The 144,179-nt window shown below is 33.8% G+C and overlaps 11 protein-coding genes and 1 long non-coding RNA gene across 16 annotated transcripts in view; 4 read left to right on the plus strand and 8 right to left on the minus strand.

The window, feature by feature from the left end:
- Window positions 1-517: 517 nt before the first annotated feature.
- Window positions 518-4,320, minus strand: LOC108982022 (zinc finger CCCH domain-containing protein 12-like). The gene is made up of 2 exons (XM_018953285.2): window positions 2,843-4,320; window positions 518-1,275 (listed from the first exon to the last, which is right to left on the minus strand). Exons 1-2 carry the CDS (start codon window positions 3,648-3,650, stop codon window positions 995-997), a joined length of 1,089 nt encoding a protein of 362 aa, XP_018808830.1. The 5' UTR covers window positions 3,651-4,320; the 3' UTR covers window positions 518-994.
- Window positions 4,321-26,296: 21,976 nt separating this feature from the next.
- LOC108982005 lies at window positions 26,297-40,009 on the minus strand. The gene is made up of 6 exons (XR_001994648.2): window positions 39,757-40,009; window positions 30,586-30,699; window positions 28,485-28,579; window positions 28,012-28,130; window positions 27,156-27,515; window positions 26,297-26,955 (listed from the first exon to the last, which is right to left on the minus strand). It is a non-coding gene; the product is annotated as an uncharacterized LOC108982005 (long non-coding RNA).
- Window positions 40,010-45,085: 5,076 nt separating this feature from the next.
- On the minus strand, window positions 45,086-47,648 carry LOC108982012 (cinnamoyl-CoA reductase-like SNL6). Its single transcript, XM_018953275.2, has 5 exons — window positions 47,414-47,648; window positions 47,149-47,303; window positions 46,625-46,816; window positions 46,086-46,429; window positions 45,086-45,455 (listed from the first exon to the last, which is right to left on the minus strand). The coding sequence occupies exons 1-5, from the start codon at window positions 47,547-47,549 to the stop codon at window positions 45,356-45,358; spliced, it is 927 nt and encodes a 308-aa protein (XP_018808820.1). The 5' UTR covers window positions 47,550-47,648; the 3' UTR covers window positions 45,086-45,355.
- A 6,164-nt stretch (window positions 47,649-53,812) lies between these two features.
- Window positions 53,813-57,772, plus strand: LOC108982016. Its single transcript, XM_018953280.2, has 4 exons — window positions 53,813-54,222; window positions 54,743-54,878; window positions 57,231-57,316; window positions 57,475-57,772. Exons 1-4 carry the CDS (start codon window positions 53,959-53,961, stop codon window positions 57,601-57,603), a joined length of 615 nt encoding a protein of 204 aa, XP_018808825.1. The 5' UTR covers window positions 53,813-53,958; the 3' UTR covers window positions 57,604-57,772.
- Window positions 57,773-60,798: 3,026 nt separating this feature from the next.
- Window positions 60,799-62,080, plus strand: LOC108982013. The gene is made up of 3 exons (XM_018953276.2): window positions 60,799-61,440; window positions 61,544-61,716; window positions 61,816-62,080. Exons 1-3 carry the CDS (start codon window positions 60,865-60,867, stop codon window positions 61,910-61,912), a joined length of 846 nt encoding a protein of 281 aa, XP_018808821.1. The 5' UTR covers window positions 60,799-60,864; the 3' UTR covers window positions 61,913-62,080.
- A 2,091-nt stretch (window positions 62,081-64,171) lies between these two features.
- On the minus strand, window positions 64,172-67,872 carry LOC108982015 (uncharacterized membrane protein At4g09580-like). The gene is made up of 4 exons (XM_018953279.2): window positions 67,412-67,872; window positions 65,698-65,968; window positions 65,443-65,613; window positions 64,172-64,677 (listed from the first exon to the last, which is right to left on the minus strand). The coding sequence occupies exons 1-4, from the start codon at window positions 67,609-67,611 to the stop codon at window positions 64,552-64,554; spliced, it is 768 nt and encodes a 255-aa protein (XP_018808824.1). The 5' UTR covers window positions 67,612-67,872; the 3' UTR covers window positions 64,172-64,551.
- A 23,979-nt stretch (window positions 67,873-91,851) lies between these two features.
- On the plus strand, window positions 91,852-94,056 carry LOC118349435. The gene has a single exon (XM_035693863.1). The coding sequence runs from the start codon at window positions 91,852-91,854 to the stop codon at window positions 94,054-94,056; it is 2,205 nt and encodes a 734-aa protein (XP_035549756.1).
- A 4,094-nt stretch (window positions 94,057-98,150) lies between these two features.
- On the plus strand, window positions 98,151-100,299 carry LOC109015498 (inositol-tetrakisphosphate 1-kinase 1-like). The gene has a single exon (XM_018997973.2). It carries the CDS (start codon window positions 98,346-98,348, stop codon window positions 99,408-99,410), a length of 1,065 nt encoding a protein of 354 aa, XP_018853518.2. The 5' UTR covers window positions 98,151-98,345; the 3' UTR covers window positions 99,411-100,299.
- A 2,800-nt stretch (window positions 100,300-103,099) lies between these two features.
- LOC108982011 (transcription factor MYB41-like) lies at window positions 103,100-104,525 on the minus strand. Its single transcript, XM_018953274.2, has 3 exons — window positions 104,257-104,525; window positions 103,364-104,128; window positions 103,100-103,156 (listed from the first exon to the last, which is right to left on the minus strand). Exons 1-3 carry the CDS (start codon window positions 104,523-104,525, stop codon window positions 103,114-103,116), a joined length of 1,077 nt encoding a protein of 358 aa, XP_018808819.2. The 3' UTR covers window positions 103,100-103,113.
- Window positions 104,526-109,830: 5,305 nt separating this feature from the next.
- On the minus strand, window positions 109,831-119,544 carry LOC109004672 (ABC transporter B family member 2-like). Its single transcript, XM_018983305.2, has 12 exons — window positions 119,025-119,544; window positions 118,739-118,793; window positions 118,380-118,555; window positions 115,960-116,160; window positions 115,587-115,846; window positions 114,754-115,294; window positions 113,537-113,904; window positions 112,775-113,190; window positions 112,110-112,351; window positions 111,779-112,026; window positions 111,042-111,454; window positions 109,831-110,712 (listed from the first exon to the last, which is right to left on the minus strand). The coding sequence occupies exons 1-12, from the start codon at window positions 119,307-119,309 to the stop codon at window positions 110,168-110,170; spliced, it is 3,750 nt and encodes a 1,249-aa protein (XP_018838850.1). The 5' UTR covers window positions 119,310-119,544; the 3' UTR covers window positions 109,831-110,167.
- Window positions 119,545-134,837: 15,293 nt separating this feature from the next.
- On the minus strand, window positions 134,838-138,221 carry LOC109022197 (54S ribosomal protein L51, mitochondrial). Of its 2 annotated transcripts, XM_035694166.1 has the most exons (5): window positions 138,123-138,187; window positions 138,053-138,073; window positions 137,359-137,442; window positions 135,485-135,591; window positions 134,838-135,393 (listed from the first exon to the last, which is right to left on the minus strand). In XM_035694166.1, the coding sequence occupies exons 3-5, from the start codon at window positions 137,436-137,438 to the stop codon at window positions 135,221-135,223; spliced, it is 360 nt and encodes a 119-aa protein (XP_035550059.1). In that variant the 5' UTR covers window positions 137,439-137,442; window positions 138,053-138,073; window positions 138,123-138,187; the 3' UTR covers window positions 134,838-135,220. The 2 variants fall into 2 exon arrangements, 1 of the variants encoding a protein (XP_035550059.1); XR_004802430.1 differs by lacking the exon at window positions 137,359-137,442 and having other exon boundaries at window positions 135,278-135,393; window positions 138,053-138,221.
- Window positions 138,222-139,902: 1,681 nt separating this feature from the next.
- The window catches only part of LOC109004093 (alpha,alpha-trehalose-phosphate synthase [UDP-forming] 5-like), a 5,540-nt gene continuing 1,263 nt past the window's right edge, over window positions 139,903-144,179 (minus strand). For all 4 annotated transcript variants that reach the window (XM_035694045.1, XM_035694044.1, XM_035694046.1 and 1 more), the window contains exons 2-4: window positions 142,360-144,179; window positions 140,939-141,212; window positions 139,903-140,606 (exon numbers count right to left, since the gene is read on the minus strand). The exon at window positions 142,360-144,179 is cut by the window's right edge. In XM_035694045.1, the coding sequence (XP_035549938.1) occupies window positions 140,283-140,606; window positions 140,939-141,212; window positions 142,360-144,179 (2,418 nt within the window). In that variant the 3' untranslated portion in view covers window positions 139,903-140,282. The remainder of the gene's footprint in view (window positions 140,607-140,938; window positions 141,213-142,359) is intronic.

A 144,179-nucleotide genomic window follows, 5' to 3' on the forward strand; every position in this document is an offset into this window, starting at 1 on the left:
TAAATAATCAGAGTATATACAATTCAGGTCAGAGTTATGCAGCTAAAAACAATCTACCACAGCAACTGCAGCTACTAAATAAGAACAAAAGTACAGTAAATTCATACAAAATGTCTGTTTAAAGGAGCATCCTTGAGCTTCTTGCAGGTAATGAGTTCGTAGGCAATTTCATTCGTTCGAATCGATCTTTCTTTTTTTCATCTGAAGTCGTAAAAGCTCGAGTTGAGCATCCATCAGACTTTCTTGAAGTATAACAGAGTCTCGTCATGATTTTCTGCCAAATGCGATATTTTCTTGTATATATTTTATTGATATGATTTTCTTCAGGTTATAAACTTTGACATGAATCAATTTAGGGAATTAATTTTCCCACACCCACATAATGCTTCTTTTATTTGCTGGAGAAAAAGAACCTTCCATGTTGAATATATATATAAATATATATATATATATATATATATATATCTCCCTCCAAAATCAATGTGGCCATGTGAGTGTGTATGAGATAGAGCCACGATAAAGACAGAAAGCCAGGGTAAGAACATTATTTGTAAATGTAACAAAGTGGTACAAAGATTGCTGTCATTTCTTTGGATGAAGAAAAGATCATCTGGTGATTAAATAAGAGAAAAGAGAGAAACTACAAAAGGTAATACAAGCTTCATATTTTCAAACCTGAAGATGTTGTGGCTAAGACTCCCAACGACAAGGCTTCTACTGAAACTTGAAGCTACGTGTTGACACCATGCCCTCACCAAGGAGATTAAAGTACCGTGTGGTGGAGACTGATTTCTTACCATCCAGTGTCCATCTTCAGCATTTGACACCATGCCTTCACTAAGGAGATTAAAGTACTCTATGATGGAGAGATTGTTCTTACTGCTGATCTTCAGCATTTGACACCATGCCCCCACTAAGGAGATTGAAGTATTCTGCGATGGAGATTGATTCCTTAATGCCCATCTTCACATTTCCTGACAGGGCTTTTCAATTTTTATTCGATGTCATCAATCCAGTCACCATATATCCTACTGATTTTATCTGGACCCTTCCATTTCTGATGAGTTCTCTGCCCCGGCCTCTGAATTGCAACACATGACCTTTGCGATGGAACTCCAATATGATAAACATCAGAATGAGGAACTGAAGGGACTGATGCTACCAGAGTTTCTGCTGGAGTTTTTGAAGGTACTCCTCCCTGCTTTGAGTCGGTAGGTGCGGATGAAGAATCTCTAGTATCTCCCTCCACAAGCCCACCTCCATATCGATGCAATTCTGTGGTGAAACAAGATTTCCAAAGTCAAAGATAGAACACATTTTTCCCTCTCCCATCATGATATACAAATGAAAAAAAGTTCCATGATTATTACATTTGTCTTTCAGTCCTATCAAGCATGACACTGAGCTGAACAGGGGAATGTAACAGATTTAGTGCAGTTTCAGTACTAATTGAGTAAGGTAGAATAGGTACGTGCACCCACTCGTAGTTGAAGAAATAATTGTCCCAGATGTTTAATTTGGGACACTACTTTTCAATGGCATTACAGTCTTAAGTCAAGTAGTTAATAAGCATCAACATGAGAGCAATTTTATTAAGTTCAAAGGCATAAGGTACAGCACTTCACTTCCCCAATATAAAGACATAAACCAAACAAACACACCTACTGATGTCTTTCATGCTTTGCAACAAAAAATACCTGCATCAGGATTACTAAAAAGAAAATATCCTTGCTAAAGAGATAAAAGGTCACCATTATAACAGCATTGGTTAGCCGAAATGAATAAAGTCCAACCAATTTTCTGAATTGATAAAAGCTTAGGCACTTAATCAAACAGGGTTTAAGCTATCTATTAAGGTGCGTGCCCCATGTCTGCCTCCCTGAATAAAGGCGAATACTTCCCCCACACTTTAAACCACAAGTTAAAGCTCCCATGAGCAGCACAGCTGCACAAGAGCTAAATGACTCGAGGTGGAAGTGAGTATCCTTCTCTCTCAAAGCTGTTGCAGATTGGTATTGCATTTGTCAATAAAACGTTTTCGGTAGTAAATCACATAATTCAGTTAAACCTTTGACAACAACAAAATAAATAGGAAAATACATTACATAAAAAAATGCCTTGACCTTTTAACTCGGGCTATTTCATCAAAGCATTTTCTCTCTCTGAAAAATTGGGGGGAAGACAAAGGGGCATACATTTCTTGAATATATTGCAGAAAACCAGAATTTTCTTTGCTGCCGAAGGATTTATAATAGATAGGGCAAAGCATCTGCACCAATATTAAAACTTGAATCGGCCAAGGAGTTCCACTAGGCATTACATGTGGTTAAACCATGTGGGATAAGGTGGGTCTGGGGATAGGCTGTTTGGATCTGTCTAGCTTTCAAATCTCCCAAAAAATTTTGAGGGAAAGAAAAAAAATGTTGAAAACAGAAGACTAGGTAGAAATGTTCTACAGTTGAAGCTTTTTCCAATCAAGAAGAAAGTCGAGTCTAAAATTATCTTTTGGGAACAGAAATATCCAAACATCCATGTGATTAAAGCAGATACCTCCTCAGACCGGAAGTTAAAAGTACGTTCTTCTTTCTTCAAGTAGATACATGTCAATTATTCAATCAAGAGGTTATGTTTAACAATCTATCAGAAGGATTACGTTCGTCTATCTTCATTCTTAAACTAAAGCATGCATTTCGAACTCCACTCTTTATATATCACTCAATAGCGAGTATAAAACTCTGATAAAAAAACTGTTACCAGCTAACAAATACAAACATATAAACAACATCGCCAACAAAATTTCCTCGCATCTTAACAAAAATGGAAAGAACAAAGCCACTCATACCTGCCGCACCATGAGCAAAATGGCATTTGCTTCCAAAAGGGCAATACCCCGTCAACTCCCACTTGTTGCAAATCCTTGTCTTCCAATTTGATGGTTTGGCATTCTGCCCACTGGCACTCCCGGCAGCAGCACCACCACCGACACCGCCCCCAGAGCTGCCACCACCCCCAGAGATGCCGCCACCACCATAGCCACCAGGCCCCAAACTTATAGCCACGCTCTCTCGATTCTTTGACTGCTCGTCGTGAAGGAACGTGCAATTCTCTCCATAGGGGCACCCCTCCTCTGTGTAGAATTTCTTGCAATGCCGCCCCTTAAACGACCTCTGCGTCTCCACCACATAATTCGAAGATCCCAACGACGGTATCTGATACTCCTCCCTCGGCTCAGATGAAACCACCGCCTTCTCCTCCTCATGAGCCGCCACGATATCCTGCCAATTCGGAGGAGGCCGCCGAAGCTCTTCAATGCTGTGGGCGAAATTACAGTTAGTTATATATGGGCACGTCCCGGCGCGGAACTTGCAACAAAGTTTGGTCTTGAAAAACATTTTCCCAATAGCTTTGGATCGATTGGAAGAAGTCACATCCTGGGAATTCCTCGATTTCTTGTTCGGGGGTTCGCTCCCGGAGCGACTCTGTGATTGCCTCTGGTCGTAATTCGAGTTCGTCGACATCGTGTCGTCGCCATTGTTGTTCCAGGCTCGGTAATCGTCCTCCGTCGCCCATATGGCATGGTCGCCGCCAGACCAGCTGTCCGGACCACTTCCGGTGATTACTTGGACCACGTTGCCGCTGGAGAAATCCATCGGCAAAAGAAGAAGGTGCAATTTTCTTTCCTCAAAACCCTAAAGTGCTGATCAGAGTAGCTGAAATTTCCAGAGATTGAGAGGAACGGACGGGAAAGTGATCGAATTTCAACGATTTGAGAAACGGGTCTTTCACCATTTTAACAAATTTAACTCTAGATTACATAGATTCTCTGGGTTGCAAGAGTTCCCAAAGGAAAAGAAGAAGAGATGACTAAACTCTTCCGAACAATAACGACAAGAGTAAGCGGATCTTAACAGATAGAAGAAAGAAACATAATTTGAGAGAGTATCCAAAATGGGAAGTGGGGTTAGATCCACGACATCGAGAAACGAAGACAAAAATCGGGGAAACCACCTACAAAATGTTGGCAAAAATGAAGAAAATCATTCTAGGAATAAATGTTTCCTTCCACTCAGCACGGATGGTGTTAGTTATAGATTCAAAAGAAAGAATAGAAATTTAGAGAGAGATTTAGGACATGGAGCGAGCAATTGAGAGATCAAAGAGAAGCCTCCCAGTCTTCCCCCACCCCACCCCACCCCACCCCACAAATAAAGGAGGAGAAAGATATTTTTTCCAAGAATTAACACATAGGTGAAGGTGGTGTTGGCGGATGCAGTGAAAAATAGAAGAGGTGGTGTACTTGAGGAAGCTGGGGAGGGGTCCATTACATTGTCATCATTTTGAGGGGCATATGTATTAGTGCAGCATTGTTGACTTCGGGATTTTTTATGACTGTCAGAAATTGCAGTCATTGGTCTGGAGCTCTGTGTCCTCAAATCTGCAAAGGGAGATGAGCTATGGAAAGTACCTAATTTTAACAATAATAATAAAAAAAAATTTACACAACTTCTCATCTTTCACATATTATATATTTTTTAATTTTTTTTATCAAATTTTTAATATATCAATAATTAATAAAAAAATAAAATTATGTTAAAAAAATAAATTCAAAAAAAAAATTAAAAAAAATATTAAAAAATATAAAAATTTAAAAAAATATGGTGTGTAGAAGTTTGAGAGGTTGTATAACATTACTCTAACAACAATATCTTGGCAAAAAATATATTTAAATGTATTGTTTCCATTTAAAATTTATCTCAATTTATTTTAATTTATTATTATAATTTTTTAAAAATTTTATATAAAATATAATAAATAATTTAATTTTTTTTAATTTTAAAATAATTTTTCTAAATTTTCACATAAAATATAATGAATAATTCAACTTTTATTCTATTATTCACAAACTATCTCAATCCATCTTAACTCATTTTTGAATCCAAATCACTCTTTAATCTCTTTAGGAGTAGTTTGGATTCAGAGATAAATTTAGATTATTTGTAAATAGTAAAATAAAAGTTGAATTATTTATTATATTTTGTGTAAAAATTTGAAAAAATTATTTTAGAATTTGAAAAAGTTGAATTGTTTATTATATTTTGTATGACAATTTAAAAAAGTTATAATGATGAGATGGAATGAGTTGAGTTGAAGTGGGTTTTGAATGATGAGATAAGTAGTAATAATCTCTTTAAAATGATGAGATAAGATAAGATAATTTTAAATAAAAGTTAAAAATAAAATAAAATATTATTTTTTAATATTATTATTATTTTAAAATTTAAAAAAAATTAAATTATTTATTATATTTTATATAAAAATTTAAAAAAATTATAATAATGAGATAAGTTAAAATGATTTATCAATCCAAACCGACCTTATTGAAAAAAGTCACTTTTAGGAACCGAATACAACTAATTAAAGTCTTCTAGATACAACTTCAACCGAATAAACAACAAACACATAGATAAATACAGATATATACTCAAAAGTAAAAAACAGTACCTTAGTACATTTGCATGCTTGTAAAATTTGTACATTTTCAACCTTTACCTCCTAGATATAGCTTCGACCGGGTACCACACAACCAGAGAGAGATCTATACTCAAAAGTAAGAAATAATACCGTCACAGCTACTTGTATTACTTGTACATGTGATCCAAATACTTCAAAAAATATAGCTTATCCTTATTAGGATCTCATGAAAGGAATGATAATAATTATTTTTGAATTAATAAAAATAATTTTTTTAAAAATAAATTTTATTGTAAGTGAATACACGTTAAAAAGAATAAAAGGTTGAAAAAATGACTGGAAAAACACAAACAATAACGAATCATTTGCGTAGCTATTGTTTATGGTACATTTAGTAACATTTAGGCGGATTAATGAATTCAAGGGTTGTGTGCAATGTTACAACCAAAATCAATATATCTAAGCAAAATCAAAACAAAAATCAACATATCTACCCAAAACCAACTGAAGTTGACAATATTTATCAAAATCTAAAAAGTCCAAGAATAAATTGCGAAGAAGAACAAGAAGGCTTCCCATAAATATTAATCTCAATAAATTAATAGTTCCATGGACTTGGGCCTAGGCCCGGGTGTTACATTCAATGTTTTTTATACCGTATCGTACCAATTGGTACGATCGGTATATGTTATACTTGCCACTGGTCTGGTACAGGTAATAATTCTGTTTTGTACCGCCCAAAATACTGGGTGTACCGACCTGTACCGGCCAGTATTTGCTTTCTCAGCCGAAACAAATATTTCACACGATACACATTCTGTAGCCTGTTTGGATGGTATTTTTGCAATTTCAATAAATATTTAGGGGTTATTTCGAAAAAATATGTTTGTTGTAACTTTTTTTTTTATATATATTATATTTGTTGTAACTCAAAATTTAAGAACTTATGTTAGTTGTAACTTTAAACTTGTATTGAGAAGTATAGAGTTTGTGGCTTATTTTGTTGTTATTTTGGGATACAGTTAATGCTTGTATATATATAATTTATCTAGGTATAAACTATTTCGAAATGGTATTGGTACAGAAATATTATAATGAAATGGTACCAGTATCAAAATATTTTGTTTTAGTGCTTTGACCGGTACAGCCTTCAGTACGATATTCCAAAACTTTGGTTACATCCCCCCACCCCTCCCTCTCCCCCCCTTAAAGAAATTTCATCCTCAAAATTTTCTGCAACCAAAACAAAATCTAAAATATTTATCCCTCACATCCATTCCATACCTATTTTAATCGTTGATCATTATGTCAAACATAATATTCAAAGATTCTAACTTTTTAAATTTTCACGCGGTGCCTTAATTACCTCCAAATCCTCTTGGCGAACACATTCACAAGCATAACATCGATCGTCATACACTCCAGGGTCTAGTTCAAGTCTAGAAATGTAAACATGAACAATGAAATTAAAAGCCTAATAATAATTCACCCCAAATTCTTATCTTAGTTTCATATAAAATATTAACTAGAACACACCAGATAATATAATAAACACATACGAAAAGTGAAACAAAATTCTCTAAATTTTGAAGTCTTTAATCTAACACTCGATTCATGAAAATATCCAACTTGGATAATAAACCGACTTATTGTCTCGCAAATCCATGCGCACGCAATTATACTCTTAAATACTCTCTTTCATTTTCAACTGCAATCAATAACCTTTATGTACACGTTTTATGTCTGATGGCCTCATACTACTACCCATGCATCCAAAGCGTACCAACTTGCATAAAACAAATATCACCATATCAATGGGGTAAAATTCGATACTAACAAGAGTAATCTAAAAGAGTCTATACATAACATTTACCATCCTTTTTCTTTGGAGTGATCCGAGAACTCATAAACCCATACAAAGTCAAGCTCTTGGGGTGGATAAAGTCGAGTCATCATAATGGAGTGGTTGGAAGCCAAAGATGAGGCCGTGAAATTTGGAATTTTCTCATATGCATCCAGTCAGTGATAGAACATTGATATAATGAATGAAATCACATTTAGGCAATAAATGTGTTCTCCGCCAACTGACTATGGAAGTAATTGATTCGTAGCTAGAATGGGAAGGTCACAATGAAGTAGTTGGGTTCAAGGTCGATCCTTCTAATAAAATTTCATTAATAAAGTTTTAACATTTTGTCCAAAACAGCCCCAAAATATTCTTGTCGGAACACTAATTGAGTTGCCAAGAAGATTTCATTAAGTTGGACCAAGAGATTTGTTGAAGATAAAGAATGAAAGGAAAACGAAGAAGGATTGGAGAGGAAAATATTATTCTCATTCCGTTTGTAAATCTGTACACATCCTCAGTACATATATCCTTCGAGCAACACCATTTCGGCCAATCAGAAAATAGAAAGAATAACCAACCTACACCTATTCTACATTATTCTAGAATAAAGGATATATGTACAAAAAGACAAAAAGAAACGATCCTAACAAACTATACTGAGCTAGAGGGATATTCCTCTGTTTTATCAGAGTGCGTGTAGAGCAGCTTCTCATTGGTGGAGGCTTGATTCCTTCTTTGTTGAGAAGATTGGTTGTTGGCCTACCAAAAATAAATAAATAATGTATATAAGCTTTTTTTTGGCCTCATGTCCAACTCTAAAAAGATTTATGGAAATGGTTATTTTCCTTCGTATCAAACACCGAAACTATTTATTTTAAAAAAATAAACGACTTAGAAACTTCTAAAAATGGGCTTAAAAAAAAAATCATGCCACACAGTACATTTTTGCAAAGAACTAATGGAAAGATATTTTTCGAGAAATGTAAGACATACTAGTGTACCGAGGTCTTTATCGTTGGAAAAATCAAAAGCGGCATCAATTGTTTTTGGTTATTAAACCTATCTTAACTCATCTTAACTTATCATTATAATTTTTTTAAATTTTAATAAAAAATATAATAAATAATTTAATTTTTTTAAATTTTAAAATAATAATAATATTAAAAAATAATATTTTATCATCTCAACTTAAGGATAGCAAAAATTAAAGCATGGGAGGTAAAGAAAGTTCAAATCCTTTCGTCAACCCTAAAAATAAACCAGCTCCAAAAGTCCGAACCCAATCCCAAAAAAATAAATAATTACACCTATAACTTTCAACCCGACAAGCTAGACTTGAATGCTCGTCACCTCATTTCTAACTTGCATTTGTTATAGCAACTAAAATCAATATCAATCATCGCTATAGTTCACTAGAATGACATCTGAAGTTTTGACTCCGATATAAACTAGTCCATCCAATCCTACTCTCGTATTAAGTTGATCACATTCTACGCCACCAAATAAAGATATCATTTCTAATAATTTGCTATATTTATATCCTTAAATATGATAATAATCATTTGTTCAAAAATCTGCATAATCTATATCCAAGTCTAAAATTAATAGTGCTTACAATCTGCAGGATTTATAACCTAAGATTCGAATCAAACGTAGGTATTAAAATCTACAAAATCAATAACCTCATGCTTAATCAAAATCACTTATCAAAGTCTATGGCTTCTATAACCTTTAATTCGATAAACCAGTCTACGGAAATCTAAATCAACAAATCTTATAAAAATTATTCTCCTAAAGTCTGCAGAATGTAAACTTAAATATCAAATGAATTATTTCTTAAAATCTACAAAATCCAAACCTTGAACCTTATCGAGTTCACTTCTTAAAGTCAATGGAATCTAAAATAATAAATCTCATAAATGTCCTTTATTAAGGTCTGCAAAATCTACAACCTCAATAGACCAACTCATTACTAAAGTCTATAAAATCTAATACCTTAACTCTCAGCAAAATCAAATGTAAAGTTTGCAAAATCCAAAACTTGATTTTCAAAATCTCATTTCATAAAGCTTGCAGAATTTGAAACCTTGACTCTCTTCAAATCATTTTTAAAGTATGCATAATCTCAAACCTGTCTCTGATACTGACTATAACGCCTCAATCCCAAATGCGTCGGAGGGCTACTTCTTGTTATTTAAAATCATATATCACCATATAGATATAAGCCCCTAATTCTCAATTACACATAGATCTCAATGTTTCAAATCAACTACTCCAATATAATTAATCTAAAAACATCACAAAGTCTTAATATAAATATGAACCTCTCACATACCACTTAATCAAAACACGAAAAATTTACCGAATAACATTCTTCAATAACCATGGCATCTTTTTGTGCTTAATTTGCTATATTTAAATAATCTCGCTTATGTTCCCTAATCTTGATTATCAATTGAAATATTCAAATCATCTGAAAAATATTGTGGAAATAAGGGATGAGTTATCAATAATTCAATAAGCAAACAACATACTAGTATGTAAACATGAGCAATTATAAAGTTTAAAATGCAGAACTAAACATTTACTTTCAGAATGCAGAATCAAAACATATTATTAAAATATGAGAGCGAAACTTTCAGAAATTTTCTTATTCAAAAGTACTTTAGCATAGCATAATTGAGACACCATCATATCAGAACAGAGACTACTACTATTATCCGTGATGGAGCCATATACCATTATTATTTCCCGTGACAGGGTCCTATATTATACCCGTGGCAGAGCCATACTACTATTATACCCATGGCATGGCCGCATATCACTATTATACCTGTAACACGACTCTATACCACTATTATACTCGTGACACAACCTTAAAACAACAAAATCATGTGCAAAATCAGAAATTCATGCCAAAAGTTTTTCAGATGCCACATTATATCAAAACAAAGTATCGAATAGATTCAGATCATTTCACATATTCAAAAATAGATTCAGGGCATCTTCACATCACATGCACAAATTTTTAGATTTCATCGTCGCTCTTTTTTGCACAATTCAGAATAGAAGGCCAAAATATTACCCATGTCTACACCAGTCATGACAAAACTACTTTCTCTTTTATACAGATTTCATGAGTAATGCAGAACATATAACTGAGGTTGTTTTCAAGTTTTCTTTTCAAAACATAACATGCATATGTTTCATAAATCAACCTCAATCCATATCTTTTAATGCAAATGCTAGCATAGGAAGCTCGCTTACCTGCACTCTTCAACTTTTCAATTTTTTCACACAATGGTTCTAAAGGAGTATCAATCAACACTTATAAAATAGTCACGTAATTTTTATAAATTTTTAATTGACCACGTATTTTGTAATTAAATCCCATGATATTAAAAATCTATATTTCTGTAATGTCTAAAATCCTCGAAACCCTAACATATCGTCACTCCCCAAAATACTTTGATTTCTCATACTTTCTCCAAATGATCCTATGATTAAACTCTAAAATATCCTCAATTTCAAAACATCTAACTTCTCTTAGTATAATCACGAGAATATGCTAGCAAATGTTGTGGTCATTTACTTTGCAAGGACATACATGTAATATCAATTCAAAGCTCACCCTAACATGCTTTACGGGGGACTTTAAGAAAATAACTTTTCATTCTATAAACAAAACTCCACCACGTAGAGCGAGGCTTTACAATGGATCTTTATCGAGAGAGCTACGTGTAGTAGCGGTCTAGGTGAATATCGACGGAAGTTGGGTTGACAGTTACGAAACTTCTAAGAGCGAGAGAGAGAAAGATAGAGGGAGAGAGTGTCTCGCGTAGGGGAGAAAGAGTCTCTCCAAGGGAGCTCACGTCGTGCTACATGGAGAAGCAACGGCACTAGTTGGGCCATTTTAAACTTAATTTAATTCTTTCTAAAACTCTAAGGATCGTGGACTACTCTAATGAGCTAGTCTTCTAAATTCTAATATTGATCTAAGAGTTAATCTATAAGGGTAAACAGGCAGGGTGTTACATGGATGGAGTTATGCACGTGTCTAAAGCAATGCTTTTGGGCTTAGTTTATGGACTTTGAATTTTGGTTCCATTTCGAAACATTTGGGCCTACACCTTGGTGGTGTATGAACTTAACAAATAGGTTTAGCCGGTTAAAGCAGTCCGAATAATCTTTTTGCCTTGCTCATGTTTTCATGGGTCGTGTATGCAATATGAGTAATTCTACATACAACCATGAAGTGCGTAAATGCTGCGTAATCGCTTTGAAAAAGAGTGTGATCCACTATTAAAAAATTAATTTTTTTCAGATAAATCTCATATTTTATTCATTTTTTTAAAGCGATTACACGGCGGTTGCATAATTCACAATCACAAATATCTTTTCTCATGCAATATATATGAGATATCCTAACTGTACGTACACCCCGATTTCATCCAGCCGCTCTTAAGCTTTCATCCCAGTACGTACTCGATAGATTTGTCTTTTGCATATATATATATATATATATATATAAATGGAGTACTAGTACTGGTGGGACATTCACTAGATAAATCATGATCGATCTTGAAGTTTTTATCGATCCAAAGCAATTATAAACATATAAATGGATACAATCAGAATATAGATGATCAATATAAGATCTTTAAAATAACATTACCCAAAATATAGCCACGAACACGCGATTAACAGGGGAGGTTTTCCAAATTAGCATTTTTGGCTCCAGGCCCCTCTCTCGCGAGCTCCCATCTCTCAAACTCTTCGTTCTCTCAAAAACTTTCTCCACAGATCCGGCTAGAGAGGGTGGGAGCTTCGGCTCCCTTCCCCCTCCTCCCTTCCTTCTCTTTTGTGTAGTGTTTTGTTTTGTGTTTTTTGTTTTTTCAAGCAAAATAAGGGAGAATCGCGGATCTGGGTCATCCCGCCGCCCACAGTCCAGCATGTACTGCACGTGCCATAGCAGCCTTGTGCACTGCTTTTCCATTTTTATGCAGTGTTTTTTGTAATTTCTTTTGTGTAATGTTATATCTAGGAAAATAAAAATCCAAAAAAAAAAAAAAAATAGTGCCCTCGGACCTTGGTCCGAATTGAGTAGTAGTCCCCCCTCCGCGTTGACGAGGTTTGGTGAACCCTATCCTGCTTAGTCAGGGTAGGGGCTCTATAACCTCTGTCGTAGACAGAGGTGGTTTTCTTCTAAGACCTAGGTCTTTAGAGATTTACCGCCTGTACTAAATTATGTCAGTCACGAAAGTGTACTGGGGAGCTACTAACGATTGTAATTGATTTATTTTCAAGTCAACTTTGTAAGTTCTCTCTTAATGAAGAGTTATAATTAAAAAAAAAAATTAGAGTAAACAGGGAGCTTGCAGAATTCAATGTGCCCCCCCAGCTTCAATATATATTTCTTAAGGGTGAAATATTTCATATAAATGCATGTAGTGCCACTCAAACGAGAGTCAGCTGAGACCATTCTTTAATTTGTTAACATCAAATTCTAAAATAGTCTAACTCGTTTCATAAATTTTTCGAGCCAATTATCAAATAAATAGATTCCACTTGGTCCATAAAATATTAACTAGATTTAACCATATTATCAAACTCAATAAAAATCCATATTCCATCATAACAAACTTTTGGGTTCGTGGCCTATTCAAAATTACACGTTAAATTTCAAATGGGCTTCCCATAAATATTAATCTCAATAAATTAATAGTTTTGTGGGTTTGGGCCTGGCCCCGGGTGTTACATCCTCCCCTTTTAAAGAAATTTCGTCCTCAAAATTTTCTGCAACTAAAACAAAGTCTAAAATACTTATCCCTCACATCTATTACATGCCTATTTTAATCATCGATCATTATGTCAAACATAATATTCCAAGATTCTAACCTTCCAATATTTTCGCCCGGTGCCTTTATTACCTCAAGATCTTCTTGGCAAACACATTCACGCGGATAGCATCGATCGTCATACACTCCAGGGTCCAGTTCAAGTCCATAAATGTAAACATCAACATTGGAATTAAAAGCCTAATAATAATTCACCCCAAATTATTAGCTTGATTTCATATAAACTATTAATTAGAATGCGCCAAATAATATAGTAATCTCATACAAAAAGAGAATAAAATTCTCCAAGTTTCAGGGTCCTTAATCTCACACTCTATTCATGAAAGTATCCAATTTGTGGGCTCTAAGAATTTATTGTTCCTCATAATCATCAAAAATTGAAAATCCATGGGCACCAGATTTAAGTTCTAAATGATCTCATGCCAGCTAATTTCGAAACCATCACGAAGTTTACTTCCGACCCATCATGCCAAGCTTCCATTACACACACTAACAAATTCACCACTACTTCCTCAATCTCATATTTACATCACCACTACGTCTGTTATCCTTTACCTCAGGTCCCAAAAATCTCTCGTTCTAATAATTCTCACAAAGTGTACTCTTGAACCATCATATTATAAAAATAAATCCAAGCTTTTGTTCCGCACTTTAATAACTTTGCCAAAATGTCTAAAACTATGAGTCTAATCTATTTTAGTACCTACCAAGATGACTCTTACCACACTTTTATAATAAACTGACTTCTTGTCTCCCAAATCCATTCTCAACCACTTATACTCTTAAATACTCTCTTTCCTTCTCAACTGCAATCAATAACCTTTAAGTACACATTTATGTCTTATGACCTCATACCACTACCCATGCATCCAAAGCGTACCAACTTGCATAAAACAAATATAACCGTATCAATGGGGTAAAATTTGATGCTAACAAGAGTAATCTAAAAGAGTCCACCCTCAACATCTTTACCATCCTTTTACTTTGGAGTGATCCGAGATCTAAGAAACCCATACACAGTCAAGCTCATGGGGTAGATAAAGTCGAGTTGTCATAATGGAGTGGTTGGAAGCCAAAGATGAGGCCGTGAAATTTGAAATTTTCTCATATGCATCCAATCGGTGTGAGAAAATTGATATAATAAATGAAATCGCATTTAGGCACTAATGGTTTGCTCTGCCGGGTGACTATGGAAGTAATTGATTCGCAGCTAGAATGGGAAGGTCACAATGAAGCAGTTGGATTCAAGGTCAGTCCTTCTATTAAAATCTCATAAATAAAGTTCTAACATCTTGACAAAAACAGCCCCAAAATATTGTTGTTGGAACACTAATTGAGTTGCCAAGAATATTTCATGAAGTTGGACAAAGAGATTGGCTGTTGGCCTAACAAAAATAAATAAATGATGTATATGTTCTTTTTTGTTTTGGTCCTCAAAGTCCAACTCTAAAAAGATTTACGAAATGATTATTTTCCTTCATATCAAACACCAAAAAGGATTTTTTTTTTTTAAAATTTAAGAAAACGACTTAGAAACTTCTAAAAAATGGGCTAAGAACAAAAATAAGTCATACCATACAATACATTTTTGTTAGAACAAAAATGCAACCAACAAGCTATACTCAAATGCCCATCACCTCATTTCTAACTTGCATTTTTTATAGCGGCAACTAATTTAACGCCCCGTACTTGGAGGTCCGGATAGTTAACTCTTGTAATCTAAAATTATCTCACATAACATATTTATATATTCCAAATTTCCCATAAAATGCAAATTCATTTATTCAACCCAAATATATATGTTCATTCACCAGGACACCAAATAATTACCTCAATGGAATAACTTAAATACAACATAATGTCTCATAAATATCCATAACTCAAAGTATCAAAATAACATAAAATCATAAACCTATTAATTAAGACTCTCCAATAAATACTTGTACCCCTTTGACACTTAGTCCTTTATGATCATTAAACCTTACTAACACTTTCTACTCTTGACTTCCAGCTGAGGCATAAAAATTATCTGAAAAAAATATTGTGAAGATAAGGGGTAAGCTATCAAAAACTTAGTAAACAGAGAACATATACTAGTATGTAAATATGAGTATTTTCAGAATTCAGAATGTAGAATCAGAAACATTTGCTTTCAGAATGCAAAATCAAAATATGTTACCAAAAATATCAGAGTGAAACTTTCAAGAAACATTCTTATTCAAAAATCATTTGACTTATCAAAATTTGAGACCTCATCTTCATCATATTTGAGCATCACATTGGAACAGATACCATGTTTAACTCTCGTGGTAGGTTTATAAACCACAATTATAACCCGTGGAATGATTGTATGCCACTATTATCACTCGTGGCTGGGCCATATACCATGTTTAACCCCCGTAGTAGGGTTATAAACCACAATTATAATCTGTGGAAAGGTTGCATGCCACTATTATCACACGTGACTAGGCCGTATGTCACTTTATCACCCGTGACTAGGCCGTATGCCACTATTATTACCCATGGTTGGGTCGTATGCCACTATTATCACCCTTGGCGGGGCCGTATCTAAACAGAACAAAAACATCATAATCAGACTTTAATTAGAATACAGCTTCAGAAAATCATACCAAGGTTTTCAAATGCCACAATATATCAAAACAGAGTACTGAACAAATTCAAATCATTTCACATCTTGGAAAAAAAATTCAGAACATTTTCATATCAGATGCAAAAATTATCAAATTTTCATATTCGCTCGTTTTTCTCAATTCAGAAAACAGAATGCACAACATTAGTTCATGTATACACCAGTCATGAAAAAAATATTATTCTCTTTCATACGCATCTCATGAGTAATGCAAAACTGCAAAACAAATAATTGAGATTATTTTCACATTTCTTTTCAAAAACATATCATGCACATTTTCATAAACCAACCTCAGTTCATTTTCTTTTATGTAAAGTCTAGCATAGAAACTCCGCTTACCTGGACTTCTTTACTTTTCTGAATTTTTTCACAATAGTGCCAAACGAATATCAATCGTCACCTATAAAATACACACGTAATTTAAATATCTAATTAAACACATAATTTGATATTCAAGCCTAAAATACTAAAAATGACCTATTTTCTAGAAAATATCTAAAAACTCGTAATCCTACAATATCATTACTTCACGAATTAATTGATATCCAATTAATTTCCCTGTCTAATTCTAAATTATTACTGTACCCTAAAGTGTAAGGCTAACCCATTTACTCAATTAAAAATAAGCACATGTAAAACTTAATCCCAACTCAACACAAGTCTATTTTAAAAATTAAGCCCCCACACGATACTATAGTAGTGTTTCGTAACAATTACTATCAAACCCAACATCCGACCAAGACCCACTTGAATGAAATAACCCAATCTATCATGACTTACAAATAAAGGGTAGGGATGTAAAAGGAAAACTTGAATATTTGGCTAGAGGCTACATGTGATCTTACAAAAGTTATAGAAAAAGAAGAAAACAAGTTTCAGAGGGCTACCGTGAGGGAGGTAACATGCGAGATACTCACCGAGAGAGATGGAGGGGTGCAACAAGGCAGTGAGTTGATGGAAGTCAACGATGGTAAGCACGATGGCTGGGCACTATGAGAGAGAGAGAGAGAGAGAGAGAGAGAGAGAGAGAGAGAGAGACTATCGAGAGTGATAGAAAGACGGAAATGAGACTGTGGGAGGATCGACATGGGCTTATCGGATCGGCAAGGGGTGACTAGAGGTGGCACGGGCTGCAATTTCTGTGGCTTTTCTTGGTGGTTCCCGCTTGAGGCTGAGCAACAAGTAGTGGTGATGTGGCTCACCATGGAAGAAAACGGGTGCCCTGTTTTTGTTGGAGAAACGTAGTCTTTTCATGGTGGTGCAACTGGGTGGTGTATTGGTCTACAGGGAGGGGTCTCATGGTGGTAGCGTGGTGGTGTAGGGCAAAGGCTTGAGGGCAATTTGAGGTGGCTTCCGTTTGGGGTTGTTGTCTTGTGATATAAAGTCTGAGTGTGGGCTAGGCAATGGACTACTACACGATGGTTTTGAGTGGAGGGAGGGCTCATGGTGTGGAGGAAAGGTGGGCCTAGAAGGTACAACTGAGTGGGCTGTCGGTTGAGTGGTTCCGTGCGTTAAGTTGGACGATGGCTTGGTAGTTGCAATCTTTGCGCAGAGCTGAGTAGCGGCTACCCTTCGGTGGTGGTGGTGCAGGGACGACGACTGGGAGCAGCTTAGCTTTGGAGTGTGGCTTGCAGCAGTAACAAGGGCTTAGGCAGTTTCTCTATGCAGTAGAGAAATACGTGTGTATATATATAGACAGATAGGTGATGGTAAAACCCTAAAGAAAAATGGGAGGAAGAAACGTGCATGGGAGACGTGCTTGGGCGTGGGACTGATCCCTGTGTTCTCACGGGCTTAGGTTTCTTGGACCCATTTCAAAATCTTTGGCCCACGTATCGGACAATGTATGAGTTAAAAAATTGGGCTGGTTAGGCCAGTCCAAAAGTCTCTTTGGTTTGTCTAAAATTTTCTGAATCAAGTATTTAATAAATATTAATGTGTCAACTCAAATTCTAAACTAACCAAATCTCATCTCGTAAATTTTTCAGGCCAATTCCAAAATAAAAAGATCCCACTTGGTCCCTTAAATAATTTTAACCTAATGATCAAGCTCAATACAAATTCATATACTGCTGAAATAAATGTTGGGCCTGTAGCCTACTCTAAAATTGCTCATTAAATCTCAAATGGGCCTTTCATATGTATTAAACCCAAAATAAAATTAAAAAAAAAAAATAGAACCTACGGTTAGCTTGAGCTTGGTACTTGGCTTGGGTGTTACAACTAAAATCATTATCAATCATCGTTATAGTCCATTAGAATCACAACTGAAGTTTTGACTTAGATATAAACTTGTCTACCCAATCCTACTCTCAAACTAAGTTGATCACATTCTACACCAGAAACTTTGTTTGTTATACCTATATCCTTTCCAATAGTTTGTTATACCTATATCCTTAGATCCAATAATACTCATTTGCCCAAAAATCTACATAGTCTATATCCAAGTCTAAAAATAATAGTGCTTACGGCCTGCAGAATTTATAACCTAAGATTCGATCAAACGTAGGTATTAAAATCTACATAATCAATAACCTCAGGCTTCAAAATCACGTATCAAAGTTTTTGGTTTCTATAACCTTTAATCCGATAAACCATAGTCTGCGAAAATCTAAATCCACAAATCTTATAAAAATCATTCTCCTAAAGTTCACTGAATGTATAACCTTAAATATCGAATGAATTATTTCTTAAAATCTACATAGTCCAAATCTCAAACCTTATCGAGATCACTTCTTAAAGTCAGTGGAATCTAAAACAATAAATCTCTTAAATGTCATTTATTAAAGTTTGCAAAATCTACAACCTCAATCGACCAACTCATATACTTAGAGGTGTAAATTTAAACCGGAAAACCGGACTAGTTGGTCCGGCTTTGAACCGATCTGGTCCGGTCCGGAATCGCTTCCTATATTATGAAAACTGGCCGGAACCGGACCGGACCGGTTGGAAAATATATATATATATAAATTAATTTTATATATTATACAAAATATTTATATATATAAGTTATATATATAATATATAATAATATATTAAATTTTTATATATAATATATAATTATATATCATATATGAAATAATTTCATATTATAATTTATAAATTATAACATAAAATGTTAATCTTAAATATGAACATTTGTAATTTGTTTGATCATATGTTATTAATATAATTATATATAAGATAATGTTATTATAATTTATAAAATAAAAGTTTAATCTTAAAAATGAAAATTTAATTGATCATATACTTTAAACATAATATATATATATATATATATTAAATTATTAATAATATTTTATCATAAGAAGTAACATTTTATTATATGTTTTTTATATTTTAAAAAAACTGAAAAACCGGACTGGACAAGAAACCGGTAAAACCGGATGTACCAGTTTAGGAGGGTAACCGGGGCGTAATCAGTTTTAAAAATGAAAAACTGGTACATACCAATTCAGTCCTAGATTTTGTCCAAAACCGGACCGGACCGGACCGGTTACACCCATACATATACTAAAGTCTATATAGTGTCATGATTGTTACTGGGCGTGGAGATGGACCCAAGCGACAAAGGTGCTGCGGCTTGGACCACGACCTTCTGTACGCAGGACTTCTAGGCAACATGTGTAGCTTGGCAGTGCATGGTGGCTGAGCAAAGGAAGGAGGTTGCAACAGTGTGGTCTACTTGGAGTCTGTTGTTTCATGCTATAGGGGGCTGAGGGAAGACTGTGAGTGCAAAGTCATTTGACATGGGTCTTCGTGGTGGGAGAAACCATTGTGTGTGAAGTGTGATCTAAGTGTATGGTTATGTATATATACAAGTTATTGGAAACCATAATGAAAGAAAAAGGGGGAAATCAACGTGCATGGAGTTATGCACGTGTCTAAGGCAGTTCTTTTGGGCTTAGCTTTTGGGTTTTGGGTCCATTTCAAAACATTTGGGCCAACATCTTGGTGGTGTATAAACTTAATAAATGGGTTTGGCCGGTTAAAGCAATCTGAATAATCTCTTTGACTTGTTCGTGTTTTCTTAAACACTAATAGGTCTCGACTCAAATTCTAAAATAGCCCAACTTGTTTCATAAATTTTTAAAGGCAATTACAAAATAAATAGATTCCACTCGGTCCATAAAATATTAATTGGATTTAACAAAATTATCAAACCCAATAAAAATCCGTATTCCATTATAACAAATCTTTGGGTCCGTGACCTATTCAAAATTACTGGTTAAATCTTAAATGGGTATCCCCTAAATATTAATTTTAATAAATTAATAGTTTCATGGGCTTGGGCCTAGGCTCGGGTGTTACACACACAAACAGAAATCTACTAAAAAATAAGAAAAAACACAAACAGAGACAAATAGCAAGATTGAGAGTTAGAGAAATAGAAGGAAATGATGGGTCTGGGAATTGTTATCAGAGACTGTGAATGGGATTTGCAACCTGTTCCGATTACTCCAAGGGAATGTGTTAACTCAGTGTTTCTAGCAGAAAGCAATACCCTTCTAAGAGCTATGGGACTTTGCCAAGACTTGGGTTTCAATCTGGTTGAATTTGAAGGTGATGCTAAGGTAGTTATTGATGCTGTTAAGTCTAATTCAGATGATAATTCATGGTTGGGGAAAGTAAAAGATGATATTTAGCCGATGATGGGAAGATACCCTTCATGGTGGCTTTCTTTTATTCACAGATCTGGCAACAAGGCTGCTCATGTGGCTACTAAATTGGCTATGAGAATAGATTTTGAGAGGGTATGGTTAAATGAGGTGCCTTCAGAGTTTTGGTCTATTGTTTTGAAAGACAAATTATGTATTGGATAATGCTTATGAAATGAAGTAATAAACAGAACCTTTGCATGATTATAGAAATGTACAACTTCAGCCAATACCACACAAAAACGCTAGCACGTACTCGCAAACAAACTCTCACGCACCCGCACCTACACACACGCCACAATACCAAGCACACACATACACACCTAGACACACGCACGTAAAACACTACACACACGAAGCACCCAAATAACTCGCACGCGCACGCATACTTGCATACACACTCACGAACAAGCGGACGTACGTACCTGCACATCCAAACAAACAATCACACACGCACATATGCATTAACATGCACGCACATCTGCATACACCCAAACACACACATGCACACCTGCACATAGGGGTGTACATAAACCAGCCAGACCAATCGTCGTCGACGGAGACCGACCGTTGGATTTAGGACCTGCCGAAATCGGTACAAAACCGATTGGCCGGCGAGAGAAAATTAGCAAAATCGACGTCGGCCGTTCGGTCTCCGATTCAGGCCCGATCTAAATCGAAGAACCGACCGACGTATTCTATATATATTTTATATATATTTCTTGAAACGGCGTCGTTTTGATCTTAACCCTTGGAAAAAAAAATAAACGAAATGATGCTGTTTGGTCATCGTTTTTTGGTAGGGTTATGAATTGTTTGAATCCCTCACCCCTTCTTCCTTCTTCGTCGTGCTCACTCTCCTCCCTCCTCACTCATCTCCCAGACTCCCTCTCCCTCTAATGACCTCAATCCTCTCCCTCTCCCTCTTAGTGCTTCGCTCTCACTCTCAGACTCTCTCCTCTCGCATCACCGACGATTCACACACCCCACAACCCTATCTCCTCTCCCAGTTGGCCAGTTCTCCCATCTCCTCTCTCCCCCGCGTCTGACGCCATGCAATGCCAGTTCCCTTCATCCCGAATCCCCACTGTGAGTTTTCTAATTTTCTTTGTATTTTATGTTTTTGCTGGGTCCAATTTTTTTATTTGTCAATTTCTCCGTTCTTATGCATTTTTTATAAGATTGACAAAATGTCAAAATGAGACTGAGGAGAATTTCTTTGCTTTGCTTTGATGAGCTTTGGAATCTTGGACATTCGAGTCTCTGTTCTTACAGTAAATGAGACTATGGCATTGGATAATGGATATTCAAGTCTCTGTTTTTGCCCTTACTTATAGTAAATGAGCACTGGGCGAGTCTCCCTTTTTGCATAAATCCCATGAAGCATTGTGTGTCATAATTTGTGTGAAATAGTTTGATAAATTATGTGTGATAAATTACATGAAGCATTGATGAAAGATGAGTAAACTAAACTTAGATTAGAGTCTTAGACTTATGATGTTTGCCATATTGCAAAGTAGTTGTTGTGTAATACTAATCACTGTAATGTATTGTCACGTGTATTATTTATGTTTTATTTTATAAATTAGATAGATTCTTCATCGACTCCGATTGATATTAATGCATCAAATCCAACCATTAACTTGGGATATGATTTGAGCGAGACTCTGTCATCAAAATCAGGTAGTGCCCCTACTAGTAGTACTTATCCATTACATAAGAAACAAAAAGAGAATGATTCATCGATTGTTTGGAACCATTTTACGAAGGTGGATGGTTGTCCTATAGATGATCCGAAAACTAAATATAATTATTGTGGCAAGACATACGCTTGCCACTCAAAGAAGAATAAAACTTTAACAATGTAAAACCATTTGCTTTCATGTCCTAAAAATCCTCATAAATGTGGGCCTTTGGATACGTACCAAAAAATATTGACAGATAAGGCAACACCTGAGGAGGGGGTTGGAGAAAGTGATTGTATATTAAGAAGTCTTGTAACCCACAAATATAGTAAAGAGGCTGTGAGATGGGCGATTGCAGAGATGGTAATTATTTATGAGTTGCCATTTAAAGTTGTTGAAGGACAGATATTTAGAAAAGTGTGTTGGTCTCTTGAACCTCTGTTTAAAGTGTCATGTCATGTCACAGTTGCAAGAGATTGCATTAAATTGTATGAATTAGAAAAAGGAAAACTTAAAAAAATGTTCAAAGATGATGACATGAGGATTTCATTGACAATTGATACGTGGACATTTGTACAGAATTTGAATTATATGTGTCTAACAACACACTTCATTGATAAAGATTGGAAATTGAAGAAAAAAATATTAACTTTTGTTTAATCCCTAATCATTGAGTGGATACTATTGGAAGATATGTTGAGTCATGCTTGCTTGATTTGGATATTAATAGAATATTTACTATGACTGTTGATAATGCAAGTTTAAATGATACTGCAATTTCATATTTCAAACAGTTTTTTGCTAAAAATTTGTTGAGAGGTAAGTATATGCACATGAGATGTTGTGCTCATATATTGAATCTTATTATGAATGAGGGTTTGAAGGAGTGCAATGACACTATCACAATTATTAGAAATGCAGTTAGATATGTGCGTTCATCCCCTGCAAGATTAGATAAGTTTAAGAGATGTGCAGAAAAGAAAAAATTGAATGTAAAAAAATGTTGTGTCTTGATGTACAGACACGATGAAACTCAATTTATATGATGTTTGAGGCGGCTGAGAAGTTTGAGAAGGCTTTTAGGTAGATGGGGGGGAGTGAAGATTATAATTACCTTTCTTACTTTGGGTCTAAGCACATGGGGCCTCGGGGAGTGGGAGACAATGTGGATTTTTATTAAGTTTTTTTAAATGTTTTATGATGCCACGAATAGATTTTTATATGTAACAGTCAATACCAGTTTTCTAGATATTTATGATCTCCAAAATGGGTTGATTATGTTGAGTGAGAGTCCTAATAGTTGCTTGAGAAGTATGGCCATAAATATGAGAACAAAATATGATAAGTATTAGGGGTCGTTAGACAGGATGAACTTGTTCATATTAATTACAGTTGTACTTGATCCACAAAACAAGTTAGAACTTCTTACTTTCCACTTGAGTAAAGTTCATGATGAATTTCGTGCTAAGGAGTTAGTGTCGACTGTGGAACAGGTATTGAGAGATTTGTATGTAGAGTATAATACGAAATTCGGTTCCACCACAAGTACCCAAGAGCATGAACCTCTTCCGACATCTAAAACTTGAATAATGGTGATGACAAGCATGAGACCAAATGGTTCTAGGAGTGGTATAAAACATCTTCCGCCATAAGATCTAATATTATCAAAATAGCAGTGGATCGATATTTATCAAATAGATGCAAGGCACTCTCCACATCGTTTGACTTGTTGATTTGGTGGAAAATTATTGAGGCTAACTATCATATTCTCGTGAGGATTGCACAAGACATATTGGCCATGCATGTTTCCATAATTGCGTCCAAGTTAGCAATTAGTACATGAGGTCGCGTGCTTGATCCTTTTTGGAGTTCATTAACTCCGATAACCGTTAAGGTACTTATTTATACTCAAAATTGGTTAAGGAATCTAGAAACAACCATTGATATTCGGGAGGCTATGGATAATGTGGAGAGTTTCATAGTAGAATCAAGTAATATTTTCTTTATTTTCATTGTAATTTAATTTTAGTATTTCTTATAATCTAAATTCACTAACATTTGATGTTTTATTCTTATTATTAATAATTATTAATATTTGTATATAGAGTTGGGCGCACATAATTAAACATGACAACTATTGAAGATCGAAGATTGAAGGCTTGAAGTAACAAATATGAAGATCACTCTCAATTTGTTGTCATTTATTTATGTTATATTTTGTAGTTGCATTTTGCTATGTGTAAGACAATTTTTTTTATTTTTTATTTGTAATATGTATTATGTAATACTAAATATCAAGTGAAGTTATTTTTTTTTAATTATGTAATAAGTAATAAGTAATATAATTAGTAAATAGTAGAAAATTATAAATGACATTACTATTAAAATGAAATCAACTCAAAAAAAGCTCAAAAAGAACTTGGATAATAAATTGAGAAAAAAAAAACCCAAAACAAATGTTGAATGGGCCCAATTGGGCAAGAACAAACCCCCAAAAAATGGCCCAAGAAAAAGCCCAAACCGATCGGTAACCAGCCGTCCCGATTCCGGCCGATTTCACCCCTCAACACCGGTCAGTTTTGGCCAATTTTCTCCTCCAAAATGAGGTGATCAGTCGGTTTCGATTTTTGCACAAAACTGAACCAAGTTAGTCGATTTTCAACCCTACCTGCACACACACATCCAGACACAAGCACACATGCACTCACGCAAACAAACACACGCAAGTACCCACAAACAAACCCTTAAGCACCCGTACCTACAACCACGTACACCCACACACCCAAACACACGCAAACCTGCACACACACCCACACACACACACACTCGGACACACCCACATCTGCAGACACACACAAGCACGACACAAAACACATGTATATACTCAAAAGCACGCACACCAGAACACACATACACACCCCCACACTCCCAAACATGTATACAAGCAAACATGCACACAAATGCAAACACACGCATACACACCTGCACACACATCTACATACACACGCATACACACTTGTGCACCTGCGCACACATGCATATACTCAAAAGCACGCACATCGACACACACATACATACCCTCAAACACTCAAAAGCGCGCATACCTACAAACACACCCTCATGGACCTGCAACTGCACACTCACCCAAACACATGCACGCACACATCTGCACACACACACACATTTGCATATAGCCACACATTCAAACAGACACATGCATGCACAAATGCATACACATATACAACCATAAACCATAACACCGAAAAAAAAAAAAAAAAAAGCACTCAAGCACACTTGCGCATGATGCATGGAACCCACAAACACATTGTCACACACTCACACCAAAAAACACACCCACACACAAAACACGCATGCACGCACACCTACAAACACATATACACCAACAAACCATAACACACGTGCACGATGCATGTACCCACCCACAACCACATCCATCCGTGCGTGCATGATAATTGCACAAACACTCACACCCACACACCCAAGCACACGCACCCCACCCACACACCCAAACACACGCATACACGCACGCACCCACAAAACCAAACACACCCACACAAATGCAAGCACCAAACACACGCACCCACCCGCTAACCCCGAAACTTTAACATTATAACAAAAATAAAAATAAAAAGTAGTCCAAATTATACCTTATTGAAGCCATTAGGATGTTGGGCACAACAGCTCCAACAATTAATAAGCATTCTATTAGTAATTGCAATATCTTTCTTATCGTACATATAATCTGAAATCAAAGGAAAAATAATTGTCTTCAAGTAGGTTCATATATTTAAAAAACAACTCTAGGGTTGGAATACAACTAATTAAAGTTTCTGCCTTTATACAGATTCGATACAATAAACACACAGAGACAAAAAAAATAGTGAGTGAGTGAGAGAGCTGTATTGAAAAGATATAAACAGTACCATTGCATGCTTATTGAACTTCTATAACTTCAACCAAAACCATGCATGCACATGCGGACTAAATAAACATGCCCAGACGCACACAACCCAACCCACACCCACACACCCAAACAACACACGCACGTACACACCCACATACCCAAACAAACATGCACACACGCACATCTGCGCTAACACGCACACACATTTGCACACACCAAAACACATGCATACACACCTACACACAAATGCACGCACGTACCCGCAAATAAACCCTCAAGCACATGCACCCGCAACCACACACACCCACACATCCAAACACAAGCACACAAACATCCATGCAACCACCAAACAAACCCACACACACGCATGCACATCTCGACACATGCATATATACAAAACAATTCTTCTACATACAGTCAGTTCACGCAAGCGATGCGGAGTCACTGAGGCCACGTCAAATAATATATATATATATATAAAAAGAAAAAAAAAGAAAGACAAAAGACCATGCCTGTGCGAAACCGAAATGAGAAAGAAAAAATCCAAACAAAAACACTGAAACAGAGCTTTGGGTCCTCTAGATATTTGTCTTCTTGCTCGTTTGGGTTTTCAGTTGCCAACTTGATTTGTATTTTCTGCTTCCATTCTTAAATCTTCCCTTGGTAACTTAGCTAATTTTGACAGATCTTGAGAAGGAGCTTTTCTCGCAAACTGAATACTCTTTTCGGAGCCAGCTACATAGACTTTCCATCTTCATCAACAGACAATATTCTAGGACATATGTCAATTGGAGGTTGCATTTGGTTCCTTGTTTTTTGGGATCTGGCTTCCAGCTGACTTGGTCCCAAGTTTTGAGTCTTCAAGTTTTTTACAGCAGGTAGAGGAGGCACCAAAATGAAAATGAAGGAAAACCCAGAAAACCAATTACCAAAAATCCATATACTCAGAAAACACAACCAAAAAAAAACAAACATTGAAATGAAGGGAAAAAAAATAGATAATCAGAATCTTATTTTTGGTAACTCAGAAATAAATCAGTGGAGAAAAAGAGACGTACTTTTTGAGCGTTGGCATAGGCTTCAGCTCTGCGTTGTTGTATTGCAAGGAACCTACGAAGCAGACGGAGGATTCTAGAAGAATCAGAGCAACCTACAGTATTTTCGGCCTCCATTGGTTCTATAGTAGAAACCTTCTTCTCGAAATCTTCCATGATCGTCTTTAGAGAGGTAAGAACTATATTGGTTCTGTATTTTCTCTTTTCATTTTGTCTTCAGACTTCTGAGAGCTAAGAACTCGAGGGCAATGAGAGAGAGAGGGAAATGGAAGGAGGGATCACTAAACGGGGCGTTTTGATTTTTTGCCACATCAGCCGGTGTTTGCACCGCGCTTACACAAAGCGACTGTCTTTAGCTTTTTTCTATACAAAAACGCACACACATCAACACGCACATACACACTCGTACACAACCAAACATGCGTACAAGCACACAAACACATGCGCGTACCTGCCAACACAACCTCTCGCACACCTAGACACACACATACATCCCAAAGCCACATAAAAATAGAGCTCTACTAAAAAATAAGAAATAATACTCATAGATTCAAATAGTAAGAGTGGGAGAGGGAGCTATACTCAAAAGCTAAAAAACAGTACATTTGCATGCTTGTAGAGCTGTGTAGGCTCAACCAATAGTTGACCCATACACAAGTGCATCCACACACCCATACACACATCATTGCACAACCGTACACACCCACACCCACACCCACAAAAGTGCATCTAATACCATGCATGCATGTGCGCACCAAATACACACACCTGTTGTACACAAGTGCATGCACCCACCCGTGGGGGCTGACACCTAAAATTAAGTATCATAACAAAAACAAAAAATCAGTCCAAATTATACCTTATTGAAGTCGTTAAAATATATCTTATTGAAGTCATTAGAATGTTGGGCATGACAGCTCAAGCAATCAATCAGCATTTCATTACTAATCGTAATATATTCCTTGTCACAAAGATAACCTGGAAAGAAAGAAAAAAAACAAAGTAATTGCCTTCCAGGTCATACATATATTAAAAAAAGCAACTCTACGGTCTGAATACTACTAATTGAAGGTTCCTCCTTTATACAGATTCGATCTAATATAAAAATAGAGACAAAAAATAAAGAGACTGAGTAGAGTGTTGTCGTGAAAAGTTAGAAACGGTATCTTTACATGGTTATAGAACTTGTACAACTTCAATCAATACCATCATGCACGCACGTGTGCACCAAATACACACACCCAATAAACAAGTGCACGAACCCACATACGCATTGGTTGACTCCTGAAATTAAACATCCTAACAAAAATAAAAAATTAATCTAGATTATACCTTATTGAAGCGATTAGAATGTTAGGCACGATAACTCAAGTAATCATTAAGCATTCCATTAACAATCGCAATATCTTCCTTGTTGCAAGGATAATCTGAAAGGAAAAGAAAAGTAATTGCCAGCCAGGTTATACATTTATTAAAAAAAGCAACTCTAGGGTCGGAATATAACTAATTGCAGTTTCCTCCTTTACAATCCAATATACACACAGAGACAAAAAAATAGGGAGAGCGAGTGAGAGAGCTGTATTGAAAAGTTAGAAACGGTACCTATCCATGCTATAGAACTTGTACAACTTCAACTAATACCATGCGCTCATGTTCGCACCAAATACACACACCCAGACACACAACCCAATCCACACCAAAACCTGCAAACCTACCCACCCACATACGCACTAACAAATGCGCGCCCGCACGCACACACAAACAGAGGAGATCTACTAAAAAAATAAGAAACAATACAAGCAGAAACAAATAGCAAGATTCAAAGTGAGAGACATTTACTCAAGAGTAAGAAACAAAACTTTTGCATGATTGTAGAAATGTACAACTTCAACCAATACCACACAGAAACGCACTCACATAGCCACAAACAAACCCTCACGCACCTGTACAAACACCCACAAAACCAAACACACATGCACACCTGCACACACGCACAATAGCACAACAAACTGCCACACACCAAAACAACACGCACATGCACACACGTGCACACTTACACACACTCACGTACACACGGGCATACAAACCCATACATCCAAACACACGAGCGCACACATCTACACACACCCAAACACATGCACATAAATGCACGCATGTACCCGCAAACAAACCCTAATGCACCCGCACACACATGTACGTAAGCACCACACACACCAAACACCCAAACAATACACACGCACTCACAAACTAGCACACACACGAACAAGCGGGCGTATGTACCCGCACACCCAAACAAACAAGCACAAACGCACGCACATATGCAGACACCCAAACACACACAAGCACACATACACACGCAAACAAACGCATGCACGTACCCATAAACAAACCCTCAAGTACCCATACCCGCAACCACACACACCCAAACACACACACATGCAAACTTGCACACACACCCACACTCGGACACACGCACATCAGCACATACACGCAAGCACATCATGAAAGACATGTATATACTCAAAAACACACACACCGACACACATACACACCCCCCACACCCAAACATGTATACATGCACACAAACGTAAATACACGCATACACGCATACACATTCACATCTGTATACACACCCAAACACACCTGCACACACATATTGACACATGCGCACATGCACGCAAATACACGCATGTACCTGCACCTGTACCCGCAACCACATACCCAAACACAAGCACGCAAGCACCAAACACACCCACATGGACAGCCAAACACATGCACATCTCGACATATGCGTATATACACAAACGCATGAACACCAGCACACACACCCCCTACACACTCAAACATGCATACAAGCACACAAACGAACGCACATACCTGCAAACACACATACATCCACGCACGCAAGCATCCCAAAGCCACAGAATAATAATGCTCTACTAAAAAACAAGAAACAATACTCATAGAGACAAATAACAAGAGTGAGAGTGAGAGCTATACTCAAAAGCTAAAAAATAATACATTTGCATGTTTGTAGAACTGTGTAGGTTCAACCAATACCACACACCCATACACAAGTGCATGCATGCACCCACACGCACATCTTCGCACACACGTTGTCGTCCAAAATTAAACATCATAACAAAAACAAAAAGTTAGTCCAGATTATACCTTATTGAAGCCATTAGAATGTTGGGCATGACAGCTCAAGCAATCAATAACCATTCCATTAATAATTGCAATATTTTCCTTGTCACAAAGATAACTTGAAAAGAAAAAAATGCCTTCCAAGTCGCACACATTAAAAAAAACAACTCTAGGGTCCAAATACAACTGGTTGAAGTTTCCTCATACAAATTCGATTCAATATACACATAGAGACAAAAAATAGAGAGTGAGTGAGAGTGTTGTAGTGAAAAGTTAGAAACTGTACCTTGGCACGATTATAGAACTTGTACAACTTTAACCTATATCATGAACGCACGTGCGCACCAAATACACACCCGTACACAAGTGCATCCACCCACCCTTTGCACGAGCTGGCTCCCTAAATTAAACATCATAACAAATAGTTAGTCCAGATTATACCTTATTGAAGTGATTAGAATGTTAGGCACGAAAACTCAAGTAATTACTAAACATTCCATTAGCAATCGCAATCCATGTCGCAGAGATAATCTAAAAGGAAAAGAAAAGTAATTGTCAGTCTGGTCGTACATATATTAAAAAAAGTAACTCTAGGGTCGGAATATAACTAATTGCAGTTTCCTCATTTACATAGATTCAATCCAATATACACAGAAACAAAAAATAAGGAGAGCAGGTGAGAGCTAATTTGAAAAGTTAGAAACGGTACCTTTGTGCGCCATATAACGTGTACAACTTCAATCAATACCATGCACACACGTGGGCACCAAATACACACACCCTGACACACAACCCAACCCACACCAAATCCTGCAGACACACCAATCCACATACACACTAACAAATGCGCGCACGCACAAATAGAGATCTACTAAAAAATAAGAAACAATACAAACAAAGACAAATAGCAAGATTCGAAGTGAGAAACATTTACTCAAAAGTAAGAAACAAAACCTTTGCACGATTGTAGAAATGTACAACTTCAACCAATACCACACAGAAACGCATGCATGTAGCCGTAAACAAACCTTCACGCTAGGCTTGTACGCTGATGGGTTCGGTGTTGGTTTCGATGCCAAACCATGACACCACCGACGTCTGCCATGAGTCTATTGAACCGACCGAAACTCTGGGTTTGGGGAGACAAAACCGATCATATTGGTCTCGATGTATATCGGTGCGGTCTTCAGTCTACCGTCAGTGTCTTTTGTGAAGGAGGAATTGAGAAAGAAGAAAGAAGCGTTGTGTCGTCGTCTGCCATGAAAGAAGAAGAAAGTTGCAGAGATGAAGAAGACGACGCGGGGAAGAAGAAGAGGGGTGAGGGGTTATTAATTCATTCTGAAACGATACTATTTGGCTAAAACTAGGGGTGTAAATTTAAACCGGAAAACCGGACCGGACCGGACCGAACCGGACCAACCGGTCCGGTTTTGAACCGGTCCGGTCCGGAACCGGTTCCTATTTTATGAAAACCGGCCGGTTCCGGTCCGGTTCCGGTTCCGTAGTTTTTGGGACCGGACCGGACCGAACCGGACCGGTTGGAAAAAATATATATAAAAATTAATTTATATATTATACAAAATATTTATATATATAATATATATAATTATATGTTAAATTTTTATATATAATATATATAATTATATATCATATATGAAAAAATTTTATATTATAATTTATAAATAATAACATAAAATGTTAATCTTAAATATGAACATTTGTAATTTATTTGATCATATGTTATTAATATAATTATATATAAGATAATCTTGTTATAATTTATAAAATAAAAGTTTAATCTTAAAGATAAAAATTTAATTGATCAAATGCTTTAAGCATAATATATATATTAAATTTTTAATAATATTTTATAATAAGAATTAACACTTTATTATATATTTTTTACATTTAAAAAAAACCGGAAAACCGGACCGGACCGGACCGGAAACCGGTAAAACCGGAGGTACCGGTTTAGGAGGGTAATCGGGGCGTAATCGGTTTTGAAAAATACAAAACCGGTATATACCGGTTCGGTCCTAGATTTTGTCCAAAACCGGACCGGACCGGACCGGTTACACCCCTAGCTAAAACGGTGCGACTCTATTATATTTTTTCTTAACTTTCAGGCCTTAAAATGACATCGTTTCACTTATTTAAGTAAAACGGCACCGTTTTATATACTTATATTCAAAAAAAATATAAACAGACCGGATCAGCGGTATCCCAGGGGTTCAAACCCCTCCGATATCGATTTTCCCTCAATTCCTCTCGCCCGCCGACAGATTCTTTGCCGGTTCCGTGCTCCGATAGTCGGTCCAATCGGTTCCCTGCCAATTCCGACAGTTCCTGTACACCCCTACCTCACGCACCCGCATAAACACCCTCAAAACCAAACACACATGCACACCTGCACACGCATGACAGCACCGCAGCCACACAACAAAACAACACACACGCACGTACACACAAGCGTACAGACCCATACACCCAAACAAACACACATGCACATAAATGCACACACGTACCTGCAAACAAGCCTTAATGCACCCTCACCCGTAGACGCGCTACAATACCAAGCACACACATACACATAAGCACCACACCCACCAAACAATATGCATGCGCGCATACTAGCACCCACACTCACAAACAAGCAAACGTACGTAATCTCACACCCAAACAAACAAGCACATACGCACATTTGAACTAACACGCATGCACATCTGCAGACACCTAAACACAAGCATGCACACCTGCACACACATCCAGACACAAGCACACATGCACAAACCCTCAAGCACCTGTACCCGCAACCACACCTACACACTCTCGGACACACACATTAGCACACACATGCAAGCACATCACGAAACACAAACACACGCACACCCAAACAAACAAGCACACACACACATCTGCACTAACACGCACGCACATCTGCAGACACCCAAACACACACATGCACACTTGCACACACATACACACGCAAACAAACGCATGCACGCACCTATAAACAAACCCTCAAGTACCCGTACTCGCAACCACACACCCACACACCCAAACACACACGCAAACCTGCACACACACCCACACTTGGACACACGCACATCAGCACATACATGCAAGCACATCATGAAAGACATGTATATACTTAAAAACACGCACACCAGCACACACATACACACCCTGAAACACCCAAACATGTATACATGCGCACAAATGCAAACACACGCATACACACCTGCACACACACATCTACATACACACCCAAACACGCGCATACACACCTCCACACACACATCGACACACATGCACACATGCACGCAAATGCATGCATGTACCCGCAAACAAACCTTCAAGCATCTACACCCACAACCACACATCCAAACATGCACGCACGCAAACCTACACACCCACACACATGCACCCAGACACGGTACACCCAAACACATGCACATCTCGACACGTGTATATACCCAAACGCATGTACATCGGCACGCACATGCACACCCCTACACACTCAAACATGCATACAAGCACACATGCACACAAACGCATGCGCGTACCTGCAAACACACATACATCCAAGCAAGCATGCGTCCCAAAGCCACAAAAAAATAGTGTTCTACTAAAAAACAAGAAACAATACTCATAGAGACAAATAGCAAGAGTAAGAGTGAGAGAGCTATACTCAAAAGTTAAAAAACAATACATTTACATGCTTGTAGAACTGTGCAGGTTCAACCATACTACACACCCCAAGTGCATGCATGCACCCACACGCACATCTTCACACAGCCACACACGCACGCACCCGCTCGCACGCGCTGACACCCAGAATTAAACATCATAACAAAAATAAAAAGTTAGTTTGCATTATACCTTATTCCATTAGAATATACCTTATTGAGTCATTAGAATATATCTTATTGAAGTGATTAAAATGTTGGTCATGATAGCTCAAGCAATCAACAATCATTTCATTACTAATCACAATATCTTCATTGTCATAAAGATAACCTGAAAAGAAAAAGAAAGTACTTATCTTCCTGGTCGTACATATATTAAAAAAAGCAACTCTAGGGTATACAGATTCGATCTAATATACACAGAGATAAAAAATAGAGTGAGTGAGTGAAAGCGTCATAATGAAAAGTTAGAAACAGTACCTTTGCATGGTTATAGAACTTGTACAGTTTTAACCAATATCATGCATGCACGTGTGCATCAAATACACACACTCGTACACAAGTGCATGCACCCACCCGAGCATGGGCTGACTCCCAAAATTAAACATCATAACAAAAATAAAAAGTTAATCCAGATTATACCTTATTGAAGCAATTAGAATGTTGGGCACCACAACTAAAGTAATCACTAAGCATTCCATTAGCAATCACAATATCTTCCTTGTTGCAGAGATAATCTGAAAAGAAAAGAAAAGTAATTTCCAACCAGTTGTACATATATTAAAAAAACCAACTCTAGGGTCAGAATATAACTAATTGCAATTTCCTCCTTTACACAGATTCAATCCAATATACACACAGAGACAAAAAAATAGGGAAAGTGAGTGAAAGAACTCTATTGAAAAGTTAGAAGCGATACATTTGCATGCTATATAACTTGTACAGCTTCAACCAATATCATGCGCACGCGTGCGCACCAAATACACACACACAAATGCATACAACCCAACCCACACCAAAACCTACAAACCCACCCACCAACATACACACTAACAAATGCACACGCACGCAAGCACACACAAACAGAGATCTACTAAAAAATAAGAAACAATACAAATAGAGACAAATAACAAGATTTAAAGTGAGAGACATTTACTCAAAAGTAAGAAACAGAACCCCTTTGCATGATTGTAGAAATGTACAACTTCAACCAATACCATACAGAAACGCACGCACGTAGCCACAAACAAACCCTCAGACACCTGCACAAACACCCACAAAACCAAACACACACGCACACCAACACACACGCACGATAGCACCGCAAATAGCCACACACCAAAACAACACGCACACGCACGCACGCACACACACCTGCACACACACGAGCGTACAGACCCACACACCCAAACAAACACGCACACATGCACACACCCAAACACACGCACATAAATGCACGCAAGTACCCGCAAACAAACCCTAATCTGCACCCGCAGACGCGCCACAATGCCAAGCGCACACACACGTATAAGCACCATACACACCAAACACCCAAACAATACGCATGCGCAAGAATATTAGCACACACTCACAAACAAGCAGACGTACATACCCACACACCCAAACAAACAAACAAGCACACACACACAGCTACACTAACACGCATGCATATCTGGAAAACACCCAAACACACGCATGCACACCTGCACACACACATCCAGACACAAGCACACATGCAAACAAATGCAAGCACATACCCGCAAACTAACCCTTAAGCACTCGTACTCGCAACCATACGCACCCACACACACAAACCAGCACACACCCATACACACACTCGGACACAAGCACAGCTGCACACACGCAAGCACATCACGAAACACAAGTATATACTCAAAAGAAGATACATTGGCACACACATGCACACAAACGCAAATACACGCATACACATCTGCACACACGCATGATAGCACTGCAAACACCCACACACCAAAACAACACACATGCGGGTGCACACCTGCACACACATTCATGAACACACACACACACGCTCTAACACGCACGCAAATCTTACACACCCAAACAAACACATGCACACCAGCACATAAATGCACGCACATAACTGCAAACAAAGGCGCAAACACCAACACCCACAACCACACACACCCGCACACCCAAACACACACACACGCAAACCTACACAAACACAAGAACCAAACACACTCGCACACATGCACGCACGCACTCGGACACATGCACATTTGCAAACAATCAAGCACATGTCAAAACACACGTATATACATAAACACACCGGCACACACATACACACCCCCCACACACCCAAACATGCATACAAGCACACATGCATACAAAATCCCTCAAGTACGTGCAAACACACCCTCACGCACATGACCCGAACACACACCTAAACACACGAACGCATAATTGCACACACACATAAACCATAACACAAAAGCACTCATGCACACACACGCATGATGCATGGTTCCTGCAAACGCACCCTCACGCACCCGCAATAAAACACACTCGCACACACATGCACGCACACACACACACCCACAAACCATAACACACAAGTGCACTGGCACAGACACGCGCACTATGAAATGTACCCACAACGGTACATTTGCATGCTTAGAGAATTTCTATAGCTTCAACCAATACCATGCACGCACGTGCACACCAAATACACACACCTAGACGCACACAACCCAACCCACACCCAAACTCGCAAACCCACCCGCCCACCCACATAGACACAAACAAATGTCTGCATGCACGCACACACAAACAGATATCTACTAAAAAATAAGAAACAATACACAGAGATAAATAGCAAGATTGAGAGTCAGAGACATGTACTCAACTCAAAAGTATAAAACAGAACCTTTCCATGATTGTATAAATGTACAATTTTAACCAATACTACACAAAAACGCACACACGTACCCACAAACAAACCCTCCTGCACCCGCACACACACCTACAATACCAAACATACACACACAAGCACACCTGCATACACGCACGAAAGCACCGTACATACACCCAAACAACACATGCGCGCATGCACACCTGCACACACACGAACACACGCAAGCCCACACATCTACACACACCCAAACACATGCACGAACACCTGAACACACACCCCATACGCCTAAACACACACATATACATACACACACGCATGCATGCGCATGATGCTTGTACCTGCCAACACACCCTCATTCACCCACACTTGCACACACACCCTATAGACAAACGCACACACAAGACACACCTACATGCACGCACGCACACTCACCCACCCATACCAGCCACATGTACACAAGCATGCAAGCATCCCACAGTCAAACACAAACAAAGTTTTATTCAAAAACAAGAAAGAATACTTATGGAGACAAATAGCGAAAATGGGAGTAATTGAAAGCTCTACTCGAAAGCAAGAAACGATACCTTTGCTTGCTTGCAAAACTATACAGCTTCAACCAATACCACCCGCATGTGCACCCACACTCACACACACGCACGAACATGCTCACCCGCAAGCACACATCCACCCACACACACACCCCACATCCCTATACACATTCAGAGTCCTACTCAAAAGGAAGAAAAAATACATCCACCTGCTTGTTGAACTTGTACATATCCAAATACTTCAAAAACTAACTTATCCTTATAGAATATGGTGGAAGAAATGATAATAATTATTCTTGAACTAATAAAATGGATTATATATACCCTTAGGGTTATAATATATATATATATATATATTTATATATATTTCTTAGTAAAAGCAGTTACTATTGAAGGGGAGAGAGAGTGCATTATACCAAGAATAAACATCAAAATAAATAGTTAGTCCAAAGTATACCTCCTTGAAGCCATTAGAATGTTGGGCACGACGACAGCTCTAGCAATTAATAAGCATTCAATTTTTTTATGATCATTTTCAGGGATCACAATATGTTCCTTATTGTAGATATTGTTTGAAATGCAAAAGAAACAATAGAGTTGTCATTTCAAAATATAAGGCAAAGTAGTACATATATTAAAAAAATAAAAAGTGTTTCTAGTGTCCAAATACAACTAATTGGAGTTTCCTCGTCGATACAACTTCAATCGAAATTTAGAGATAGAGAAAAAGCTTTGCATGCTTGTAAAACTTGTACATATCATCCAACACTTAACGATGTAGCCTACTTATCGTTTTGGGATCTCATGGAAGAAATGATTCTATTTATGTTTTTAGTTAATAAAAGTGGATTTTATATCAAGCGAATACAAAAGGGTGAAGAAACACAAAATAATATCTTTTAATCAATAAAAATGGATCTCATTGTCTAAGACATTAAACTGGGTCGTATTGTTAAGTTGCAAAATGTTTAAAACTTTCGTTCATCTTTTGGTTCTACCAAAAACTAGGATTGTGGAAGAATTTTATCGGCAAGATATATTCTACACTATTAGCATAGGCAATAAATTCTTGTATTCGGTCCCTTTTTTCCGACAAAAATGCATATACTTTGACCCTTCGTGAGATTATCAACACAAATACAGCAATGCAAAAAACAACCACTAAAGAGAACAACACAAAAATAAGCATACCAAGATTTGGTTGAAAAGCAAGAGCAAAGTAATGTCACTAACCCACTTCAATGCAATAGACAAGCACTTAATCCACAAAATAGGATGCAATAATTAATAGAGAAGCCCATGCACTTTTTTTCCAGCATCGATTGCAGGAAATGCCCCAACACTTGGAAAAATTAGTCGAGTACTTCACTGTAAAAATTCTTCTGGGGTTTGTGGAAGAATTGAAAGAATTAAAGAAAGTTAAGATTTTCCATTTTCAACTTTTTCTCGTAGATTTATTTTAGCTTCATGCATCCCACTAAATCAATAAAGATAAAACAACTGTTTAGAAAAGCATGGAAACCGTGTGTGCGTGAATTTGTTTTTGTGTAAAATGAGAAAATCCAAACAAACAAACAAAAACAGTCCGATAAAATGCCACTACATTACTGATACAATACAATCCTATTGAATTAACCAGAACATGTACAAAATTCAAGGGAAATGTGAAAATTTATAACTAAAAGAAAAACTAAAAAAAAAACATTTCCACAGAGAGGGAGGGAGGGAGATGCCCAGGGGGGAGGGGGAAGAGATAGAGAGTTACGTTTCTTGGATATTTGAAAACTTTTACGGAAAGCATTGTGATGGAAATCATTGCGATGAAATAAGAGAGATGGAGGATAAGGACGAATTATATCGACCTGTGAGCGTGTGAAGAAGCATAAGAACGATCTCTCTCTCTCTCTCTCTCTCTCTCTCTTCGCTACACTCCAGCAGCCAGAGCAAAAGTTTTTTAAGCAATCCCCTCGCACAGAAAATGAAATGAGCAAACTAGGAATTATGATTGACTAAAAAAATCAAAAGAAACTAAATTCATATGGCTCTCTCGAAATTCAATAGAAAAAAAAAATAAGAATGGATAATCCAAATTGGTTCGAAAAGAAAACCCCACTTCAGATTCTATCAGATTTCTCCTATGGAAATAAAAACCCTAATGTCATAAATCTATCTAACAGGTAAAAGAAAGCAAATCACATCATAAAAGAAAATCCGATTGCAGATTCAATCCAATGAAGCGAAAAAGGAATTTCATATAAAACCAACAGATCAAAAACTGAAGAAACAGAGATGAATTGAGAACTAAAAAAAGGATTTTGAAGTACCTCTGGCTTTTGCAGGGAACAACAACTCCGGAGGCCTCTCTTGTTGTTATTGAGAGTTATAGAAAATAACGCCTCCCAAGCTCAACAACAATGATGATAGAAACACTTGAGACAACTATTGCGCCTCTCCGTCTGGGTGAGTCATCGCTAGCTCTTCGAACCCAAATACCGCAATCTCTCTACAGGGTTTTCTCTCTCTCTACAATGTCTGGGTGATTCTGAGTTGCTCCGTTTCTTTCTCTCTACAGACAGAGTTTCGTAATTATGGAGGAACGTTGTAAAATAAACAATACAAAATGATATCCTTCTTTACGAATATTCTAGCCAATTAATATATTTCTCCAACGGGCTTCTTAGTTTCAAAATTCCGCTCAGTTAGTGCCTAAAAAAAAAGTAGTAGTTTTGAAGTGAAAATATGAAATACAACGGCTAAAATATGAAATACAACGGTTACTAATTTTATGTTATGGGAATTTCTAGCCTTTGCTTGTTAGTCATTTTTTATGTTATGAAGAATATGATTAATTTTTTTTTCAAAGAAAAAATTTGTTTGTGTGGTTGCGGGATATGCTAGCCGCTCAAACTAGTACAACTCGGTTTCTGATTTTCATTTTTTTCACACACACGTATATATAATTTTTAATAATGAATTTCGCCATGGCTGTTACCTTCAAAGCAAACACAGAGCTATACTCACAAGATATGGACCCTTATAGCTAACAAAGGTAAATTAAATTCCATTTGAATTAAGAGATGACATGAATATAAATAGTTTATGAATAATAATGAGATTTGAGAATTGAGATGGTTTTTAAAAATTTTATATTTTGAATTAGAAGTGAGATGAGATAGTTTTAAGTTATTGGAGAGGAGATAGATGTGGGTTTTACAAATGATTATATAGTATTTGTAATGATTTTATTTTATTTATAAATATATTTAAAAATAAGTAATAATAATTTTTTTAATTACATACCCGATTTTTATAATAAAATTCATAATAATATTATAAAATGATAATATTTTTATAAAATTAAATTCTATAAAAAATATCAAATAAAATATATTTTATTTTTAACATTCTTAAATAATTATGAAATATTTATAATTATTTCAAAATGTCTTGTTTCTCCCGTTGCCATTACATCTGCAAAAGCAAGAAAGTACAGTCTGCAAAAAAAGTGAAAACAATAGAAATTATTTCAAAGTTTGGATAAAAGAGTGTTTGGATTAGAGCACTCTCATTGGAATAGCTAAATTAAAGTACATTTTTTATGAATGTAAGATGAATTTAACTTTTAACTATTCCATTTATATAAATCTCTACATTGGAATAGCCATTTTTTCATTATATGACAATAAAATAATATAAGATGAATTTAATTTTGACTATTCACATCAAATCTTCAAATTGAATTATCTATTTATTCATTATATAGTAATGAGTAATTAATAATTTTAAAAATTTTTTAATTTTTTTAATTATGAATTTATTTTATTTTTTCATATTTTACTATTTATAATATTATATATTAATTTGTAATTGTATTCTAATTATATTTTTTCAATTGTCATTTAAAATGGAGAGAGAAATAATTAATATTAAAAGGAAAGAGAAAAAAATAATATAAAAAGGATTTGATGAATGAATAGTGTCTTTCAAATTTAGAAATTAGTTTGGATATTACTGTAGCTATATTCCAAATATTTGGAATATAGCTAATTCAATGTAAGTAATTTATCCACATAATAGCTAAATTCTCATTAGATTTAACTTTTAACTAATCCAATGAGAATGCTCTTAGAGAGTGTTTTACCGTATGAAATGAGTTAACTTGAAATCAAACCAGGGCTAACTGAGATTATGGGATTTTCTGAGCAAAGATAACAATTGATCTGCAAATGCAAAAGTTGACCTAAATGCAACACTTTATATGCTTTATTTTTCAATTGATTAGTGTTTTCTAATTTGTGAGTATCTCATATTTTTTTAAAAAAAGAAGACGGTATTTTAATTTTATTAATAACTTTCACTTTTAATAGAATAAAATTGTGATTACAACTAAACACCTGAGGGAATACCTCACATATTTACAAAACCCTTTTATCTCTTCCACTACGACCGATAAAAATTTTGAATTTGGTCCAACTATGTAACCTAATATGGTCTCGCTTATGCTCAGGGGGGAAGCTTTGTTCGCCTGTGATGTGGACGGCAAGAAAGGTCTTGTCATCTCTATTTGTTCTTTTGAAGTGGCAAGCCTAGTGCCTGCCACGCTGGTTTTAGCCGGCTAGTTAGTTATATCAAAAGGGACTAGCGAGAGAGTTCCCGCCAACTCCATTCGTACAATTTGGTGTGTTCAAGCGGGCTCATGGCCGCCAAACGATTATGGTTGTGCCCACGGGCAGGGGACTCTATGTCGTGCCCACATCAAAGTGCACTAATTACTTTCTTTTTTCTTTTTCTTTTTTGTTTTAGACGGTCTTGTCGTTCAGACTGCTCACACGGGTACGAGTCCGAGTACCCGGCTATACCTAGACTTGAGCATGTGATGCTGCACGGATACCCACTTGGATTAACCCAAGCCAGTATCCAGAAGAATCTAAAGTTGTGTTTGAATATTAAAATGAATTGAGTTGAGATGATAAAATATTATTAAAATATTACTTTTTAATATTATTATTATTTTAAAATTTAAAAAATTTAAATTATTTATTATATTTTGTATTGAAATTTGAAAAAATTATAATGATGAGTTGAGATGAGTTTGGCAACTAAACTCTCCCTAAGTTTTTGAAACCTAGAACCCAAGTACTCAAGTTGGATCCGGAAATCTAAATACCCGTATTGTACACGGGTTGGGCATAAGTTATTTTTCTTTAAAAAAAATGGGTGGCAGGTACAAGTTTTAAACCCAATATCCATCTCATATACCAGCACGCATCCCTAGATATGGACGAGTGGATAATTCGGTTATTAGCCTGAGTAACTGCCTCTAAAACCGGATTATCTCGATTCTAGAGTAGATCGGAAAAAAAATTAGCCAATGAACAGTACTAATTGTCATGCAAATTAATCTTCAATTCTTCATGAGTTGTAACTCCAATATTTGAGTCATCTTGATGGATTCTAATCAATTAGCATTTTTATCAAAAACTCTAGCATAAAGTGAGAGATATAAATATACAAATATATGTCTTTATCATATTTATTCATAATCATTGGAGCGAATTTTTTAAATGTTGTAACTTGTAAGATTTACTTTATATATGAATCTCTCTTCCACACAAAATTCTATAGAGAATAGAATTTTCATTAGCATACAGCCAGGTGGAAGATGAATGTTTGTGGGCGGTGGTGTTGAGCCATAATTTTTAATTGAGTAATTTTACGTATAATTGTGAAGTAGGTAAATGTTGTGTAATTATTTTGAAAAAGAGTAAGATTCATTATTAAAAAATTAATTCTTTTATGTGAATCGTATATTTTATTCACTTTTTTTAAAGTGATTATATGACAGTTGTATAATTTAAAATTGTAAATATCTTTTCTCTTTTTAATTATTAAGAAGCTTGGGGATTAAAGTTGTGGAAATAAAATAAAAATAAATAAATACTAAAATCCAATCCGAGAATCGATACCGACCGACAGTAATTGGTTTGAATCAAATTTGTTTTATTAACAAGAAAGTGTATAAGGAGGCAATTAGAGATGGCTTTTTATATTAAGCATGACTATACTAACATCGTACTCGTTGAGTCAAATAAAAGATACCTAGGTGAAAGAAGCTAAACACACCCCCTAAATCCTATTTTAAACCATAACGTCGCATTCATTTTATTTATAAGGAATTGTAAATTTTATTTGATGGTCGGATTCTAGTTACCAACGCTATGAATTTGCCCATAAAAAGCTGTAGTACTAACTAATTTGTTTAGTGATCAATTCTAAGTTTAAGCAAATGTGGGTTCAATAGACAAACTGATAGGCCAAAATATTTTCTTACCCACAAGCAATCAATTCCCAAAATAAAGAAAGATGGTGTTTCACACGGCCCACATAGACCCGTGTACTATTCATGCGAGATGGATATGTGTGAATCTCATGAAACTCTCTAATGGCTCTTTTGGATATTTAAAATATCTTAAAATTTTATAAATAGTAACGAAATAGTTTGAATTAAAATATTTTATTGAGATATGAGAAATAAGATAGAAAGTCTTGAATAAAAATATTATAAAGTTAGAAAATTTTTTAAATATAACATTTTAATATTATTTTTATTTTAAAAAACATCTCCCTCTCCCTCTCCCTCTACCGCAACCTCCGCACGCTGCTACATGGAATTTGTTTTTATTTTTTTGAAACAAAAAGTGATTTTTAATTTTTATACTTCCCCATCGTCTCCCCACTTCCCCCACCATTGTACAAGAAATCTTGAGGAAAATTCAAACTAATGAATTATGGCTGCTCTCTACATTATCCAATGAACTGCTAAAATCTTGATTTTTATCCTTTAACTTATCTTCATCTTCATGGTTATCCATCAATGGTGACGGTAGCTCAAGTCACCTCTTTGACTCTCTGGGCTTGGTGATCCCAATCGATTCAAACCAAAAATAATAGCATGGTCACAAAGCATGAGCCTTGCGCAGCTAAAAGGCCAAGCCAAAGTCCTCTGAAATCATACCCAAATCAACCACACTACAATCGGCATTCCAACAAGATAGAAGCAGCTAAGGTTGATATTGGCTCCCAGTTTAGGCCGAGTTGTTCCTCTCAGAAGGATAATAGTGGCAGGGGTGAAGGAACGGGCTTGTTTTCGATATGACAGAAAAAGGAAGAAGAGTGGGGAGAAGTGGGAGAAGAGTAAGGAGAAGTGAAAGAAGTATAAGCATGGAGAAAAAATCAACGAACCGTGACGTGGGAAAGGAACTAGGTTCAATGTGCAGTGTGGGACCGAGAATCGGAGGTCGAGTAAAGTTTTTCTTTTAAAAAAGATGTATTGTTTTGTATGTTTTGTTTAGAAATTAAGAAAAATTGTATTCAATTTTGTATTTGGAATTTGGATAATTATTAGGTAATGATTAAATAAAAATGTTGAATAATTGAAATTGAAAAGTATTTTGTGTTTGAATGATATTTAAAAATGAAATTATAGAAAATTTTGAGAATATCTCATGTTGCCAAACAAGGCTAACTCTAAAGATTTCATAAACCAAAAAACCATAAACAAAAGCAAGTGGCTTAACTTATTAAATTTATAGAATATGATTCGTTCAATTTAATTGTGTGCGCTTAGAAAGCCATGGATTTAGCACATAGAAATGGACTTTTCGAACCAATATCATAAAGGGTACCATTTATCTTGAAATTTATTATCCCTAATAGTTACAAAATTGAGATGACATTCTACGTGACTTTGTAAATGTAACTGGGGACGGACGACAAATTCAAAACGAAGAACCTAAACAACCAACAATATATTCAACCCAATTGTATGAAAATGCTCGCTTCGATTTGGTCGAGAAGAGGAATATCCAATGAAGCTTGTGCTTTGATGATCCCCATAATCTTAAGGTAGGAGTACTGCATGCATCAGTCCACCTGGGATCCACATGACTCAAAATCCACCATCAACTGGTTCAACTTCTTGTTGCTTATCCTCTGTTGGATGATCCTCATTACTTGTTCATGGCTGTTAAAAAACAACAAACCATGTTGGCATGGTAGAGGACGACATGTTAAAAGGAACCTAATTTGAGCATTTTTAATGATTCTTCGTTTTATTTTTTAAAATACATTATCAAAACTTACTTTTTTATTTTACATATTGATTTTTACAATATATAATACATTAATTTATCTATTTTTTTTATATTATTGAAATATTATACTTTTTAATATATTTTATTCATTTCAATAAAGTGAAAAGTAGAAAGTAGATAAAAAAATAAATAAAGAGTAAAAAGTAAATAGAGAAATGAATTAAATATTTATACAAATATGAATAGTATTCTATAGATGTAGAGATGATACTATAGCAAACTAGATATTAGTTATAAAATACATAATCCATTAGATGAGCTATATTAAGCTTTTTCCTTCAAATTTTACAGAAATATGAGTTTTACATAGCGGATTGGAAATGCTCTAATTAGAATGTGTAAGGCTGCAAGTCTTTGAAAAATGTAGGTTCATTTGAAAAATTTATTATTATTTTTTTTTTAACAATATCACTTTTTTAAATGGACTGTATAAATAATATTACACACTTTAAACTTATATCTAACATGATTCATGAATCCACGTAAATTACATGACATACCTTTGAGGTAGCGCAGGAGGAGCAGAAGGATATGCCAACATATGGGCGAGCTTAAGGGCATCTTCATGCCTGTTAATGACATGGTTGAAGCATAAATAACGACCGTGGGACGAGATGTTTTCGAAGACACAAATGTGGGCATCCACCAAAAAATCAAGATCAACGGTCACAAACACCCCGTCTTCGTACATCTCAGCCGTACCTTTCAAATACGGGTGAGTAATGGACAAATCAGGACCGCCCATCAACAACCCAGTATTGAGGGATACCATATTCACTCCTCTGTCCATTGCCAAGGCCCACGCTGTCTTCTCCGCCACCGTTTTTGACAGTCCGTGCCACAACTGTTCATGGTTTTTTTTTTTTTTTTAAATTTTAATAATCAATAATTAATTTGATATTTCGAGAAGCAATTTATATCTATTAATTGTCTACAAGATTTTTTATTATTTTGAGAAAATAAATCCATCTAGCTATTTGAAACTTGTTAAAAGTTGAGAATAATAAAAAAATTTCTAAATAAATCGAATTTGACATACCTTGAATTTACGACACAAATTGACGTCACTCCAGTGTCTCTCTTCTAGATCAGATGCCATGGATTTACGATCGTCTCTCCAAACGACGGCGGTCGCGGAGGATGTGAAAACCACTTTCTCAATCGATTCCGTTTGTGCACAAGCTTCTAGCACATTGTGTGCTGCCCTTACCTCCACTTCCACCATATATTCCTGCACCCCCCAACAAAATAATGGATTTTAGATGCAAGACTTTTTTTCTCAAGAATTTAATATATGGTATGAAATCAAATCAATTTATAAATTTATTTTTATTGATTACAAAATTTCTATAAAAATACAAAAAGAGTTTGGTGGACTTGGCCAAGTCAGGTTACCTGGTGCTCGGTCTTGGGTTTTACGTACATGTTATGCTACTAGATGGGCCGGTGGGATAAAATTTATTGTAACATGGAGTACGAGCTAGGTGGCTAGTATTCGATCGAAGAACGAAAGGAGCTAGCAAATTGAAGAAGAGAATAATTGAGAACTTAATAAATAATTACATCATACGCAGGTTGGTCTTGTGGTGGCTCAAACGCGTAGAACAAGCCAGAGCAGCCTTTCAAAGCATCGATTATGCTCTGATAGTCGAAAGGATCTGAACGGAAAATCTTCAGCTTCGTGTTATCACAACAAAGCCTATTCAACTGCGATTCATCTGATGAAGAATTAAACACGAACCCAGGCGGCCAGTATAAGAGAAAAGAATTAAATATATATCAGAAGACTAATTAGCAAAAGATATGGGGTTTGAGATAGCAAATTAACCATGGTGTTGAACCGTAGCGTGGATAGTATAGCCTCTCTGGAGAAGGCGCTGGACCAGGGTAGAGCCCAGCCGCCCTGAGGCGTTCATAACGCAAACTGTACTGTTTGACGTCTGCTGAAAAGAAGCTGGCGCCATTTGTGGCGTGAGATCAGACAGTACAGATAGAGAGAAAACAAAACGTATGGGGCTTTTATAAGAGCAAAGTCACAAGAAAACTGAGCACATATGTATATAATTGTTGTTGGACTCGTGGATGGGCAGAGACCGGCAGAGATGTGGGGGGGAAAGATCAGTGGCTGGCATTCAAAGAGCGTGGTGAGTAGATGGGTTGGCAAATGGCAAGTGTACATATGTGATCTTTATTATTATTAGTAGAAGGAAGAAGAAGAAGAAGAGGGCTGATTGAGAGAGAGAGAGAGAGTAGGTGCATGAACATGAAATGTTGTTCGGTGGGAACGTGTGTTTCCTGATGACCAGCTACTCAGCCACACATTAGCACACCTACTTAATTACCACCACTAGAAGAACGTCAGATTTTTCTGTGCAAGGTTGATGAACAAAAGCTCGTGTACCGCGACGCCTACAATCAAATAATTTTTTTTTTTTAGAGCCTACAATAAAATAATTACGTGATCATTCAAATTTTATGTTCATTCCTAGTTCTTGATAACCTGAATGCATGTTGTATGTCGTCGAAGATTGAGGAGCTAGCTTTATTATTAGTTATTGTCTATTTTACTATTAATAGTAATGAAATAGACAATAAATAATAATAAAATAGTTTGAATTATGATATTTTATTAAATTTTGAAAAAGAAGATAGAAAAAGTTAAATAAAAATATTATAAAGTTAAAAAATTATTTAAATATTATTTTTTTAATATTATTTTTAGAGCTGTAATCAAGCTAAGCCGAGCAGAGCAAAGACAACCTTTGGCTTGCCAAACTCGGTTCGAATCAAAATACTCTAAATCGAACTCAAAATTTTTATTTATTTTTTGTTTGAGTTCGACTCGGTAAGTTAAATTTTCAACTTAAGCTCATCTTGAATTGTTTATTTTTTTAATAAACTTTAATAATTAATAAATTAGATAGATAAAAAAATATAATATTGAATTTGTACAACTAACAAATATAACATTTATTGAATTATAAGATTTAAAAAATTTTATAAATAATTAATATATAACTAGTTTATATTTATCCATAATAATAATATATTATAAAACTACAGAAATTATTAATACATACACATAATATGATAGAATATATCTATTTCATATATGATTCCTATTTACTAGTATATAAAATTATTAAATCTTATCGATTAATTATTGTACAAATTATAAAATATAGCTATGAAGTATATCAATATATCTACATAAGTAATTAGGGTACATATTATATATTTAATTATAAAAGTGATATGCTTATATTATTAGGTAATACATATATATGTATATATACATATGTGTATGTATATATTTATCAATATATTAATGAACTTTAATTGAGTTGAGTTAATAAGTCAACTCGAGCATAAACGAGCGGATCTTAACAAACTTTAGTCGAGTCGAGTCGAGTTTTGTCGGGTATGTGTCATTTACTAATTGAGCGAGTATATGCTTTCACCGATGAGTTTTTTCACGAGTCGAGTTCAATTCGAGTTTAACCGAGCGGACTATCGAATAGACTGGTTCATTTACAGCCCTAATTATTTTTGTTTTGAAGTTTAAAGATTCTGTATTGATTTCTATGTTTTGTTTTTGTGTAAAAATTGTAATAAGTAGATGAAAAGTTAAAGATGTAAAATTGAAAAGTGTTTTGTATATGTTTGAGTGATGTTTGGGAAAGAAATTGTGAGAACTTAATTTTAAAAAAATCTCATCTCATCTCATTAACCAAACTTATCCTAATCAAACACTGATTCATCATTATCTATAGTTCTCATAATATTTCAAGTTGATTTCTAAAGTTATAATTTTTTTTTTAGTAAAGGTTAGAGATGTAAGGACGATCCTCGTATTTTCCTCATGAGAGATGGAAGAGAAGGACAAGTCATGTGACCAAAGAAACAATATTTAAAAAGACGATTAATGACATTTTCTTTCTCTTACGTTATATTGACAAAATACATGCTTATAATATTTTGATAGCCACAAAAATATATCCGAAATTGTCGCGCAGTTGTCTAGGCATAAGGGGCATGCAATATGCATGTTCATTTGTTCATACCACCGGTCCACCAGGCGCCAGTCCCGTGATATTGGCCCAGGCTAGCTGTACGTAATATCGGTATGCTACTCGATCGGACCATTTATTTTGAGATCCCATCAGAAATTAATCTTCTTTCATATTTAGTTTGTAAAATGTGTACTTTAAAATTTAAAAAAATATATATATTTCTTTGACATTTTAATTATTGATACACTGAAAGTTATTAAATTTGAATTTCAAAATTTAAATTTTAAAGGAAATTAGCAAAATGAATATTATAAATAAAATTATAAGTAAAAGTGTAAGTACATGAAGCATTTCTCCATTTAGTTTTGGATAATTATAGTCATGTTGTTATATATTGAGCTTATAAAATAAGAAAATCTTCGGTGTCGCTTTTTTTTACATGAAAATTATTATAGCCACAAAAAAGATTTCACAAAATTAAATTCACAAATTGATATGGTTTCATATGATAATTAGATCTATTTTATTATAAAAATAATTTTATAGTCTAACGTATTACATTAAGCCATAACAGTTTATGAGTTTACCTTTATGAATCTCTTTAAATTATAACTAAAACATTTTACTTTTTTTTATATATCCTTAATTTTTTTATGTTTGCAATATTCCCTAATTTCAAAAGTCACTAATTTAAAAGAATGTTATCACCAAATTGTGTCATGTTCATATTATTTTCCAGAAAACTTGGTCTCCATCTCTGATTAGGGTTGACCAAGTCATATTTAAGGATGATCTATTAGTTGGTTTGCTTTCCAAATTAAAATTTAAAATTTTGAAAATCTCTCGTCTCATCATTATAATTTTTTTAAATTTTTACATAAAATAAAATAAATAATTCAAATTTTTTAAATTTTAAAATAAAAATAATATTAAAAAATATATTCTAATAATATTTTATTTAATTTTTTAATTTTAATCTCATCTTATCTCATTTATAAAAACAAACCATGCAAGTCTCATCGTAAGTTTCAGCTATCCATCTTCGGCCCTCACAAAATAGTTGGTCGGTTTCATTACTGTTGGCGGTATTTTAATAATTAAAGTTTATAATCCACTGAGTTAGGTGATTTAGGTAGGTCTTGAATATCCATACAACTTTATTTGAAGGATATAAACTTCGATCTAATGTCTTTTTAAATCTTTTTTATCGGTTGCCATTAATTGAGATTTGCATAGTCATTTATGTACAAATTATTGATATGCCTATACGTCACTGCCACGCTAGTCCTCGAGTTGGAGATGCCGCAACCATACCTTAGGGTTGGGATGCCGGCCTGATCATCCTCTTCCGGAGAGGGTTAGGCGGCCTAACTTAGGCCCTCCAAGGTGGATCGGCTCACCACCCTTTAAAGAAAGGCAGATTCCTTGTCCATTGATCGAGAATTCTAAGAAAATGATTGGATAAGATTATTCTACCCAACTTTAAAAAAGATTAATAAAATTATATCAATTTATAAGATAATATAATAAAATCCTATGGAATTATAATCCTATTACAAAGCAGTCAAAGAGAACATAGTGAGAGATGAGAGAGAGATGGGATGATTGGAGAGATGGGATGATTGGTAGAGTGTATTAACATAAGCTCTGATACCATATTAACATAAGCTCGATAATGCATCACAATGGACAAAATAAAAAGTTGAAGCAATACACCTCAGTCGACTCATCAGAATCTTCAGGAGTGTGCTAGTGCTGCCAATTCTATTATGACAGTCTATTCCTTGCTATGTACAGCTATTGTAACGTACAACCTTTTGTAATCAACGTACAGCCAGTATAACAAACTTGATTCCTTTACCTTTATTTTCCATTTCTATTTTGTATTATTTCCATTGCTCTGCTTGTAACCAAATGCCTACATAAAGGCACGACTGATATTGAATATAGTGTGGGAGAAATCTTTTACAAAAGAATTGTGTTATCTTTTATGGTATCAGAGCTGCTGACTAGCAGTCTCTCGATCCACACTTTGTAATGACTACATCATCTTTCACCTCTATCTCACCCTCATTTTCTCACATAGTCACAATCAAATTAAACCCTGATAATTATTTACTTTGGAAAGTTCAGATCTCTGCTTATCTTAAAGGACATGACCTTTTTTCTTTTATAAATGGCACTCAGATCATCCCTCTCAAAACTCTCCTAACGGAGTCAAGTTCAATGCCAAAACTCAATCCTGATTATCTTTCTTGGCAAAAGACTAATCAAATGATCCTTAGTATTTTGTTTTCCTCTCTTGCTGATTCTGTTATCGGTCATGTTATTACTGCAGGAACCTCAAGGGAGTTGTGGCTCAAGCTTGAATCCATGTTTAGTTCCCACTCCCAAGCCAAAGAGTTCCAAGTTAGATTTCAACTCACCAACCTTTCTAAAGGAGAGCAATCTGTCTCTGACTTTTTTAGCAAAGTTAGAATGCTAGATGATGCTATTGCTGCCACTGGGAACCCACTGCCTGACAAAGAGTTTGTAACATATCTTCTAAATGGCCTTGGTCCCTTGTATGAGTCATTTGTTACCTCCATAACTACAAGAACCGAACCCATCACTTCCAATGAACTATACCATCTCCTTCTAGTTCATGAAAGCCGAATGACCCATGTCTCTCGCAACACTAGCTCTCTTACCTCTCTTGAACCATCAGTGAACCTAAGCATTGGCCAATCTCGCAACCAAAGGGGCATAGGTTCCTATAGGGGGAACAGATTTAGTCGTGGCCATAACAGAGATTTTTATCGGGGACGATTTTCACCATCTCAATCCCGGCCCTTTCAAAATAACAACTCACAATCAACTTTTCCTCCTCTCCCCACATATCAGATTTGCTCCAAAACAGGTCACACAACCCTTCAATGTTACTCAAGATTTGATCATGCATACCAGTACGAACAACCTCACTCTTTCTCCACTCCCCCTTCAGCCAACTACACCTCTCCTTCTGCCATCACTGACTCATCATGGTACCCCGATTCTGTCGCTATTCACCACATCACCCATGACCTTTCCCATCTAAACCTCTCCTCAGAACCTTACACAAGAAATGATCAAATCAGAGTCGGTAATGGAAGTGGACTTCCTATCGAAAACATTGGTGACTCTTCATTACTTTCTAATTTCTCTTCTTTTCATCTCTCAAAACTGCTTCATGTACCATCTATTACTAAGAATTTGGTGTCTGTTTCTCAATTCTGTTATGACAATGCTTATTTTTTTTAATTTCATTCAAATCATTTCTTTGTTAAGGACAAAATCACAGGGAAGCTCCTCATCAACGGTCCTATCCGTGAAGGTCTCTACCAGTTCCCTCCTCCTCGAGCGCCCTTCTTGGAGAACGAACCACCATCAGTCAATGGCACCGACACCTTGGACATCCCTCCCTTGATCTGGTTTTCCGAATCCTGCGATCCAACTGTTTGCCGTATTTCCCACTGACTCCAAGTTTACTTGTCCCGAATGCCCCTTGGCTAAGGCACACCAGCTCCTCTTTTCTTCAAGTTCAACTCGCACCACTAAGCCCTTAGAGAATAGAGATGAGAGAGAGATTGGATGATTGGACATAATGGAGGTTGGTAGAGTGAGACTGACGTGCGATTGCAGCATGAGAGAGAGAGAGAGAGTGTGAGTGACACTGACAGAGAAAATGAAGAAGAGAGGAGGGGAGACTCGGGTTTTAGCCCTAATCCAAAACGACGTCTTTTATTATTATTATTTTTTCTAAAACTTAGTTATAAAATTATGTCGTTTAACATATTTAAGTTAAACAATATCATTTTATATAAGAATAAAATAAATATATATCGGTCGGATCATGAACACAGGTCAAACCAGAACTGAACCGACCAACGTTAGTTTTTATGATTTTGGACGGTCAGCCAACCGGTTTTCCACTGATTCCTATGGTTCTCGTTCAACCCTAATTTTTCAAACTCGATAAAACATATTTAATTAAATAATTTCACTATTATTTACAAAAATATTGAGATACTTTAAGCATCCAAACATGTTCAATCAAAATATATCAATTTATAAATGTGATTTTAAAAAATCTCTTTGTATATAGAAAAAGGTGAAGAATATTATCCATCTCATATTGTTTAGAAAGAAATTATTGAAATTTATAACAATTTCAAAAAAATAAAAACCAATTAAAAGGCTGATCATTGAGAGCAAACAGGAACCGCCGACCGGGCATAACTGGAGAGATAAGCCGTCAAAATTACCTTCAGACGCTTCGTATACCCAATCAATACAGTCTCAAACACCCACTTCCTCTCAAACTGCAACGACGGCCCGAATTATGAAGACCGACCCGCAAAACCTGCAGGGGCTCGTGATATCCGCCACCGAACCCATACGATCATTCCTCTCCGGGGCCTCCAAAGATCCGCACCTTTCTCCAGAGCTCCAACAGATTGCCTTCGATCTATCTTCTCAATGCAATGTTCCGTACAAGTCGCTTCGAGCTCTCTGGTTTGCGTCCCCGCCATCCACCCGACCCGCTCTGATCCAACTCTTGTCCGGGTCCGAGTTCGTCTTCACCAGCCCCAAACCTAGAGAGAAGGTAATCCGATTCTCGATTAAGGTTGTTTGGTTGCTAGGGAATTCTCCTCTGCGTTTTGGCATTTTTTTTTTTATAAGTAAGAAGTAAATTTTATTCATACCAATGAAATAGGCTGTACACAGGAAGTACAGAAGAAAACGCATAAATACATTCTAGATTAAGGAAAATGCGTTTTGGCATTAAATGGTATTACATGAGAAAAGAATTTGATTATGGTTATAGGTTCTTACATTTTCTCCGCAATCGAAATGGAACGTGAGTTTTTGCTTGATTGCTGTCTTGCTGAGAAAGCTTAGAAACAAATGTTATCGAATGAACTTGTATTGTTTCCTTATTTTCAGAGTATGTCCTAGTCTGTGTTTGGTAGCTGACAAACATGAGGAAATGAAAATACAATTATTTTTATATTTTAGCCTGTCAAATTTGAACAACTGTAGTTAATTCCATTCTAGTGTATTTTTTAGTTTAATCAAAATACTTGCTTATCGGTTTCGGTTCTTTTTTTTTTTTTTTAATATAGAGTGAAGAATTGAAAGCGAGGCTGAGTAGGCTTGCGGAATTAGCAGAGAGGAACGCGTATCAAGAGCTCGTTAAGGATATTACACCGAAGAAGGATCCCGAGCCTTTCTCTTCTTACAAGGATCAATTGGGCTTCGGTAAGTTTTTTCCCCCTTCTTTTTCTTTTTCTTTTTCTTTTTTTGTAAGTAATTGAGTTTCAATAAATCATGAACATATAAATGCTCGAAGTGGCAATTGGGAAATATCCTTTTCACTCGGTCTCTATGATCTTATGGAAATTGATAAAATAACTTGCACATTTTCTGGAAGTATTGTTGTCTTTATTTCATGAAATTTTGATAATGTAGTGTGATATCTCATCCAGTTTTATATGTGTAATATACTAGATAGGTAGATCAATAGAGGTGATCTTAATATCCTTTGAATTGGCTACCCTTTTTCTTCCTCAACTGTTTAAGGATGGAATTCGGCCATATGTTCTGCAATTACTTCAAGTCATTATTTTTAATTTTATTTTAGTATCTAAGGAAATCCATTTGAAGGGACTTGGAATGGACCTAGGGATAGGTTAACTTATCGGTAAAAAAAATCACGACTAGGACAGGTTGAACCTATTTTGGCCTGTTTGTGCCTTTCAGTTTGGCTATATTTGATTGAAAAGAATCCCCTGATTTTGTTTAATTTCAACAACTCGTCTATTTCTCATGTGGGCTGAATAATTCAACTCAACAAGTGAAATGAAGGTTCCAAATCCCAATCATATTCTCATAAATGGCTTCAAAAGTTATGTCCCTCCTCAGACATCAGCAAAACACTGTCGCTCAAAAATGCTAGTGGGTCCAGTGACAAGACCAATTTGAGCCATTGATTCATTCATTTCAGCAATTGAGCCTTGGCCAGCCTTCCACCTTCAGTCAGAGCTTTCCACTGCAATCTGACTGGTTGTATAACCCCAATCTTGAACCTCCACAACAAGAGTGGTCACCTGTCTTGATCAATGCCTAACTTGCTTTGCTTACAACATGGATCCAAAGTCGATCTCATTGGATTTCATTCTCTCCTAACCAAACCATGTGGTCCTAGATCCTTCAATGAATCTTTGCTGCAACATTATGTTCACCCAGATTGACACCACTTGCTTCACTTTGTTGGAGTGAGAAGTGATGAGATTGAGGGTGTTTTGGTGAGTGACTGGAAATAATGGAACTATGGTTTTTTGCGGAGGTTAACTTTGGGGTTACTGGAGTAGGAAGCCAGAAGGAAGTCTGGTGAGGATGCCACAGTTGAAAAGAGGGGAAGGAAATTTGAGATTTTAATTAACGTTAGTCAGGTCAAGTGTTTGGAGCACCGAACCTTAGAACCATAGACAACCCAGCAGGGCGTCGCCGTGTTACTTCCAAATGAAAATCAGCACCAGAACTTTCCTAATTGGCACCCCAAAACACCCTCTCTCTTCTTAGCTTTCTCTCTTAGAACTTGATCAAAAACCACCATTTTCTTCTCTGATGCATGAACAGAAATATCTTGAGCAACAGTATCACCACTATTTGTTTCTATAGCCACAATCCGAGCTGTGAGCTGATGTTCTCTGAGAATATTCATGTGTGAAACAGATATCACCCAATCGGAAATTCTGAGCTGACGTCCAACCCGTTTTGGGTTGGCTTGGTATAACCTCAGTGGTAGCTTTGTTTTGGAAATGGACTTTAAATTTCGATCTGATTGGGCCAGTGCATGCCTTTTCGGGCTTGTTTATTGCCAAGACTGTTTTATTGGTTTGGGTTTCTACTTGCCATAATTGTGATGAATTGAGATTGGATAATCACTTGCATAGCATTCATAAGTTGGGAAGTTTTATTGTCTATCCTGGATAAATGGGGCAAAATTGAAGGTCAATAATGTGAAAAATACTTGAAGAGCTACTTGCTTTTCTGGTATCTTCTCTTGACTAGGCGTTTCTTTTGTATACTTCCTGTGTACCTGAGTTGAACCTTTTCATAAATAATTATTACTTATCAAAAAATAAAGTAAAAGGAAAATACTGAAGAGATTCTTGGGAAAAAAGGAGAAAGTTGTTAGCATTGTGGTACTGATCATTAACATTTGTGAAGACTTGAAGTTTTCCATTGAAGGATCCCCAAGCATTCTTTCTTTTTTCTATTTTTTACCAAAACTTCAGAAAGCTGGAGAATTTTGTCTGCTAATTTATGCTTTGATTTTGACGTATCAAAAAAATTTATTCTTTGATTTTGACTCAATGCCTTCCAAAGTGACTAACCAACTTACTTATAAAAAAGAAGTGAAGTTTTTTGTTTCTTACAGTTGAATCACGCCATCTGATTTTGCACTTTTCTGTTTCCAATTTCCCTTTTATTCACTTTTATTTTGGTTTGCATTTTTCTTTATTTATGACTTTAGATCTTTTGTTTTGTATAATTTACATATTCATTTGGGCGCTCTGAAGATTTAGTCGTAATAATCTTCTACAGGTTTACATGTTGTGGTTACAATGTTTACCGGCTATTTGGTTGGATATGCTGCATTCAGAGCGTTATTTAACCACAGTCCTGTCATGGTAACTTCTGAATAATTATCCCTTTTCTATATCTCCTGTCACTTTTAGTTATTATTCCTTCTTCATCTTTTATATTTAATTATTACTTCAAGAATTCTCCTGTTTGATTTCACAGTACTAAAATCAACAATACGAATCCTTCTTTTTTTGTTTTGCAGAATGCTGCTGGAGGCATCCTTGGTTTGGTTGGTGGCATGCTTGTAGAAACACTTCTTTTCATAATCAGAGCTTCCAATAAAGATCTTAGACCTCCATCTTCTGCTTCGGAACTAAAGAAGAATCAATAGACTTAGATCTTAATGTTAAGAGATTGCCCTTTTTGTCTATTCTTTAGTCTGTTCAGTCTTGAGATCTTATGTCAATATTTTTGAACCAGTTCACCTACTCATTGTCTGGGTGTGTTGTACCCTTTAATTGCAAGAGTTTGTCAAGGTTTATAAATAGCATTTCCCAAAAGCATTTTACTCACTTAACGAGGAAAATAATGATGGTAGGTAATCGCAGAAATTAAAATAGGCACCTTTTGACATTGACATTACTAAAAGATGGATTAAAGCATCCACATTGTCTTCATAAGCTTTGTTTGTTCCTCATTAATGACCAATTCGTATCACATATGAACCGATTTTGCTGAGATTTTTATTAATAGTAGTAAGTTAATTTGTGAATAGTAGTGAAATGGTTTGAGTTAAGTAATTTTTGGGTTATGGGAAATAAGATAGAAAAAATTGAATAAAAAATATGATAAAATTAAAGTATTGTAATAATATAGTTTTATAATATTATTTTTATTTAGAGATTTGAAGAAGTTAGAATTATTTTTTATTTAGAAGTTTGAAAAAATTGTAATGATTAGTTTAAAAATTTTGTATTTGAATTATGTTTGAAAATAAGATGGAATGAAATAAAATGAGATAAGATAAAAATTTTGTATATGTCCAAACCTGCCCTAAGAATTGCTCTTGCATAAATTTTAGAAGATAAGGAACTAGTTGGTGAAAGAAGATGAGATTGTCGAATGAATTTATTCAAAGTCAATCAGGCCTTCTTGTGTTTTTTGTCACCGAGATTACATTTACAACATGATCAACACTCTTCAGAGTATGATACTGTTTAAATAAGATAGGGCTTATCTATTTAAATTCATCATATAGAGACAAAATCCAGACCTGATTTAGACATAAAATATATCATGAAGGTTATCTCTAAGCCCATTAATACATCAGATGAGAAATATTATTGCTCGATTTGATATTAACTTAAGGTTATATTTGGATATTGAAGTTATTTTTAGATGATTTGAATTGGTCTCTAAATAATAATATTTTATAAATTTTATCGAGATGTATTTAAATAGAAATATGTTGAGATAGATTTAATTTTTTTATAAAAAATTAAAAAAATAATACCTTCCAACAATAATGATGTGTTGAGATCCTATCAAACAAAGTATTGAAAGACAATGTATCAGTCCAGGTGGCATCCGTAGAATGGTCCTCACGTGGCATCACGTGGAGGTGGGCTCAAATAAGGATGAGAGAGACAATCAAAAGTCAAATTACAGGGCATGGGAAATGCATGGGAAGCTAGCAGCCTGTGGGCGGAAGAAGAGAGAGGCAAAGGAATAAAATGAATACTTTATTGTTAAAACAAAAACAAAACCACATGCCTGCCCCCCTTGATTTTCAGTCTGTCCCAGGTTTTGGAACCTGGGTTTTATTTCTATTATTATTATTATTATTATTATTTACACTTTAAAATTTATGAATAAGCCTTTACACCCGATCCAAGAAACCCTTCGTAAAGTTGCAAAGTAAAACAAAAACAAAAACAATTTTCTTTTATATATATATATATATATATATTTAGGTACCGTTTGATAGATGTGAGTTGAAATAAATTAAGTTGATTTAAAAGTTAAATAAAATATTATTATAATATTATTTTTAATATTATTATTTTAAAATTTAAAATATTTAAAATATTTTATATAAAAATTTTAAAAAAAATTATAATAATAAAATAAAATAAAATGAATACTTTCACCATCCAGGTGTTAATTTCAAAAATAAATTAGTCGTTGAAAAAGGAAAAGCATCCAAGCTCGTGAGCTAACAAACTAATTCAGATTAATCAGTTGATTTACTTTCAATCATTGATGTTTTAGTATTGTTTTGTATCAATTAAAGGTGATTTAAAGACTGTGGGACTCGTTTTGATTTTGAGTCGACGGGGCTAGTCTCGTCAACACATCACGGACTCCTCGTGACTGGTTCACCGACGCCGATCCCACCGGCCGTGCCTGCTTCTAAGCCAACCCTCACGTGAGCTTTGACACGTGTTCTCATCTCTGTCCCGAGTCAACTTAGGTTGTGTTTGGGTAACAAAATATCCTCAACACTTTTCAAATATTCTCGTACTTTTGAAAATACTTTACATACCAAACAATTTAAAATACTCTCAATGGAACCCACAAACTCACTCCAATCTCTACTCATAACTATTCACAAATATTCTATAATACTTATCACCATTATATATAAATAAAAAATAAAATCACTATAATATTTATCACTATTAAATATATAAAAAAAATCATTATAATATATAAATAAAAAATAAAATCATTATAATATATAAATAAAAAATAAAATCATTAATAATATATAAATAAAAAATAAATCACTATAATATATAAATAAAAAATAAAATCGCTATAATATATAAATAAAAAATAAAAGCATTATAATATATAAATAAAAATAAAATCATTATAATATATAAATAAAAAATAAAATCACTATAATATATAAATTAAAAATAAATTAAAAATAAAATCATTATAATATATAAATAAAAAATAAAATCGCTATAATATATAAATAAAAAATAAAATCGCTATAATATATAAATAAAAAAATAAAATCGCTATAATATATAAATAAAAAATATTTATCACTATAATATATAAATAAAAAATAAAATTATTATAATATATAAATAAAAAATAAAATCACTAAAATATATAAATAAAAAATAAAATCACTATTATATATAAATAAAAAATAACATTACTATAATATTTATCACTATTATATATATATAAATAAAATCATTATAGTATTTATCATTATTATATATAAAGTAAAATAAAATCATTACAATATTTATTAATATTAAAAAATCACTATAATAAAATTATTATTATATTTATTACTAAAAATAAAATCACTATAATATTTATGGGATCCACACATTTTTCAACTACCTACTCAAAAGTCAACAACTCAACATACTTCACACATCCAAACAACTCAAAATACTTTCAATGGGACCCATAAACTCACTCCAATCTCTACTCATAACTATTCATAAACATTCTCAACACTTCTCAACACTTTTCATTATCCAAACGTACCCTTAGTCATCATACCCAACGGTGAAAAATACCTATATATATAGTTCAAAAATCCTTTCGCCTCGATAGGAAGTGAGAGCTCTAACTCTGAATCGAAAGCGAGAAAAACCCAACGAGCAATTCTTCAGCCATGAGAGCTGTTCTTCTGAGAACAGGTTCGTACGCCGTCCAGTCTCCCCCCGTCTTCCCCGGTTCGGCCCAACTCTCTCTCTACCGTCACGACTCCGCCCCCAGCCTATTCTCCTGCGAGAGGAGCTCCGTTAACTCCCTGAGGACTTCTCTGCATCTTGATTTCAATCGCCGGGGAGACGCCCCGGCCACGGCGAGCGGCATTCGTAGGGCGTTTTTGGAAAGAGATGTTATTCGGTCCGAAGTCCGATTCTCCAGACTGACCGAGGCCGGATCTCGATCTTTTCCGGCGAGAATACCCGAGGAGGAGTTTCTCTCAGAAAGCGACGATGATGGAATCGGATCATTGTCAACCATCGACGGGATATGGCCGGAAATCTGGATTCCGGTTGAGGAACCGAGTTTCCCCGGCGACGGGTTCGGTAGAGGAGGGAAGAACCGAGGCGGAGGCGATGGCGGCAACGGAATCGGAAACGGCGAGGACCGGAGCAAGATCGGAGCGTACTACTTGGAAATGCTAAAGTCAAACCCAGGAGATTCACTCTTGCTCAGAAACTACGGAAAATTTTTGCACGAGGTACTTGAAACATCTTATATACTAGACTTACTATTTATAAAAAATTGAAATCAGAATCTGAAAATTCGTGGTTGTTTGGACTGTGATCGATGGAACTGAAAAGGTGGAGAAGGATACGGTGAGAGCGGAGGAGTACTATGGGAGAGGAATATTAGCGAGTCCCGGAGACGGAGAATTATTGTCGCTGTACGGGAAGCTGATATGGGATACACAGAGAGACGGAGATAGAGCCAAGTCTTACTTCGATCAGGCCGTTCATGCCTCCCCTGATAACTGGTAATTTTTTTTTGTTTTGGATAATCTGAGAAAATAAATAAACAAATTATAAATATAATGTTTTGATTCGATTGTGTAATAAATAAATATTTGGTGCAGCTCGGTGTTAGGGTCGTATGCACACTTCATGTGGGAAGCGGAAGACGAGGAGGAAGAAAGCATGGGGGCGTCGCCGGCTCTGGCTCCGGCTCTTTAGCTATTTTTTCCTATATCTTTTTTCAGCCCAAAATGTTGATATTTTCATCTAATCAGTAATCTAATTTTGTAAAAACAAATAGGCGCAGTATATGAATTTTATAATAGTTAATAGAGTAATGATATATATATAAACTCTAAGGCGGATTGGTTTTATAACTTATCTCAATTCATTTCATTTTATTAGGTCAAAACTCATATCAACTTATCTCATCTTCATCATTTTAACTAATTTAAAATTATCTCAATTGATCTTTGAATCTAAACGAGGTCTAAATTTAAAAGTTGAATAAAATATTATTAAAATATTTTTTAAATATAAACAATATTATGCAAATATTGTGAAAAGTTTAATCTTAACTTTCTCAAATTATCATACAAATATAATAAATAATTCAATTTTTTTAAATCTAAAAATATTTTTTCTAAATTTTGACACAAAATATAATAAACAATTTAACTTTTTCAAATTCTAAAACAATATTATTAATAAAAATAATATTCTAATAATATTTTATTCTACTATTTACAAACCATCTGAATTCATCTTTGAATCTAAATCATTCCTTAATTATTACAATTTTTTCAAATTTTTACATAAATAAAATAAATAATTCAACTTTTTAAAATTTTAAAAAAAAATATTATAATAATATATTATAATAATATTTTATTCAACTTTTAAATTTAGGCCTCGTTTGGATTCAAAGATGAATTGAGATAATTTTAGATTAGTTGAATATTATTTTTTTATATTATTATTGTTTTAGAATTTGAAAAAATTAAATTTTTTATTATATTTTGTGCAAAAAATTAGAAAAGTTGTAATAATAAAATGAGATGAGTTAAGATAAATTAAGTTTTCAATACAAATCGAGACTTAATTTCAACTCATCTTATTTGTGAAAATAAACGAGGTCTAAATGTACACTCTTGCAAGATATTTATAAAAATAAAAATAAAAAGTGAATTACACTAAAAAAAATTTCACTTTTTTTTTATGAGACTTAATTTTTTATAAAAAGTTTACCTACAACTTATAAGTTCTATTATAACTATAATTTATGGTTAATAATAACAATATTTCCATGTTTGAATTGATTCCATGCATAAAGAAAATTAAAAAAAAAAAAATTATCTATGCATTTTTAGTTCACGTCGTTCACTTTTGATATTGTGAAAGCAGAAGTGAACGGCGAGTCGCCAATGCACAAGTCAAATTTGCTATTTTAATCGTCAAGGTCGGGGTTTCTAAAACCAAATATTTTAATCATATCATCTACTTTATTTGCAATAATGTAATGACCGAAGAGAATCACATCTATTCATATGTAAATTTAAATAAGAGATTAAACAATATATTATAAAATAAATAGAATTTTAAAACCAAAATAAAAATAAATTCACACTAAAATAGTCAACTTTAAATTAGAAAATTAAAAGTTCCAAATAAATTGAATATTTTAATTCCAAACAAAATGAAGAGAATCTCAGTCCTACCCAGTGTTGGGGTTTTATTTTTAGCAAATCTGGTGTCCAAAAAGAAAGCTCTTAGCTAACTGAGCAATTGTATATATAATCGTAAAGTACATAAATATTGCGTAATCGCTTTAAAAAAGAATGTAATTTATTATTAAAAAATTAATTTATTTTATATAGATTCTATATTTTATTTACTTTTTTCAAAATGATTAAGTGGTAATTGTACAATTCACAATTATAAATATATTTTGTCTAACTAAAAATAACCTTGACTCTATTTCACTGTTTTTTTCCAAGTATTCATGAAATCTAGGTAATTGAATCTATTCATGATGGACTGTTGCCAAACCTAATCTTAGACATTTCACCTCTTCTTTCTTTTCTTTTTTCTTTTTTTTTTTTTTTCTAAGAAAACAAATCAATAATTTTCACTCAGAATCAATGGAGTATATGCTCTTGTTTTATGTGTTTAACTGAAGCATATATAACCTCTTTTGAAAAGGTCTCTTAAAGCCATGGCGAAGCAACCTCGGACAGAGACATCCCTCTGCACAAGTGACAGTGCATTAACATATTGGATGATCTGGAAAGCTCGTAATGATGCTTCTTACTTTCAAAAATACTCATGGCCCATGGGAGTCTCCATGTGACTTTTTCTCAAGTTGAGTTCTCACGGTTCTTATCAGGAAAAAAGACCACAGAGCAGCCATTGCAGCAGTCTCAACACAAATGCCATCACCCACAAAAGAAAGATGCGAAAAAAAGAACACAACAAACAGCAAAGATTAACAGAAAACTATGATAAATCTACAATGCCAGATACTGTCTTTACATACTGTTCCCCTAACAACAATATATACATAACGATAGAAATGTAGATTAATGCTTAATTTGAAAATCAATCTAAACATTTTAACCCCGAACCTCCGACCACCACGCATGACAGAAAGCAGAAATCTTGTTTTTGCCCCGAGACTTCCCCCACATAATCATCTCCAGTGGCTACAGCATTTGTTAGTGTAGTCCACAGGCAGATATACGGCCATATATTGCTTTTATTTGACGCTAATCTGTACAGAAATTAAGTAGATAACAGCCTGAAGTGGCTGCAAGGAGAACAAGCGCCTAAACTAAGCAAGTCTGGCCGCCAGTGGACAGTTAAGATTTACTCTTGCTCACCAGCGTGGGGGTAATAGAGACAACTCCGATGAAGAACAGCGTGGCAATTGATTGGAAGTCATAAAGATCCCCGATGGATTGCAACTCTCCCAAAGTTAGTCCAGCCTACGCATATAGCAAAAGAGTCAGTAAGCACCCATAAACTGCAAACTCCTACCAAAAAGTGATTTTAGAGCTAATAATTCAAGAACTCATCAAACTATAAAATTCTTCTTGAACTAATACTACCTCAATACCTGAACATCTCAACAGATGGCTTGGGCTTCAAGACTTCTTACACTGAAGTCAATTGGGTTCCCCCCAAACACCATTAGACAATAGTATTTTGTTTTAACAAAACATATAACATGTGGATTAATGTAAGATTCTCTGATAGAACTACCGTGCCAAGAGAACAATCTTTTTTTCTTTTTCTTTTTTTTTTTTTTTAATTTTTTTATTGGCAGTGTCCAGGAATAGCGTCCTGACTAATCCTGGGAGTGCACAAGCCCTTGACAAAAAGTTTCCCGCAAGCGCACCTCAAGTAATTCAAGAGGAAAATCCTCTAGTCTGATGACCCCTTGAGATTGTTTGCACTCAAGGGGATTTGAACCTTAGACCTGGGGGAGCATACCCCCAAGGCCTTCACCACTTAAGCCAACCCCTAGGGGTTGAAACAACTTTCTACATCCCAATACAATCATGTTAAAACAACTGATTGGATGGACAAACAAAATCTCAGCCTTCATTACACAAGTGCATGTGCTATAATAGAATCTGGTTTATATCCATATCATTTGAGGCAACCCCAAACTCGTTTAAAATCCATGACCAGACTTTCACCCACTATATCTTTACTAAATCCATGTTCAACAGATACAATACCTTGACCTTGACTGTGACAAAAGCTGCAGGTATGAGGCCGATTAGGGTTGCCAGAAAAAAGGTATGATATGGCACATCAACAATCGGTGAAGCGAAATTGATAAACGTATTTGGCAATGTTGGAGTCAATCTTAGAAAAAGCATGTAGTTCAACAGCCGCTCTCTTCTTTTAGCCACCTGGAAGTTAAAAAATTTAGAATAATTTATTCCAATTTGATGATTATTAAAGTCAAAGACAACCACCAGGAGAGTGAGATTCACCTGGGCTTGAAAGAACTCTAGCTTGTCAGGCCACAGAGAGAAAAGAAGGGGACGGCCAATAAGCTTTGAGAAGAAAAAGCAAGAAGAAGCACCAGCAGTGGCAGCAAAGACAACCAGAGCTACACCTTTGACGACTCCAAAAAGGGATCCAGCCAGCAATGACATGAAAACAGTACCCGGAATCATAAATGTCTGCATGAAAATGTAAACAGCGCAGTACCCAACCAGGACTTGAGCAGTGTAGTCACTTGTGTAGCTCTCAAGGTGATATCTATGGAACAAGTAGGGAAAACAAAAAGGGCTGTCAATGTAGCATTCAACAAAGCACTTGTAGCAGGGACTGATATATTTCTCGACCAAAGGGAAAACTTGTGATGATATGAAAAGGCCAAATCTTTTTTCTATTTTTGTTTGATAAGTAACATGAGCAAGCCAAATCAATAAAAGAAAAGCACGAATAAAATATATGCCAACATATAGAAGATCACATCAGTCCTTAGCTACAATTTCCTTCCACTTTCAGTAAAATCCTAGGGTCCATTACTGGTGTAATGCTACTGTATTAGGCGGTCAAGAGCAAGTATCTTGACTTCCTCGATTCTTCCTACTTTCTCTTTGAAAGTAGTCAGTTCATGCAAAAAGAGAAAAAAGGGCTAAAGAATGGAAATGAACCAAATCCAAGCCTCTCAAGAGGCAACTTATGCAGTACCAACACTCGGAGTTAATCCTTTTCAGTCAAATGCTCATTCATTTCACCTTAAGCAACAAAATAACATAATGCAAGATTTAGTGGCCAAGTCACAAGATCAACCTTCAGTTCAGTTGGATCCTGACCAGAATAAGATGATCAAGTGCCCTGCCTAGCAGAACATTTGGCACCAATATCTAATGACAACATAAATAACTACAGATGCAGTTAACATCCAGAAAAATAGGCAAGTTGAGGTAAGGCAACCTATCTGTACACCCAGCCTAGTAGGTATGAGCTGTAACAATTTTGCTTAGTATTTGAAATCAAGTATTGGAATTCTGCGTCTGGGAAGGTACAATTGAAAAAAAAAAGAGGAACAATGACCAATCCATTTTTTATTGAAAAATCTTTCCAGGGGTTATCAAGCCTACAATTAATTTAAACGATAATGAGATGGAGATCCAGGAAAAATCATCACTTTTTTAATTGACTTAACTCCGTAAAAAAAAAAAAGTTTTACGTCTAAAACCAATGCTTGCATACTTGGTTTCTGCTGAAGGTTTATATGTAAGACCATATAGAGCTGCGAAAGACCAACACTCCTCTATGTTAAAAACAAATCTGACCACAGGCACATATGCTAACATAATTACTGTTCTTTAGGCAAAAAATCCTCATCAGACCCACATGCAGATGTGCTTGCATTATCAACATACCTTATCAATCATGCAACAAAATGACGCAAAAATCGTACTGACAATAAAATTAGCTCCTTGAATAAAATTCAAATGACAAAAACCAAAATTATAAATAAAATTTCATGAAAATATATTCCCTTAAAATTTGACTCTTTTTTCTCCGATAACCCAAATATCTCTCCAAGGAAATCTCCCGGAAAATCCATTTATTCTCCGAGGGGCCCATATGCATCCAAGGACAATTTTTTATCCAAATAAAACCAATTTCGCTTGATTCAACCATGAGATTTCAAAATAAAACTAGAGAAAAAATAGAAGAAATTACCGTAGGGTTTGAATGTCTTCGAGCGTACGAGGGAGCTTGAGAAAGCTGTAATCCGATGCGGGCATGGTGAGGTAAACACAGAGAAGGCCCAGAACGAAGCCAAAGACGACCGTGGAAGCCGTGGCCACCTCCCGAAAACTCAAGGGAAACTTAGATCCGACGGCTTCCACCTCCGCATTGCTCTTCTCTCCCTTCCCCATCTCCAAAACTTCTTCCCTTTTCCTTTCCTACACTTTATCCCAGGATAGAGAGAGTCAGAGACAGAGAGGAGATGGGTTCGCTCTCAATCGCTTCGTTTGCTTCTGGGGGGACTTCCTGCTTCTTGTGGTTGGTATTCCTGTTCCTGTTCCTGTTCCTTAGTTTCTTGTTCTTCCTCCCTCTCTCTCCTTCCTTATGTGGAGAGAAGAAACGGAAAGTAAGGGACAAAGAATATTCCCTCGAAAGAGATATTAAAACCTACCTCTATGATCTATCTCTCTAAATATATTTGTACCTTTTTTTTCCTTTCTTCTTATTATTATCTTTAATTTTCTTCTTTCAATTTCATCAATCTACTCCCCCAATAATTACCACGTCAGCATCACCTAGTCAAGTGAAATTCACAAAATTATTACATAAGAAATTCTATTTACAATTTTTAAATATATAAGTCATTTATTAAATGAAAAAAATATTATAATTTTAAAAATAAAATTAACTAAGTTTATAATGTATTTCTCATTTAAAAATTATACGTAACATTGCTCTTATCATATATCCTCCATTCAATTCTCAAGTCAAAAAAATAAAAAAACCAATATCAAAATCAAAATTATGCAAATTATACTTTATTATGTGTACTTTATATACCGATTATTAATTTATATGTTATTAATGAGAATTATAACATCCACTTTATAATTTGTATGTTATTAATAAATATTATAATATCTATTTTATTTATTTGTTACAAAATTTAGGTAAAAATTCTATAAAAACTTTAATCCGATTTATGAATAAGACAAAAAGTTAAGTAAGGGGAAATAAACTTCGACCTCGTTTATATTCATAATCAATTTCAACTCATCTCATTATTATTTATTATTATTCAATAACTTTAACTCACAAATTTTATTACTATTCACAATTCATCTTACTACTATTTATAATTTATCTCAACTCACTTTTAAATCTAAACGACACCTTCACCACAAAATTCAAATTAGATTATTATTATTATTGAAAGGAGGGTGAAAATGTCTTAAATAAAAATTAATATTAATATGTACTTGACTTTATTTATTTATATTTTATTTTGAGTTGGCCGGTGGAGTAAGTTATGGTCTTGCATGGAGAAATTTTTAATATACGACACGAAAGGCTACGAAAAGCACGTGGAATAGCGAGCGGCACGACAGGCGACAGCTGCCTGAGAAATATCCTCGTTGTCGTACGCAAACGCCGCATGTGACTGTGCCCTTCTTAGAGTGCCCCGCTACTCCACTCTCAAACAATTTAGAGCATTAGAGTACTTTATTTTTCATCTTATTTTTTAAAATATATCACAAAAATTCATTTTTTCTATTTTATATATTAATTTTTATAATATATCACCTATCTACTTATCTATTTTTTTTTATTATTTAAATATATTTTTTATTTTTTTAAATATTTTATTTCTACCAATAAATTTACAATATCCATATATTTTTTTATATTTACAATTTATTTTTATATACAATATAAAATAATTCAGTCATATACATGTAAAACAAAAATATATAAGTCAAATAAAAATTAAAAATAAAATAAAATATAAAAAAATTGGTTTAAAAATAATTCCAATATATTTTTTAGAAAAAAAATGAAATATATGTGTTTTAAATGATGAACAATAAAAATAATTTGCTTATATAATAAAAATCAAAGTAAATAAAAATGAGGTAATAAATGAAATATTAATAATAAAAAGAATTTTACAAGATGAAGTGCTCCTTCCCAATGGTTTATTTATCTTATCATTTAAAATACATAATCAAAATCTACTTTTTCTATTTTACATATTAACTTTTACAATATACCATACATCAGTTTATCTATTTTTTCTTTATATTACATTATTTAATAGTTTGTTAGAAAAAAAGTACAATTAGAGAAATTATCGTGGTAGATAAAGTACATGAAAAGAGAATAAATAAATAAAATATTTTTACATTTGTGAATAGTTCATGCTAAATGTAGCTAAACACTGTAGCAAAATGTAAAATAGATTTGAAAATAAATGATCCATTGGAGGCACTTTTGAGTTACTTTTCTTCAAATTTTACATAAAAATGGGTTTTTCAAAACCCATTGGGGGTTGCTCTAAGTAGCAATGTTTTGAATACTGTACTGGAAGTCGTGCTGGTCAAGACACTGGAACGAAATATTTCAATATTGATACCATTTCATGTACCATTTTGAGATAGTCAATATATGAATAAATTATATATATAAGTTATATTTTAAAATAATAGTCTATAGATGAATAAATTATATATAAATATACATATATATATAAATTATGAATAACTCAGTCTGAATTGGGAGTCAAAAAATAAGATTGTAGTTTAAAAAAAAATTGAAGGCCGAAATATCGGCCAGTACCAGCCAAAATATAGGCCGGTACATGCCGAAATTGAGGTCGGTACGATCGGTACCAGCCGGTATTTGGTATATATTTTCAACAGTTATATTTTCCAACAGTCATATATTTACAACAAATATATTTTTTCTGCAATATTTTTGTGCGGGAGGAACAGCAGGTAGCGAGAAAAAAATTATTTATGGTGAAAATAATATTTAGCTAACTCAAGGGGTTGGCCAGATTTGGCCAGTGCATAAATTTTGTGCTAAAATTACTGTTCATTTATTGAGTCTATTATAATAAATTTTTGTACACTCTGATTAAACTTTGAACAAAATTTAACTAAATTAAGTTCACTACTATTGCTCTTAGATGCATTTTCGTGCCACGTGCCCACATGATTATTACTTCATTATATTCTTATAATATAATATAGTTATGTTTGGAAACTTAACTGTTAGGAAAATGCTAGATTCTAGCGCTTTTTAATATATGTTTTTTAAGTTTTTTTTTATATAGATATTTTTAATAATTTTAAATATTTTAAAAAAATAAAATAAAAATTATAATATTATTAAAAAATATTTTCTTAATCATGAAGTAGAATAAAAAATAATATTTATTCCACTTCCTGATTAAGGAAATATTTTTTAATGATTTTTTTTTTTTACTTTCTAATCAAGGAAGTGTTTTTTAATGATATTTTAAATTTATTTTATTTTTTAAAAATATTTAAAAAATTTTAAAAAAATCTATATAAAAAATAAATTGAAAAAATACATATAGAAAAGTACATCCTAAGCCCAACGGGAGCCCCCAGAGGGCAGTAGCATGACCATTTTTTTTTAAAAATCATAATATTGTTAAAAAATACTTTATTAATCATGAAGTAAAAAAAATTATTTTACTTCGTGATTAAGAAATTATTTTTTAATATATATATTTTTTTACTTTCTAATTAAGAAAATATTTTTTTAATGATGTTTTAAATTTATTTTATAAATCTATATAAAAAATTATTTAAACAAAACACATATAAAATAATACTATATCCCAGCGGAAGCTCCCATCGGGAGCCTCCAGCGGGGACTGTAGCATCATCCATAACTGTTATCGTATTATTTTATTATTATGTATAAATTATTTTTTTATCATTTATAGATATTTTAAGATATTCTTATGATCGAGATGTCGTTTTCAACATGTTCACATGCTTTTCGGCTATCCAACTATCTAATCTTCTTCCGTCAATTATCTTGCAAGCCGATGCATTCTTGACCATATAAATGTTTGGTTGCAGCTCTAGATCTCATCAAAATAAAGAAAATGCCGAACACGTTCCGTCTGTCCGCCTAATCACAGTCTAAAACATATGATTTAATGTAGTATATTTTTTAATATTTAACCACACACGGTGATATATTGAATCTGTTTTATAATAAAAATATATTTTTTAATTTAACGTATCATATTAATATCAATTTACCAACTTCATTTCGTAAGATCTCTTTCAAACTAACCATTGCTTTTAATTTGTTGAGATCTGTAAACAATGTGTATATTTGACTCGAGCTGTTTGTACATCTCTCTCTTTTATCTGATCGCGTTAAGGCTTGGAATTTCACATATAAATAAGGTTAACACACTTAACACAATTTTTTACGCAAAAAAAAAGGTATGTTTTATTTTATTTTATTTTCTTTTAAAAAAGAAAAAAGAAAAACAGGGTTAACGTTAATTTTTCTTTAAGAATTAAAGAAGTTAAGTAAAAATTTTAACGGATTAAAAAAAGAATTCATTTAGTAATCTCAAATTCAAGTCAAGATCAGAGATATTTTAAATTCAATCAGTTAATTTATATTAGCATAAATAATATTATTCTCCCTTTTGTTTTATTACAATTCTTGATCAGAGTGAAGCTCAAAGAGTTAAATGGAAGGCAAAGCCGCAAAAGGTCAACACCTTCTATTCTCGTATAAAATGTAAGGTGTTTATTACTGAATATGCTGCATTTTCAACACACAAAAGGGAGAAAAGAAAAAGAAAAAGAAAAAGATTGGTGCCATTAAAGTTGTTTAGGCTGCCTATGGATTGGTTTAGATTTAAATATTCAACTCTCAAATTATTAAATTTAGATCAATTTAAAATTTCTTACACGTGAGACTTATAATCTTTTTCAACTCAATATATCTTTATACGCAGGACTTACAATCTTTTTCAAGTTTCTATAAATATATTTAAATACATCTTAACATTCAAACACATCTAAACTCATCTTAAATAGGCCTCATAGAACGCACTCTACTATCTCAACTCACTACTATTTATAAAGAACTCAACTCAACTCAACTCAACATCCAATACTGTCATTTCAAGCAAGCTTCGTCATTTATCATTATTATATACATTTTTGGGGCAAATTCCTTGGAGATGCTTTGCAAATTTCTTCGTCGTTTCATTAAACAAATTCAGAGAGAGAGAGAGAGAGAGAGCTTGGACAAACAATATTAACGAAAATCGTCCGAAAAACAGAAAACTACAAGACCTTTTTCAAAAAGTGTAGTGTTCTTGAGCAGCTGCGATTGGGTGACTATAAAATTAGTGAGACAAGTCTACAATGGGACAGCCAACCCAAATAAATAACACTTACATGACTTTGTGGGCTCAAAGATTGTAACTCTGCTGAACAGGATGATGCCATTATTCAGCGACCCATCAATGAGTTTTGACTCCAACCCATTGCTTTCGACAACTCTCTCCATTTCAACCCGTAACAAATTCATCGATTTGATCTCCATTTTTCCATCTTCGGTAACTTCAAAACATCTCTAACTATTACATTCTTATTCGACTTTTAAGATGTCAAATGAGAGATACATAAAAATGAGTCTTACATTAGTTATATTTTCATATAAATACTTAATTTAGACAATATTATAAGAATAATAAATGATTGAATCCCTTAAATTCGGATAAAATTTTGAAGACTTTGATACCTCCCAAGATGGAAAATAACCTCCAATTCGACGGCATGTCCCCCAATAAGCTCTTGCCCCGCGAGTGAGCTAGCTATATAAGCAAAGCCAAGTGCAAATTTTATCTTTTTTGGTCACAAATTTTCTACATTGAACTAGCTATAGCTATACTTTTTAGTTTTGACCTACAGTAACTTTTATCACCTAGCTATATTTGGCGACACACTATTGAAGGACCAGTGGAGTTTTTATTATTTTTCCTCAATTTTCCTCCCTTTCCCTCCCTTTTTGATAATTTTTCTTGCCAAATTACTTTTTTTTTTTTTATGATGAGGTTTCCAATTGAAAGTACATTTATTTTCTATCATTATCAGCTTAATACACAATATAAAAATATAAATAGCAAAATATATTTATTTTCTATCATAGTTTTTCTTAGTTTTTGGTTAATAGTGAGTAGTTGGTTTGTGAATCTTACAATGCTATGAATGTATGCAGCAATCTGGGTGCATAAAGTTAATATGCATCTGAGTGACTTGTCGTACTATAAATTAAAGTTAATGACTCTATTTGTTAGCAAAAAAAGAAGGGTTGACAAAAATTAGTTTGTTGGTTTTAAGAATTATTGTATAATTTTTTTTTTATCAAATATTATTAAAATGTATGAAATGTATTTGCGAAATATGAAAAAAAAAATTTGTCAAATATTATTAAAATATATAATATAATAATATTATTTTAATTTTAAAATAATTAGTCCAATGTGAACAGATAATAAAAAATTAATACTATAATCAAGATATAATATTTTAATCAAATTTTACACTTGACAATAACTACTTCATTACCGATGCTTTGGAGTGTGAAAATGGTAGGTCTAAGGAAGTTGAAATGTTGACCACATTTCATAATGAAATTACAGAATCTATTCGCTAGCGGAAAATGCTACTGTGCCCCTAAAGGAAACCAAAAAATCTTCACAACTTCCTAACACATCACACTCCACATTATTTTTAATTTTTATTATTTTTTTCTTTTATTAAATATTTATTATATAAATAATGAATAAAAAATTTGAAATAATTTAAAAAGAATAAACTCAAAAAACTATTTAAAAAAAATATTAAAAATTTAAAAAATTTAAAAAAATATAGAGTGTGGAGTGTGGTGGAGGTTGTGTAGCAATACTCAACAAAACTTTTCAAATCTCTATCTCATTTCAACAAGTTTTTAAATCTCGTTTAATTATACAAATGAGATGAGGTAAGATAAAAATAAAAATTAAATTATTTATTATATTTTATATAAAAATTTAAAAAATTTATAATGATTATATAAATGAGATGATTTTTATTTATATAACCAAATCAATCCTAAAAATGCTCGGTCCCCTCCCCCATTTGTTAATCAAGATTTTCATGCTTTTAATATTTGAGATTCTATCTTTGCCTTTGAATAATTTTTATTATATTCTTGCGCGCGGTATGGAATATGGTGTTTTTATTTTTTATTTTTGGTCATTGTGATTTATTAGCTTTTTTTTTATAAAGAGAATGCATAGAATTTACACATTTTAAAGACTATTTCTCCGTAAACTATAATTTGGTCAAACATAATTATCAGTTTTGATTTTCCCCGCAATGATTTTGTAGATATGCCATGTAATTGGTTCTACGAAACTCCTACTTGTCCTCTTCTTTTTTAATTTTTGTTAATGTTTAAGGTCACGCAAGGAGCATCAAAAGACAAAAAAAAAAAAAGGCACATATCCTAATATGCTCTTTCACAAGAGGGATTTGAATTTAGAGATGAGTTAAAATAGTTTATGAATAGTATAATAAAAATTAAATTATTTATTATATTTTGTGTGAAAATTTTAAAAAATTATTTTAAATTTTGAAAAAGTTGAATTGTTTATTATATTTTATGTAAGAATTTGATAAAGATATAATGATGAGATAAAATGAGATGATTTTAGATGAGTTGAGGTGAGTTTTAAATCTGAACCTCTCAGAATAATGGTGAATACAAAAAGTATATATGTTCATAATGATTTAAAAAATAATAATTTCAATCATAATTATTTTTTAAATATAAACTCTAATATGTCTTAATTTTTAACCAACATTTCTAATCGTGAAAGCTGACCGATAAGTGTAATTATATATATATTTTTTTTCAACCATTTTTTATATATTTTAAAAAAATTTTAAAAAAATATATATAAAAATTCACTAATAATCACTTCTTTAAATATTAAGTTAAAAAAATAAAAATCACAATCGATCAATTTTATCTGTCTAAATGACATTTTCCTTAGTATTATGTTAGAATAAAATGATCTAAGGAAAAAAAAAAATCAATTATTTAAGTGAAAAAGATATCACGAATAACATTGGTATTTGTCACAGTTTGACTTTCTAGGTAAATGTGAAGCTGGGATTAGTAAATAATATGCTTGGAGAAAAGGAAAATTGGACATCAATTTGATTAGAATAATCTTGGTATTGGTGCCCATAAGGCTGGAATGTTCTGATCGCGAGCAACCAAAATGATGTGTATGGTTTCATAATTTCACACACTATTTTATTACTATTTTGTTATACTGATGTGAATGTGGCATTATCCATCAATAATATAACTTTTAGCTCTCGTGGTGATTATATTACATTAGTAGATAATTGAAACTAAAGAAAATCCATCGGGGATGTTGAAGAGTAGTGCTAGATACAATATTATGATATATAAATCAGGTATATATTTTTTTTAAGGAGAGTGGAGTTTATTATTAAAAATTTATTTTTTATATAAATTTTATAATTATCCACTTTTTTCAAATGAGTGTGCAGAACTTACACAATCTAAGATTATAAATATCATTTTTCATTTTGCAATCATCCTTTTTCAAATGAGTGGCATTAAATTATTATAAAATTATTTATCATTAATTACTTATCATCCAATTATTGGATGCCAAATAAAAATATGGTGAAGGAATAATAAATAGAAGCTACTAAGATCCCACATCCCATAATTAAAGCAAAGTTAAAGTCTTGTTTAGTTATATAAATCATCTTATCTTATTTTATCATTAGAATTTTTTTAAATTCTTACGCAAAATATAAAATAAAATAAATAATTTAACTTTTTTAAATTTCAAAATAAAAATTATATTAAAAAAATTATATTCTAATAATAATTTATTCAACTTTCATATATCTTATTTCATTTGTGTAAGCAAACAAACTTAATACTCTTTATTGTTAAGGAATCACGGTAGCTTATTCATTTATTCTTCTAACATTATCTTACCAAAATCAATGCTACATAAATGTTGGACAAAGAATAAAAAATGAAAAGAAAAGTTCTATCGATCATCTCTACATCACATACTTATTTTTATTTTTTATTTTTTTCTTATAAATGATGAGTAAAATAACTCAAATGAAAATAAAGAAAGTTGAGATATATATATATATATATATATATGGAATTTATTGTTGAAGTGTGTATGGACTAAATGTTTGCTCTTTGAATTGTTAGAAAAAAGGAGTAAATTGTTGAAGATGCTCAGAAAATATAATATAATAGAAACAAAGAAGAGAATGAGAAGAATTAGGGAAAGAGACTTTGAGAACTATATCTTTCTTATTTTCAATTGTAATAAAATTCAAAATATTGATTCATATTTATAGGAAAACTTTGTAGATATGAGATAAGATAAACATCTTTAAAAAAACAAATCAATTGATTTTTTATAACCCTTATTTTAGATTGTATATTTCTATAAAACAATATTACTTTGACAAACTTTTAATATTAAAAACAAATTGTTGTTACCTTTTACTAAATTCGACACCCCCTTAGAGAAAAAAAAAATCCACTAGATATAAAGTAAAAAGAAGTTGGAGAAAACTCACTCGAGTTGCTTATTGTTATGATAAAAAGTTATTTAGTGCAAGCTATTCACGAAAATGATATTCATTTAAAAAATCTACCTTTTTTGTAGTTGGTCTTTTTCTTTTTTAAAGTTTTACACATGCTAAATTTATTCGAAATTTGTGGCTTGTGACGTATGAAAATTGCGGTGTGATTGCAAGTAGATGAGTACGAGAATTGCGGATGTGATATTAGCTCAATTTTAAAGATGTATTTGCCCTAATCAATGAAAATGTTATAATCAAACATTTATAGGACTGTTCGAAAGCTACCGGAGTGAACTCGATTAAAGGGGATGAGTTGAACTGAGTTTGGATACTGTGTTGAGTTGAGATGATAAAATATTGTTAGAATATTATTATTATTTTAGAATTTGAAAAAGTTGAATTGTTTATTATATTTTATATTAAAATTTGAAAAAATTATAATAATAAATTGAGATAAATTTATTATCCAAACGCACCTTTAACTTATGAACTGGACTTTCTTCAGACCAAGTTTGCCTCAAGTTTGTTGTGTAATTTAAAAACCAAACTACGAATAGAATTTTTGTTTGAGGAATGATATACATCAGTTACTATTTATACCTATATTCTATATTTATAATTTTTTTTATAGGATGTATGAATATTTTTTATAAGATATGACATATTTTCTGATAGAATGTGAAATATAAAATGGTGAATACATTAAATAGTATGAAAAAAATTTATTTCCCTTTGGGTAGACTTTTGCGTGAAAGTCTGTACAAGACGAATATCCCCCAGCTATCCCAAACTGTTACACCGCAGTCAATTTGGTCCACGTCACCCCCCCGCCGAAACGTTGACCTATCCCTCCTTAGCTTAGTCCCGTTAAGTATAAGATTCCATCACCCATTTTTATTGAACTGTAATTTGAAGTAAAAATAAAGGGGCAAGGACGGTAGAATAGAAATGTTTAGTTATAAAAAAAAAATTTATAAATTGACTTAGATTGATATGATATATTATATTATAAAATTATTTTTATTATAAAATAGATTTAATTTATTTATCAATTTGTGATATAATTTTATAAGATTTCTATGTGACTATAGCACTTTTCAATAATAAATAATTCAAAATCTACCATTCATTATATTGTTCGCGTTAATAATATAGTAAACAGAAAACAATTTGACCTATTTCGTGTGCAATCTGCAAAAGCTTTCTTATAATTACTTATATGCGAATTCTGTATAATGATTATTACTAAAAAAAAACTGAAAACCAGACAAATAATTATATATTATAAATACATGTATCTATCCGTTCACTTTTGCTTTTTTTGTTTTTTTTTTTTAAATGGCCTCTTATTTTTTTTTATTAATATTTGATATATTTTCTAATGTAATCTTTTTCATAAATGATTAGATGAAATGATGATAATTAAACAAAATAAAGAGATGTACTATCTTTATCCTAATTTTATCATCTTAATCATACTTATTGATATGGGGTAAAAACTAATATGATCTTAGATAATAAAAAAATGTTTGAAGGGTAGCATTTTTCGAGGATAAATTATCATTTTTCATATATATATATATATACAAAATATTATGAATGATATTTTCAATCCATTAACTCATTTCACCATTGTTGATATTGATGATGTTCTCATTTACTCAAAGGCTCCCTTTGGTTACTAAGTTGAGTTTAGTCTAATTTTAAGCTGAGTCTAACATCCAAACACTAGAAGTTTGGATTCAGAGATGAGTTGAGATGGGTTGAGATGGTTTGTGAATAGTAGAATAAAAGTTGAATTATTTATTATATTTGGTTTGGAAATTTGAGAAAGTTGTTTTGGGATTTGAAAAAGTTGAATTGTTTATTATATTTTATGTGAAAATTTGAGAAAGTTGTAATGATGAGTTGAGATGAGTTGAGGTGGATTTTGAATCCAAACCTCTTCCCAACTCTCAAATTACTAAACTCATTCAAACTCAAAACCTTCTTACACGTGAGACCCACAACCTTTTTCAACTTAAAACATCTTTATACGTGAGACCCACAACCTTTTTCAATTTTCTATAAAAAAATACATTTTAAACTCAATTTAGATAGGTCCCACATAACTCATTTCACTACTTAACTCACTACTATTCATAAAAAAACTCAACTCAGCTCAGCTCAACATCCAAATGCAGCCTAACTCTATTGATGAACAATGAAAATATTTACATTCGTTTCTTGACATCATTAGACGCAATGGTCTTATTGTTTCTACAAAAATTAAAAATAAAATTATTCCAAACCAATATTAGATTCATTGGTTATAATATTTTTGAAGGCAAAATTCGATCTATCAATCGTGCTATCGAATTTGCTAATAAGTTCCTTGATGTCATTTTTTATAAAACTGAGTTACAAAGATTCCTTGGTTCTCTCAACTATGTCGCTGAATTTTACAAGGACATGAGGAAACAATGTCACTCACTCTTCGAGCGACTACATTCCAACCCTCATCATTTGATTGAAATTCATACTAAAGATGGGTGACTCGATCTTACTACTATTTTTTCTTTTTCCTTTGACAAAATTTGTTTTAACAACTTTCAAACTATTTTTTGAAATATAATAATTTTTAACGAAGTCAAAGAATAATATATGCTTTTGTAAGTCATACATTTTGTCTTTTCATTTTCCTTTAACACGTAATTTTCTTAATCAGAAAAAGTAGTATGATAATATGTTCTCTTATCACGATTTTTAAAAAGTTGATCATAGTTAATTGATTGTGATGAATAGAAGCGATCATATTTGAAACTGTTGCAGATAAGGAGGATATACATACATACATATATATATATATATATATATATATAAGTTCTTCTCCTTAGAAGTCCATAATTTTATTGACAATACCCTTAAATTTATTGACATGATTAAAAAAAACTTATTGACATGAGAATACTTAATTTATAAGAAATTTTAATTTTAAATTTTTTTAATAAATTAAATATTATCATATTAACAACAAGAAGCATGATGTGTTATATATATGAGTATAAGCTCTAAATAGACAAGTTTCATATAAATCTTTTGTAAAAAATAGGTTCCACTAATAAAAAATAAATTTTTTATACCTTTTTAAGATAAGAATTAGTCTACATACAATCTCCAAATGGAGATTGTTCATACAAGCCCATATAATTATATTTAAAAAAATTTTAAAATTATAATAATATTTTTTTTTAAATAATATTTTTTTCCTTTTATCTTCATTCATCAATGAAACTGCACATGTAATTCTCTAATCAGTAATGCAAACAAAATTTCTCTTAAGAAAATATACAATTTTTTACAAGAATTTGTAATTTGTATGAAGTTTGGTCTTATACAAATCATTTATATATATATATATACACACACACACACACTAGGTGAAAGTATCGTGCAAAGTACATTTGCCTAATTTAATTACATGATTATTTTTAAGAATTAATATTGTTTTTATTAAGAATTTTTTTTTTATTAATAATGTAATGCTTTTTGAAAAAAAATATATAATTTCTAACATAAAACAGTTAATAATAATTAAGTAGATGATAAATAATTACACGCTTTCATTTTTTTTCTTAAGTAGATGATAATTAAGTAGATGAGAATCACAAGATAAATAGTTGTTTTATCTTGGTTTCTCCATGCCATTTATTTACTACAGATTAAAACTAGAATAGTTACAGAATATAATCCTTAAAATTTTTCAGAGCATATGTTTCAATATGAAAAAAATCTACATCAACTTAAATTTGTAGGAAATACCTCTTCATTTACCTGCAGATCCACGATGGAAACAAAAATATAGACAGCCATGAAGAGCAAATGTGGCCAAAAATATGAAAAGTGAGAGTGGGCTTGAGGGAGGTAGATAGAGAGAGATATATATATTATATATATATATATATATATATCAGACAGAAAGGGAAGAGACGAGAGAAGGAGAAAAAGAAAAGTGAGAAAAATAAAGAAAGAGTGAGTGAGAGTGAGAGAGAGACGGGAAGATGATTTAACATAAATTGTGAAGATGATTTGTTCAAAAAAAAAAAATGATAACTGCCCATATCTATAGCGAATGAAGATGATTTGTTCATTACTCTACATGAAAAAAAAAAAAACAACACTTCGATCTTAGAAAAATTAAACGACCAACTACAACAAAAAAAAGTTAAAAAAAATTCTTTCAACTCTACTAAAAAAAAAAAATTCAGATTTACTCGGATCTGAAAGGAATGAAAAGGATTTCTTCATTCGCCTACACCGAAAAAAAATAATCTCCACATATATGAAAAATGAAATAACCCGATAGGAAAGCACAACAAAATTAGTGAAAGAGAAAAAAAAAATTGAAGATCAAGCGAAAAAAATAATAATAACACTGAGATTTGAACAAGATATTTTCAAATATATGAAGACCTGTTTAGATCTATAGGACAAAAAAATAGAAATAAAACGAGTCAAAAAAATCTACATCAACTCATATCTGTAGGAAATACCTCTTGATTTACCTGCATTTTCTTGGCAGCCAAACTGACAACCTATACCTGTATAAAATAATATGAAAAACAATACAAACATAAAAGAGAAAAGAGGAAAGAGAAATCCTTAGGACCGGTCGGGCTAATGTTACCCGAATAACAACCTACCAATAGTTAAGTGACACCTAGTCTTTCCATCACAGTTATATTGAAGTAGCACTACATTAGAAAATCCTTCCCCCACGCTGCGATCTCGCCCCACCCAACCCTTCGCACTCCTTTCCACACCCCTAACCTTCCTCTTTCATTTCCAGTTCAACCATCAACCACTTTATTATCTACTAGTTCTTCACTATATAGCAAACACTATTACAAATGAGAGGAAAACAACAAAGTCAACAAGGACTACTTGAAAATCAAGAAAAAACTAACACTTGAAGACAGCACCAACAACATGGAAAAAAAATGTAATCTAAGAAAACTGCTGAAAGATTTGCCAAAAACTACATGAAGTGTCTGGAAATATGAGAAAAGTAAAAGAGTGAATACAAAAAGACAAAGCCATACAAATAAGAGAGTAAGGATGATATTCAAAGCCCTAGAAAACCCATGGTACAGCATAGCTGTCATTGCGGTGAATTCCTTCGTTGTCATTGTGGTGAATTCCTCCAGAGTACCAAGGATGTAAAAAAAAGAACTCGTCAAAGTGCAGGTCTTTTCCTTCTTTTTTTTTAGGCCTTTTCAACCAGAGGCTAAAAAGAAAACACCCTTTTAGGCTCTGTAATTGGTAATAAAATATCCAAATACAAAAAGTCACCGGTAGGCAACGGACGATCGATTGGCTTCGAATTGAGATTGTGGAACTAAGTTTGCTGGGCCGCGGTGCAAAGAGACGAAAGAGATGAAAGGCTTGTGCGAAATCAAATATGTCCCTTGCAAAGATGATATTCTGCGTGGTGGAGTCTATTGAAATTATTGTGTTTTCTTTACGTGGCAACAAGTGAAAGGAGGGCTGCTCTTGGGCAATTAATAGACCGACCGTTTAGAAGCACTTCTCATGAGAAAAATGGAGAGTGACTAACAGAAACCAGAGTTCGAACAACCGATCTCAGAATCCTCTCCATCTTCACTCAGAAACACAATATCAGAAATAAAAAAACACCACCAAACAACACTAAACATAATCGAAAAAAAAAAATGAAAATTGACGATGGCGTGCCATGCTGGAAAGGAGCCGTTTGGCCGGTCAAGACGTTGTAGAGTCGCTGGGTCCTGAGTTGTCACACATGACATTGACGGAAGATGAATCGCGGTGGTTTGAGAACCCCACGTTTTCTTTTAAACCACGTGTCGGCACAACGCGCCGCTCCGATTGGCTCTCAATCTGGTCCACGACAAGATTGGCGGGTGAGGCTTCTCCTGGTGGTGTGTGTAGAACGATGACCGCCAGAAAAGCTCGAAATGGCTACCCTCTTTATTCAACCAAAAACCTAAAAAAATAAAAAAACCAAGCGAAACCACAGGAGACGAAGGGTCGGCGAGGAGAGGGAGGAGAGGAAGGGGAAGAAGGAGCCGAAACTCCCCTTCCCCCAGCTGGATTTGGACGAGCGAGTTTCTAGAGAGAGAGGGTCTGGTTTATAGAGAGAGAATGGACCAAAGCTGCATTTTTTTTGTAAATAGTAGTAATTTAATACAAATTTAATAGAAAGTTAACAAAAAATAATTAAAATTATTGTAACTCCATTAAAATAAAAATTTTCGTTTGATAGATTCTTATATAATACAGATATAATATATATATATCTATCTCTATTATATAAGAGCCTATCTCAAATGAACAGGAATGAACAGTATTTTTCTTGTTTTTCCGTGTGACATCCGTGTAGCACGTTTACGTTTACAATTCTGTTTGACATCCGTAAACGTTTACTGCAACCTGCCCCATACTCCAAGGCCGCTTATATTATATATATACCAAATTAGCTGTCGATCACATCATATTATATAATATACCAGTACTGGTCCACCATAAGTAATTAATGGGGCAGGTTGCAACTTTCTATATATGAATATTCTATACTAATCTCTAGCAAAGGGCACTACCAAACCAGTTTTGTTTATGAACAAATCATCAACGCTTTGAGAATGGTGATGTTCTGCATTTACTGACATTTTATACTGATACAAGCATTTACTGACACATAAATATAGATAATTATTCAGATGTTCTGCATTTACAACTTTTTCTTTCGTGGGTCATCAGTGCATAGCTTTGAGAATGATGATGTTCTGCATTTACTGATATTTTATACTGATACAAACATTTATTGACACATGAATATAGATAATTATACCGATGATCCCACCAAAACCACCACGACCATTGTCCATTGAAATTTTAGTGCTTTTCATTTCCCCACCCTGACATCAACAAGTTTTGAGTACAGAATATCATTACTACTTTCTCTCTGTTTGGCCGTCTGGTAAGAAAAAGACTGTCCTTTGAATATAGATCATATCAAACAAAGAACAGACAGCACCAACAAAAAAGACTGCGCTTGAATGGCCATAATGCCTAGACATGTTTTCTAGGCATTATTATGCCATAGAGTAGACCGATTTAAGCCTTTCAGTTGGCCTTAGACCAAAAATAAATAAGGTAGATCAATTAATATATGACGAAGTGTTCTCCAACGCCCTCTATAAATGGTTTCACCGGGTAGCTGGAGTTAGCTAACAACAATAAATTTTATGATCTGTACAATATATAGCATGCTTGAATGAATTTACTCTGATATTACATTTACTTGTTAAACGCATTTAAGTAGCAAAATGTAATAAGATTCTTCTTGAAGAACCTAACAAATCATATGATCATGTTCTCCTGGAAACCCATTAAAATTGAGATCGAGCAGCTAGCTAGCCCAGAAAAGAGTTTTGAATAAAGAAAACAGGAATTGGATTCTTTAATTGGTTTTGTGGCACATCGTTAGGAGTAAATATAAGAGAAGTACTGATCATGATCAGGAGCTAGCTAGATGACAAACGATCAAAAACAAGACCCTCTTTCCTCATATCTTTTTGCTTGTGTCAGCAGAAAGAAATTGCTTGTGTCAGCAGGAGAAAGAAATTGCTTGTGTCAGCAGGTTGAATCAACTCATGAATATAGATAATTATACCTATTTACATATTTAAATAATTAAAAATGATAATAAAAAAGAAAAAATCGCCACAAAGAAAGAAACATCAAAAAAATATTATAAAACAATCGGTCAAAATCTTCTCCAAATTGAGCTTCCCTACAAAATAAAATAAAATAAAATATATGTCAAATAAAATATATTTGTCTCATACTTCATTTCATGACTTTTTCTCCCTATCTGATTTGGAAGATTTTCTTTTTATCTCTGATTTGATGTCTGATTTGATTGGTTTTACAACTTTTACTTACTTTACAGCAGTCTGATGGGTGATATGATGGGTGATATGGGTGATAGATAAGAGGTCTGGAAAGAGGACGCCTAGAAAGAGAAGGAACATACTTTAAAAGAGATGTTGTGTTCATCTTTAGGAGAGTTCCTATTTTCATAGTGTTCTTTGTTTGGTTCCAGATATTGTTCCTCATTACAGGTAATTTTCTGAAAAATCTTGTATTTTTTACTTCTTCTCTAATACTCCATTTTTTCTTTTACGTACCGATCATCTTTTCAGCTTCTTTGCTGTCTCTTCTCTTATCCTCTATTTTTTTCCTTTTACTGATTTTTAATATTTACTGCTGATTTTTACTGATGATTTCTTACCAGCAGATTTCAAAAACTAGAATTTTCTGGTGTTTGATCATTGTAAGTGCATGATTGTTTAGTGTAATATTTTCTGTTAGTTATTTAGAGTAAATATTTTTTTACTTTCATGTTTTTTTTTCATTGGTTACTGCCATGCTTAGTATTCTCTTTGGGTTACTGATTTGTTTAGTGTAATATTTTCTGTTAGTTATTTAGAGTAAATATTTTTTTACTTTCATGTTTTTTGTTCATTGGTTACTGCCATGCTTAGTATTCTCTTTGGGTTACTGATTTGTTTTGTTTATTTTGTATTCATCTTTGGCTGTATTCAGTGTTCAACCTATTTTGTGTTTTTGACTTCTCATCTATTCTCTTCTTTTCTATTTTTTTCTCTTGCTGGTTGTTAATGTTTACTACTAATTTTTTTACAGCTGCTTTCCCAGTTGTCTAAGGTGTTCTTGGCTAGAGATTTCTCAAGCTAGAACTTTCTGGTGTTTCATCATTGTGAGTGCATGGTTATTTAGTGTGGTGTTTTCTAATGGTACATGCAGTGCTTTTTCTGTTTCCTATTTCCTATAAGCCTCAACAGATGTTTAGATGGTGTGCATATATCACATAATCTATTTGCCATTCTACTCAATTGATAAAATAAATATTAGTAAATTGCACTCTCAATCTACATTAAAACCAAAGTACTAACCTGAAACTGAAAACGAAAAAAAAACATTGAAAACTCATGCAACCGTCAAAACTCACTACCCATTTTTCATTTTTTTTTTGTTTGCTGTGTCACCAGATTTGTAGAAGTTTTGATTTTTTTTTGCTAAATTTCGGTTGGTTTTTTTTCCCCTATATAGGTCTCAACACATATCTTCACAAAAAAAAAATGAGGATATAAACAACCAACACATATCTTCACCAAAAAAAATGAGGATATAAACAACCAACACATATCTTCACCAAAAAAAATGACAATATACTAACAACCAAATAGGTGACAATCCTAGAAACATCAACTTCATTTTATAAAATGAAAGTTCCACACCCTCAACCATTCTGTTATTCCCTTCCTTCCAAAGCAAAAATAAATATCATTGGGCATATTTTTCCATTCTCAATCTACATTAAAACCAAAGTACTAATCTAAAACTAGAAAAGAAAAGAAAAAGTTGAAAAACTCATGCTTTTACCCGTCAAAACTCACTACATGTTTTTCATTTTTTTTTTGTTTGCTGTGTCATCAGATTTATTTTTTTTTTATTTTTTCCTGTTTTATGTTTACTTTGTTTTTTCTATTGTGGATCTGTATTTGAAGAGATGGTGTCTACTCTCAATCTACATTAAAACCAAAGTACTAGAAAGGAAAAAAAAAAATAGAAAAACTGATGTTTTACCCGTCAAAACTCACTACCCATTTTTCATTTGAAGCCCCATAAATTCATAAAACTCAAGCACCTTAGATGGTCCAACCAACATCTCAACAGCAAACAAAAACTCGATGTATATTTTCTACATTCTCACATCCGTTATATATTTTTTTAGAAAACTCGATCTTAACAGTTCAAATCATCCAATTTTGTCGTGGGAATTAGTTCTAACGCAATCAAACCTAGGTATGTGGAACTAAGAAACGTATAAAAATCCAAATTTTTTTAATTTATTTCATGAACAAACACTCAGATCCGTAAGAGAGGCAAAAGGAAAATCAATTAAATCCAAAACTCAAAACAAAAAAGTTTGGGAGAAGGATAACGAGAAATTTTCGTACCTTATTTCAATCGGAAATTGAAGCAACGGCATCAAAGCGAGGCAGAGGCGGCACGGCGACTCAGAGGCGAGAGAGTGAGACGAGGGGGTTGAGGAAGGGAGTGAAAACAAAAGGAAAATCGATTAAATCCAAAACTCAAAACAAAAAAGTTTAGGAGAAGGATGAGGAGAAATTTTCGTACCTTATTTCAATCGGAAATTGAAGAAGCAGCGGCAAAGCGAGGCAGAGGCGGCACGGCGACGCAGAGGCGAGAGAGTGAGACGATGGAGCTGAGGAAGGGTTCGAAAAGGGAAAGTGTGGCGCGGGGAGGTGGGAATGGAGAAAAGGCTAGGGTTTTTAACCAAACATGGCAAAACGGCAGTGTTTTGGAATTGGCCTTGGATCCCATCTGTACACGGGCTGGGCCCTTCACAGTTCACACACACACTCCGGCCCAATAATAATAAAAATTCATCCAAATACTTCACATAACCTCCCAACAAAGAAAGCCCAATCCGAAAAATAATACACAATACAAAACACTTTAATACAAAATACACAACATCTTTTACAATAATAAAATAATATAATGAAAGCGATCATTAATAATAAAAAAATGAAATTAAAAAGCCAATAATAATATAAAATATTATTAAAAAATTGAAGAAAATACCTTAACACAAAATGCACAACAACTTTAGCAATAGTAAAATAAAATAATGAAAACTATCATAATAATAAAATAAAAATTTAAAATTAAATAATAATATAAAATACTATTAGAAAATTAAAATTTATATCGCATATTATTGTAATCCAGAAGGCCCAATTTGAAAAATGAAAATAATATATAAGAAAACACATTAACACAAAATACACAATAGCTTTTGCAATAATAAAATAAAATAATAAAGGCAAAAAATTTGAAATTAAATAGGCAATAATAATATAAAATTTTATTAGAAAACTAAAGTTTATCTAATATATTAAGAAAACACCTCAATACAGAATACACAATAACTTTTGTAATCGTAAAATAAAATAATGAAAATTATCATAATAATAATAATAATAATATAAAATTAAAGAGCTAATAATAATATAAAATATTATTAGAAAATGAAAGTTTATCTAATATATTATTGTTACGCTGGAGGCCGAATCTGAAAAATGAAAATAATATATAAGAAAACGTCAGCTCGGTCAAGGTGACCATCTTTTTGATTACTCTCTTGATCATCTTTTAGAGATAGAGGCAATTCGATATTTATTTACCGGTGTTAAAATGGAAATTTATGAAAATAATAATTATATTTAAAGGTCTTCATATAACTTAAATGCATATTCATGTTTTGGTTAGGTATGAGTAAAATATTTTACATTAGATTAGTCAAACTACTGTTCAATTAGAAAGCATATCCGATACTTTTAGCTCGGATTGCAGGCCTACTACATATGTCATCTCAAAATCAACTAACGAAACGAACACAACTTAGTGAAAATATGAAAATAAAAAAATACAATAATACAACAAAAAAAATCATAACATTTTTGCTAATATTATAATTTTCTTTCTAATAATAGGTTTTACACATCCAAAAATTAAATGAAAAAAATTGCAAGAAAATGAAAAAATGCGAGTAAAACCTTTAGATCCAAATATAGATAAAAAAATGAATAATAAAAATACACAAACAGCACTTCGAAGACCAATGAAAAAATATATCGCATCTAGATCCTAATTCATATGCAAAAATGAACAATGAAAATACAACAAAATGAAAATATATCACAAATCCAAATGGAAATGCAAAACGAATAAAGATACCAAAAAACCTTCAAATCCAGATCGAAATGCAAAAATGGACATGAAAAATACAACAAGATGGAAAAAAATGTCGAAAAATAGGAACCAAAACCACATAAATCTCGAATAAATAGGAACCTAAACGACATACACAAATGGCACTTCAAAGACCAACGATGTTATGTGTGTGTGTGTGTGTGTGTGTGTGTGTGTTTGTGTGTGTGTGTGTGTTTGTGTGTATACAATGCAATCAAAACTTACAATGTCTTTTGTGTCTAAACATGAATTATCCTCCTTATCAAGAGATCTAAATATATAAAAGACTCTCCACTGTTCATTTCAAGACCTGTAAGTGCCTTTATATATATATATATATATTATTATATATGTCACTATCTTGGAGACGTTTATTTCGCATTAAGTACTTATTAATTATTCATTTAGTTTGGGTTGTGTGGAACAGTATTATCCAACGTTTAGAAGAATTGTTTGCTTCGTTAACATAATGAGAAGTGGTAAGATTGTGTTAATGAGTTATGTAGCATTTGTTTTCAAATAGTAATATTAGTTTTATAAAAGTTAAGCTTTGAAACTATTTTTTGAAGATCATGGAAAACAACCGGCGAAGAAAATCTCGTATAAAGATTTACCTGAAGAGAAAAAAGAAGAACTCCGTAGAAAACAGAGAGAAAGATATGCTAAAAAAAAAGCATCTAGAAGCAATTCCATCCAATTAAAAGATTCAGCTTCATTTGGGGGTGATCAAATGACTATGTCAATTGATGAACCTTCAAATAATGATGTCCAACATATAAATATCATTCAGGATTTCACTGTTCTACAAAAAGTGTCAAAGAGACAACGAATTTTTCGCGCTGGAGTTGATATCGATGAATTGGTTTCGTCTCATGAAGTATGTGTTCCTCCTGGTGTTAATGTCTGTATAGTTGATTCAGAGGCAACTTCATCATTAAACAATGTGGCGAATCGTTCTGATTGTCCGAGTGATTCTATGGATTTCCTGACACATAAATCAGGAAACACAAACATAGATGAAACGACCGTCTCTAATCAGTTTTTGATTCAACAGGTTTTCTTGAAATTATTTTTTCATATTTCTTATTCAATCAGCCTTATATTCTTTTTTATTGAAATTTGAGAACATCCTATTCAAATAGGCTCCATGTGTTGTTCGGGAAGAGTCAAGTTTTGAAACAAGTATACCATCACCTCGTAGGGGTAAGAAACAAGTATAATTATATTATTCGTTCTTATTCCATTGTCAACTCTTGACACTCTTCCAGCAGTGTCCTTAGCCAGATCATTCAAACAATTCGATGGGTTTACGCCTATTGTCTTCTGTTCATTTTTAAACTCAATAGGTGGGGGACATCGTCGCTTTGTTGGACGTAGACAACTATTGCAAGTTGTGCCATCTGAAGCATATTCCTTGCCGTATGTGCCTTGTTGCAGACATTGTAAAGCAAAACGATTCTATCATGAAACAAACGGATTTTGCTGTGCAGATGGGACAATTTCTTTGGCCACAAATGATGTCCCTGATCAGCTTTATGATCTTTTTACCTCCGATGCAAATGAAGCCGCGCATTTTAAGACCTATGTTCGGACTTATAATAACAAGTTCGCGTTTACATCTTTTGGAGTTAAATTCGATAGAGATCTTTGCAGACGAAATAAAGGGATTTATACCTTCCGAACTCAGGGACAGATCTATCACTATATCGATGATTTAGTCCCTTTAAATGGTCGTCCTTCTTCTCTCCAATTGTATTTCTATGATACTGAGCACGAATTAGAAAATCGTATTTCTGATTCAGACAGAATGAACCCATCAATTATAGCTCAACTCATCGATATTCTTCGCATAAATCCATATTCTGTGTTTTTCCGATCTCTTGGTGATTTGCCAAATTTGGAAAATCAAGTAATCCATATAAGATCAGATGCTGGCCTAGATCAGCGTGTGTTCAATGCCCCGACATCTTCACAAGTTGCAGCAATATGGGTTGAAAATGAAGATGCAGATCAGTTGGGAGGACGGGACATTTGTGTCTTTAGTCATTCTGGTGGAAGTCATATAGTTCAGTATTATTTTGGCTGCTATGATCCACTTCAGTATCCGCTGTTATTTCCTTTTGGGGATACTGGTTGGCACCAAGGCATTAAAAGGATCAATAGAGGAAGCACAGTAATATGTAATGAAACAACCCGATCAATAGATCCTCACCAATCAATGTCAGCAGAAGAATTACTTACAAGAGAACAACGAGGTTAGAGTATAATCTTAATCTTTCCATTTTGTATTTAGAGCATTAGCATTAGTCTATACATATGCATATGCAAAATCGCCTCTTTTACATATCCACTTTATCATTCAAGCAAAATTCTCACATTGGTTTATGCATATTTGACACATAATAATATTAAATATTATTATTTTATTATTATTATTGTTTTGCTAAAATCAATTTTTTTATATATATTTTGCAATTAGCATCCACTACATACATTTGACATTAATAATATAAATTCAATAATAAAAAATATACTTTTTTTTATATATTATATTAAAAATATAATAAAATGAAAAAAATATATATATAATATATTATAATAATAAAATGAATGTGCAAGTGAAGATTTGTTGTGTTGTTGAAAAAGGGAGAAAATGAAATGATTGTGAGAGAGAGAGTGGGAGGAGAGATAAATAATGATTACAATAATATTTGTGGGGTGAATAGTAGTTATCCAAATTTGGATAAGCATTGTTCATAGGTAGCTAAATATTTGTATATGCATAAGCCAATGTGGAGGATTTTATGGTCATATTATGCAAATATGACTTTGCATATGCATATGCATAGACCAATGCTAATGCTCAGTTTGTACACGTCCAATTTTGTAATATTGCATTCCCCTTCAACTTTTGTAGCATTAAACAGAAAAATGAAGGATCCAATTGTTTCGTGTCGTGAGTATTATTGCTACAAATTACAAATCAGAGAAAATTTCAGATCAATTTTGTTGCTGTCTGGTCGTCTATTGCAACAATTCGTTGTTGATATGTATGTTAAGATCGAGACGTCAAGATTAGACTATTTTCGTAGCAAACAACAACATATTCGATCTGAGTTATATCAAGATATTGTTGATACCATTACACTGGGGGAAACTAACGCTTCTAATGTTGGAAAACGGATTATTCTGCCTTCGTCATTTATTGGGGGTCCAAGAGACATGCGAAAAAGATATATGGAAGCAATGGCTTTAGTTCAGCGTTATGGTAAACCAGACATTTTTTTAACAATGACATGCAATCCAAATTGGCAAGAAATTTCAAATGAATTACGCCTACATGAGGAGAGTCAAAATCGGCCTGATTTAGTTGCTCGGGTCTTTCGTGCAAAATTAGAAGAATTAAAGGATCGATTATTCAAGCAACAGATATTTGGAAAAGTTTCAGCATATGTTTATGTTATTGAGCACCAAAAAAGAGGCCTTCCACATGCTCATTTTCTAATTATATTACAAAGAGATTGGAAACTCTATGCGCCTGAATCTTTTGATGAGATTGTATCGGCAGAAATACCTGATAAAAATACGAATTTGCACTTGTATAACGCCGTTGTCAAGCATATGATGCATGGACCATGTGGAGTGTTGAATCCAACAAATGTTTGCATGAAAAAAAATGGTTATTGCAAAAGCCATTATCCAAAAAATTTTGCATCAAGTACGACTGTTGGAAATGATTGCTTCCCAATATATAGGCGTTCTGACAATGGAATAACTGTCAAAGTGAGAGGTCATAATTTGGATAACCGTTGGGTCGTTCCATATAATCCGTATTTGCTTGCAACATTTGACTGTCACATTAACGTCGAGATTTGTTCTACTATAACAGCAGTCAAATATCTTTATAAGTACATTTACAAAGGGCATGATCGTGTTGCTTTCAATTTGGTTTCTGAACAAAATAATCAACAAATTGATGAAATCCAACAATTCCAATCAGCCCGATGGATTGCTCCGCCTGAAGCTATGTGGAGAATATATGGCTTTGTTGTTAATGAAATGTACCCAGCAGTGTATAGCTTACATTTACATCTTGAGGATCAACACCAAGTAACTTTTCGAGCAAATGAAGACTTAATCAATGTTCTCAACTCTGACCGGTCTGCAAAATGGATGTTAACAGAATTCTTTGCATTAAATCAAGTGGATGAGAATGCCAGGACATTGTTGTACAAAGAATTTCCAGAATTCTATGTTTGGAGCCAACAATACAAAGAGTGGACTTGTCGAAAAAAGAAAACTGTTATAAGTCGAATTATTACAGCAAATCCATTTGAAGGTGAGAGGTATTATCTGCGGATATTGCTAAATCATGTAAGAGGACCTTTATCATTTGAAGATCTTAGGACAGTTGATGGTGTTGTGGCTCCAACTTTTCGTGAGGCAGCAACTATGCATGGTTTGCTACAGAGAGACAGTGGTTTAGAAGATTGTTTACATGAAGCATCTCTATATCAAATGCCGTCCAGTTTGAGACGGCTATTTGCAACTATATTGGTTTATTGTAATCCAACCAATCCGAGAGAGCTTTGGGAACGTTTTGAGCAAGATATGTCAATTGATTTTAGGTCAACTGAAGATTCTATGTTGACTGTAAGAATGCAAGTTTTGCGCTCAATCTCTTTTACACTTGAATCAATGGGGAAACACATTAATTCATTTCATCTTCTTGATGACGACATTTGTTTTGATGAAGACCAATTCGAATCTAGGGAAATCGATGATGAATTGGCTGTTGAAATTCCAGAAGAAGATACTGCTGCATCAGAAATCCTTAATAGTGAACAGCGACATGTCTATAATTCAGTTTTGGAAAATGTTTTTTCAAACAAAACTGCTACATTCTTTGTTGATGGCCCTGGTGGGACAGGGAAGACATTCCTGTACAAGGCACTTCTCGCTGCAGTAAGATCAAGAAAATTAGTGGCACTTGCAACTGCTTCATCTGGTGTTGCTGCATCTATCCTTCCTGGAGGTCGAACAGCACACTCGCGCTTTAAGATTCCATTAGATACTGATGAACATAGCATGTGTTGTGTCAGTAAACAAAGTGCCATTGCAAAGCTACTACGTGTAGCAAGGTTAATTATATGGGATGAGGCCCCTATGTCAAGAAAACAACACATCGAAACTTTAGATAAAATGTTACGAGACACCTATGTCAAGAAAACAACACATCGAAACTTTAGATAAAATGTTACGAGACATTAATGATTCAGAGTTAACATTCGGTGGAAAAGTTGTCGTTTTTGGTGGAGATTTTCGCCAGGTTTTACCTGTGGTTCGTAAAGGAACAAGACAAGAACATGTTGACGCCAGTTTGGTTTCTTCTTATTTGTGGCCTACATTGATCAAACTTCGTTTAACTGAAAATATGAGAGCAAGATTGGATCCAGTTTTTTCAGAATATGTGTTAGAATTAGGCAACGGAATGCCACCAATCACAATTGACGAAACTGTAAAAATTCCTAATGGCATGCTTGTTCCCTATGAAGATGACTGTACTTCTTTGGATCATTTAATAGATGTTGTTTTCCAAGATATTCATGAATATTCAATAAATATTTCAGCTATGATGAATCGGGCCATATTAACACCAAAGAACAGTTATGTTGATGAAATAAATACATTACTGATTCATAGGTTTCCTGGTGAGCTTAGGCGATATTATAGCTTTGATGAAGCAATAGATGCATCTGAACAATCAGTTATGGAGGATTTTTTAAATACTCTAACCCCAAATGGACTTCCTCCTCATGAATTGTTACTAAAGATAAACTGTCCCATCATGTTGCTTAGAAACATTAACCCTTCAGAAGGACTATGCAACGGAACACGTCTAATTTGTCGGGCTTTTGATCGAAATGTAATTGATACAGAAATCGCAGTTGGGCACCATAGCGGAAAAAGAGTCTTTATTTCAAGGATCCCATTCTTGCCAAATCTTGATGAAAATAGTGGTTTCCCATTCAAAAGAACACAGTTCCCTATCAGATTAAGTTTTGCAATGACTATAAATAAGTCACAAGGGCAAACATTGGATTTTGTTGGGATATATTTACCCCAACCTGTTTTCTCACATGGTCAATTATATGTGGCTTTATCAAGGGCTAAGACTGCATCTACAGTAAGGGTTTTAATACGGCCAGTGTCGACTGATCGATCAGAAAAGAACTGCACAAAAAATATTGTCTATACAGAATTATTAAGATTAGCATGTTCAGATTAATGTTCTACAGGTAATGATTCAATTGTATAATTTGAGTTTAACTACTTAAACAAAATTATGCATTTTATAGAATTCTTTTTCTATATGTTTAGTATTGTGTTCTTTATTTCTCATTGTAATTTTATTTTTTTTTAATTTAGTATTGGGTTACTACACTTACACCTTTAATATTTTTGTATGTGAACAGTTTTAAAGATGCGGACGGTTTATACATCGATAAAAGATATCACTCCAAGTACAAGGAATTGGAAAATCAAAATGATCGTGGCAGACAAGTCACCCAAACGAACAGGCCAACGCTCACCAGTGAAGTACCAAAGCCTAACATTGATTGATCCAGAGGTATAATATTTATTTCTATCTATTGTCTTTTATTTTTTTTGGTGTACTGACAACTAATAAATGATTTTGTTATTTTTGTATCATATTTATTAAGTTTTGTATTTTTATTTTTTTTACTACTAATTTGTAAAAAATCTTAAAAATATTATTTTTTTAAAACCCAAAAATAATTTAAAATAAACAAAATTATTATACTCAATTATTTATTACAATATTTTTTTTTGTAAATTATTTATTTCAATTTCTTATACTATACAGGGAAATCGAGTACAAGCAACAATGTTTGATAAAGATATAGACTCGCGAGATGATACTTTACATATTTTCCGGTGATATTACATCAGTAATGCATATGTAAGGCCACTGGATCCGAAGTATAGAATTTAAACACATGAATATCAATGGATCTTAAATTCCAAAACGATAATTGAGGAAGTTCCAAAGGATGAAGAACAATTGGAGGTACCAAAGTACCAACTCATTCCGTTCAATGAATTAGATGCTTACAAAGACTCAATTGCAGAAATAGGTAATTCACTCTTGATTTTAGAATATTTAATTATCAATTTATTAAAAATTTAAATCTTATTTGTCAGATGTTTTAGCTGTTGCAATCAATATCAAGCCATGTAGAGAGATAACTTCAGTACATGGACCAACAACTATTCAGGAAATATATGTCATTGATCAAAGGTAAAAATATTTTTTGGGTAGTTCACTTTTTTAAAATTATGTTTCAATCTTTATTTCTTGTATATTCTGTTAATTCTTTTTTTATTCCAATTTTTGTAGCTTAAACCCCATATGTTTAACTATGTGGGGTCAATTTGTGCAAGATGAATGCAAAAAAATCTCAGAAATAATTGGGACAAAGCCAGTTATACTTGGAACAAGAATAAGAGTTGGTTCTTATAATGGTATTTTTAATAATTAACAATCTTATATTTTTCTTTTATATTGTATATGCTTGCATTAATCACGATCTCTATTTCTAATGAAGGATTGTCTCTTTCATCACGTCCGAAAAGTAAATTTATGATCAATCATGTTCTTCCTGAGGCAACTTCATTGCAAGAGTGGTAATCGTCAGAAATAAGTCATTATTTGTTTCATCCTACTTGAATATTAAAATCTTCATATTTTTATTTCTTATGTTGCATTTGTTTTTATGAATTTTAAGGGCGGTAATTAATGATTCATTACTTGAGAGTATTATTGCAAGATGCTTGACATACCCGTCTACATCTCTGTCTTCTGTTGGTATACGAGAAATAATCAAGAATTGTGATGTTGCTGAGTTGATCAAAAGTTTACAACCCATGGCGGTAAAATCCTATTCTTCGTAACAAATTCAAATATTTATACAATCAATTCATCTAAAAAATTATTTTTGATGTAATGTAGAAAGTAAAATTTTGGATAAAGGCGAAGATAATAGTGGTTGACTTGCGCCAGATATTTTTTTACATGTCATGTATTGGTTGTAATAAAGGAACTGGGTATGATTACAATGATAACTTCCTTTGTTACCATTGCAAACACCAAAGTATTTCCCAACCACTGTATGTATCATTCAAATTTTTTGTTCTGTTTGATAATTTATGTGATAAATTTAATGTATAGCTTTTATTGATTCTAACTTAAAATGATATTTCCATCAATTTTATAGTTGTCGAGCATATGTTCAACTCGACGATGGTACAGGAAGACTATCTGCTGTTATGTTTGGTGAAGTTGTAGAGGAAGCATTCGGTTGTTCGGCAGTTGAGCTAATGAATCATACTGGTGATGTATGTTTTCTTATTTTCTATTACCTTTATTGTTGTGAGTAAAAACGTCCGTCTTAGAATTTTTGACATATTTACTACATTAATTTCCAGCATATATATTCTTTAAATTTTTATTAATCATGCAAGGTTATTAAAAATTTCTTTTGCAGGAACATTTGCCTTATATAGAAAATCTTGTAGCACAAGTTTCACAGAAAGAGTGGATGATTGAACTTTTAGTAGATCCCAATCGACTCAACCAACAACAGCACAAGAATTTCAATGTCATTTCTATTGATGCAGTACAAGAAGACACAAAATGATGGATCATAGTAAAAACATCAAAGGACTCATATTTTGAACTGATGTTTTTGTCGAGTTTGTTGCTAAAACTATCGATGTTAAAAATATATGTTGGACTATGTTATATTTTGAACTAATGTTTTTGTTGGGTTTGTATTAAACTTATCGCAAGTAACTTTGCTAAAACTATCAATGTTATAAATATGTGTTGGAGTATGTTATATTTTAAACTAATGTTTTTATCTTCTAATCTATGCAAGCATGTAATTATTATACTCTACTTAACTATCATTACCCTTAAATATTTGTTAGATTTCACATTTTTTCCTATATGTCTTAATTTATTGATTGAAATAAACTTTTTTTATAGAATATATATTATTTTTTTAAAATAATTATTTCACCCAACTAGGTAGCACGTTATTTTGACCTAGTATATATATATATATATTTAACGCCTTTTAACATTCTTACTCATTCCCAACTGTCTCTACAAGCGGTTACTTGCTCCTTGCGAAGCTGAACGGTCAAATCCTAACCCTACGCTTGATTTACTTTGTCAAATCCTAACCCTCCCTAACCCTAGTCAAGATATGCACACAGGATATATATACACCCCACCGCCCAATTGTCTCGTTCTCTCCCTGCCATTTTTCTTTCTCACCGAAACTCTTCTGTTGTCGAGAACTCTACGGAAACCACATTAAAGATCGCCGTTACGAATTTGTAAAAGCCTAAAAAGACTCCTCTCGAATCTTTACCTTTCTTTCTTTTATGTGTGCGTTTTCACATTTGCTGATTTTCTGGTGTTGGTGTCGTCTATACGGGAATCATCACCGATGGCGGAAGCTGAACGGTGCAGGTTTAGTGTAGGTTATGCTTTGGCCCCCAAGAAACAAAGCAGCTTCATCCGAGACTCCCTCCTTGTTCTTGCTAGGTCTCACGGCGTCGATCTTGTCCACATCGACCCCACCCGCCCCCTCGTCGATCAGGGCCCCTTGGACTGCGTGCTCCACAAGCTGTACGGAGATGACTGGAATCGGCAGCTCACAGAGTTCCGCCACCGTTACCCTAATGCGGTCATCGTCGACTCCCCCCACTCCATCGAGCGCCTCCACAACCGAATCTCCATGCTACAGTTCGTTTCGGAGCTTAGGATCGAGTCCCCGAACGAGACGTTCGGTATCCCCAAGCAAATCGTCATCTACGACAAGGAAACCCTCTTCGATAGGCAAGCCTGGGAGAGCCTTAAGTTCCCTGTAATCGCGAAGCCCTTGGTTGCCGACGGCAGCGCCAAATCGCACAAAATGAACTTGGTGTTCAACCACGACGGTCTCAACGAGCTCAAGCCCCCGATCGTCCTCCAAGAATTCGTGAACCACGGCGGGGTTATCTTCAAGGTCTACGTCGTCGGCGTGTACGTCAGGTGCGTGAAACGCAAGTCGTTGCCGGACATCTCGGAAGAGAATTTGGGTACTGTCTCTGAAAGCGTATTGTCGTTTTCGCAGGTATCGAATATCGCTACCAACGAAAAGGTCGACGGTAAATACTACAAGATGATGCATTTTGACGACACCGAAATGCCGCCGCAGCGTTTTCTCACTGATGTCGCCGACGGGTTGCGGCGCGCCATGAAATTGAACCTGTTTAACTTCGACGTCATTCGGGACGCGAGGTTTGGGAATCGCTACCTTATAGTTGATATCAATTACTTTCCCGGGTATGCAAAAATGCCGTCTTACGAGACCGTATTGACGGATTTTTTCTTGGATGTGGTTAATAAGAGAAAGGAGATAGTGTATAGTTGTGACGAAGTTATGACAAAGATCGTCAGCAATACTTTTTGCAGTGATGAAGATGAAATTGGCCGGAAAGATCGGACGGATAGTTCGATTAAATTCTGACTTAAATGTAAAGAAAATAACCCCGTGAATTGGTTGAAGGGAGTAAGTTGGTAGTATTGAGTTTAGGTAGGAGATGGCTTTGGCACAGTAGGGAAATGATTAGGTTTCGATGATGGGTTTTAGATTTTTAGGTTTCGATGACAGCAATTGCATATTGTTTCATGTTGATGATTTATATTCCTTCCGCAGTTTTACTCTGGAGATAGGTACTAATTTCTGTAATACTCTTGAAGGCTTTAGGGAACTTCAAAGTTGTACAGGCTTCGAGTCTTTGCTTGAAAAACTGATCTTACCTGGTGACTTTGGCACCTTTAATGAATGAAATTCGTCATTTTGTGCATTGGAGTTCCCTCTCAATTCGCTGGGGTTTCTTGCCCTTTTCTTTCTTTCTTTTTCGTTGAATAGTTAGGCTGTCGGTTTGTCAATTTTGTGCCTTTATTGGCAAGATGTTTCAAGTTTTTTTGTGGGGCTTTGTATTTAAAAGTTGGGGCTTAGATTTCTTTCATTTTCATATTATTTTTAGAAAGAAACTATGGAAGATGAGGTTTCGGTACTTAATTCATTCAATGGGTATGTCGATTCACATGCGAGTCAAAGCAAAACTACACTGGCACTAGGATAAAACTGGAGGGTTGCTGAGGTTCATCTTCTCACCGCGTTCACAATTAATTATAGACATGGAGGCCGAAACTGCAATTGGCAGTGGGCAGCATCACCTATGGGCTTCTTGGTTCACTAATTCGTGTGGCTTCATGGTCAGCTATTGATGTCTGTGCCATACTGCCATAAATAATTGGGCAGATGGTCACTGTATTGAAAGAGCAGAGTTGATGAAAGCCAATCATTTCTGCTTAGAGGCAGGACAATTGTGTATATTGTCTCTTTTGAACCGAGCATTGTATTATAATTCCAATCTTATTTTTCTTTCCTAATCTGTTAGCTAGGATGAATATTTCCTCTATTTTTATTTTTTTTGTTTTCCTGCCATGCTAGAGGTATTTTGATGGATCATGACACAGTGAGTACCAATGACTAGTACTGAAACAAAAAAGATGCAGTTTCACGTATGGCTTGGATTGGAGATGACAAGCCAACTTGAGGTAGCCACCAGCCTATAATTGAAATACTTTTGTTTATCATCACTGGGTAAGGTCGAATCTGGAGTGAGTTAGACAGGTTGGCTTGACCAAAAAAGAGGGTATTGCAGGAGGGAAAGAAGCAGAAACTGAGCAAAAGATTATATCATCCTTCGATTATATTTGACTTAATTTGGCTTTGGCTTGAAAGGAATTATGAAAACTGATGAAGCGTCCTTGGTGGTTGATTTTTATGTTCTACTAAATCTAGAGATCAGCTGTTCCAACCTCGAAAAGCTGATCTGCTATCAATTGGCTCGACCCAAGTCATTGATGATGAGGGATATTGGCATGACTAACGTTTCCAAAGTCTTCTATTTTAATAGATTCTAAAGTGACTCTCGAGTTTCTGGGTGTTTTCGAAGAATTTTTATCAAAGCTTTCAAGAACAATATTTCAAACATTCCATGAGCAATCCTGCATTTCAAAATTTTGTAACATTTATTACATTTTAAGTACTCAACTTTTGATTCATAGCATCCCTTATCAATCTTGGTACTTTTATTTTATGCTGTTTTGCTCTTCTTTGGCACCACAGCCTGCGGGGAGGGGGGAATAAATAAATAAATAAAGAAATCCATTTGCCAGTCATGAGACGGAGACCTCCTGAGTTTGGGCCGGCGGTCCCGGCGGCCATCTGACAAGAATAAGTACTAATTAAGCATCCATTTAGAGCAAAAAATGCTCTTTATAATTTCTTTCAATATTAGGAATGATATTTTTATTCTCAGTCAAATCCCAAAATTTCATCGAGCCAAACCCAATCCATGTAGTGATCATGAAACCGAGTTTTCAGGAAAAATGTCCTTTGGAGGTCATTAAAAAGTCGACAGAAGGGAAGAGCCCCTGGTGGTCAAATATTTAGGAAATGTTTAGATAGTGAGTTGAGATAAGATAAAAGTTAAAAATTAAATAAAATATTGTTAAAATATTTTTTTTAATATTTTTTTATTTTAAAATTTGAAAAAATTGAATTGTTTATTATATTTTGTATATATATTTTAAAAAATTATAATAATTAAATAAAATGAGATGAGTTGAGATGTCCTATCCTAAATAGAGAATTCAAAATCAACTGTAAAAAAGACTCAAAACATTTATGAATTTGTTTTAGGATACAAAATACAAATAAATGACTGCTTAAAAATCCATGATATGGGCCAAGACCCAAATAGCCCATCGAATATTTTGCCCAAGGCCTTGGATCCTTTTATTCTCAAAACGTCAACTCAAATTTTGGTTTGCTGATTGGTGAAACGAGTAATTCTATGCATCAGTCTACATTTTTTATATACTATATATTTAATTTTTTTTTTAACTCAATATACTTAGTGTATTAAGTGTGTGATAAATAGTAGGCTAATACAAATATTTTTCGTTGGTGATACAGCTTTGAGGAAATTCTCTCTCCACTTGTAAAGAAAAATGTAACTTTGCCAGGTCACGATCCTGTTATTTTTCTCGCACTTCTCCCCTCGTTTCCGGGGCAGTACCGTTCTTATAAAAAACCAAAGGGTTCTTTTCTCCTGGCCTCCATGCAGACGAAGGCCCCCAAATATAAATAGTGGGAATGATCTCGATATATATATATATCTATCTCAAAGTCTGATTTGTGTTGTACTAAAAACAAAGAGCACTAGCATTGGTATCGCAATGTGCACCATAGTTACAGTACTAGCTAGGTGCCTCTCTTATCATCACCCCCGGCCCTTGCCCTTTTAGTGTTCTACGGTTCTACCTACATCGTGCTCCGCCACACCTGCGCCACCTATTCCTCTTTCACATGTGTGTAGCACACGTGTAGTGGTAGCAAAGGTCTGATCTTGATATTTCTATTACTAAAAATTGCAGCAAAAACTACCTGGGTGGTTTTTTTTTTGTAGTCAATATAATACTTCTGTCAAGAAATCATGGGATCGGAATCACTTTTTTTGGCTGCTTTGCAGTTTGCACTGTCTTTTGGTAATCGTGGGGTGTTGTAGCCAGGGCTCTTCACACTTTTTTTTTTTTGTTTGTACCTTGGATACACATCCATTAATTAATGAAATTATCTTCCTTAGAGAAAAACTAAAAAGGAAAGAATTTTGGTTCCTGGTTTTCTGAGCTATATGATTCATCTGGCCGGAGAGAGATCGAGCTAGCTAGCTTTAATTACCGTCGTTCTGGATTGTAAGCATTCTCACTCTTAATTCTTATCATTTCTACTCCATGTAAACATTTAAACCGCATATTCCCAACAAAAATGCAACGAGAATGAAGTATAGCACATCGTAATTTGCATCGGGAGTCAATCAAGTTAAAGTGGGGAGGAAAAATGGAAGAATATCAAAGGATTGAAATTATTCAATACGAAATGAACACTTTGCAAAGAAGATGTTTACATGAGTTTGATGTATATATATATGTGTATAGAGGTAGCTTAATATAATCATTAGACGTTGACTCCTCAGTTTAACAAATGAACGAACGACAAATATAAATTACAACAATATAATCATGAATGAATATTTCCTGTGTGAAATTCATAGCTAGCTAGCTAGGTTGATACGTCGGGGAAAATTGGTGCTCTACCAGAGAATTGCTGGCGATGGTGACGATGAGGTTGTTAATCTGCAAAGGAGTATGAGAACATTAGTTAGATATTGGTCTGCAAAGAAGTATAACCAAACGTATCATTTTAATAGTTTGGAGAAGATATATCCAATCTATATCTGCATATCATAAAAGAGCAGTTTTTCTCTTTGAAAAAAGCTTCCAGAAAATAAATAAATATATAAATAAAGGAATAAAAACAAAGTGATTGAGGGTAAAACCTACTCCAATATATCTTTCCAATAGGAGTCGTTTGTTTCATCATCCATGAGTTTGTCCCAAGCCTCAAAGATGGTGTAGGTACTAGCTGAATCGGTGGAGATCAACTGATTTGGGTCAATCTTGCTTTCCATTTGGTTGATATTGTAAGTACCATGAGGAGAGTCAGAAAACGATTCAGGCACCGGATTCATGATCTCTATTTCATTCTCATATGATGAAGTAGTACTGCTCAAGCTGCTGTTTTTAAGACCCAGAATTTCTGGGTTAAATCCATCTTCAAGTCCTGCCCATGAATTGTCAAAATCCTGAAAGTTGCTGGGTGCCTCAGGGTTCGTCAGTCCAGGGTTCAAATTCTCCAGACCTGATTGGAAGGGCTCCTTATTGTTGAGTAGTGTGTTTGTCCCGTTGAGAAATCCTTCAAAAGGGTTAAGATTTCTGTTTCCGATGAACAAATCATGAGTGCTCTCCATATTCAGAAGTGGGCTAGTATTCATAAGCTGCAACATGTTTTGCAGTAATTGAATTTTGGCCAGGTGAGAGGCATCAGCCTGCAAATTAAGAGCACTGCCCCAAGGACTGATTAAATTTCCAAAGTTTGCAGCACCGAGCAGCTGAGAAAGATTCACAAGGTGATTGAGATCAGTTCTTGGCTTGTGGGTTGTTGGGTCAATACCCATTGAAAGGAGCTTCTTCCTTAAACGAGTGTTCCAGTAGTTCTTGATCTCATTGTCAGTCCTCCCTGGAAGTTTGATTGCAATCCTAGACCACCTGCAACAATTAACAATTATGTTGCAGAAGTTAGTACCAATGAAAATCAAACTGTTATATGCAAAATACTAGATCAAGTTTCAATTCATCAACAAGCATGCATGCATGGCAAAGGAAATTATATATACTTGTTTCCAATGGCAGAATGAAGGTTAATGATCTTCCTCTCTTCATCTTCAGAGAACTTCCCTCTCTTAATATCAGGCCTCAGGTAATTTGTCCACCTTAATCTGCAACTCTTTCCGCACCTATTCAAGCCGGCAAGCTTGGGGAGCGTTCTCCAACTTCCATGGCCATGGCTGCTGATGTAATCAATCAGCTTCTGATCTTCCTCGGGCGTCCATGGCCCCTTCTTCAAACCATTCTCATCATCATGACCACATGGGGATCGACCCATCGTGCCAAGACACAACAAGAATGTGTGGAGAAATAGATTAGATTGAGATGGAACTAATTAAAGGCAGAAAGCTGTAGTACTTCTGGAAATATATGGATGAAACATTCTGGTTTTATAGGGTGCGTGGGAGATATGGTTCAAATATTGGTGATGTCATTGATGCCATTCTTTCTTAGCTTCCAAAAACACGGCAATGAGGGAAGGAAACAACCCAGCGACCATTTTGGCATTTTTCAGCAAAGGAAAAAGAAGGTTGATCATTAACAAATGAATTGCACCAAACCAGGATCGGATTAGGTAGTGCAAGTGTCGTTTGATTAGATAGTATGCATGGTCAAAGTTTCTTAAAGCATATCTGTTTTAAAAGCCACCAATTGGATTTCCATTTAGTTTCATCACTAATGATGCTATACTCGAACAAAAAGCGGATTAACATGATGTGATGTAATGTGCTACAGTACTAGGAAACATGTTTGACAATCTTTGTTGTTTGCCAAAGGTTGGAGACTGAATATATATATATATATATATATATATATATATATTCATCAGTTTTGCTACGTACGACCGGCGGTGCGAAACCGCCAGGTAATCGGCTGACAGCCTATATATTTAAAAAAAAAAAAACTAAAACCAGAAAAGTATTGTAATGGAAATGTGAGTGCATGGTAAAGACATCTAAAACCAACACCATCTTTGCTTCTTCATTGACCTTTTCCAGTGTCCATTGCAACGGAAAGTAAAGTGCACAGTAAAGATGAAGTTCTCCATTCTCACTAAAAAGCGTTATTCAGCTTCTTGCCTCTTCTATTTCGTCCTCTGTCTTTCTGTCTTGAAGCTTGAGTTATTTTGGGCTAAAGTGAACTTAGACTTTTAAGTGGCTCTACTTATTTCTTTAGTTTTCTTAAACATTTTTTGAAGTAATAACTGAACTCGTTTGTAAAAGTTTAAACAAATGAATTTGAATTTTAAGCACCTAGCATGGGTGCCAAACGGATTTTACCAGTTTGCGAAAGTTTGAGAAAATGAATTTTTGAAATTCAAATGTGAAAATATTTGAGATTGAGAGTCTATTAGTTTTCTTTTCCCTGCAAACCAAACAAAGCATTTGTAAAAATTTCACTATCATTTACAAAACTTGCGTCACGGTCCAAAGTAAAACTTGGACTCTTTTTCAACGTTGCAAAAACTAAAAATGTAAGTTCACTCTCCAAAACTGAAAATGAATGAGAGAAGGGGGGAAGGGGATAATGAGTGAAACGAAGAAAAAAGCCGGAGGGAAGAACGAGAGGGAGGAGAGGAAGAAAAAATTGATAGAGAGGGGTGGGAGGGGGGGAAATAAAACGAAGAGAGAGAACAAATAAATTTTTTTATGCCCCGATTACGCTGGGGTTTTCCCATCCGGTTGTAAGTAGTGTTTTTCTATATTCTTTCTCAGATATTTTAATCTTTATCGGAATTATTGAGAAATTTAAACGGATATTGAAAGGGTTCACAAGAAGGGATTGCCAAATCATGAGGCAAATGTACACCATGCATATATGCATGTCTTTCATGTTATATGTAGAAGTCAGGCTCCTTAATTCCAATGAGAATATAAAATATATATATATATATATATATATGTCTTTCAATCTGCATGTATTTATAATTTTTTTGTTCTCTAGATCGTTATCATATAATATTCTTGGAGATATGGTCTTGCATGTGAGGGTGATATGCATGTGAATATTCCATCATCCAACATTATTTTAAGCTAATTAATATCAGCTAGTTATAACATATGTAATTTATATATATATATATATATATATACACAGATACATTAATTCAAATCCTTATCCATGCATTCATCGTATTGGTAATCATTTTTGTCATTTTCTGATCTTGACATTATTTGAAGAAAAAATCTAATTGTAAGTAATTATGTGCACTAATACGCGTATCCATTCGATATGATTGGTTAAAAAATAGATTTTATTGAAAACAATGTTAATTTGAATTTAGAATATGAAGGCAACAACATTAATACACAGATTAGTAGGTAAACTTGCTTATACATAGTAAAACTCTTATTTGAAATGATAGATAGATATATATATTTATATACTTGTCATCCTTATATCATTCTCAATAAAAATATATAGTAATCAACCATAAGATCAGTTTCTAACTGCTCTCTTAACACGTTCCCGTTACGTACGTACCTTTTTTTATCACCCTAGCTAGCTTTTACGAAAATCTATTTTTTTTATCTTTTGGAGGATCGATGCTAGGTCGGTCTTACCAATAGCTAGCTAGGTAGGTTTAATTTGAGTTCTATATATATATATATGATCAAGTTCTAAGAATGCAAAACAATAAAACATGTGACAAAAATCAATGCCGGATATGTACATAATAATTAAGTTTAAACGACATTATTAGGTTGTCAAACTACAATGCAAGAACGATCTACACATGTAATTGATGTTTATAAGTGCTGACTGTACCCTGATCACAATCATTATTAATTAATATATATAAGAATAAAAAATATTTGGAACTTAATTGGATCTTTTAATTTGACTATATATATAATAAGCTTTGAAACAACGATTTATATATGTTTTTTTTTTGTTTTTGCTTTTGTTTTGAAAAAAAGTCCTCGGCTAAATAAAGCCTTGTTTAGATAGTGAGATGAGATGAGATGAGATGAGATGAGATGAAATAATTTTAGATGAAAGTTAAAAGTTGAATAAAATATTATTTTTTAATATTATTATTATTTTAAAATTTGAAAAAAGTTGAATTGTTTATTATATTTTGTATGAAAATTTGATAAAATTATAATGATGAAATTAGATGAAACTGTTTCTATATCTAAACAGAATGTAAATGAATGGAACTTTAGTATATACGCTGATCAAGGGTCAATTGCAGAAAAATGTTTCAAATGTATACGTACATTCCAAATTGTGCGAATTGGCGTCAGGTCTGATCTCTTATACTACAGTTTAACTGGTCAATTTATATATGCTGCTCTCTAGCTATCTACTTCTAACAAAACCAACAATTTACCGAACGATAATTAGAATCATCGAAAGTACAAATAATATTGAATTTCAAATTAAAGTTGTCTACTCGAGAAAACATGAGCAATTAAACCTGCTAATTATAATTAATTGTCTCGGCACTGAAACTAAAACATATATATATATATATATATATATCTGGTTGTTTTTCTTTTAATTATGGCAAATCATTTGCAAGTTGGAAGCACAATGATCTCACGAGAGAAATGCTTTGGGTCCCGAATTTGTGACTCAAAAAATATTCCGAATGAGATTTTTTTTTTTTTTTTTTATCGAATGATTAAAAAAATATTTTTTAATGATGTTGTGAATTTTTTTTTTAAATATTTATGATGATTAAAAAAATACATGAAAAAAAAAAAAGAAAAAAAGATGAAAAAAATTTATATTATTCGGAACACTTTTTGGGTCCTGAATTCGGGACCTGTAGCAGTACTCATCTCATGATGGGAGCAATAATGATGAGAAATATTATTTTTCATCTTAAATTTTGTCATCTTCAGTCATTCTAATTAATGTAACGTATTTAAAGTAATGACTTATATATATATATATATTTGTTTTAGTAGTCTTTGATATAATTAGAAGTTAATTACATCCTAAAATGCATCATATAATTGCATGTGATGTCTAAAAATAATAAAGAATAATTACATACGACAAGAAAACTGATTATCTATGGCAAGCTATTTCCTAGGAAAATGATTATTTCCTGCTAAAATGAGTTTGTTTTCGTCGCAAATAGTCATTATTTTCACAAATTAAATAATCTGTCACAAATCAGGGTTCTATTTGCATGTTTTCTTGATTTCCAATGCATAATATATATATTACTAGAAGCCACGTGATAAAATTTGTTCGCATCCCTCTAATATTGCTGTAAATTAAGTGAACTTTTTAATTACTTTGACCAAACGCAAATAAAAATAATACACTCAGCACTCTTTCAAAGAGAGTGACATCATTCCCCAGCAAACGTCAAAAGGGCCACATGAAGACAATAACATATGGACAGTGGTTTTCAACTTTCTTACCTCATTGGCTTCATTGACATGCCTAACTCACAAACGTCACTTTGTATAAACAAATATTAATACATAAAAAGCATGGTTTAATTAATGTGAAGACCCAAGGAATTATTACCCTTTGACCATAATTGCCATGAAGTTTCTGATGAGTTGGCTTTGCTTATCAAACTTGGTTTCCTTGCATGCAGATCATGTTGATCTTCGACTGCTATCATGACCATATATAGATTTTGACAATTTTTTTTAATGTTTTTTTTCGATGATAACAAGAAAGTGGGAGAAAGAAACAACTCATTCAATTCTTATCCCTTTGACATCCGACAAAGTTCCCAAAAGTAAATAATTATATTGTTCTAAAAGAGGAATTGTTTGGTATAATGGCCTACTACTTGAATTTACAACGGTTAGCTCTTCGATCTATCTAATTGTTTCTAACGGTATGAGCTAGAAAAATGAATAATTTTACTTGGGAAAGTTAGCAAAAGACTGCATCTTTGTTAGACATGTATTTTCCTCGTTTAGAAACGAGCTAAAGAAAAAGAATAAATATAGATAGAAGTTACTATTAAGAGCATCTATTTTACACACATGATGTGTCATCATCTAGACCACACATTTCTCCAAGTGAGTGTTGGAAACAATCAACTAGAAGCAGTCACGCAGTAAGTGCAAAGTGTGCACTGCTATAGTGGCTTCTCTCTAGCATTACTCAAAGAAAAAAGGAAAGTTGGTGAAAGTTTTGTCAATAATATATATATAAACAAGCTTATGGGAAGAATTAGATTTAATCATTTATATTTGTCTATAACACTTTCCCCTCAAATGTGGGCCAAACTCCATTTTAATAAGTGAGCTCAACGCGTGAAATATTTAATTAGTGGGGTGAAGTTTTGAGTCAATGTTCGAATTCAGGATCTCTACTTTGATATTATGTGAAATCATCATTTGTCTTAAAAGTTTAAGCCGATAAAAAGGTAGATTTAATCATTTATATTTATCTTAACAAAGACCATGATTGAGGTTTTGGTTTGTACTGAGTAGTTCAATTCAGCATTGTATGCTATTTCCCATTCTGATCACTATACAAGTCAATTGAACAAAACCGTACCTGCAGCTTGAACTGATCCTGGTTTTAGAACTTCTATAGCAGTCCATTTGGTAAAATCCCATCATGAAAATCGTAAGTACTTGTTCAGAAGCCTCTAACAACAGCAATTTTCTCAATAAACATAAAGTATAAAGAAAGATGTAACATTTCTTGTACATGTAAGTGTCAAATTCTCCTGTCTAGTGCTTCACTTTGAGGAAATCTAAACAAAGGTATACAGATAAATTGAGGAGCAATCACTGAGGGGGCAAATGACACTATACTTTTATACCATGGTCCAACCTGTATTGTCATTTTTTTCATATAGCAATAATCAATCAGACCTTATATGTTTATTTTAAAAAAGTACAAAAAAAAAAAAAAAAAAAAACATGAGTGATCGAAGCAAGCACCCTGCATCAATCATTTGGGATATTGGTTTCAGTTTTGTTATTATTGCTGTTGCTGTTGCTGAATGTTGATCAACTTATAGTATGCTCCATTCTTGTTCTCTATAAGTGATGAATGAGTCCCTTGTTCTATGATCTTCCCATCATGTAAAACTGATATTTGGTCTGCATTTTTTATTGTTGACAGCCTATGTGCTACCACAACTGTTGTCCTGTTCTTCATCAATCTGTCTAGAGCTTGTTGCACCACACGCTCTGACTCCACATCTAAAGCACTAGTGGCTTCATCTAATAACAAGATTTCTGGGTTCTTGAGAATAGCTCGGGCAATGGCTACCCTTTGTCTCTGACCACCAGACAGTTGCACTCCACGTTCACCCACTTTGGTTGAGTAGCCTTCAGGAAGCGAACTGACAAAGGTATGAGCATTAGCAAGCTTTGTTGCTTCAATTACTTCAGCTTCAGAGGCTCCTTCTTTTCCGTAAAGAATGTTCTCGTATATTGATGTGGCGAAAAGAGCTGGTTCTTGTTGGACTAGACCAATGTGTCTCCTAAGTGATTTGATCTTGAGCTTCTTGATGTCTTTCCCTGTGAGAATTTAATGAACGCCTGTTAGACCAACCTAGCAAAAAAATGTAAATAGAAAATCCCCAGAGAAGGTACCACAGGGAATCTATGCACAAGCAAAATAAACATGACATTTAAGTCTCAATCAAAACCCAAAGAATACGCCTACAAAATTGGAAGAAAGTAAACCATGATACTGTAAAAAACCTGTTTTAAATATTCATATGTTGAATTCTGTTTTAGATTTTGTTTTTGACATTCTGTTTAGGAAAGAACCTCTCAGAATTATTGCAGCATTTTCTTCAATGCACAAACTTTCAGTTTTCTGCTAGATATTCCTAGAAACTTACCATCTATCATAACTCTCCCAGCCGTTGGATCGTAAAATCGCAGTATAAGAGAGATGACAGAGCTTTTACCAGAACCACTTTGCCCTACTAGTGCCATACTCTTCCCCGAGCGAACTCTAAGATTAAAGTCCTTAAAAATGAGAACTTCTGGTCTTGATGGGTAACTGAATTGGACGCCCCTGAGCTCAATTGTTCCCTCCACTGTCATCAGCTCTTCTCCAACATCCCCCAGTACCTCTGTCTTTCTGTCCATCACTTCAAAGACTGATGCCACCATTTGGTTCCCTTTCAAAAGATCTGGGGCCATAGCCAATGTCTCACCCATGGCTAATGCCGTTACTATCAGAACGAAGAATGCTTTCATGACAGATTTGAAGCTAGCAAGCCCCTTCCCCATCAAAACAGAGCCGTACCTAAACAAAGTCAAACAAGACTAAGCACTGAATCCAATTTAAGGTCTGCAACCAAGCCGTACAGAGCAAGGCAATAAAAAGAATTTGTATTTATTCTACTATAACCTATATGGCCATTTAACAACAAACTTGCATTTCTTCTTTCTTGGTGTATTTTTAGGCATTCTGAGCAGTTAATATCATTCAAGGTCTCGTTGGACACCTTAAAATTAAATAGCTCACATACATATAAAATAATGTCGGATAACAAATTTAGCATGGTTCTTTTTCCAACATACATATTTTGTAGCAAAGGTGGAAAAGAATGAGGCTAAAGCCGCATACCATAATGCCAGGCCATAGGATGAGAAGATGAAGAACTGGCATATCCCATAGAATATGCCAGCAATCTGGCCACGAACAAATGAACGTCTAGAAGGCTCAACGAGTTCACGAGCATACAGGTCAAGGATCTTCTCCTCAGCACAAAATGCAGCCACAGTTCGGACGTTACTCACAGCCTCTGCAGCCAGCATGTTAGCTTTAAGATAGGCTTTGCTCAAGTTGCCACCATAGCCTTTCATGAAAATTTTCTGGAACAACAGGTAAAACGTTTCTAAGAATGCTTTACATACACTAAACATTGATTGAAATGAAGAAATAACAAATAGGAAACCTCGCTGATGTGACCACTAATGATCAATGGGTATGTGGCAATGACAACAAGTGTGATCCTCCAGTTCAAGATGAAGGAAATGATAAATGAGGCAACAACCAATCCTACATTCTGTAAAAGAATTGAACTGCGATCAACAACTATAGTTCGTAACAGAGTAGCATCACTTTCTAGACGCGATGAAAGCATAGAACTTGAGTTGTTCATGTCATCAAACCATCCAATCTCATTCCTCAAAATGGCTGCAATTAGATATCAGAGGAAAGTTAAATACAAGTGGGTGAAAACCAATTCTAACTTCTAATAAAACAAATTAAGCAGTATATATAGAGCCAAAAAAACTTGATGATTCCATCGTGTGAGTTCAAAAGAAACAAATATATGGATTCATTATTGAAAAAAAACTGATGACCCTCGGAATCAAAGAACCTAAGATGCCGTAGTTAGCCTTGTAAAGATCCTATAAATGCAGTCACTGGAAGGACACAATAAATGAATCCACTTATACCATGTAAGAAAGACAAATAAATTGAAACCAAAATTGAACAAAGATGATCTTTTCAAGTCCGGGCGTTTTCTTTAATCAAATATTCCCACTAGGTAACATGTGTTAACCTAATCGACCATGTGAAAGAAGGGGTAACAGTAGTGTGATCAAAACTTACACGAAAACATCATCTCGCGCACACGAAGAGTGAGTCGCTCTCCCATGATTCCGAAAGACAGATGCTCAATTGCATGAACAATGACTGTTATAAATGCAGCCCCACAGAATAACAGCGCAATCTTCTTGACCTCATGACGTGTTGTGTCCCAATCCATGTAAAACGCAACAAGTGCTTGAGACACTCCAAGAGCGAAAAGGGGCATCTGAGCTCCAGCAATAAACGCGCAAAGGGTACCAACTACCCCATAAATCCAGTCTGGACCAACCATCGAATACATCCTTTTCGTGGAAACCCTTTTCGACTTCACAGCCTCCCCTCCATCAGCACCAATACGGCCGACAGATTCTTTATCAGAACGAAAACTAGCACCAAAGCTTGCTGTGGTGCGGGATAGTTCCCGTGAGAACCTCAAGCTACAAATGAATTTATTGTAAAGGGTGTCATTGACAGGTTCAAAAATTCTACATCAAGAATAAAATACAAAAACAAGAATGGCCTCAACAGGTATAATATCTGTTCATATAATTTTTCCATTTTCATCTATAATTTTGAGGTAACATGTGTAGCGTTCGGTACGAAAAAACTTGTGGGAAAGACTCAAGAGACAGGACCACTAGATCACCGGCCTCGACCGTGAAAACTTGTGTGAAATATGTTGCGTGGTATCATTACTCTCGTCTAAATTACCGGCAATTGGGGTTCTACATTTTTAAGGTGAGAGCCACAGTTTCCAAAGCACAATGGGAGTGTATGAAGTACCTTGGTGGGCGTCCAATTGAGGGGTAGCGTTGCATGGCACCTGACTCTTGGAGTTGAAGAAGTGATGCATAGGCACCGTTTGGGTTTGAAATCAACTCTTCATGATTCCCAGTTTCTATTACCTCTCCTTCTTGTACGACTGCGATCACATCTGCATTTCTAATGGTAGAAAGCCGATGGGCCACCACTACAGTTGTTCGTCCGACCATGACACGATCAAGTGCCTCCTGTACACTCTTCTCAGACTCAGCATCCAGTGCACTTGTTGCTTCGTCCAGTAAAAGGATGGATGGGTTCTTCAGTATTGCTCGGGATATTGCAATCCTTTGCTTTTGCCCACCTGAAAGTTGTATTCCCCTCTCACCAACCTGCAACAAAGTCTCTCAATTACTTTTCCTTGCAATCTTTTTTCTGCAAGTGATTATTTTCAGCCTTCAACATTCCATAATGTAAATATCAAGGAGAGAATGGCTACTCAAATCCTTGAGATTTCTTACTTTCCTGCACCCTGTCCCTTAAAATTCCCCTCGTAAAAGTTATTACTTTTTGCTTTATTCGTATTCATTTCATCGAATTACAAACACTATGATCCTTCTTGAACTATTAAAGTCCAAAAGTAATTATACTAGTAATTTTTTGTTATTAAAATTCTTTTGAATAAGTAGTCAGGTACATGAAGAACAATTCAGAGCAATTGATCATGACTATCATATGGCACAAAAATAACATAATAATAGCTTCTTCTTTTTTTCATTTGATTCAGCAATTATATGTCGATATAGTTATTAGCTTATTTATTATTTTGATTCCAATAATGTATTTTAGGTTTGCCCTGATCCCCTGTCTCTACCATTTTTGTTAAGCAACACGAGTGCAAAGTTACTTTGTGTTTGTAAAATTGTCATTTATTCTAAAAGTTTAAACTAACAAGAAGAGGTAGGTTTAATTATTTATATTTTGTCTTAACAACTACTTTTACGTGTGGGCTAGACTCTACCTCAATAAATGAGTCCAACACGTGAAATCTTTAATTAAATTGGATAAAATGTAGAGTTAGGATTCAAATTAAAGATATCTACTCTGATATTATATGAAATTACCATTTGTCCTAAAAATTTAACCTGTGATAAAAAGTATATTTAATTATTTATATTTGTCTTGGCAGTTTTCAAGTATCCCTTAGTTCTCAACAGTAATGAAACAAAGCGAATGTATACCTGAGTCTCAAATCTGTCGGGCAGGTTGTTTATAAAAGAGAGGGCCTCAGAAAGTTTAGCTGCACGCGTGATCTCTTCGAGAGTGGCATCATCCTTTCCATAGAGTATGTTCTCCCTAATGGTTGTAGCAAAAAGTGCAGGCTCCTGATTTACCAAGCCAATTTGCTGCCTCAGCCACTTGAGGTCTAGGCCTCTGATATCATGCCCATCTAAAAGTATCTCCCCAGAAAGGGGCTCATAGAACCTTTCGATCAAAGATATTACCGTGCTCTTTCCAGACCCACTTCCTCCCACAAGGGCTAAAACCTTTCCAGGAGGGATGTCCAGGAACAGATTATTGAAGATAACTACATCTTGACGAGATGGGTATCTAAAAGACACATTCTTAAACTGAATGTGGCCCTCTAGTCTGCCCAGTTTCTGCCCTGTCGTGGAGCTGGTTTTGCTCATTGTGTCCCTCTCTATCATCTCAAATATGGGATAGGCTGCTGTCTTAGCTCGGACAAAAGCAGTGATGTCTGGTGCTGCCAGCCCCAGTGACCTGAGCAACAAAGTATATGATGTGTTTGTTGTTGTTTCGTGTAATTTGAAGGAAAAATTGGATAAGAAGCCAAAATGATTAGCATATATACAAGCAACCAACAAGTTTCAAGCACTTATTGAAATAAGTGGTAAGATAAATGAAGAATTTGATGAAAAAATTCCTCTAGTTAAATTGGAATATGATGTGAATAAGAAACTCGATGCAGCTGATCAAAATGCCATGTGGAAAAAAATGGAATAGTCCAAATTACAGGGAAAGCTAAGTAGAGCAAGAAAAAGGAAGTTCTTACAGGCCAGATATAACAACATTGAGCATGGTGGTGAAGGATTCCCCACCATTCGCGATTTTCTTGTGAACGATAATGCTAGTGAACCAAACAAGCAATGCCCATGACAGGAAAAGGACGCAGTGCATAGAGCCTAGTCCTAGCCCCTTGGCTAATCCTGTTTTTCTCCCATAGCTATATGTATTCGTGAGAGCAGTCAAATATGATCTCACTGCTTTCTCTTCTCCTGCAAATGCTTGGACTGTTCTAACATTTCCAATCACCTGAGAGTCGCCCAACGTTGCCAATCAGCTTTTTGGTGGGTTTTACTATTTTTATGATTAGCTTTGATGGTTTTACAGATAATATGATCATGAAAGAGTGACTGAAAACTGACCTCTTCCGCAATCTCACCCGCTTTGACATAGGATTTTCGAACTCTGGCAATGAGACCAGTTGCCACCCAAGCATAGAGGCCACCAGCAACAGCAATTAAAGGGACTATAGACAGTGTTACCAGAGAGATTTGCCAGACCTTAACAAACCCAATGATGAAGCCTGCTATAAACCTGCTAACGTAGTGTATGAAGTTCCCCACCTACCCATAAATATTTGAGTTTCAAACATGTGACCAGAGTGTAAAAATGTAAAATTTATAAATAAAAAAATGCACGACAGTTAGACAATAAGGGAATTTGTAGTGTAACACTACTCTTTTGCTGTGAAAGGTACAACACTTCAAACAACAGTTGCAATGAGTACAGGCTTCACTGGGTTGGGGCCGCAATAAATATGGATCTGATTTAAAGCCGTTCTGTCCACCTAACATTAATTCTATTGTCACAACAATGCAATAAAAAACAAAATAAAAAATAAGAAGTGGAACCTAGTACTTAACGTTTGATCTTGGGTTTTCTTGACAAATCAACATAGCAAGTACTAAGAAAATGGTTGTTCATGTTGTGAGACAGATGTAACGATCCAAAATATTATGGAAGCTGCTAGCCATTGTTTTTATCCATTACAAAGAAGGCCGTAAGTTTTTTCCTCCTCTGCGGCTTAGGGTATTGTGAAAATTTTTGATTGTAGGAAATATAGTAACATAGCTGCAAGAATATGCTAACGGAAGGACCAAGCTTTGGGATACTCCGACAGTGTGACTGAGTCGCATGCAAGGTTCAAGCGCCAAGACAAATGGAAAAGAAATGCACGTGGTTATAATACATGCAGCGTAGGTGTTTACTGTTTAGAGTGGTGCATGAATGACACAGACACACATGCAGGGGGCAACACGTGCCGGAATGGAGCAGGGATAAAGGGCTATGGCAAATCAACTAGCTCTGTCTTCCCATAAATAATTATTGTTTCGATATTGGGAAGAAAAATCGAATTAATATTCCCTAAATATATGAATATTGTAAAAGTATTTTATTTTTCAACTGGCTGGCTCAAGACCAATTGCGTACTGAGGTGATCATCATCATCATCATTAATTAGTAGCTGCAGCAATTCAAATCATGATGATCATGAGGAACGTCAAAATTGTACTACACATGCACAATTTGTAATTGAAAGATGATCTTGATCATCTACTTTCGTGATCATGTTCATATATATGAAAAATGTTAAAAATAGTTCCCATATTCGAAAACATTTAATTAGCAAACAAGCTGTGAAAAATGTATAAACCTCCTCTTGCATGCAGAGACTGGCAAATTTGAATGAAGTCATGAGATTAATTTAACTAAAAAAAAGAGAATTATTATAGATACAAAGATATCATTACATAAAAATAAACTTATAAATTGATAATTTTATAAGATTTGTTAGATTTATTTTATAATAAAAATAATTTTACAATCTAACGTATCACATCTACATTAATTTATAAATTTATTTTTATGTAATCCACGTATTACTAATATATTTTCTTCAAAGAAATGGCAGAAGAATGTCCGTGCATGCTGCCGATCTAGCATTTATTCAATTTTTTTTATTTTCCTAGCTTCCAGTTGGCAAAAGAGTTGAATTTTGAACAAAACCCTAGCAAGGATATATATATATATATATATATATATATATATATATATTTATATATTGCTGCATGCACATCTAGCTAACCCCAACCGACTTATAAATGTCATTGCATTTACTGCACATTGGTCTCGTGCAGAGACATAAAATTATTGTCAGAACCATGCTCTAAAAATTAACCCGGCCACCAGATCAGACATACTTGTCATCTAGAAACCAGTGCTATATATATATATATAATACTGGAATAATTGCCTGTATTTCTATCCTCCAATTTAAAAAAATACTCAACGAAGGCGAGATTATTTTAAATCAATTTTATGATATATGTTTGGACAAGTAAACAGATCATGTAAAATAAATTCGGAAGTCTAAAGGTTGACCTACCATATTTATATATAGGAAGCAGTGAATTAAATAATCAAGGGCGTACCACGTGCATGATAATTAATATGTTCAATACGTGCTACTCAATATTATATATAAACTCCTACATTTTCTAGTACACAAGAAGATCTCTCATAATTAATGAAAATTTCCCTCTTAATTAATTAATATTGTGACTCTGATCAAATTAATTAATTAGTAAGTAAAAGAAAAAAATGTAAAAAAAAAAAATTTAAATGCATCAGTCAAAATGTAAGAATAAAATGAGATCGACATGGTAACATTATTGTTATAAAATTGATCAAAGAAAAATTAGACGGCCAATGGAATATGAGGGGTTAGATCAGGACTAAAACTACAGTAGCCAGAAAACAAATTAATCACATGCATGCGTACCTTCTCAGAAAGAGCATCCTGAACAACGATAATGTCACTTGTAATTGCGGCAATGACCTCACCGGTGGATGATTCAGTGTCAAAGACACTAATGTCTTGATTTAGCATGGATCTCAAATATGCCATTCTCATCTTTGCCGCTTGCCTTTCCCCAGTATGCATCCAACAAGCCACCTCTAATATTTACATGATCGATCCATCATTTATTAATCAATCAAGCATAGTTAATTAATAATAATTAAAGTACTATATATATATATATGTATGTGATCATCAAATTAATATTGCTTGATTTCAAGTACATATGTGGAGGAAGAAGAATGAAGTATTAATTAGCTGATGATCATGATCATATATACCTGTCCATGAGGAAAACAATATAACTATACTGAGATACACAAAATCCAGTGAATACTGCACAAAAAAAATATATAGATATCATGAGTAATGATCTGCTGTAATAGTATCTCAGATCTGAGATACTATTCGAAAGGCCAAACAGGGTTTCCAGTTCTAGTAATTAAGGAAATCCCATTTGGAGATCAAAATTAATAATTAACACATAAAATGGCCATAATAATGCATGCAAACTCAGATAATAGTACTTGAAAACCTAGCTAGCTAGATAGCTGCCATATTACGTACCTTGGCAACTTTATGGGAAGCTTCTTTGGGGAAGAGATAAGCCATTCCAATAACATTTATCAACTTCCCGAAGAAAATAAAGAATACAGGTACCGAAGCTCCATGAACACATGCACCAAATGATCCGATTGCCATCAAAATATAATCATAGAAGTCTGCAAATGTAAAGAGTTTTAGCAGTGGAACCGACTGCTGCTGCTTTTCCTGATCTTCTTTCTTCTTCTTCTTTTTCTTCATGTCAGTGACATCGTTTTTGCCAGAAAATGAACCCGGATCGTCTGTCATAGTTTTGGCCCCAAAAAGTGACTAAGAACGAAGGTTTCGAAAGAAAAGAGTGAGTAAAGAATGTCTACGAACTATGAAGAGTACTTGGTGTAAGTTTGAAGAAGAGATCAAGCCACACGGAGTGAAATCGTAGGGGAGAGAATAATAATATGAGGAAGATAGGGTGGTGGGGGGTTGGGTAGAACATTAAATAGCAGAAAAACGAAGTAAGAGGTCGAAGAAAGCAGGTGACAGATGTGCCATTAAAGAGTGATCGAAGAGAATTAATGGTAGATAGCGAGCTGCTCGACATTAAATGTGTGCTATACAAATAGCAAGAAATTAAGATCAGTAAAACAAAACTGATTGACTTTGTGAGAGATTATCTTAAGATTTTAAGTTGGGCTCTGTTTGGTTGTTACATTCAATTCAACTCATATCAAATTAATTATTGATAGAATATACTATTTTTTTAATTTTTTATAAAAAAAAATTTAAATTCATCTCAATTTATTTCAGCTTACATCTCAGCTTAAAAAGTTAAATGACCATCTCAATCTAAAAATATTAAATTCATTTTTATAAAATTTACAAAATATTATTATTCACAACTCATATCAACATACAAAAATTATTCTCAAAATAACTCTTTCCCAGCACGAAATTAACCAGAAAATGGGAGTATATATGCATGTGACGCGTTTAGATGTTGAACTGAATTGAATTAAATTGAATTGAGATGATAAAATATTGTTAAAATATTATTATTATTTTAAAATTTAAAAAAATTAAATTATTTATTATATTTTATGTTGAGATTTGAAAAAATTATAATGATAAGTTGATGTGAGTTTACTTACCAAACGAAGCCTGCAGTACTGTAGCCGAGGGTTGCATAGCGTAAAATCACTATTTATCTTAAAAAATTTAATTAATTTAATTATTTATATTATATTTTAATACTCACTCTTATATATATGGATCGATCTCCCTTTCAATAAATGAATCCAAAACATAAAATATTCAATTAGATAGAATAGTAGAGCGTATAGTCAACTAATTCTTAAACTCGTAACATTTACGCTTTATTACCATACGAAATTTATTCCACTTATCATGAAAGCTTAACAGATCGTGCCAGCCATAATTTGGGTTTTTCTGATCTTGGTCACAATCTAGAGAGCGAGAGAGAGAGATCATTAATTGAAGAGTGGACCCCATCATGACTTGTGTATGATATTTGAGTTAATTTGGTGGCATTCGTGAAAATGAAACAATTTGGAGCTCTGCTCATTCATTGACTGCGTGTAATACACGTAAACGATGAAAACCCTATGCAGTAATTTGGAGCTTATCTAAAAGAACAAAGCTGCAGATATACGTTGTTAAGGAATAAACAGTGTTTGACTTCCTGAGGACTTTAACGACAGCTGGAAAGTAAATCAATCTTCGACACCTTATAAATGTCTGCCAGTATCATAGAAATTGTAATTGTGATTGAGTAAGTATTGTATAATTATTTAAAAAAAATAAATATAAAATTTATATAAAAAAATAATTTTTTAATAATAAATTTTATGTATTTCATAACTGTATATAACATTATTCATTATATTTTTAAGAGTATTGACACTAGCATCTTTTAAATTTAGCTAAATATCAATAAAATAGTTTGTATTGAAATAGTTAAAATGAAGAAGCTCTACATATGAGCTACAGTACCACCAATTTTTTTTCAAATTTAAAAATATACTATTTATCTTTAAAAGAAACATTTTATTCTAAAAATATACACCAATTACATATACAACCAGGAAGTTATAAGATTGAGGAACATGTACATTCTTGTGCAATATATACAAGCACAAGGGTTAGGAGGAACCTAACCAACTGCACATTTTTCATGTACATATACATTTTTTTTGTATATATATTAGTTTGCAAGCAGGAGGTAAGGTTCCTGCACATTTTTTGTAGATGAAAAATAATACGTTGAGGAAAAATAGTAATAGTTGGGAAACAAATAATTTAAGTATTTAAGTAAAAATTAAATTATTAATTAACATATGGTTAATTAGTGTAGTTGTAAAATATGAAAAAAAAAAATTTAATTATTATTAAAACAATAATGTTATATTATTATATTTTTCACTAATCTAATGTGGTGTTATATCTTGAATAATTTTAGTTTCATAGAAAACATGTATTTTTAACTAAATGTTAGAGATGATTTTAATGAAACCAATGCTAATGCTCAAGGAATAGTACTAATTAATGTATGAGCCATCTTATACGTATCTCTAGCTCTCTCATTTTTGAGACCACCTTCAAATTTGAATAAGATTGATCTGCGGTCCGACTTTTTCTATATGTAACTAATAAAGCCTTCCCATACTACTTTTAGTCATCCCACATATTTTAAACTAGGTGAGTTGCAATATCGATGATGTATACATGCAATTGTTTTGAGTTTTGGAATGATTAACCTCAAGAAAAAGAAAAGAAAAGAAAATATAAACACATGAAATCTCCTATAAATATTTAGATCAGTTTTTTGTGCCTAAAAAGATTTGATTTTTATACGAGTAATTCTACATATAATTGTGAATTACGTAAATATTACGTAATAATTTTAAAAATGAATGAGGTTTATTATTAAAAAATTAATTTTTTTATGTAAATATAATATTTTATTTACTTTTTTCAAAATGATTATACTGTAGTTATATAATTTACACTTATAAATATATTTTCTATTTTTTACATACCTCACTCGTGATTTTAGAATTGAACACTTAAGGTGCGTTTAGATATTGAACTGAATTGAATTGAATTGAGTTGAGATAATAAAATATTATTAAAATATTATTTTTAAATATTATTATTATTTTTAAATTTAAAAAAATTAAATTATTTATTATATTTTATATTAAAATTTTAAAAAAATTATAATAATAAGATAAATGAGTTGAATTCGGATTAATTTTCAAACCTACACTTAACAGTCAGTATTGTGTGTCTCCCCGTACCCCTTTACAAGCATTTAATGAATGGAAAGGTGTGGGGTTGAAACATCTCTAAATAACATAAGGCACGCCGCACGCGGGGACAAATAATTAATTAAGTAGTTAGTTAGCTATGACCACCTTTCTTGTCGGTCATCAAATTTGCTCCATTTTTCATAGCTCACAATTCGAGCTTTGACATTTTTAATATATCAAACTTCGGTACAATAATAATTTTAGTTGTTGAGATGCTTAATTTATAAATTCATTCTATCCTTGACGTGGTATATTAGATTATAAAAATAATTTTATTATAATTTTAGTTGTTGAGATGCTTAATGATATTGTTGTAAAAATATAAATTCCTATCTTGCTTGGTTATTACAGCAACATCTGAATTGCTGTAATAAGTCCACAACAGTAACAAAAACCTAGATTTACCCTCTAATTTCTCAATTATTCACCCTAGCGAGTTTTTGTCTCTCCCTCTCTCTCTTTCTCTCTGGCTCGAGGCTTCGCACGGTTGTTTCCGCTTGCCGTCTTGCCACGTTGCCGACGCCGGTGAGTTTGTCTTTCACTATTTTAGGCTCCATCAATCTCTCTCTCTAATTGTCGCTTGGTTTCCTGGGTATAATATTGTTTTCATAGAACCGAATGACTGCATTTTATTTTGAAGTACTTACCTTGAATCCATAGAATCGAATGACTGCATTTCATATGGAGTCCATGTATATGAAGTTCTGATATCTGTACTTGAGCCTCAAAAAAGAGAAATAAAAGAAAAGTCATTAAAATCTCTATCATTGTGTGGCTTTTATTTTCAGCACATGAGCCTTTGTTTGACATTGAAACTACTGCGATATTTGTCATCTGCATGCTCAACAACTACCAGACTTAGATCAGAGAGTTCATCACAATTTTTCCAAAAAGTCCAGACGTTTTGGTGTTCACATTGACAAAAGTTTATTGCAAGTTTATTAATATTACAGTTGAAGATTATCTTCCACCTAATGCTTTCTTAACCAAATTGCATTATTTCTGTGATGGTAGAAGTTGGCCCAAATTATCAAACACAACTCTAATCTATGTATCCAACCCATTTATACACCCACACACACACATATATGTATAATATAAGACGATCATGATTAGCCATTTTTAATGCAGTGCATGCTTATCCCCATTATGAAAATATCTTCTATATATATATATATATATATATATATATATATATATATGCAGGTGAGACACTGTTTATATTCGGTCCGGTCCACAAAATGGCCCAAGACCGGTCAGGTTCGGACCGAATTGGCCGGTCCGGACCACCCGATTCTCATCCCTAGTTACAATTCAAACACACACATAAATGAATTATTAGATAATTTCAAAGAATCAACATGCATGGAGTAAAATTAATATTTATATTAACAATTGTATATAATAATGCAACATTTTGTGATAGTACTGTGATGTGATGGAAATTAACAAGCTGGTTGTTATCCACGATAAGATTCTAAACGTATTGATACAAACATATATATATATATATATATATACTAGCAGTGTATGTACGTGCGATGCACGTTTGCCCTGTATTAGGTTATTTTAAAATATAAACATCTAGTGTAGAATAAGAGAATTTAATGATAAGGTCTATGAAGATAATATAATTAATTGTTTAAGTAAATTATAATTGTTTAAAGTCTCTGATAATAGATTTAGACAGACTATACGTTTAAGCAAGTCAGGAAAGTGAATATTACATAATTGTTTTTTTGGTTACTGAAAGTAGAGTCTAAAACGACTAAATATTACATAATTGTTTCTTTTGCTACTGAAAGTAAAGTCTGAAACAACTAAATATTACATAATGGATTCAAAGGGGTGTGTTCTCCTCATTCACAGCATTGTTCTCATCATTCACAGCATTTATGGAGAGAACGTTGAAGAAATACAAGTTTGTGCACAATATTATTTTTATGAGCAATTTTATAGCAATTTTTAAATTTTTTTTTTTGAAATTGAATGAATTTATAAAATTAAATTTATTTTTAATTAAATTATATAATTATATTGATTGATTGAATTAATTTAATTTCATATTTTGCAATAAGAATAAATTATGAAGTTTTTAATTCAAATATAAATAGTAAAAGGAAAACAAATTGTTTAGTAGTAAAATAATAGCAGAAGAGGTATGATTAAAAAAATATAATTTGAAAATATTTCAATTTTATAATAATTTTTATTTAACTGTTATATTTCATTTTTTAAAATCTAATAATTATTTAATCGGAAAGTACATCTCTATTATTTACAAACTTTATTATTAATATTCATAAAATTTTTATTTCATTTTGTTCTTGAAGCATATTTTAAAATACAAGTTTATGCACAATATTAATTTTATTGAATGTATACTCTATTTTATCAAATTATTTAATTAAATTTTCGATTTTTAAAAATTTTAATATTTTACTAATTGATTATGTATAATTATAAGGGTAAAACTGTAAATATTGATGTAAGTATTTGCATATAAAACTAAATTTGTCGGTAGAATTTTATGGGTAATTTTATAACAATTTTTAATTTTTTTTTTCTATAAACATGCATATGTAACTAATAAGATATAACATTTAAATATGTTGGAATAACATTTAATTTGAAATTATAATTTAATACAGCTCAAAGTTCAAACAGAATAAATATTGAATAAATGATATTAAATAATTGATTTAAATGATTCTAAAATCAGAGAAGCAAAATAAACTATTTCAGTTATTAGTTCACAGTATGAAAATAAAAAGTTAAAAGATCCATACTTTTGATATTTTTATAAGCAGCTAGTTGTTGAGATATTTTGTTTCCACTTTTTATTTCACGGAGCTTTATTTTACTGTTTAGAACTGTTTATTACTGTAATTGTTTATTATTGTTCACGAGTAATGTTCAGTACTGTTTATTATTGTATCACATTCTGTGGCATTGTTAATTACTATTTATACTGGTTAGTAGTATTTATTATAAAAAAATCTTCACAACCTTCTAACACTCTACACTCCAAAAAAAAAAATTGAAATAATTTAAAAAGATTAAACTAAAAAAAAAATTTTTAAAAAAATTTAAAATTTAAAAAAAATTTAAAAAAATATAAAATGTAAAATGTGATAGAAGTTGTGTAATAAAATTCATTTATTATTGTGGTACTGTTTATTATTGTTGTATATAGCCGAGATAATTTATCATTGAATATTCACAAAATTATTATCTTATTTTATTTTTCAAGCATCTTTTAGAGTATAAGTTTATATACAATATTATTTTTAATAAGTACGTACTCTATTTTATCAAAATCTTTAATTTAAATTTCAATTTTTAAAATTTTTAATATTTCAATAATTGATTCTGTATAATTATATAAGTAAAACTATAAATATTGATATAAGTATTTACATATAGAAATAAATTTGTTGATAAAGTTTTCCTATATAAAAATTCTATATGTAGCCACTTTTATGTTTTAAATTACATGATTTTCATTGGGTAGTTATTAAAAAAAAAAAAGGTCAACATATAAATAATTTTTTGTATTATTAATTGATGATATATATGTCATATAATTGAATTCATAAGATTTAAATTTTAAAAATTTATTTTTTAAATTAAATTATGTCATATAAATAATATATAGTGTAAAGACTTTCAAATAATTTTTAAACTAATTCAAAATTATAATTTGAAACAGTTCAAAGTTCATACAGAATAAATATTGAATAAATGATATTAAATAAATGACTTAAAAAATTCTAAAATCAGAGAAGCAAAATAAATTAATTCAGTTATTAATTTACAGTATGAAATTAAAAAGTTAAAGGATCCATACTTTTGATAATTTTATGAGTGGCTAATTGTTGGGATATCTTGTTTCCACTTTCAACTTCACGGAGCTCAACCTATGTAAAAAATTCAACAATGTAATATTCTAGTAAGAACAAAAGTAAAATTGTAAAGAAAAAAAAAATACTATTATTTAACATTTTCAGATGGCAAATTGTAGAATTATAGGACATATAAATAGGACAAATTAAAGAAAAATGACAAATTCCTAAACTCTCTCTCTCTCCTAGGCGATTCGGGAGCACGGCTCCTGCCGCCGAGCCCCGGGCATCGTCACCTCCAACACCGGCCTGTTCCCCTCACGCCGACGAGCATCCCTGGCACTACCACTCTTCCCCACGCGCAGCCATCGATGTCCTCCGTGGAAGGAGAACCGAAATGGGTTTCTCCCATTTTTGTGAGATTCCGCCGCCGTACGCGGCCGCCGAAGGTCACGACCACCACCGAGGAGTCCTCCTCAAGGCGGCGACCATCCCAGCCACCTTCGAAGTTGGCCACGCGCAGATCTCCGTCTCCCCCACGGAAACCGAACGGAAATGGGAGAAACCCATTTGTTTCACGTTACGCCGCCGTACGTGGCCACCGAAGCTCACGACCACCACCGACGAGTCCCCTTCAAGGCGCCGACCATCGCACCCACCTTCGGAATCCCCCACGCGCAGCCTCCGTGTCCCTCACCGAAACCCACACGGAGAAAGAAGAAAAAAATATGCGAGAAACAGAAGAAAAAAAAAACAAAAAACAAAAAAAACAAAATGGAGAAGTTAGAGGTGAGATTAGAAGAGAAAATCGTACCAACGGGGGGAAGAAATCTGAAGAGCACGGGAAATTTTTTTCTTCCTTAGTTGAGTTTGAGAATTGTTCTGTAAATTGGAAGTGTTCTGTAAATTTGAGATGAAAGTGTGTAGATCAGATATTTCATCTCTTATATGTAAAGATCAGATATTTTACATTTATCTGTATGTAACGAGTAGATATTTTGAGTGTGGAAATGATGCTAACTGAACGAAGAACAAGAACAAGATTAAAATCGGAACTGAGAAAAAGCAACTGAGAAAAAGCAACGAGAAAAAAAAAAGCTGCTACTATTCACTACTGTTCATGTTATATACACGCTTTTAAGTATTAGGGTGATATATATATATATATATAACTATACTAGCAAGGGTAACGTGTGATGCACGTTTGCCCAGTTGACCAATTTTATCATGTTTCAAATTTTTAATTATAAATGGATATAATTTTGTCTATATATTTTTAGAACTTTTTTTCTGTTTAGAACATATTATACATATGATCTGCATAATTTTATAATTATAATACAACAACTTACAAGAATCAAGTCATAACTATATACAAATATTTTTAAAGTATATATTACAAGAGCGACAAGTTTTAAAAGAGATATTTAAAATATTCAATTTGTTGTCTCACGAACGGCAGTAACAAATAGCACGTTCAATTTGTTTTAACGCAAATTTATAATCATATTAATAAAATTATTAAATTTGTTTAATTATAAGGGATTTTACTAATATATTAATTGATAATTACTAATTGACATGAGGTGTCTAAAATAATTTCTTTATTATTAAATTATATTAAATAACCTTACATCAAACATATTAAGTATTTTTTCCGATAAATGTCTTCTTTTTTCTCTTTCAATTGAACATTATATCAATTTCTCTTTGAGGTTTTTCATTTAAATTTTTAAAATGTTTTTTATAGCAAAATTTACGTAAGAGTTAATAATGATGATATTTGAAAATTTTAAGTATAAATGTTAACAATATCGTTTCACCAAATCTCGTTTTCTACCGTAAATTATTGATATTGTATGAATTTAACAGTAAAATATAAGAATTAAATAACAATGTATCAAACATACAAATATACATGCATATATACAAGAATATAAACATAGATGATATGGTAAATATTTATATTTAAAGCAAGAAAATGAAAAATTTATTTAAAAAAAAGTCTCTAAATGGGACATTAAATTAACTAATCTAAATATGCCATATGAATAAACAGAATAAATATTACAAAAAAGTAAAATAAAAAATATACTTCAAGTAAAAGCGATAAAAAATACCGGAAAGTAGAGGAGAAATAAATGAACAGTAAGAATAGCGCAGATGAACAGGTAGTGAAATATTGTCGAATAAGATAAGAATTGAACTGGCTAATCAATGACAAAGAACATATAAAGAAACAAAAAATAATTAAATTAAAATGTTATTTATTGAATGACGCTATAATAAAAAATTAAGAATGAAAACAAACATAATGAACAAGACAAGCATTTATAAAATTGCAAATTGAACATAGTATAATATTGTAGCAAACAGAAAATGTACGCAAGCATAATTGAATTTAATAACAACACATTTTCACATCCAACCGACTCCATACTCTTCATACTCAAAGTTCGACACAACCAACCAGACTGCAGAAAATTTGTTAGTGTAAAAATATATTCAAATCTCACAAAAGTTTTTGAAAAATTACTTACAGTGATAGAATATAATTTTCGAATGATTAAAAATGTGCTAGAGGTAGCAGCAAAATAACGTAATAGTGTATTTTGGACTATGGTCATGGGTCTCAAAAGGCCAAATTTTGAATGGGAATAATCTAAGACTTGGAATGCTAGGGAAGCGCTTAGAGATGTTGATGAAGTAAATGGTGGTGGTGGTTGGCCGCAGGTGGCAGCGGTTGGAGCCCAAAATATCCAAATTGAAAAATGAGCTAGAGGGGCTTCAATGGTGGCAGATCGGAGCTACGGTTGGCTGGTTTAGGTGGCTGGAGGGCCAATGGTGGTGTGGTGAAGAGATGGTGGTCAACAGCAGCGCAACGACGACATTGGAATTTAAAAGGGTCGCGGCTTGGATTCCCTCGTGGCGGTTAACGACGGCACGATAGGAGCTGAGATTGGAAGGGGAAGAGAATGGGTGGGGTGGTGTTGGCCACGCTGGCGTGCGGCGGTGCACTAGAGGGGATGAAGAAATAGACGGACCGCGGCTTGGATTCGCTCGTGGCGGTTAACGGCAGCACGAGAGGGGCTGAGATTGGAAGGGAAGGAACGCCGGCCGGAGGGGAAGAGAATGAGAAGGACGGTGTCGGCCACGAATGCATGCGACGACGCACTGCAGGAGATGAAGAAATGGACGGGGGAGAGGGGAGGAGGAGCTCGCGTGCGGGAGAAACCAAAGGCAAAATGGGAAGAAGAACAGGGGCAAAATCGAAATTTGGGAATGGAAGTAGGGGCAAAAAGGAAAAAAAAGTGTTAGACGAAAAACTGTTCATCCAACATTCGCACTTTATATATAAGTAGATATATATATATATGTATGAAAAATTATACTCGTCATCTCTAATTAATGGGATTTATAAAATAATACTATTTATATATTAATTCAGATCATCTAAAATTATCTCAAAATCCTAACGAAAATTAAAGAGATGGACAGTGTTTTTTGTGTCAACTCTCTGTTTTCCTGTCATTTCTCAAAAGGACCATATTAGGTTGCACACAAAATTTACACACTATAATACAAATGATTTTTTTTTTCTTTTAAGCATTTTTTAAATATCTTTAACCATTAAAAAAATTAAAAAATATATAAATTCACTAATAGTCATATTTTTTAATTATTAAAAAAAATTAAAATATAGAAATCAGCATATTTAATGAATATATTTAAATTTAAAATGCATACTAGCATTTTCTTGCGGATTGAAAAGGTGACAGATACCAAGAAACTCTGGCAATTTAGGACAGGTTTGGGAGGTGGGATGAGACACAAAATTCTCATCTCATCTCATCTCATCATTACACCTTTTTTAAATTTTCATACAAAATATAATAAAAAATTCAACTTTTTCAAATTCCAATTCAACTTTTTCAAATCTCAATACAATAATAATACTAAAACATAATATTTTAAACATCAAAACAAAACATAAAATTCTCATCTCACACCCCAAACATGCCCTAGTCGCCGGGTTAATCTCTTTTAGGTTTGGGAAGTAAAATAATAATAAAAATAAAAATAAAAGAAAATAATTATAAAATGTTAAATAATAATAAATAGAATAATAAATAATAAATAATAATAGATATTTTAAGAATATTACCTGTACCCAACGAGCTATCCCACTGCACATATCTGTGTGCGTGGCCGAAGGTTTGAACTTTGAACAGTGCAAGTTTCAAAGCAAGAAAACGTGCGATGACATATGCACGTGGAACTTAATTCCCCATGCAAAAGCAAACGTGAATAGTACTGCAGGCCAAAAAAAAGAAGAGTAATATAGAAGAGTAATGCTACATACTGTCGTGGAATGCGCAAACGTCGTGCAGTCACTTTGAAAAAGAGTGAGGTCCACTATTAAAAAATTAATTTCTTTTCAGGTGGGTCCCTTATTTATTCACTTTTTTTCAAAACGACTGCACGGCGACTGCACGCTCACGACTGCAAGTATCATTTCTCAATATAGAATACTCTGAATTCCGAATTTCGATATTTTTAGCCCCACTATTATTAAAGGAAGGAAGGAAGCCAGCTTACTCTTTGAGTTTGCGTATGATCTGTAGATTTGAAATTTTATATAGCGTAATTTGGAAGAAAGTTGTACAATTTTGTTTTTTAGATAATAGTTTAATCTCAATTTGTCAAATATAATATTTTAACTTGCTAGAATATTCATGAACACCAAAAAATAATATTTTTTGTTGTGTGTATTACAATTTTAAATAAAATACTTTTCAAAAAAATGCATTTGATTCATATTGTAATATGACAATTTTTTCTATTAAAGTGTAATGAATTAATTAGTATATGGTTAGTTGAATATTGTACTAATCTGGTATATATTAATATTATTATATATAAATTAATATAATACTTATAATGTGAAATAATCAATTTATCTCAAAAGTTTAAACTAAAAGAAAGAAATAGATTTAATTATTTGTATTATATTTTTAACACTTCTTTTCACATGTGGGTTAAATTTTCTCTCGATAAGTGAATTCAACATGTAAAATATTTAATTAAATGAATAGAGTTAAAATTCGAATTCAGACATCTGCTATGATATTATATAAAATAACTACTTATTTCAAAATTTTAAGATAATGAAAATATATAAATTTAATTATTTGTATTATAAATTGCAATTGATGAATAATATTTTTGTACTGTTGCTAAATGTAATGAAATGAATAGATATACTTAACAATTAAGTTATGTTGAAGAATCAAACTGATTGAGGTGCGTTTTTACGTATTGAAAACGACAATCACTTATTCCGTCAGTTTCCAAAGCAATACAGTACTATCGGCATGGGGAGTGAATAATGGAGTTTTCATTTTATTGGAATGACAGAGACCATTCCTCCAATTGTATTTTGTCGAGATCTAAGCAATAGATCATCCATCAATGCTTGATAATGGTTCACATCATAAATAAATGATAAATAATATTTATAATTATAAAATATATAAATATCGTGCACTATTTTTAAAAAAATTAATAAATATAAAATATACATAAAAAAAAAAATTTTAATAGTAGACTCAATTTTTTTAAAAAATAAATATTTGACGCTTGTACAAACTATAATAATATCCAGTATCACTTATATATATATATATATATATATATATATATATAGAGTAGAGCTAGAGTAGGCTGGCTATTACCAAAATAAACCAACCACTTTTAGGATGCGTTTAGATGTTGAATTGAATTGAATTAAGTTGAGTTGAGATGATAAAATATTATTAAAATATTATTAAAATATTATTATTATTATTTTAGAATTTAAAAAAATTAAATTATTTATTATATTTTATATTAAAATTTAAAAAAATTGTAATGATAAGTTGAGATAAGTTTAGCTTCCAACAAAGGCTTCGTTATGAAGGTTTCGTTTGGAAGCTGCCTTCGTTGGAAGCTAACAACGAATACCCAATAATGAGATTTTTATAACAATAAAGAAAAAAACACAAAAGAATAAGAACTCAAAAGGTCTTAACCAATTTGTTTCTGTATTTTTCGTTCAAAGAAGACTACCAACAGTGTGGTCAGATAACTCTTTCCTTTCTTGCCTAATGTTTGAACTCCTCTTGTTGTGTTGTATCACTCTTAATATGGTATCAGAGTAATAAGCTCAAATTCTGAATCTCGCTCCCTCTCCAACCTCGAAAACAACCCCCACCATCCCGCCAGTCCGTTCTTCATCCAACCTGGAGAAGGAGCCTCTTCCCCCTTGGTTGGTTCTCGATCTCCTAACAACTGAGAACTATGTCACCTGAGCAAGGATTATGCGTCGAGTTCTGAACATCAAAAATAAATTTGGATTCGTTGATGGAAAGATTACCAAACCAACAAATACATCTAACCCTATTTATTCCGCCTGGGAACGCTGCAATGATGTAATAATCGTCTGGATATTACATTATATTAGTTCAGAACATCGATTGAACATTGCTCATGCCAAAACCGTTGCTAACGTTTGGAAAGCCCTACAAGAGAGATTCTCCATCCAAAATTTTCTTCGCATCTTCCAACTTACAAAATCCATCTCTTCATCAACACAAAACACTGATTCCATCAGCCAATATTACAACAAGCTTAAGAGCTATTGGGACGAGCTCGAGATCTACGAACCAATGTCAGCGTGCACCTGTCGAGTAGTTAATACTCTGCTCGAATCTATCCACCGAGGCAAGGTGATGCAGTTTCTTATGGGTCTTGATGATTCCTTTGACTCAGTTCGTGCTCAAATTTTGCTTTATGATCCGCTCCCACCACTCAATCATGTTCTCTCCTTGGTCCAACAAGAAGAGTGATGCCGACAACTCACTCATGCACCTACTCTACTTGCCATGGTCACTAAAGGACTAGATTCTCACAACCAGCCAAACTCCCGAAGGGAACGCTTATTTTGCTCTCACTGCAACATCCATGGACATTCCCTAGAGCGTTACTTCAAAGCAAATCCAAATCTGCATGTGTGTTCACACTGTCGTATACCTGGACACACGAAAGAAAAATGCTATAAGTTGAATCGATTCCCCCCCCCCCCCAGGACACAAGAATAACTCCAAGTTCAAATCATCAGTTAACCAATCTTCACTTGTACAATATACAATCAATCATGGTCCACCTATTACTCAAGAGTAGTATGGTCAACTCATTGCCTTGCTCAACTCCTATCAAAATGATGTTGTTATCCATGTTGCCACCAACGCTCATACTAGTTCCTCATCCATGTCTGGTATTTCCTTTTCCAATGTTACACGCGCACACGGTCATATCTCACACACCACCAACACTTGGATTATCGACACCAGAGCTACATATCATCTATAGCCCCAAATTCTTCACCCACAATGTTAATCCAATTCGTCAAACCATCAAGCTTCCAAATGACGCTTCCAACACTGCCACACATATCGGTGATGCGTATTTGTCCACTGATTTAATTCTTCCAAATGCATTATTCTAGGTGCATATTAGGTGTTTGATGAATGGTTTCCTTGAACTTCAATACTTCGTGTAAAACAAGAAAATTGTTGTCGCATCTTGCTAGTCCCGAAGGACTGAGGATACTTCATAATTAAGTTAGTCGCTCTTTTCTTATCTCTAGTGAAATTCAAGAGAGACATAATGAGAATATTTTCTTCCCTTTTACCCTCACCCTTTATAGTGGCATTTTATGGGATTTTCACCATGCAGTAAAGCTCTTTGAGTGGGGTTTTGTTTTTTTTTTTTTAAGGTTTTGCTATAATAGTTTTATTGAAAAAGCAAAATAAAACAAAAATATGGTTTTAATTATCGTAATAAAAAAAAATTAATTGTCATTCAATATCAAGACTGTTGATTTTTTTTTATTGACACCGGGTGCCTAGGATGCTTGCACAAGCCCTGCAAAGAATTTCTTACAAGTGCACCTTGGATAAATTTATAAAAGAAAAATTCTCTCATCCGATAGCTCCTAATGATTGTTTGCACTTAGTGAAATTCAAACTTTGTACCTTCGAAGGAGTATACCTTCAAAACCAAAGGCCTTTACCACTCCATCCAACCATAGGGGTTAAGAGTTGATAGTTCACAGTTGATGGTTGATAGAATCTCTTACCCTCCTAATCTGAAGTTTCGGCGAAACTTCCTTGTATGAATTAATTATTAGTAGATATGTTCTCTATTGGTTTCTTTGGATGAGTGAATCTCATTATTATGGCCGGACCAAAGCTTTAAAACTAAGATAATAAAACCTATTTATCGAACTAAGTTTTCTGCGATCCCTAAAAACGCCTGATATATTGCTACTTATCAAATGAACTAATTTACGAAAGAAATTAATGAATAGCAACATACGTGGCCGGTGGCCCACCTACGTTGCCGAGAGAGTGAGACTGTGAGAGAGAGAGAGAGAGGATGTGCACTGCTTGAGGAGGACCTGACACCCCAAGCACTAAAAAATATGGAGAACGGCACATCTAGTCTTTAACACATTCATTATTCATGTCACTCAAAAAAAAGGAATTTGCATGGCCAAATTCTCCATTTTTTGGGGTTGGAGAAGACATCTAAACTAGTTTTCCTTTATTTTAGGAAATAGGCCCCATCTGGGCAAACAGTCACAGAAACCAGCTGGGGAAACTAGCTGCGCCTCCGTCCTCGATATAAGATGGGACACCTGAGCTCGAGTTATATATTATGTGACCGTATTAACAGGAAGCCAAGTGATTGGTTTCTCGGATTAATACCAACAGTATCTCATTATTCAGCTTTAAAACAAAACGTTGGGGGGGAGGGGGTACCAATTCGATACCAATTCCTGTGAGTGCAATATGAATAATACCCATCAGAATCATATTGCAGTATTCAAAATATTGGCCAGATTGCACAACTGATCACGATAAAGTCGCCACAAGCGATGGTTCCACTAAGCCTTTAACTGGGGCTAAAAAGGGGTAAAACACACCAAAGAAGCCCCTACGCCTCAAAATTTGACGTCCGTTGTCCATGTACCCTGAACACTAGGGTGTTTGGTTACGTGTCTTGTCTTCAATTTCACCGCCTTTCTTCCCAATGCATTCCTTAACCGGGTTGCATGTAGAAGGATGTCTTCCGGATCCATATTCTTCACACATATCACCCGCTCATTTTTGTTCCCTGGGTATTTGGTTCAAGAAATTGTTGTTTAAAGCATACAACGTGTTTTGCAGTAAATTCAAATGAGAGAGAGAGGGTGGGGAAGTCTTACGGTAAAAGCCTTTCAAATGCGGATGCTGACCACGAATGAGTTCAGTGACAACTTCTAACCGAGGATTTTTCTCTCTAAATGCCGGTAGATGTGAGTCCATTAATGCCCTGCCATATTGGTTTCTTAAATGTTAATGCATTAAATATTAAAATGAAAAGGGGATCACTAGATTTACAATATTCCAGTGCTCACAAAAGAACACCGGTTTTGACAAGTTTGGATGAATATTTACACAATAAACAGAAAAAAACAAAAAACAAAAGATTGATCAGCCCTTGGGAACAAGGGCAAACCCCCTATGCAGAAGAGGGGGGAGGTATGGGGCGGTGTTTGACTTTGTTCAGTGAAAACTTTATAGTATATATAGGTTCAGAATCCAGTTTCTTTTGAGGAATTAAATTCCAGCTTATCTTCAGAGATCTTTAAAATGAGTCATCTCGGTATTACTACTACTCTCAATTGTTTGTAGCAACATCCAGAGACTTTGACAAAAAAGTAGTTAAAGAAAAAGATAACCCTACTTCAGAAAGCAGATACAGTAGGAAAGCAAAATTATATAACATAGTTGTATAATTTTACAGAATTTGCATGACCAACTGAGCCCATTAAAACAAGCAAATGAAAAAAATAAATAAATAAACGAAGAATCAGTCCTCTAGATGGAACGAAAACCCATAGCGCACAAAATTCATTCAATTACGATTTCCAGTCCACTTCCTGAAGTTCTAAAGTTCTAAGAGCTAGATGCTTCAAAAATGACGGGCACTCCCATATTACCAACTTTTTCAAGATGGATGTAATAAATGTATGGGTAGACACTGTTTTCAGGACTGAGACCAAGCTAGCTTCTTTCTCTTTCATAGTAAATGAGCTTTTGATCTGCTGCTAGGAATATACAGAGAGGCCTAGGGTTACAAAGTCTAAGGAATTTCCCTTGGCCAACTATTTGATGCCCTAGGCTACCATTATGTGCATACATTAAACATGCCCTTAGTTGTCATTGCTCTTAGACAATCATCACTCCAATACGAAAACCAAAAACCCAAAAAAAAAAAAGGAAAACAAGCCTATATAAAGTGATAGTTGTCATTGCTATTGCACATTATCCAGACCAATTCCACATTATATATATTTTTCTGAATAATGTTCGACACCAAAAACAGATCAATTCCACATTGTCCAGCATAGTCACATTTGATGGGTACACATCACTATCACCCGGAGGAACTTTTCACAGAAATTCCTATTTGTTTCATTTTTTTGGGAAATTCCTCTTGTTTCGAGTAAAAAGTTATAAAGTACAATAGTCAAAATGCGTTGAGGTCAAGAACTTGGGGCTTCCAAGAAAGCAAGGTACACACCATAAACTTCCTCTTCAAATATCAGTCTAATAACTCACAAAACCAGGCAATAGACCAAACCATTATTAAAAGAAGGAAAATCTGCTTAGTCCCCTCAATGTTACCACTCAAAGTTACTGCTCGAATATTTTAATTTTTTTTATTATTTTACTTAGTGATTAAAGAAGTGATTATTAGTGAAGTTGTATATTTTTTTTAATTTTTTGTCAATTGTTAAGGATGTTAAAAAATTATTTACAAAAAAAAAATAATAAAAAAAAACAAACTGCACATTTGTGCAAGCAGTACACCCAGCATAAGTACTGGGCGGCCCACTAGCACCACCACTAGCACCACCCTTAAAAAAATATGCTGAAAAGGCAATCATAAGAGAACTACATTATGGTCCAGATTATACTGCAAAAACTAAGGTATTCTCAATCATCGTCTTGCAGTTCAATCAGTTTATCTTAATAAATACTAATTTTCAACAATCAGTAAATACATATGAGACGATTAGCTTAGAAGGCATACCCGATGCCCCTGCTACTTCCACCCCAATCAGAATAGCTCACAATCAGCTTTTGTAGTTGCCAAACACCTCTCAAAGCCATCTAACTTCAAACGTGATGGGTTATTAAACTTAAAATTTCTAATGATAAAACAATATGAATCAAGAAGAGTTAGGCCCGCTTGGAACTTAGACTGTCTAATTTTAAACTGAGTCTAACATTCAAACACTTAACTCTTATATCACTAAACTTATCTCAACTCAAAACCTATTTACACGTGGTACTCACAAACTTTTTCAACTTCTCATAAATATATCTAAATTCATCTCAAACACGTCTAAACTCATCTTAGGTGGACTCCACAAAACCCTTTTCACCATTTCAATAAAGAACTCAACTCAGCTCAACATCCAACGGGGCCTTAACCTCAAATACGAAAAGTAACTTGGAGTAGCTACTGAGCATATGGCAGAGCGTAATGCGAGCGTAATGCGAATACTATTATTTTGGTCGTAATTTGTCAAAAGGAAAAAACACTTCTCATGTACTATTTCTTGGAGCAACCTCAAGAATTTCATAAATGTATAGAACATATTAGGTGGTAGGCTGGTAGCACAACGAAAATAAAAAAAGAGGTTGTTTCATTTTTCATTGCAAATCAAAGCCATGAATTTCGGAGAGAGAACAGGTTGCGATGAGATTGCCGTAGGTCTTACCTTAGTCTCGTTATCGCATCAAGGGCGGTCGGTGAGATAGAGTTCAGCTAGAAGCGGCAGAGAGCTATCATGTGCGCTCGGCGCGGCGGAAAGGGGGGATGTGTGCGACAGGTTTAACAAACTCTCATGAACTGCTCTCTTCGACCGCCGCAACTGAGATCCGTTTATTAGATTTATTGGAGGAATGCTTAATTAATTTATGATTTAGGTTGTGTTTGGATGTTGAAGTGAGTTGAGTTGAATTGAGTTGAGATGAGATGAGATGATAAAATATTGTTAGAATATTATTTTTTAATATTATTATTATTTTGAGATTTGAAAAAGTTGAATTCTTTATTATATTTTGTATTGAGATTTGAAAAAATTGTAATGATGAGTTGAGATGAGTTTGGTAACCACCCTTATTCTTCCTTGTTTACACAACGTCACCGTGTAATTAATACGTGATTTTTCATTTGAGAAATACATTAAACACAAAAAAATCATATAAAAATAATTATATAAATTAATATAATTTAATGTGAATCGTCAGATTATAAAATTATTTTTATTTTAAAATAAATTTAACAAATTACATAAAATTACTTAAATTTATGAAATTATTTTTATATAATCTTTGTATTATTGAAATTCGTAACAATTATCTTTTCATTTTTATCCTTATGTTTTAATGTTTAAATGCATGTATGTCTAGAATTTGGAACCCATCTGAGCAGGAAACTCTAGCACAGCTCTCACTCTCTCCCTTTTCTCTCTAGAGTAGCACCCCTCAAAAAACCCAGACTAGAGGAGGGGGTTTGGAGTTTCGGCTCCTCATCCCTCATCTCTTTTCTCTCTAGTTTTTTTCTTTTATTCTTTTTTATTTTTGTGTGTCTATCTTTCAAAGTAGGGCAACATGTCGATATGTTGTTCTCTAGAGCCCAACAACCACCACACGCCCCACCGTAAGTTTCCCAATGCATCGATCATTTAAACGGGCAAAGAATCTCGTCAAACAGAGTAGCCACTCGCGCGGTCTGAAGTGTGCGCGTGACATTCACGCGCCACCACAAGAGGAGCTCTACTGCCGCCACACGTAGCATTTCTAAACCAGGGTCATTGGTTTCTTCAGACTCGACTACCCGCTGTACTTTCGCTATTTTCTCATGTATCATTTACATTTTTTGTTATTTCCTTTGTTTTAAGTTAATAATGAAATAGAAATAATTTATTGGACATTTTGTTCATAAAGTGAAAGTCATATCCTCTTCTGGAGGGTGAGATTTGAAATCTCTGCTTTAGGCAGAGTGAAGACGGTTTGTCTGTAGAGAGTTTTAGAAGTTAAGACCATACCAGTCACAAAACAAATTTGTGTACTGGTAGAACCCCAACCGTAAGTAGTTGGTTTGTAATCTAGATTTTTCCTTATATATATCGGTCACAGTTATAACTTTGTTTTCATAAATAAATGCAGTCTATTTCCCATAAATATATATATATATATATGTATGTCTAAATTTCATATTATGATTTTTGAAAAATACTATTTGTAAATTTTATTATTGATAAATCAAACCAACCATGAAAACGATTTGTACAAAGTCCAGAACGCGCAAATTCTGCACAAGTCATTTGAAAAAAAAAAAAAACTCAATCAAACATAATTTTTTTTAAGTTTGGTCAACTCGACAATTATTCTATATTTTTATTTTATACATAATTTTATTTGATTTATTTTTCCCCAAGATATTTGGCAAACTTATGACTGCAGACCAAAAAATAATAAAAATTATTTGCAAGCCTTTTTTTCCACATTCAAACACATTACTGAAATAAGATCCCACAATGATAGAAGTATGAGATGGGTGAAGTTTGAGAGCAAATGCAGATATCTTAAGATATTGACCCTTATCATCTGTTAGCTCCTCAGATTCAGCCGTTGAAATTATTTGCACAGGCTCTGGCCTACACCCCAGAGAGATCCAAGGATATTCAATTGCTAGTCTATGGCACGTTTACTACTTACCGGCAAAAGAATCACAAAGAACAACATATAAAAATCACAGTATCTAGACATCACCAACAAATCATAGGTTACCAGTTAACTACTGAGTAAGAACTCCTTGCAATTTTGCAATCTGGTAGAGAAGTAAGACCTACACCTCAATATTCAACCAGAAAAATCATGCCGGTTGAGAAATTTAGCACAAGAGAACCCCATAGCGAGTGTGATATGGTCCTATAGAGAAGACTATTTACAATCTGACATAACCACCCGCTGAGAAACTTGGGGAGCAATTCTGGCAGCCTGCTCTGAAGCACTGGCTAGGCCCTGTAACATTCTCAAAATCTCGGTTGTGTCTTCCAGGTAGTACTTGGCCTTGCTGGGTTTCTGGCCGACAGTGCAAGCAAATACTTCAGCAACTGGGGAGAGAGATGCCCTTGCACTCATTATCACCTCAAACATGTCCTCATCCGACCTGTCATCCCCAATACAGAGAACAAAATCCGGAAGCATTCCCTTCTGTCTCATTGTTGAGAGGAGATATTCTGCTATAATGCCTTTATTTACACCCTGCATTGAGTACAAAGACAAGGGGAAGTGTTTTGAGAATATGACTCACTTTGTAATAATCAGTTTTATTTTTTATTTTTTTATTTTTATGGCGAGAAACCGGAGACAGTACAAATGCAACATGTTTTTATTTGGTTAACACTCAGACTCATGTAACACGCCCACATCACAGGTAAACGTGAATGTATTTTAGGATGAGTAGCACCAAAGATCCCAATCTCGTTCCTTATTTTGAGAACTATGGAAGTTGATTCCAACCAATTCTCCTGCTAGTAGATCACAGCACACCTAATTATAGATTGATTCGAGGAAATCAGAATTGTACCACTAACCTGAGGTTTAACCTCAACTATATGTTGGCCACTCTTGACTGAAACCGGATCATTAGCAAGAACACTTTCCAGATGATCAAGAAGCTCCTTAGCCTGGCATGAGCCAAAATCTGGATCTGCAAACTGGTAATTCCAAACAAGAGCACTCTCTTTGGTCTCTATGGTAGAACCATCAGTAGTTTCAGTGTATAATTGCATTACTGGCTCAGCAATCTGTTTCCAGTCAAAATCTGGCACTGAAACACAAGTTTCCCAATCCACCTCATGGTTTGGCCTGAAAAAAGGAAAAAAAAAAAAATCAACTCGTATAACACAAAAATATGGGGATTTGGCATATGTTTCTGTTCCCAGAATCTTGTGGAAAGAGAATTGCACCTGATAATAGGAGATTTCAGTACCAATAATTGCTGCAGATAATGCACTTTTAATCGGTGAAAGAAATGGAATAAAAGCTATAATCAAAACAGAAGAATCCTCTTAAAAGATATGTGATCTCTACATATCATGATAACAATAAATTTTGTTTACCCTTGAACTTTGGTGCAGGTGGTAATAGGCGAGGTTATTTTTTTTATATAAGTGGTAATAGGTGAGGTTATGTTGGGGTAGATGTTAGAACCATCATCCTTTCATAATTTTAATAAGCAAAATGGAAGCACATTTTTATAAAATGAACACGTAAGGGTCACACACACAACTAATTTTTTATTCATTAACAAAATCCTCGTACTCTTCTTTGAAGTGCAGTAAAGGCAAAACCACATCCTCACACTCACACAAAAAAACAGAGTAATGCAACATTATATAACATATATCTAAAGCCAAGGTAGATCTGGTACTTTTGCACCAAAACTAAAACAATTGCGCTGGCCAGTAATAATTTACTACTTGACACAGACCATCAACTCATAATTAGAAAATAATTAAATTAAATAAAATTTAGTCTGGTTTCGTTTTGTACTTCACTTAAAGCACTAAAAGCCCTTTTCAGGTGTAAGGCTAAAGACCCTACCATTAAATGTTTTCAGCATGCAGATGAGTGTTAAACCATATCTGAATAAAATTTTAAGACTCTATAAGCCATAAAGAAAACATGCTTAACGGTCAATGTTTTGAAATCCAAATTCGAGTAATACAAGAAAATAAATGTAAATGATACCCTACTATCACTTGATCCATTTTCTGAAATCCAAATTTTCATCATTCCTACAAGTTCCTTGGCATTTTCCAATATACGGCATGAAGCTGAGGACATAGTATAGGCAAATAAACTGTGATACAGTATACCTTGACTCTTCATTTAATTGAAAAAACAAACGTCAACCACGTTAAAAATCATCAAAATCACATCTTCAAGTATGAGGAGCAGCAGCATCAAGTTTCGCATAGATCCACTTTTTAAAAAAGGAAAAAGTGCATACCTCAAAAAATAACCATGCTCAGCTGCAATCCCAAGCTTTTCACAAGAAGAAAACCATTCCATTAGGGTCTTTCTGTCCTTCCCACTAACAATGAAGACAACATTTTTGGGGTCTCTGCACAAGCTTTTTAAGGTTCCAACAACTTCAGTATTGGCAGAGATACAAATTGAACCCGGCAGCATCATAGCACCATCATAATCTAAAAGAATTGCTCGGCTCTTAGTCCTCTTATAAGCTGAAACGATATGATCAACTGAGAGCTTTCTGAAATTTGGATCCAAAGCAATTACTCGAAACCCTAAACCAAAACCAATCCCCCAGCACCTCCTCCTCAGATGATCCCTACATGCCCTTTCAAGATCTTGTAAAAAGCTGCGTGCCCAGTACGCAACATCATGTGTACTGACATACCTATAGTGCTTCTCATGCCTCAACTGTTTTTCAGCCTCAGAGACTATTAGGGCTGACTCCATAGCTTCGGCTACAGAATCAATGTTCCATGGATTAACTCGAATTGCACCACTTAGTGATGGGGAGCATCCGACAAATTCAGATACCACCAGCATGCTCTTTTTTGGGGTCAATGTGTTTAGCCCTAAGGTCACATCTAATTTCTCGTTTCCTTGCCGGCAAATAATATATTCATAGGGAATAAGATTCATCCCATCCCTCACTGCTGTAACAAGACAACACTCTGCAATTACGTAATAAGCAATTCTTTCATAAAACTGAAGTGGAGTATCAATCAAGACCACTGGCTTATATCCTTGCCTTCCAAATGTCTCATTAATCCTGCTCACTGTAGCAGTAGTTTCACATTGGACCTCCTGCACATCCTTACCTCTGCCCCTTGCAGGATTTGCAATCTGAACCAATACAACTTTACCCCTCTTATCAGGATGTTGTGTGAGCAATTGTTCCATGGCCAAAAGTTTCAAGCTGATTCCTTTAAAAATGTCCATGTCATCAACCCCAAGCAAAACCGTACGACCCCTAAACTGATCTCGTAACTCTGCAACCTTAGATTCAGTCTCAGGAAGATCCAAAACAGATTGGAGCTGGCCTATATGAATCCCAACAGGAAGAATTTTAATGCTTACTGTACGACCATAATATTCAAGCCCTATGTAACCACGCTTAGATTGATAAGAAAGCCCAAGCATTCTACCACAACAAGAGAGGAAGTGCCTAGCATAATCAAAAGTATGGAATCCAATGAGGTCAGAGTTTAAAAGAGCTCTCAGAAGTTCATCTCTTACAGGAAGTGTCCTGTAGATCTCAGATGAAGGGAATGGGCTATGAAGGAAGAATCCAAGCTTTACCCTATTGAACCTCTTCCTCAAAAATGTTGGCAAAACCATCAAATGGTAGTCATGAACCCACACAAAGTCATCTTCAGGACTGATCACTTCCATTACTTTATCTGCAAATATCTTGTTCACAGATACATAAGCTTGCCAAAGGGACCGATCAAACCTACCACCAAGATCTGGCGATAGAGGAAGCATGTAGTGAAATAAAGGCCACAAATGTTGCTTACAGAATCCATGATAGAATTTACTAAAAAGATCGGGAGGGATGAATGCTGGTACACACTTGTATGTCTCGAGCAAAGTTTGAGCTACATCATCTTGCTCACTCAGGTCAATCTCTTCTTTAAGACAGCCAATATAGATTACTTCTATATCTTCTCCAAGGCCATCTTTAAGTTGTAAAAGAAGCGAATCATCATCCCAGCTAAAGTTCCACTGTCCATTGTCACTTCGATGTGCCCTAAGTGGAAGCTGGTTTCCCACAATGATCATCCGATCCTGAGAGAT

The sequence above is a fragment of the Juglans regia genome, chromosome 9 (genome assembly GCF_001411555.2).
Source record: "Juglans regia cultivar Chandler chromosome 9, Walnut 2.0, whole genome shotgun sequence".
Lineage (NCBI taxonomy): Eukaryota > Viridiplantae > Streptophyta > Magnoliopsida > Fagales > Juglandaceae > Juglans > Juglans regia.

Excerpts from the sequence above, each read along its gene's own strand:
- LOC108982022 (XM_018953285.2), bottom strand. The coding sequence starts at position 3,650 with ATGGATTTCTCCAGCGGCAACGTGGTCCAAGTAATCACCGGAAGTGGT. Across the intron at positions 1,276-2,842 it reads TTTTGCTCATGGTGCGGCAG|AATTGCATCGATATGGAGGT; the intron begins GTATGAGTGGCT and ends GTTTCACCACAG.
- LOC108982012 (XM_018953275.2), bottom strand. The coding sequence starts at position 47,549 with ATGGCGCCAGCTTCTTTTCAGCAGACGTCAAACAGTACAGTTTGCGTT. Across the intron at positions 47,304-47,413 it reads CGCTACGGTTCAACACCATG|ATGAATCGCAGTTGAATAGG; the intron begins GTTAATTTGCTA and ends ATTCTTCATCAG. Across the intron at positions 46,817-47,148 it reads AAGACCAACCTGCGTATGAT|GAATATATGGTGGAAGTGGA; the intron begins GTAATTATTTAT and ends TGGGGGGTGCAG.
- LOC108982016 (XM_018953280.2), top strand. The coding sequence starts at position 53,959 with ATGAAGACCGACCCGCAAAACCTGCAGGGGCTCGTGATATCCGCCACC. Across the intron at positions 54,879-57,230 it reads CAAGGATCAATTGGGCTTCG|GTTTACATGTTGTGGTTACA; the intron begins GTAAGTTTTTTC and ends AATCTTCTACAG. Across the intron at positions 57,317-57,474 it reads TTAACCACAGTCCTGTCATG|AATGCTGCTGGAGGCATCCT; the intron begins GTAACTTCTGAA and ends TTTGTTTTGCAG.
- LOC108982013 (XM_018953276.2), top strand. The coding sequence starts at position 60,865 with ATGAGAGCTGTTCTTCTGAGAACAGGTTCGTACGCCGTCCAGTCTCCC. Across the intron at positions 61,441-61,543 it reads ACGGAAAATTTTTGCACGAG|GTGGAGAAGGATACGGTGAG; the intron begins GTACTTGAAACA and ends GGAACTGAAAAG. Across the intron at positions 61,717-61,815 it reads CATGCCTCCCCTGATAACTG|CTCGGTGTTAGGGTCGTATG; the intron begins GTAATTTTTTTT and ends TATTTGGTGCAG.
- LOC108982015 (XM_018953279.2), bottom strand. The coding sequence starts at position 67,611 with ATGGGGAAGGGAGAGAAGAGCAATGCGGAGGTGGAAGCCGTCGGATCT. Across the intron at positions 65,969-67,411 it reads GAAGACATTCAAACCCTACG|ATATCACCTTGAGAGCTACA; the intron begins GTAATTTCTTCT and ends CTTGTTCCATAG. Across the intron at positions 65,614-65,697 it reads TAGAGTTCTTTCAAGCCCAG|GTGGCTAAAAGAAGAGAGCG; the intron begins GTGAATCTCACT and ends TTTAACTTCCAG.
- LOC118349435 (XM_035693863.1), top strand. The coding sequence starts at position 91,852 with ATGTATGTTAAGATCGAGACGTCAAGATTAGACTATTTTCGTAGCAAA.
- LOC109015498 (XM_018997973.2), top strand. The coding sequence starts at position 98,346 with ATGGCGGAAGCTGAACGGTGCAGGTTTAGTGTAGGTTATGCTTTGGCC.
- LOC108982011 (XM_018953274.2), bottom strand. The coding sequence starts at position 104,525 with ATGGGTCGATCCCCATGTGGTCATGATGATGAGAATGGTTTGAAGAAG. Across the intron at positions 104,129-104,256 it reads CATTCTGCCATTGGAAACAA|GTGGTCTAGGATTGCAATCA; the intron begins GTATATATAATT and ends TAATTGTTGCAG. Across the intron at positions 103,157-103,363 it reads TATTGGAAAGATATATTGGA|ATTAACAACCTCATCGTCAC; the intron begins GTAGGTTTTACC and ends ACTCCTTTGCAG.
- LOC109004672 (XM_018983305.2), bottom strand. The coding sequence starts at position 119,309 with ATGACAGACGATCCGGGTTCATTTTCTGGCAAAAACGATGTCACTGAC. Across the intron at positions 116,161-118,379 it reads AGGATGCTCTTTCTGAGAAG|GTGGGGAACTTCATACACTA; the intron begins GTACGCATGCAT and ends ATTTATGGGTAG. Across the intron at positions 115,847-115,959 it reads CGGGTGAGATTGCGGAAGAG|GTGATTGGAAATGTTAGAAC; the intron begins GTCAGTTTTCAG and ends GGCGACTCTCAG.
- LOC109022197 (XM_035694166.1), bottom strand. The coding sequence starts at position 137,438 with ATGGCTTTGAGAGGTGTTTGGCAACTACAAAAGCTGATTGTGAGCTAT. Across the intron at positions 135,592-137,358 it reads GGAAGTAGCAGGGGCATCGG|GGCATTAATGGACTCACATC; the intron begins GTATGCCTTCTA and ends CCAATATGGCAG. Across the intron at positions 135,394-135,484 it reads GCATTTGAAAGGCTTTTACC|GGAACAAAAATGAGCGGGTG; the intron begins GTAAGACTTCCC and ends CCAAATACCCAG.